We start from the raw sequence: 121,316 nt of genomic DNA on the forward strand, positions 1-121,316 counted from the left end.
TGTCTATCTTAGTTAAAGCTAAGTAATTCTTAATAAGCTATTCAATATAATAGCCGAATTAATTTTCTTAAACTCTCTATTCCATCAACCGCTAAATTCTATATTTCATGTAGAATAGTTGTCGCATTAAAGATGTTTCATATTATATAATAAAATGTTCAAAACTTATTGTTTATAAGTTTTGAACATTAGAATATATGTAATATGTAGTATAGGTAAGTATATAATATAATCGGTATTACAATATACAATGAAAACATTTCAATATAGTAATTAAGTTAATGCCGTGGTATTTTTAGCAAATATGATTGATTAGTATAAGTTTGGCATATATGCGAACATCGTCACCCAAGTTCTACCCATTAACAAGTTGAATCTCTAATCCCTCTTGTGTAACATGACCAAAGAAACCGAATATTAATTAAACTACGCCTGTAGTATTCGGATTTACGTTTCGAGACACATGCATACAGAACTTCTATGCTTTCTCAACAGTCACATTCTAATTTTAAACTAGTGACCTTTGGGTGATATAATTTATGACTACATTTATTTGAATTTCCTTTACTACTTTAATTTTTTCAATTTGTATCATATACAAATTCATTCTACATAGATTTTTATAGAGAGACAAATTGTTATTTCGTTTTGTATCATAATATATGTTCTAAAACTATATCATGAGTATAATTGTTTGTATCAGTCTGGGTGTTTTCAATACATACAGTATTTACAAAAAGAAATCTAAATATTTATGTCAGTGGTCTACTCATAACACACGTTTAGCTTGGGTCTAGATTACTCTTTGTGAATTGTAAAATCATAGTGAATGAAGATGGTGTATGAGGTATGTTGTTGTATTATAATTAGAAATGCTCAATACAAATCAGTTCCATTTTATTTATTTTTATTAATAATATAAATAAAATTAATAATACAAAAATTATGTTAAATTTATTTCAAATTATATAAGTAATAATTCTACTTAGAATATATGTATAAAATATATTAAAATTACTAAATTCCAATAATATGTGAATCGATAAAATTAATTTATATAATCAAACATCAAATAAAAGTTTAAGTTACCCGCAAATACCCGCAAATACCAGTTAATACTTCTTACACAAAATAGAACTGATCGACATCACGTAAAGCCATTTAAAGGTACGCAGTGAACAGAGGAAATAAAGGTTTACTTGATTGTAATACCTAACTGAAAGTTCCTTTTTAATTCGATTCTAAAACTATCTGTTCCGGCTCGTCCAATCCAGATAATAGAGTAAATCTTGAACTAATTGAATGGATTACGTTCCCTCCTGCTTGGAGGGAGATTGTTAGCATTTGCTTATTTACGTGCACTAACGAAGCTCTCATTAAACCATGGATATATCTTAGAGGTGTATATTCTAGTAAGGGAATATTCACAACTTAGCGGTATTACTATTTTAAATCCCTACATTAATGTTAAACCTGAAATTACAATGAAACTATAAATAATACCTATATACCTACTATATATATATTATCTATATTTTTTTTTCTATTCAAAACTAGTGAAATAATAGTTGCATATATTCTATAAACTTGTGGAATGTGAAAGAATTTTACATTTAAGAATGTCCATACCACGCAGGCCAAATTCTTATTTTCTATCTAATGACAACTTTTTTTAGCTATTAACATTCTTAAATGAATAATAATTCTTAACATTTTGCAAAAAATATAATTTCAATGTGGAATAAATCTAATCTACAAACTCCTATCTACTAAATAATGTATAGAGATCAGCTTGCAAACTATACTCAAAAACCAATCAGTAGACAAAATGTAGAATAAAAAAGAAATGAATTTATTTACATTCAATCGCAATTGAAGACAACATCAAAGTAAAGCAATCCTCGGTTGAGCTCAGTGAAAATACTGATAGCTAACGATACATGGCTCTAGTGATTTCATGGTCGGTACGTACCAGTCCGAATTCCCTTTCCACTGTGGGATTACAACGACTTATTTTGTTATGCCATTAAAATACTTTTGAGGGTTGAGAGTTTTGATTTTTACCTTATCCATGTTCGATTCTGAATTGCCTGCTAAGGCTCGTAAAAACAAAACACGTCATTATTTAGGTAAATACTAAATAAGAGTCGAAGTGTAATAATTTAATTTACTGAATTGAATGTCACAGATTTTCTATTAATGTCAGTTAATCTTCTAGACAAATGGTTGTAACACAGACCAATAGTAGCGAAAAAATGCAAATTAATTCTAATTCAATACCTCTTCTCATGTTAAAATGAGGTGAGGGTGTTTTTATCCTCTTTTCCTGATGACAAATTAAATTAGGAAAATTACAGCACCCACGCTTTCCTGCTTATTGAGTAGGTAGCTGTAGAATGTTTACATTAATTTCCGTTTACGAAAAAATTCTTTGAAGAAGAACTGGTAAGGTATGTCGGGCTTGTATTTTGTTTATTCAATTTTAGCAAACATTAATCATTAATCTAAAAGTACATGAACTACTTACAATAATTTAATTTTAAATTATCCTATTTTCTAATTATATATTTTTTTTAATAAAAATACCTTAGTATTTATATCAGTAGTCTAGTACCCATAACACAAGCTCTGCTTACCGTGGGTCTAGATGGTGCTGTACTGACTGTCCAGGGTTTTTTTTTAATTTAAAATAATTGTATTCAATTAGGAGAGTATTTTTAGACCATAGCGAACTCAAAAAGATTATGTTTTGACATACAATGTTAAATGACATTAATGGTTTATGTACAATAAAAAGTGCTTATGTCGTAATAATTATAATATCTAAATAACGAAAAACAGGCATGATTTTATTGGTAGACAAACCAAATTCTGTTCAGCAATAAAGATAAATTTTTACTCTAATAAATAATACGAAAATCCTTGAAATATTATGAAAATAGATACTGATTCAAAGGTCACTGAAACTAGAATTTATATTACGAATATCTTAAATTTATAAGCATAAAGGCGTAATTCCATTGTATTTAGGGTGGCAAGTTTAAATAATGTCAAAGAGCCAGTCGAAGCTGGGCTTAGTCGGGCACAATATATCGTGTCCAAGGGTCTTAGATACTGTGAAATTTATCGAAATACCCTGTGAAGGGCGCGGGATAGCGCCAGAGCTTCTTCATATTCATGAGGATCTACGCCGTACTTAATTGATGTTACAGAAGTGAGTAAAGTAGGTAACTACTACATAATTTTCAATTCTTATATAAGTAGGTTAAAACGACGGGCTTATTGATTTAGCGGTATACCACATCGCTTACTTTCGATGGTCGCGGGTTCGATTCCTTGCACAGCACGTTTTTACTCAAGAGTGTAAATGTTTGTATCGGTCTGGGTGTTTTCTATGTATTTATAAAATGAATGAATCGCAATACAATATTTTCCAGAGATTATTATCAAAACACAGTATTGCAGTTTTGTAAACAATAAATGTTAAAAAACTGTATTTTTTTCTGATACACTGATATCGATTCATGAAATAAATTTAAAGTATTAAAATGAAATTTATTCAGAAATTCTTATCAAGAATTTAGAAATAGACCTATCTATTTCTAAGTTCCTGATAAGAAATCTGATCTGAAAGCCTTAATTTTTTTTCACACTTGATTGATTGATTACTGATACGCAAATATCGCAAGTAAAGTCGCCTTCATCGTCATAGCCCAAGAACCCACGACGGCCAGACTTACGTCATATTAGTAAACGTTAGTAAATGCTACGAACAATATATGAAAATACGGAGTTTCTTAAAATAACGAATTTGATATGAATTTTTTTACACCTTTGTTACCTGTTACCTGCCAAAGGAACCACGATCCAGGTTTCATGTTTGGGGATCATTCTTACCTGTGTTGGGGACACACATACAAGAACTTTCACGTTTACTAATATGACGTATGTCTGGCCGTCGTGGGCTCTTGCTCTATCACTATCTATTCCCGCACAAGTCCCCATTTAAGATACACAACGCATCTAATCCACTCGTTTTGCGTATCTATATATATAAATTCTCGGCATGATCTGTAAAAACAACAAATACTAATAGGGTAAAATGATTCAAGAGATCATTTTAAACACGAAAGGAATCATTTCACCCCAAACATTAAATTCCAAGATATCGATCAAAATATCAACCTTCAAATACCGGGTGCAGTGACCGAACATGCTTAAACATTAGTTATTGCTATTAATACCCGCAAATGAAACTACATTTCTATAAACACGATAATATAAAAAGTATTGAAAGTTCAAAAACAGGCTTACTTTAGATCAAAGTCGCATTTTTTTATTATTTTATAATAAGATCACGCCAAACAATCTCACCGCTATGAGATTTGGATAGGTAATATGTTACCAACACCCCTGGTTGGTAACACATTTTATGCGAATTTTAATAGATGGCACTAATTGTTTCTGATATACAGCGGGGGATCATTTAACCTCCAGGGATCGTATTACCTCACCTTCCCCTATTTCTTTAGAATAACATCAAATCGAACTTCGTCCAAAACGACATTGAGGAACTCTTAAACTCATGAGCTGAATAAAAATATAGCCATTATTTATTCTACCTCTGTTGACTTGGCAGTTGCCCTTCGAAGCTTTCCCGCACTATCTTAGCAAATAAGAAATATTGACGTAAGCAGAAAGTTTTTTTTCTAACCTCTGTATTTAAAATATATTTTTCAAATAAAAAGGGTATGGTAATAATAAAAAAAAAATTTACTCAAGAACGCAGTACAAAATATGATAGATAATTAAAGTATAAGATCATAAATATGTTTGACCATTCTTGTTTAAAAATTATACACAACTAATACACTTAAAGAAAAAAAAGTTAAATTAGGATCCCTCAAGTCGATACTTATACGATTCCGGGCATATTATCAAGAAAATCCTTCAGATTGTAATTATTTTTCTTATAGCTTGGCACTTGGCACATAATACATGATGAATGTGCAAGGTGTAAATTTGTGCTGGAAAGTATTCTCGAAAATGTAAAGGCACAACTTCCTTAAAAAATCATTTACAAATAAAACATCCGCAAGAATATGAATTATTCTTTAAATAAGACTCGAATTGTGGACCGCCAGAATTTTGGCATTTGGCATCGGTAATGCGCCTTACCCTTCGCCTTAAAGAATTGTATCTATAAATTTAAAATTAATAAGGTAAATAGACCCGCCAAAAAGTAACAGACGCGGATACAGATACGGATATCCGGCACATCAATTCTTCAATTCCTAAACACATTTTTCGCAGTTTTTTCTATACTTAGTATGGAACTAATCATAATTACTTTTACCTAAATAAATATCAATAAACTTAATAGTATAGTATACCTATGTACCGCAAATGCCTAGCTATAAATGTACATATACCTACATGCATTTAGCAGGGGGAAGGGGATTGTTAGTAATGTGTACCATCATGACCCCATTGCTAGCAATGTACCATGTCAGGTTGACCTCCACGCGGTTCCTCCTGGAAACCATCGTCATACATTCCTGGTGAATTTATTACGATGGGCTAACTGACCTGACCTCATGTTCATCTTATCATCCTCCACTGGTGCCCGGCCAACGTAAACCGTTAGCGCAGGCGGGTGCTCCATTCCATTATCATAGATAAAAAAAATAACATGCATTTAGCATGCGTATTATTAATGATTTGAGATTAGGAGATACCGATAGATAAAAACCTAAAACCTGGTTGGAAACACAACAATTGAACAAATGTTACTGAATATTTATAAGAATGGAATTTTCGCATTAAGTACTGTGACGCGAAAAATAATAAACATTCCTCAGCAAATATTTCGCAACAGCTCTACACATTTATTAGAAAATTGCCTTCATGTTTGAACGGAATGAAGGTTGACATGAAAGGTGTCTCTGTAATTGCTATTTACGTCTAAACTCCATTACAATATAGCTCCGCCTCGATGTAACAAAAGCCTATTATGTTAGAGCACTTAGTGTTCCCAGATAACGTAGGCAAATCTAATGGATAACTTATCAACGCGATACTAAGTAAATGATTCACAATACATAAATAGTTATATTATATATAAATATTTGATTAAAAATTAATAATCCAAGAAGAGATTCAGCCAACGGGATTAGACTTTCAAGAGCGATTAAAAGTAACTGCCTATTCACTTAGTACTTTAAAATAAAACAATTGCTGAACAGATGTAATAGAGTGTGTTTGGGAAACTCTCTGGGAACACAAACTAACGGACTCTAATATAATAATCTGTGCTTACGATGGTACAGGGTAGATTTTGAACAGTGTGCAATCCAGCTTCCCAGCTCCCAGCTTCGAAGCTTATCCAGCTGACTATATCATCCTCATAAGGGAGATGAAAGTTTGTATGAAAGTGTCGTCGTTTTTGAAGCTAGGACAATGCAACTTTTTATTCTTTGGCCTTATTTGGTCAAGGTTACTATAAGACTCGGACGAAGTCGTGGGCACAAGTAATCTATTTTAAAAACTATGGTAAATCGTAATGGTATGGTAAATAGATTCAGATTACTTTCGCCAAATAACAAACCAGAGATGTGCTATAATTGTGTATTTTAAAAATTGTGATAACAATCCAAAAAGTAGGAAAAATATAACAATGTTACTCTCGTCGGTCATATTATAGAAATAAGTCTTTAATATTTTATACAAATCGAAAGCACTTAATTATGTAGGTAGGTACACATAAATATTATAATATACAATTTATTCAATGTTATATACTATTCAATTTAAAGGGTTATATATGTTATATATTTATTAGCATTTTTATTAGGATAAATGATGTGAAATTTTCACGAATGATATCAAACATCATATATCGATTAAACATTTTTTTAATACTCCTAACATATAAATATTTGAAACAACTCCTGGCGCTTATGTAATGACAAATTTTTGCTTTATCAATCATGTAACGATTTTGTTTTTTGGCGGCCAGATCACCTCTAATAAATACAGTGTATCTAAATGCTATGTCATTGCATTTTTGGGCATCAGTTGCACATTTGGCAACAGATATAACCCCTTATTATTACATACATGGTACCTAATAAATATATATATATCTATATATATATATACTAGACTAGTCATGCAAGGATAGAATTTGTTAAAATGTAAATAAGCAATAATATGTAAATGCTTTAGTACTGACACAATGACATTATTTAAAACAGCAATCAATTTTAAGCATGATCAATAAGTTGCTACTGTTATAGATAACAAAAGCATTTACAAATTATTCAGGAATGCAGAATCGGAAGCTACACAAATATAAATAACATATAGGTGACTATAATATAAATTATATGTTTATGTATAATTTTATGTTTTATAAAAATATGAAATCTTATACTACTAAACATCAAAAAGTATCTTTGGTGGGATTTGAATATCAACAAGTTTGAAAAAACCACACATTGAGCATTTTAATAATAAATAAATCATTTTACCAAATACAAAATTAATTTTAATTTTATTTCAATTACTTTTGTAATGAACTTTTATGATGGTTCCCTACTAATCGACATAGAAACAAGTAAAACACACAATTGGTAAATATATTGCGTCATCCCAAATAAAAAACACATACATAAACATCATCCATTGAAGTCCACCAATATAAATAATATGTACATATGTATACATCAGAGTGGACATTTTTTTCACACTGTGCTATCTACAAAATACATAGAAAACTTGTGAAATTATCGCATACCACTATAGCTACATCCGGAACCGGTCCGCGTGAAAAAATTGTGTTCGATACATATCATGTTTCATAATTCACAAAAAAATTGTAAAAACGCTCATGTTTTGTGGACACACGGTGTACAATTCTCAGCCAAGTGCTGTTAAACGTTTTTCCTACTCGTGCACAATTGATCATTGTTTAGGTTAAAATCAACTAATATACCATGAATAAATATTTAAAAAAATATATCTACAGAACAACTCACAATTAATTCTATTTGTTGAGGCCAATGTAATGTAAAGATAATAGGTAAACTCATATAATATAAAACTTGATGCATTTAAAAAAAAATCTTTACACAGAGAAGATATCATCAAAACCATGTCTTGAGAAAATATACGGTTATTATAAGCTATATTTTATATTTAAAATTCCGTGTCACTTTGTCCGCGATGGACTCCAGAACTACTGTACCGATTAAAAATTTAATTTGCACATTGTATGCAATTTGATCCAACTTGAAAGATACAATAGCTTACGTCTGTTAGTAATTCATATAATTAAGTTTACGACGTAGTGTTCATTTTTAACACTGCCGTTTTACTGAGTACCGTAATGTACATTATGAGGCAGAACAAGGTGAAGCAATTAGCTTTACAAACATAACTACTAGAAAGGTTGATTTATAAAATTAATAAATGTATGGGGCACAATAAGAGTGATACGACAATCAGATTCTTTTGAAAAAAATAAAAGTAGACACACAAACTAGTTAATGTCATCGCATAGATACATATTGGCACATATTAAATAGCAAAGTAACCTTCAATATAACGCCATATTGGAGGTTACTTTGCTATTTAATATGTGCCAAGTAGTTAACTATTCAAAACAAACAAATTCAAATCAACGGGTTTTCTGCTGTATCCTGTCAAGATTTTTACCACTGACGTTTTAATAACCTTATCCCTATCGAAACTACTATAGCCATTTACACTGTTAACCGATCAAATTTGATCTCAACAAAAAAAAAGACAAAATAAAGAGCGCTGGTGGACATATCACAGAACTCTATCTATTATAGTTCCAAACAAAAATATTTCCTATCAAAATTGTATTAGTATGAAACTCACAGCCGTATCACTAATCAGAGATTATCAAATATCAAAATTTTAATAACTATTATAAATATTATAAAAAGGCACAATCTTTAAGATTGACTTGCGGCAAATTATGTACGTCTACACACGACATTAAAACCTGTGGCTAAAATAGATTTCACAACACACAAGGCGATCCAGGACGCTCCGCACCACTGTTCCGATAATAACATTGATTTTAGTGCTGTATGTAATGTAGGCTGTTTTAGATAAAAACAAACACGCGAATACATTTCTTATTCGAAGTTAAAGAAAACTGTTACAACGCTAAAATAATATATGCACAATAAATAAACTTAATATATCCTTACAATTTCCTAAGTAGATTAATAGTCTTAAATTAGTGATGTAAATATAGAAATAATTAAAGCGTCCGTCATTGCATTTTGTCTTTGGGATACAACAAAGACAACATGCAAAGAAAGCAATAAGGTAATGAGGGCAAGGAGGCGTTGCTGATTCCCGATCGTAATACAGAGGCGCTCCCAATCAACTTTCTTACTATAGTGGCCAAAACCGACATTATATTTCATTAATAAAATAATATTTACAATAAAATCATGGAAATAACATACTAAACATAAGAATGGAAACGTAAGGTTGAAATGAAATGTCGGTATTGCCGGTACAACTACCTCTGTATATTTGCTAGCATTATTTGAAAAAAAAATACATTTACACCCGTCAATTTAGTTTCTGAAATGAATAACCAACCAATACGTATTATCTAAAGATCTAATCAAATTAAAAGTGACTTCACACTCACGACAACGTCACTCTAAATAACAGATGAGGCTAGATATTCCTTATAACGACCATAATTAATAACAATTTGTTCGTTTAACTCGACCTCGCCCGTAATGATACATCCTGAACCAGTTAGAGATTATGACTATACATTGTTCGAAACTCTTAATGCTAATTATTAGATTCTCTATATTAATTACTTAATACGACAATATACATAGAATTTACAAGGAAAACAGTGTGCAGTAAAATGAAAAAATTGTTACTCACGCTGTTTCCCATTACACTGCTTTAAGACTCTATTGCAATACCTTGTGGCACTTACGGCTATTTAGAATTTTCCTTATATTTTTCTCAATACTTTAATAATAATAATAATAAATATAAAATTCAGTTATGCAGAAATCATATCTCACGATAAATATTACAGTTTTATTTTCGTAGAAATATCTGAAACCTGAGATATAGAGTATAACTTACATATTATATATTGATATTTTATTGTTTTAATGTACATATATGTATGTATAATAGATCTGCGTGTGTACTTTGTGTGTCAATACTTGGCTATAACGTACTCTAACTACATTTCAATTCTGAATTCATCAACAGCACTACGAATGGATTCGATCAGTCAGTACTAAAAGGGACTTTCTATCTATAAATAGATTCTGCAATATAAATGCAAGTAAGAGGCAACTAGTTTAGTAGGGACACGTTTAATTTTCATGTAACTGAGGTACTAGTGTCGATTATCTCTTTCTAACTCTGGTTAAAGCTATCAATTGAGGCAAAGATTAATCTCGTATTGCTTATCATATTAATATGCAAATGTATAAAACATTATCAAATAAATATAGTATCAATGATAAATTAATTATCATTCATAGATAAAGACATTTGAAATAATCACAATGAACAGCAATATAAAATATAGAAATTATCACATCCATAACACGTAATTATAATAGATGTGCTGTTATAGTTAGATATTATGGAAACAAATACATTACATATTATTAAGTGGCTCACAATAATTAGTCATTTAAAAAACATCCAATCTTAAAATATTTACGTGTTATACACGTAAATATTTTAAGCATAATAAACAATTTAGCTATTAATCAGATTGAGACTGTCATAGTTACCAGTACAAAGGTGTACAATTTTCGGATTAATGCTCTACCCGTTAATAATATCACAGACATAAATTTCATCAAATTAAATGCCACACCTACAATAACATACTAAAATGCCTAATTTAATTCTGACTAGAACATTAATTTCAATATCAATATAAGTAGATATAGGATATTCATAAATAATAAAACAACATATGGTACCTATATAATCAAGTCATGAATAAAATATAAACATATAAACTCATTTGACTATTAGTATTTCACCACATACCATTACAAAAACAGTTTAAATGAAAAGGACAAAACAGCCAGTATAGCTAAAATAGTTAGACGCAATGATTAAAAGGAATACCATTCTTGATTTGTATACACACAGTATATACAGCACATTGTCAAATTTATGTCTGTGGTACCTACATAAATTTTGGGTTGATTTTGTTAACTTCTTGTTGTGTGCCCACTCTGTAGAAATCTCCAGCCTTGAATTCCTGAAAAATAATATTAAAACATTTTATAATATTTTAAAAATGAGTATTATAAAACAGTTATACATGTGCTGACTAATGCCACAACTTTAGATGAATCATTAATAATTATCAGAAACAACAGGATAATTAATTGTGGTTATTTTGATACTTAGTAATAATTATATTGTAGTAATATGGGCAACAGTGTACAATGGTTTAAATATGAAAAACATAAATTTAAATCATCAGTTAAATATTATTGTTAAATAAACAAGCTATTAAATGTACTGAATTATCTCTATATATATATATATCTCTTCAATTGGACACTTATTCTATCAATCTACTTGATTGACAGAATAATTATCCAATTGAGTGAAATCATGTTCAATGATCATGCATTTCATCATTGAACCCAATGTTTCTATAATATTGTTATATCATTTGTTATTATACAAATTACAAATTTTATGGTACAGTAAGTAAAATGACTACAATAATAATAAATATTAAAAATATGAATTAGGAAATATATTTTATTAAATAAGGTAAACCATAAATATTTTACTTACTCATATTACAATTTGTTTGACAATCATGCTACTCGGACCTTAATGATCCTTTCTATGCTGTCTCTACACAGTGGACAACTTTCGACTTTCTTCTCACCCTCGATACATGATTGACAACAGCACATGTGCCCACAAGGAATGAATATTACTTCACATTTAGCATCCATACAGATGACACATTCAGATTCTAATACTGAATCCTCAGTTTCACTGCTAGTAACAACACCAGTGCAGTTTTGTTCCATATCTTCCTCTGTAGGTGCACTTGGTGCTTTATCAGTAGAATCATCAAAGGTATGAACCTGTGACTTAGCAATTACATAGTAATTTATTGCTCTCAATATTGCCTTTCTGTCAGAAGACAGTGAAACCCCATTTTCTTTTAAATCATCTAATGAAATCTTCAGTAAAGGTTTATCCGAAAATAAAAACTTTACTAGAAATGGTAAGCAGTGCATTACACCCTCCTGCAGTAGATAATTAGCAAGAACAGGATCCAATTGCTTACCAATTTCTAACAAATTCTTTGGAGCAGAGTCTATTAGTTTTTGATAATTTTTCAACCAAAAATCTGTTGTTGTTGCATGTTGATTCTCCATTTCTTTCAATGTGTCAATAAGTTGTTTTCTTCTCTTATTGCGCTGTTCCATCAGATCATCTAATAAAAATACTAATTGCATTCTTTGTTGGAGTAGCTCATTATAATTACAAGAAATTTGTAACTTTTTCTTTTCTTGTTCAATAACACTCAGTCTGGCAAGATGTAAGGAGATTAACCCAATTTCTTGATTTAGGCTCCAACTTCTTGCATCAACTCTCTCAATGAGAGAAGCAACTAATGCTTTCTGAATATCTTCATCCTCTAACAACTGTTGCACTAATACAGTACGCGACTGATCTTTAGCATTGAGTAACTCCTCCATTTTAACAGCACCTTCCATTTCTTGCACAAGTATACTTTGCTTCATATCATTCACACTATCTTCATAATGTTTCTTGGAATGTTTAATTGAATAGTCTTCTTCAATAAGAGCCTCCATGGCCTTTAAAACATCAGCTTTTCTTATATTATCATAATTCTGACGAGCAATTTCAAGTAATCGGTCATGTTCTGCTTGCTCATGTATTAATTGTTGCTGCAAAATCTCTGGTTTCAAAAGATCTGATTGTATAAAGTTGGTTACCAAACATTCAACTTCTCTTTCATCATCCTGAATTGCTTTCAAAAGCTTTTGCCTTTCTTGGTCCTTGGCCTCATGAATTCTAGCAATTTCAGAGTCTAGTTCCTGTTGGTCTTGTAATATTTTTATTAGAAATTTTTCTCTTTGTTGTTTGGCAGCCTCATGGAATTTATTTTCTTGTTCTATTTTAGCAGCTTCTTCCTCCTCCCAAGTAGTGGTATTGTATTTTAAGAAAGGATCATATACATAACTTGGGGATTGAACAGATATTATTTCAGATTGCAATGACAAAGGAGGTATATAATCAACATTCATGTGTTTACAGAGATAAGCCATTATTTCAGATGTCTCTAGTACAGCAACTTCAGTCGGAGGGAAAATAAACTGTTCGCTGTCCAGTTTTATAGATATTATATTTGTAGCAAAGCACAACTCTGAACACAATTCTTTCAATTCATTATTTTTAGTTATATCTAAGTTTCTGAGTGCTTTTAACTTACCTAATGAAGGAGTCAATGTTTTCAATCTATTTTTAGAAACATTCAAAATTTGTAAACTTTGAAGAAACTCTATACTATCAGGAAGAGTCTTTAAATTGTTTTCTTGTATATACAGCTCAGTCAAGTTGACCAAATATTTTATATCACTAGATAATTGTGTAAAATTATTAGAACTTATATTTAATACTTTGAGCCCATATAAATCTGATAATTGACCGCCATCTTCTAGAGAATGTAAACTATTACAATGTAAATATAAATGGTCCTTCCTGTACACTTTGCATATTGAATATATACCGGACGGAACATGCCGAAGTTCACAATCTGATAAATCAAAATCGGGCTCCGGAGATTCCTTCGCAAGATACAGTTTCCTTTCTAATTTAGCTCGAGACTCGGTAGTGTTATTAGAATGTTTACCGAACAACAACATTTTCGTTCGTGTCACACAAGACACAGCACAGCCCATTAAAGTAATATAAAAACAATGGCACTAAACAAATTTTTACTGTCACCGACTATATAAAATCATGGCAAATAGTAACCTTATTTTGGTGAAAAAAAACAACGAAAGAAACAATAACATAAAATACTACGAACAATAACAATTATTTCATTTATATACTAATTATGTAACACGATATGAAATTGTTTCTGTTGAAGTTGTGATGCAATATGAAATCAATAAATCATTTCTATCGATAAAACACTACTATGAAGTTGCAGCGGAATATTGTTAATCCGACCAATTTAAAAAGTCAGTACATTAGATAGCTTATACCTTTAGAGGGATACATTTTAATTTATTGGGTTGTTACACTAGTTGGTTGATTTGAAACAATTTTTATTGCATTCAAAAATTACAAAATATACTGCAGCGTTACTATTCTATTCTAATGAAAAAATACGGTTAATAATTTTGAATATAAAAGCATATTTTATACAAACTATTTATAATCATTAATAATATTAATCTAACAAATTATTTCATAGATTATATACGTATCCATATAAATTTAAAATGATGCAATTACATTTGTGATGATTTCGTATTCATTGAAATAGTTTTTTAATTATATTAATATCATAATCAACAAATTTACTGTAAAAACAGTCGAAATGACATTTGACTGACTCTGACTGATTGTCAAGTACTAATAGTGTCAATTAATGTCAATCTTTTCATTGATGTACAGCCATAGAACTGTCATTGTACAGCACAGCCATAGTTTAAAAAACTATTTAATGATATATTATTTATCACCAGATGATGATGGAATAATGCACCCACGTATACGTGGTACAGCACCTGTGCAGGGTAATAGGATGAGTATAATGTTAGCTCAGTTAACCATGGTGGTCCATGGGGGACCGGGTGGAATTCGACCTTACGAGGTGGTAAATTGCTAGAAATGGTGTCACTATTCCCCGTTACCAAATACTAGAGATTGCAATTTATTATCCACAAAATGTAACTACAGCGGTTAAGTTACCTATTCAAACATTCAAATGTTTTTTTTTATATTTTTTTGTAATGGTCCATCCGCCTGCTCTAACGGTTTACGCTCGTTGGGAACCGGTGGAAGACGATAAAATCAAGAAGAAAACAATTAGCCTTTCGTGCCAAATTCAGCTTGCATCTGAAATATCTATCTCAACCCAACATTGTTAAAATTTGTACATTGCTAGCAATGGGGTTATTAGTCCACATTATCAACAATCTCCTTCCGTCCCTCCACGACCTGTAGATAATTATTTTAATACAGTGATGTGATATAAGTACCTATATGTGTGTTATTGGGACAAGGTGTGTTAATTACTTTATTTCTGAAGATACAATTACAATTGCGTAAATCAAACTTCAATTATAAAATTATTATTTATTTACAAACTCTAGGACAAGTCTATCTATGAACTTAAAAAATATATAAATATTTACAATTTTGTACCACGTATACAATTACTATGCAAGACTATCTATTGTCTTCATCTGTTTTCTTCAAATCTATAGTTTTACTTATATAATCTGAATTGTGTAGTGGAATGCCAGCATCAGGCGTATCATACCAGCTTTGAGTTAAAGGAATAGGTATACCGAATAATAAATAAGCCCTTGGAGAATATAGATTCTTAGCATTTGGAGCATATATTTTTTGCGCCTTATCTGCTGAAACCTGGTTAAATTTTTTTTCTTGCAAATCACTACCATAATGGTTTAAATTATAATTAGCTGGGTTGTGCTTATATTCATCTTTAATATACCATTCATCATACACTGGTACAAGTTTCCCTAGTATCTTATATGGTATCATTGTATCATTATCAGCTACTTCATCGTGAGGTGAATAGAAGCTACTATAATTATTTTTTTGTAGAATATTAGACAATGATGCATAATCTGAAGTCTTTTGAATTTTTGGGGTATAGTGTTCATACTTTATTGGAAACGATGTGCGATATGATGAATCCATTTCCTTTGATGTCAACTCCGAGGAATCCAAAACCTCTGGTGCCTTCGAGTACTCATGTCGATTGTCTTGTTTATTATCAGAGTCTTTGTCATCGTCTTGTTCCTTGTAATTATGAACTATTGGTAGAGTCTCCACATTCTTCAACGCTAGATTCGTTGATCCCTCATGTTCTCGATTTGTATATCCTTTTTCCTCTATTATTTTTTTTAGCGGTACAGATATATAATCTGACTCATCCAAATACTTTATTTTATGTGCCATTTTTCCAGATATTTGCTCAGGACTATAAAATTCTTTATAATCTGTATTAATTTTATATATATTTAAGTCAGGTATCTGAGATGGATAGACATGAGTTTTTATTATTTTTCCGAGTCTTTCAAATGCATCGTTCAGATCGTCGTCCAATTTATCCGAAGATATATTTTGATTGTTTTCAACTTCTGGCGACATTTCTACAGAAATGTTTTCATTATCTACTTCAGAGCTTGATTCTTGTGAATTAGTTTGATTTTTATCTGTGAAAAATGGACTCAAAGAAGAATTGTCTTCTGTATTTTTTTCAGCACTCTTTCCAGTTCTCCTTTGTTCATCGTTATTATCATATACACCTTCTAGAGAATTTTCTGTTGTATATTGCAATTTAGTCTCACCTTTATTGTTGTAATACTCTTGATTAAATGATGCTGTTGGATTATTAACGTTATATTCTAATTGTTTTCCCGGGTCTCCAATTTTCGACGTTGACACGGCTTGCGGTGCTTTACTAAAATAATCAAATAAATGAAATTCTGGAATATCAGGCAACTGATACGTTTCGGCCGAAGGTAATAATTTTATGACGACTGTTTTACCTTGATGATATCCAATTCCGTGACCATCGAACGGTTTATTTTTAGGAGTCTTCTTTTTAGTTGGTTTCTTGGTAATCACTTCTTCTGCATCAAAATTACTTGAACCTGCATCACAATACATTTTGTTCAGCTTTTGAGTATCTTTATCAGAAAGACCGACTCGTTGTCCAATATCCGCTCCACTCTAAAAAATATTATTGAATATTAAATAAAGTATTCTCACGATTGTAAGATGAGGTAAACAGAGGCATTTTATATAGAATCTAACGTGGAAGGCGACGTCTATCGCCATCTCGAAATGTTAGGTAGGAAGGATAAAATATTGTCTTTCTAAATTACTGATCATAACCTGATAATTAATTGGGTGTTGGATACTTACGCTTTTAGGTACAATCGTATCCTGTCCATTAGCGGAAAATGCCCGCCGACTATAATGAAGTACGCTATCGTAATCATAACCAACACCGAAATCGGAGACGGCAAAGGTATTATACTTGCGAAAATTGTGTCTTGCAGCTGAAAATCATAGTTGTTTTATATAAATTACATTAAACTATAATATGACGGAAGGTATCTGCTTAATAAACTTTTAAAATCCTGTGATGTATCTGTAAATTTTGCTAAAAATAATTAATTAGTGCAATAGTCCTATGTTATGCAGGACCGATTTAGAAAATTCCTGAAAATGGTTCTTTCTATAAAATATACTATTATGTACTCAATAAACTTTATAACATTTCATTTATATTGTGTTGTGAAAATAATTTCTTATTGAGCTACGTATCAATTTACACAATTTATATTCTTAATGAGTACATGTGGTAACAGACAGGTATTCTTTGATCACGACACTGGATTCAATGGCTCTATATTTGTACCTAACTATACGTAGGTCTGTACATACGAAGTCATAGGTGTGATTTCCCACGTTCCTTTCCTATATCATTATACCTACCTAGTGAAAGTCAAAACTTTTACCTCATCAATACTTGTTTCGCCAATGTCAGCGACCTGACATATGTGTCTATATAATTCGGTAACCATGTAGTAACTTATGAAAATTCTGAACTGAAAATGTAAAATTGGTTGGAAATACTTATATATAAACTATATCGAACTCCCATTATTATGTCAAAAATTAAAAGACAACTAAATGCGTAACGATTATATATATTAAAGCATATATCTACACATGTACTTACGTTGTATAATATTTTCCCAAACAACATCAACGTAGTCATCTCTATCAGGACTACTTTGCATGTGATAAAAGCCAAGTGTATGTAGCATTTCATGCACCACGGTCCCATGTCGAAAGCAACCGCGCCCTACAGGATGCCGACCTGACAAATTTAACACCTGGTATCCTCCTTGATATCCCACTTGTGAAAAACAACCACGCCTGCTGCCCTAAAATCAATACGTTATGAATTTTGAATGTTTCTATTTTAACGGAAGTTTTAATTAGTGTGGGTTTTAACAAGCGTATCATTAGCGATAGAAAAGTGCCCATCACAAGAATTAGTTTTATTTAGAGTATAATGTAAATAAAGTATATAGAGACAGGCAAGAGTATAACAATCTGCTATAGTACCTATACAATGCATTTTTTACAGATGTATGAGTAGGCCGAGGAGATAATGAGCAATATTTTTAAAGCTACAAATGATAGTACCTATATATATATTTAGTTTATAGCCATACGAAATTTCATAACCGTTAAAAAAAATTGTCCTAGAGACTAAAGACCGAGGAGTTTTCAGTGTCACAAATATTACTTTTCTTTGTAATGACATATATTTATTTTTCGTTATAGACATTATAAAGTATCTCTTTCATATATAAGTAGGTACGGTCAAATTGTAAAATTGCTTTAAAAATATACTAGAAAAACACTTGGACAAATAGTTGGTACATGACAATGATAATAAAATATATATCTAATTTTATCATACTGAGTTCGACCTAACAGATATTAAAAGATCATAATTAAATCACACATTTATACCTGTATGACAACAGCATCTCGATCACCTTTTTTGTAAGGACGGAACTTAATGCAAGACGCTTGAGCAATGTCATCTATCCCATTTTGAATGGCATCCATTTGATCAGAAGCTGAAATAACAAAATGAAATCTATATCATAATATAAATAGATATATCTAAGACAGTTACCATTGTAAACGTAGCATACTAACAGAAATGCTCCTTCTGGACATAATATATAACTTCGTTATTGGGCCATCTTTTCGTGCTGTCTCGAAGGCCGTTTCTGGATAGTCCTTCAGCAATGTCTTCAACTATCAACCGTCTCTGCCGCTCGTTAAGAATAAGATCTCCTTCAAATTTTCCACTCTCTTCCCATGCGTGATCTGTGGCCGGTTCGTCTTCGTCGTAATCATCGTCAGGGTCCGCACCTTCTATAAGTGGAAGGATTATACGCATTACGAACCACACAGAATTTTGTACATTTTATACAGTTATAATTTTAAGTTATAAATATAACAATAAGATGTTTGTTATATTTATAACTTATATAACTTAAAAAAAAAAGAAATCGTCTCGTATTTATTCTAAGTAAATTTATTTATTTTTGATTCAGATATCACTGGGATCAGATAAGTAATAAAATTTATATTATTATTAGTATTATGAAAAATAAACCACTTATAGTTTTAAATATAAATGGTTTATTTTTAGAATCAATTAAATATTTAAGTTTATATGAACCTACTCACTTTTTAGAGTTTGATCTAGCCGCGAAGTTTTTTGGAGATAGTTGGTGAAATCTTCTATTTCATCCTGAGACATATTCGAGCACTCCAATACACAAACCACTAGTACAATCACAAATATATTAATCAACTCCATGATTCCCTAATCTAAAGCTATTCCTACTAAATTTTATTTAACGCATCAATATATTTCTTTTAGCTCACACGCCTTATTAAACAGGATGTCATAATAACGGTATCTTTAAACACATCACTGGTGTCAGGCAGGCATGATCCATCGGTAGATTTTATTCCTGTGCCGTGCGATTTTTTCCGTCGAACAAAACCCATCGGGGTGACGTAGGATTTAATATAGATTCCGGTACGACCATTTCACAAGGTATGGACCTGTAACTGCGCAGACGCCGCTTGCGACAGCGCCTGTTCTGGTGACAGCACGTACCACCACCACCGACATAACTCATGCAAGACCAAATTGCTAAATTTATCGCCCGACTTATTTTAAAATTACTTTAAATTTTATTTTAATAGATACAACAATAAAGTCAACATCATATTTCTGTAATTGCATGGTGTGAAACACAAAAGGAAAGGCTGCTGTCGCTGGTTGCGGTGAAATCGGAAATAAATCGAAACGACTCATTGTATGCTAAATGATAAAAGTTGATATTCAGCTCTAGCTAGCATTTTGTTTTAAACAGCAGCGTGACACGTAAGGTCATACGAATAAAGTATGTAACTTAAAAATAAACCTTCCTTATGTAAAAGATTTCAGTAAAAATATTTAATATTAAGTATAAATTCTTTTTTTATAGCAGATGTATTAATGTGTTATTTAATTAAAGATATTCACATTACAAAGAGCGTCGTATCTGAGTGGTTTTCTGACCAAAACTTTGCATGTCAATTCATATTTTCGACTGACTCTCAGGTGATAGAAGACACCAGACGGTAGGCGGCGGTAGAAAGGAATTATACCTACGCAGCGACAATTATGCAGTACAGTAGCAGTACCTATGTTAAGAGTTACCGTTGTCAAATGAAATTCTGATTAGACCTAGATGTCGTATCTAGGGTAGCAGTTGTAGGTTAAGTAAATTATTAGTTAAGTTCACAGTCATCATTTATCACGCATACATTTGAAGATCCAACACCATCTAGGTAATAATATTTTCCGATCTTAAAATATTTGTTTTAATAGAGTATCTAGGGTACATATTTCCATATGCTCGAAGGATTACCGCCAATTAATTTTCTTTACTTAACAAAATTTAAATTTATTAAATAACATTCAAATCAATCCTCAAAAAGGTAGAGATTTCTTGCACTTTTTAACTTTCTTTTCAGTGTTTAACTTTCACTTTATAAGGACACGAATCATTAACTACCAATAACTTACTACAACGATTTTGCATGTGGCAGTAATGGTTTGCACGTAGGCTATTACGAATAAATTAAGTGCAAGAATAATATTCATGTATTTAAGCCAGGTTAACCTATGGTTCATTCTATGGTAATTGCGTAAGATTTTCTAATAAACTGCCAGAATCTGCACTAAATCTGACAGAGAGGCAATTCAAATCTTATATTAAACAATTTTTTGTAAGCCTATTTTACAGGATAGACGAATTCATAGATGACAAAATATCAAGTAAATAATTAGTTTATTAGCATACAACGTTATAATTTATTTTTCTCATTGCTTTCTTGATTATTTTAGAAATATGAAAGCGTAGCGGTTTTTGTATTGATTGCCACATGCATTCTTATGTAAAATTTGAATACTATAACTATCAGATGGCAATTGTAAATAGCTTTGACGTGGTCTAATGTTTTGAGTAGTCTTGCTCACTAAAATGTCCAGACTTGTGGCGACGTGATGGGCCGGGTCATTGGGGTCACTAAAATATGGTCGAGCGCAGTGATGGCTGGCTCATCCGTCATACTCGTGAACGGCTGCTGCTTGTAGGGACTGGTCTGCTCTAATCACTATGACTGATTTCCTCTTATTAATTGTTTAACCAGTTGGTTATATATTCAATATTTTTTCTATTTGAGTATTTAATTAGATTAGTGCTAATTGGTGGTTTGTATTCACACACTTAAACTTAAAAATGTAAAGTAATAATAAAATTATTTAAAAGAGCAACACGCAAGTTTCTTTCTCGTTCATCTTGTGATGAGACAGCTTTCCAAATGAGCGGTAGATTAAAAAAATGTAATGACTATTCAAAAGTGCTTCAATGTAAGTTTATTTGAATAAATGATTTTCTATTCTATTCTAACCCGTCAACAAATTTATATTGCACGTATACTTTAGTGTAATTTTTTCTCTGCATCCATGAATAAGTATACTTTCTGTAGATCTTGAAGTATATCAATAAGAAATATAAATACAGATGCGTTACAATTGCATAATCGTTTTAAATTCACAATGCATATTGCATTATGGATATACATGATATATATCTATGCACTAAATAGTTCAAGCTACTTATCGTTACCATATTTTTTTTGTATTCGAAATGGCAAACAATCAGTCCGCTTTCAGATCGTAAGTGGCAACTGTCGCCAATGTCAATAAATTAACCCGAGGATAAAGATGTCATACCTCTTTGCCTGTAATTACCTGCCTTATTTACCTTGCCTGCAAGTTGCTTGGCGGTTGAAATAAGAGAGATCCGGGTAGGCAAAGATAGTAACTCACGCGACTTTGTCGTATGAATAATATATTAATTACCCAGAATTTCAACCAATAGTTTAACAAGTACCTCCTACATCAGTCCAAAACGTGCAACAGAAACTTAGTCAACAAACTATTTATTGGCGTTACAGTTCGCGCGGAACATACTCCAAATGTTTTCAATTTTACACATGATTAAGCAAATAGTTTAAGAGATTATACAACATGATCAAACTTAATCTGTGCTGCAATGAATCAATGCCATTGTCAGGTGACAAAACCGTAAAAATTAGGTGTAATTCGAGTCGCAAATAAAATCCAATTTGATTAACTTTTTAAGTTGGTAAGTTACCCTTGAATTGATCAGTAACGATTTCTATATTAAAACAACCAGGCAAAAGCCTGCGAGTTCTTAGGATTCCAGAAATATTTTTTATTTACGATATGAATTGTTGTGTTTCATATTTAATTGTAAGTCAGTTATTGTTTTTAATAATAAATAAATAAATATCTACGTCAAGACAATGTTTAGCTGTATATCATTGTTAAGGATACTTACATTATCGCGAAAGAGAACTGTAAAATTGCCATCCTATTAAATGCTTGATTATAAATTAGACTTAAGATATGGAAAGGTTATTGTTTCTATATCTCTTAAAATTATGTCGTAATTATTTTTATAACATATAATGAGAAGTACACACAAACTGTTAGTTTAAAGTTTACAATTAACCCATAAAATACATTCATCCTCACTTGCCTTTTAAACATAAACTTCAAACTTCATTACAAGAAAAAACTTAGAAATCTAGAAGTTTGTGTGATGCAATTTAGCCTTCATATTTTCTAAACCAAAGGAACGAACTAGCTGAATGAAATTGGAGTAAATAAAACCAAGACCAATTGGCTAGCTTGCTTACTCAATACTTATTTAAATATGCTTGCACAGGAAACAAAAAAGAAGTAACTAGTAATTAAGTAGATACCTAAGTACTATTTGGGTAGGTACTTAGAATTGATATCGTTTTGTTTAAATTAACTGATTCTAATATTAAAAACTTATCTCTATTTCGGTAACATTTCAGATTTCCGTCGCGCGAAGTTGGTAATAAATAAGTACCTACCAGCAAAATTAATTAATATCCAATTCCTACAGAACAAAAATATCAGCTCTTCAGAAGGTAGCAATAAATGTCTACCTAAATCTATGGTAAAGTATTCTATAATATAATAAAATAAAATAGGTACCTATATAAAAATTAAATTCGCTATAAAATTTTATTATAACAAAAAACAAAACGTATTACCAAAAAAATGCACCAATACCTATATGTCAGATTATCTTACTTCGTCACGCTTTCTTACGAATTAAGCAAAAACTGGTTTAATTATGAAAATGATAATAATTGATATAATATTACGCCTTAACTCACCTTGAAATCACAGTAATTATAAAACGCCCTGCAGAACATTGCTAATGGGTTGGCGATGGCTGATGCTCATGCAACATAGTGTCTTACATTAAGTAAGTATTATTTGATATATGAGAGTATGTCAACCTTAACCTTAAAATGAAATATTTTATCTTATTACCGCAGATATAGATAAGTGACTTACCTATCTCTACTATTTACCTATATATAGGTATCTAATAGGATATTATCAATAAAGACTATTACAATATATATATATAGATAGATAGGTAGGTAGGTAGGTACAAACAATAAAACGATTCAGAATTTTGAATACATTATTATAATACATTTAGATATACGTAAAGAAACAAAATGAATTAATAGGCGCTTAACTGTTACGGTGTGTGATATCCAGCTTCTCTTCTTCGGAATCTTCACAATACATTTTATTTAGCTTCTGTACATCGCTTACCGACATTTCATTTCGTTGGCCAATGTGTACATTTTCCTAGAACATTATTTTTATTTAACCAATCTAAATATTAACTTAACTGAAACTAAGATGCATGCCACTATATCTCCTAACCCTGTGATTTGTTATGTCGGTTATTATGGTAATAATATTTTTAGTGTATATTCAAATCTGACTGAGAAAAAAACATGTCGGGAACATAATAAATATAGCTGATTATGGCGAAGTTGACAATAGAACAATAATTGCAATTACCTGCAATGTGATTATAGTTTTATTTCCATTTTTGGAAAACGCCTTTTCTGGATAATGCATTACGCTTCCGTAGTCGTATGGTACTCCAAAGTCTGTCACCGTATCATTGTTATACTTTGCAAAGTTATGTTCGGTACCTACAATGAAATTATTTTATTATTACTTAAGCCCTTGTGAAACTAACATGCAAACTCACTTATCAGACACAGTCTGCTTAAATCTAAAATATTGTAATATGACAGTCAAAATTATATAAACTCTCAGAATAATCATATTGTTTTAACAGTTTGAAATATACATTAATAATGATTTTTTAAAAATTAATATTTACTATTTTACCTACCTAGATATAAAATAAACACGCACGTATAGTTAAAGTTGTTTTTTCTATACTTTTTTATAATTTTGTATGTAAGAAAATATTATGTATTATATACTTAGGTATATAATTAAATGTGTAATGAATCATTATACATGTTTATAGTATAGGTATTGGAGGGAACTGACTTTCGTGGCAGGTTTGCCTATTTCGAAAATCAGGCTAAATATATAACACTGTACTGATATATTAGGGAATAGATTCTTATATCTTTCAACGACTGTATTTTGTTAGCTACTTTGTATAGTGCTGTTGCTAACATTCTTATTGGAAATATTTTTAAATTAAATAAGAGAATTTTTCTGTATTGTAATCGGTAATAATAGAAGTAGATAAAGAAGTATCCACCTACTGTGATAATATAAAATGTTTTAATAGAGATACCTGATTAAAAAATTTGCCATCGACACTAATAATTTTTAGTGTCGATGGCAAATTATATATTATATATTATATAGTATATTATATAGTAATTTTTAGTTGTAGGACCTATTGATTGTCAGAACATCTCTTTATGAAGAGATGTTCTTAATTTATATTCTTAATGAATTAGTAGGTAGATTATTACCTTCTTTAATATTTTCCCAAACAATTTTAATGTAGTCATCTCTATCGTATGTGCTCTGCATATGATAAAAGCCCAAAGTATGTAGCATTTCATGAACAACTGTTCCATGTCGCATACATCCCTTGCCCAAGTTCAAAACTTGTTCTGTTTCTTCATCATCGTCATTACTGAAGCCTACGTTTGAAAAGCACCCATTCGCTGAACTCTGAATAAGTGTAAAGTAAGTATAAGAATGAAAATCTTAACTACGTAATCCCAGGCACGTATATTGTATATTGCCCTTGGTAAAACAAAAGCAAGGCAAAACTGTTTAATACTATTTTTTTTATTTGTTAGACAAAGGTTTTAAGTCAGATTAATAAATAGATATCTAATATATAATGATGCTACATGACGGCCCTTTTTTTTATTTGTAATCGATAAATTTAAGAAATATCTAATTTATTATTATAATATTTTCACCTATCATATTCATTATCAGCCAATAAAATAATCTTGTAATTTATTAAAATTATGTATATATTTCTCCAATATTCCCTACATCATTATACTCGTACAAAGAGGGCTTGGGATAAGCTAACAAATAAAATTTGATATTACACCGTACCTTGAAAATAACTGCATGTTCGTTGGCATTTCTTCGACGAAATTTGATGCAAGATTTGTTCTCGATTTCCATCATTCCCTCTTTAATGACCTTTATTTCGTCTTTATCTATTGAAGTTCCAAGAACAATAATAACTTTATAAAAACTACACAGTATTTTTTTAAATACCTATAGAAATAATAGTTTTGTGTGTTTTTTAGAAAGAAAGAAAGAAGTTTATTATAGAAGAATAAATATAAAATAGTCATATGAAGCCTTCGTAACCGTGGTCTCTGTGTAATACTACTAATATAGATGAGAGCAGATTACTACCAATATCTTCACTGAGTTCTCTATTTTTTTAATTCTCATTCTCATTATAGTATATAGCCCTTATAGCGTATATCCACTATTTTAATACCATCCATATAAATTGTATGAACTGTTTTCATACATAATAATTGAAGAACGACGGTCTCGTGAGTATTGCGAATTAGCAGTTAGTTCCTATGGTTGCGGGTTCGATTCCCTGCGCGGTACAAATATTTGTATTCATGAGTATGATTGTTTGTATCGGTCTGGCTGGTTTCTATATAGGTAACTACAACAAAATACGTACAAATTTCATGTTGTGTACTTATATCAGTTGTTTAATAGGTACCCATATCTCAAACTCTGCTTAGTTTGGGATTAAATGTCGTTATGTGAATTGTCCAGGGAAAAAATAATCTAATTATATTTAACTACAAGCGAACGATTACGAACCAAAATCATCCTCTTCAATGTGATATACGACTGTACGATTTGGCCAACGTTTAGCTCCATTGCGTAAACCGTTACGGCCCTCTGATGCTTCAAAAATATCGCGTTCCTGAGTGGATGTCAGTAGCATGTCGCCCTCGAAATATTCTCCAAATTCACCACCTACATTTATATTGTATTAAGTATTAAATAAAATGTTAGTAGTAAAAATAGTAAACGTTAGTAGCAATAATCGAGACGAGTCTCAATTATTGCTGCTTTGCCTAATACAAGATGCTTGCGTCGAAACATTGTCCCTTTTCGAAGGTCGTGGCATGAGTAAATGGGTACGGAAATTTAACACTTTAGCCCTTATCGCACCAGAGCACCTTTCCATCATAAACAGTATAAAAATTATGAAAGAAACAAAAACTCTACTGAACCATCTTAAAAATATAAAATATGTATAATTTTTTGTAGTACCTACCAAATACTACAAAACAATTTTACTTACCCAGACCATCGTAAAATCGCAGAGAATCATCAAAATTTCCATCGTAGTAAATAGGACTTGCGTTTATTGACAAAATATAGACCAAAATACAAAAATGTGTGAATAACATTTCGCTATTTTTTAATAGTGCCGTCTGGAAGTGAGGCTCGTTTATACTAGACTGTGAATCGTACATATGTATTCGACTTTTTAAAGTACAATTAAGTACTTAATTCCATAATTATGTAGAGTCAAATCGTTCACCTAATTAGATAGTAGTCTGATAACGTGTAGACTTTTGAAATTAAGTGGCGTTTTATGTCGCAATTTGAATTATCTTGAAGGAGCACGCTGAGCTCCCATCAGGATGCCTCACTGTACATCGTAACTACTATTTCAGTTGCTGATAATTTTTAGTTTAAATGTATTCCTAATTCTTATATGGGAGGCAACCTTCAAAACTCGTAAATGCAATTCTTTACAATTACGTATTCTGAATTGTCATTACGGATACTGTAGTTTACAGTCAATTTAGTAGGTAAATAGGTAACAATTTGAGCAAAGGATGCAACTGGTATGAGATTATTCACTTGCATATTAAACCATATGTGGGCGCGGATGTGTATGGAATTATAATAGGTTGGTACCTTATATAGGTAGGTACATCAGACTCTACTTACATGTCATCTGATATTTTTATGTAGATATAAAATAAAAATATAATTGTTTAAATATACACAAACAAACAAAAATGCTTTTGGAGATCAGTTTTATCGTGAGCTTAATCATATGAACGAAACATTTGAATTGTAATCACATAATAGACACCCACAAATCAGGTCATATAAGCAACGTCTAGTATTAACTGCTGTGGACTATAAAGACTGATAATTGTCTGATACTCGATATTAATTATAATTAATATTGGGTTGTCCAATATGATAATTATCATGGCAATAGTTTCATCGAAAGAACTATATACTATACAAGTATAAAATATTACATGTTATTATATTATATAAGCGAATTGCTGATGCTCGAAACATAGGTTCAAAATACTACTACAACAAATTCTACCTAATATTTAAGCGCATCTATAATTTATTACCTATATTAGTCCTTGACAATTCACACATAACAAACATCTAGTCATAAGTTAAAGGGGACCTTGTGTTATGGCTACTAAACAACTTTTGTAAATACATATATTATTTGTTTGTAGATAGGTACATACTTAATATATATTGGACACACCCAGACCGACACAAACATTCATCCTCATGAATACAATAAATGGTTGTACCATGCAAGTAATCGAACCCGAGACTGTCGACACTAAAGCGATGTGCTACTAGACCACCGAAGCCGTCAATATTTTTTATATATAACGATTTAATTACAATAATACAATTATTTTAACCAGTGTATGCTATATATATATATAAAATTTTGAGAGAACTATTCGAAACAAGAACACAATTCTTGTTTCGAAATAGTTCTCTCAAAATTTTATATTTCTGCTTACTTGAATTTATACTGAAGATAAATTTAATATTTAAGCCATAATTTTCGAAATATTATTGTTACAAAAATGAATAGGTATGAAATAAAAGAGACAATTAATGTTGTAAATAACGTGCTATATTTATTTTACAAAATAATTATAAAAGAAAACTTGACACACGTAAGACTGTACAAGCATGCAATTTTGATATAGTGTATATTTAGGTATAACTTAGTAAAAGTAATTTACATTCATACGTAATAAAATAATATAACATAAAATCTTTACATAATGTAATATTTAACATTGTAATATAAAATGTAAAATAGTTTGTTTCCCAGAATAACCAATAAAATAATATTCTCCATTTCATACAGTATGGCATTCATATTTAACATAATACTGAACTCGCTAATACAACAAAAATATATGTACGCTGTTCACTTCACTAATGTGAATAAGTCCTAGTTTATGTAATAAATATCGAGAATGTGATATTATTAATTAATATAAAATCTGCAACAGGAGATTTTACTATAATAGTCTAATAAACGATGCGTTGAGGAATAATGGGACAATTAAACAAATTTATTTCGCTAGTTTACACGTCAATTACACTGAATAATTAATTTAGGCAGTCTTTAATATCAATTAATAATTATTATATCAAACCATTATATAAGTTTATAATAGGTACGCTAAATAAATAATATTTAATACCTGACAACAAAATGGTAACCCTACCAACTTAATTAGCAATCAAAATATTTATACATACACAAATATCAGCACATAATTTCAGTAAAGCACTGTAGTAAAACATTCTAAATATTGGTCTAATTATTTATTGCATGGAACTTTACTGTTCCTTTTCAACGACACATAACTACCAGATCAATGCTGAATATGGTATTCATATGATTTCAGACCGGTATTACACTGTCGGTATTACTATAATAACAAATCACTTGATCACATTATTACTACATAATATTTAAAGACGGCATAATTATTTTATTTTGGTACGATGAAATTATATTACGCGGCAAATACATTTACCCTACGTGTAATACGGGTCTTAACAAATATTTATAATAATGGGGTTTAATTACGCTTACTGCTAACATTCGCCTAATATAATTTGCCTACGCGTACGCATAGAGGACGTCAATAAGACTGAGTAGGAAAGTCCTAACCACATATAGGCTTCTTATTAGTGCAATCGAAACTACACATATTTCTGCCTCTATTGTTTTTTTATTTTCGAATAAAAAAACAATAGAAAATGGGACCGAGCGCATAGACCACTTTAAACCCGCAAAGGACTTACGGAAGGACTGAAGGGCAACTTTTGCCTAGTCCATTGTTTACTAACTTGTTCCGATTAGTAACAGCCTACGTGGTTAGGACTTAAAAGCGCCACGCTACATGAACAGTATCACAAATTGTGCAGCGATTCTACCAACAATTAAAAATTTATTGCTATTTCAATAACGACTCGATAGTCTTAAGGCAAATTAAACGCTGATTACACTATTTGTTTAAACTTTCCCTATTATTTATACTTTTGAATATTTCCGACATGAAATTAGAAACTACAGAATCAACTGAACTTCAGCATGATTCAGCTTTTATACAATAACTAGCTACGGCTTCAGAGCCCACTGTTCTTAAAGCTTAGAGTAAAGTGACACGAACCGTGACAGTTAATATAAACAAGTATGTATAGATATCAAAATTATGTTAATCATAAAACGTTTGCTTCCTTGAAGGTAGCAACCTATAGGAAAAATAGAATTTCTGAATATCAAAAATAATAATATGCATTGAATTTCAACACTTTTCAAGATCATGCACAAAAATATCGCATCAACTGTAATTATACTGCAATTTAATAGGCAGTCACTATCCAGGACGCCGATGTATCGCACCTTTGTAGTATTAAAAATAGAATATCGGCTTCGATATACTTTCCCACTGTCAATGATTTCAAATGAGACATCTATACGTTACTTGTGATTTTGCATTTCCACTTCATGTGTACTAAAATACAATCGCTAAAAATCGTAGCAATGTCCCGTTCTTAACAGTATATTAGTAACGCAATATGTTTATTGCATCATATCCATGCATTGAACATCAAAGACCGAATAGTTATATGGAAATGGGACATTATAGATAAGTTCGACATTTGGCACACACATTTAATGATATGTATCTGTTGTATTGTACGCAATAATCGTGTAAAGCATTGAATTGTATAAAAATATTTCACTTGAATTTAGCTTATGTCACATTTGGGGGTAAGTCATATTAACTTGTCATTTATTTAAAACTATGGAAGCCCCATATAAATATCCGTATTAACATGTCTCCGACATAAGTCTATTTGTAAGCAACAACTGTCCCATTTCATATACACATATTCACTGAGACGTTGATTTAATATTCCACTTAATATTCGCCAAAGTAATACCATGTAACTGACATTATAATTGGGAACATCAAAAATTCTCAAGACGGACTAAGTTACTATAAACAAACAGTAGTATGACTACCATAACTACGAATCCAAAATTCCTCTAATTCGATGTAATGATAAGCGTTCACTTTCGAAGCTGACTTAGTTGTGTCATGTATATACTGACAACAATGGCAAATACTTACGACGACGAGAAGAATTATCAAGGACAATACTTAAACACCAAAGCGTCACTCGTTTCTTTAGTACACTATGCAAGTCACATACTGATATGTAAAAGATAACAGTAACTCGATTCAAATACTGATAAAGAATTTGGCTTTCGTATTCTGTGTTAACATTATAGTTGTTTAATATGAGAAGCGATGAGACAGTAAGGGAACATACGCGCCACTTGCCGCCGGTGCTGGCCATCGTACTCTCCGACTGATCACAGATGAAAAATCGCAAATTTACGAATAAATACATTAAAATTAATTAGGCCTTTTTAGGACAGAAATCACATTTCTTTTAACTTACACAATTCCTGATCCATATTTTTCTTTCTATCTATTCATTCCTCATTCTCTTTGGGTTGGAATATCTACCTGAAATGAAAAGTAACAACAATGAAACATCAATTGTTCTAAATTGCAAAATTTACAAAAAAAAATAATATTTAATAATTTATTGTACCACAAGCCCTTTAATCTTGCAATTAGCTGTTATTTTAATAAATATTTTGTTGTTAATAACCCGTCGTATAAAATTACACACAAAAATATAATAAAACGACATATTTTAATATACATTATCGAATACATTATTGTATGTTTATTTTACAAAAATAAATATTTAGATTTATGTAAATTATAAATTTAAATAAATTCGTTTTAAATTCAATGCCATTTCTCTTTTTAGTTTTTTTAATTAAAATCATATGGAATTTTCAACCTTAATATATGAAGTACTTGCATGGTTTGCAGATGTAGTACGCAAGCATTAAGCGGCAGTCTGTGCCGGCGGAGGCGGGGGCGCGGGCGCGGCGGGGGCGGGGGCGGCGGCGGGGGCGGGCGCGGGCGCGGGCGCGGGCGCGGGGGCGGGCGGCGGCAACACGGTGCGAGTGCGTCCGCCTCGCGGCTTTAGAATCTCTGAGATTTGCCACATCGCCTCCTCGCTCAGCACATCGTCGAACTCATTGAACATGGCGTGGATGCGTTCGTTCTTCTTAAACTTGTACTGTCTGCTGTCGAAAATACCTCTTTGTTTATTGGAATAGTCGTTGACTTACCATTAATTTAACAGTTATAATTAACGTTGTAAAGTAGTATAGTGTTATTATTAAGAATGGCATCGCACGAGAGAGCGAGCCACGGGTGTTAGCTTTCAGTAGGATTTTTGTTTATAGATGGCAATTACTATTGTCAAATAAATATATAAAAGGGGTCTTAAAGAAATAGAATATAAAATTAATGAATACACACTCTTTGTGGAACCTCTTCATATTTTCCATTATATGATACTGTTGCCAACGCTTGGTAAAATTAATGCTGCCATCTGGAAGTAGGTCGGGATTTCCGATGTGAACAAATGTTAGATCTTGAAGGACTAGACCACTGCAACAATAAAAAAAAAATATATATATACATATATATACCTACATTAATAAATAATAATAATCTGAGGACAATTCACACTGCGCCATCTAGACCCAAGTTAAACTTGTGTTATAAATACTATATAACTGATACAAATACATAGATATTTTTTTTCGTAAATACATATAGAAAAGACCCCGACCGATACAAACAATCATACTCATGAATATAAATGTTTGTGCCGTGCGAGGAATCGAACCCGCGAACATCGGACGTAAAGCGGTGTGCCGACCGGTATGCAGACCGCTAGACCACCGAGGTAGTCAAATGTAATACATTAAGTTTAAGCCATCAATTGCGTCAATATTTTTTTAGATTTAGATATATAAATTGTTATGGTACAGGTACATGTTTAAAAAAATCTGTTGTTTAATATCCATAACACAGCTCTGCTCAGTTTTTTTTAATTGTTAATAATGGAAAATGAGTTCTCCCGTCTGCGGTTTACGTTGTCAGGGCACCAGCGGAAGAAGATAAGATGAACATGAGATCAGTTCAATTTGCCCATCATGATAAATTCATCAGGAATTTACTCTGCAAATTAGTGACTATAAAGTATCGTGTTTAGAAAACACTTAGGTCAATACAAATAATATAAATAAAAATATTTCTGGTGTGAACAGACAAGAAACGGATAATATAGCAGTGCGTTAAGCCTACACTAATAAGGTCTTTTTTTATAATTCTTCGGTGTCTACCTACCCACTTAGAAACGCACAATACTTACATATATGGTATGCACGGCGGCTGTGTCTCCGCGAGCGCCTGTCTGTAGGCGCGGAAGGAGGAGGAGGAATCGATGATGGCGCAGTGGTCGTGCAACGTATCGGCGATGGCGCGGGGCCAGCCCAGCCGCCGCACGGGCGGGGAGTCCAGCGCTGACACCAGCGCCAGGTACGAGTTAAAGTTGTTCATCTTGCGAAGCGCCTTCATCACTTTCAGGAATTTTCCCGCGTACTTCTCCCGTTCAATGGATTTATTCTGTAAAATCGTCTTGTATTGTATACCTAGGTGCGATGACGGAGTAAGAATGTAATATACGACACGATAATATACACAGAACAGTGAGTACGAGTGGTGAGCGTAAAAAATGCTACAAGTATGCTATATCATCCATACTTCTGTCGTCTTTATTCTATCTTTTATTATATTTGCCAGTATTAGTCACATTACGTAATAGTTACTTGCTAAACTTGAGAAAAGTTCAATTAATTTAGATTACAAATATATAAATACCCAACGGTGCGTTTTTGGAGTTCAAACATAATAGTTTCGACTGTGTCAATAGGTGGGATATCTTATAATCGGCAAGGACTATTTCCTATTGTTATTATTAAAGTAAAAAAAAAATACAAGTAATAATTTTATTTAAGTTTTTTTTTAACGCCAAACTGTTATTCTCCATATTTCAAAATCAAAATGAATGATCGATTTAACGTAATTTTTATTGAAATTATTATGCCTTAACAAAACAATTAAATACACATGTATATATTGTAAAATATTTTCACAACACGATGTGTATGTAGGCGATAGTGGTTTTCTAAGTAATTTCTTATCATACTCATTCCAACTATTCTTTGTTTTATGATCATACATGATTACAACACACGTCAACGATTAAATAAGGTAATAATTTGTTTATTAATTTCTCAACGGTATAATAGTTGAAAATGTTAAAAACAAAATCTATTAAAGAAAAATACTTATTATATTAAAATATTTCATTTTCCTTCGACTCAGGTAATAAATGAAAAAATCTATCATTCGTATATAAATTAATGATTTTTGAGGGCCTAAATATATCGAACACTTGTTCTTGAAAGGGTAAAACAAGACTGACCTGTTCCAAAATCCTGGAGCGGGCCCAATAACTCATTTTGTTAAAATGTTCCGTGAACCTCGTGAGGTTGGGCGAGCTCTCCTCAGACTGGTCTCGGGGCCACGAGAGCACTTCAGCGGTAGTGATGCGACCAAACAACGCAGCGTCTAACAAAGTCATCTGTTCCGCGAGCTCATTCGACTTGAATTCCAGCAGTGTATCACGCCGAAGAGACACGCTGCCATAGCACGGATTATCGTATTCGTATCTGTTGTTGGTCTGCCAAATAAACAAATTATATCATTTACATCAAAAGTGTCACAATCAGTTTTGCAGAGGGCCATATATTAAATTTAGAAAGTGTAGGCGAGCCAGATCAAAACAAAATGTACTGAATTTTTATTTAATTTTATAGTAGGTATACTAACAGACCCGCAAACATTGTGTTGCCATAGAAATTAAAATTGCTATTAAAAAATAGGGGTTGATGGTAGAAGGGTGAAAATATAGGGTTGCATGTATTTTTAAAGTTAAAAAAATCATTCAAGCCGTTTCGGAGGAGTATGGTAAGTAACATTGTGATACGAGAATTTTGTAAGATACGGTTGTTAAAAATCACATCTGTGACACATTGCTATCGCGGACCTTATTGATACTGCCCGGGAGTCGGATGCGCGGGCCGTATCTTTGTCATGACTGATCTGCTGTTGAAAGAACGAAAAATCAAAATGTAAACAGCTGTATCTCTTTATATAATACCAGGAATTGTGTTATGTAATAATGCAGTTGTAAATAATTAATTAAAAAAAAATTAACACGTTATCATTTTTATTATACGAAATAAATCTTCAATATTAGTACTACAAATCGATTCATACCGCAATTATTCTTATAATATTTTAATATTAGAGTTACGTGTTAAATAAGAATTACATCCACACTCACCTGTTGGAAATGTAACTGTTTCTGTTTGTCGACTAGTATTTGTCTTAAAGCTTTTGCAATGGGAAGCTCTTCAACATCGACAAGCCAATATATAAACTCCATTATCTCCTGCATCAGTGGACGATCTAGATCGCTCATTCTGTAATATCATTATTATATCAATTATTAAGTTACACACAAAAAAAGTGCTATAAAAAAATCAACAATGCCGAGAAACAATGTAAAGAACGATATAGTTTAAAACAAATATTGCTTTTTTCTACCTTGCTTCTTTGGACAAAAGTTGTCGAGTATCGTTATTAGGCTTATTCCAAGTATTAACTTTAGGAATGGTTTAAACCACGACCATTTAGACCACGTTTCGTCCGAGTTTTAACAGATTTTTTGTAATAAGACCGTATGTGACACAACTAAGTTCAGTATATATTGATAATACTAGGTCAGTGTGATTTGTAACTGTAAATTATGATACCAAATAATTTCGAGAACATAAAATGAATATATAGATAACAATACTAATGATAATATCCCTAAACAATTCCCACGGCGCTGTCTAGTCCCAAGGTAAGCAGAGATTGTGGTTTGGGTACTACATAACTAATATAATACTTAAATACATTTAAGTAAATTTTTTTATAAATACATAGAAAACATCCAGACCAACACAAACAATCATTCTCATAAAAACTAATGTTTGTACAGTACGAGGAATCGAACCCTGAAAGATTGGAAGTAAAGCAGTGTGCTAAATCGCTTGACCACCGAGGCCGTCAATATATCATTATATAAAATCAAATCAAAAGTCATTTATTCATATACGACGTTTTAGCCGCTTATAAACGTCACGTTTTTTGTATTAATATTTTTTCCCTACCGTCCATTTCAGTATACAGATTGCATGATATAAAAATGTAATCACAATAATGCCATTTTTATGGTTTAAAAATATCATTATTGTAATTAAATCTTAAACTATTTAGAAACGCACATACACTGGAGTGTATGCGCGTTTCGAAATAGTCTAGTAAATAAAATAATATAGGAAGAATACACATGTGTATGGAGGTTACGTACGTGAGGTCGGCAACGACCCTGGTGAGCAGCGAGAGAGTGGAGCGCAGCTCGTGCTGCCGCGGCCGCACGTGGCGCGCGCGCCGCACCAGCCGCGCCACCAGCCCGCTGGGCGACACCCACGTGCGGTACGTCGCCAGGAACGCCTCCTGGTACGCGAAGTCTGCGCACACACGCCGCCGTTACACATCCACAATACTCCACACCGCACGCTTACAACGAACTTCATTAACACTACTTTTAGAAAATCGATCCTAATGTTATAACATTAAAGTCGATTTTTTCAGTTTATTGCGTTAATGCAATTTAATTGTTAAGCGTGCGATTTATACAGAATGTAAGCTTGAGTACTAGTTCAGTCTGAAAATTTGTATTAAAACAAGACTCGACATTTAAGTATTAATCTCATTTAAAGGTATTTCCTTTTTCCTTTACATCCGAATTTCTTGTCAGTTCTTAGCTCAAACTACATTACGAACTGACGATAACTTAACATACATTATCAAAAATATTTTCAAAATAGTTGTCCTGTATGTAAAATATGTGAGGACACGTTTAAAAAGATAAAATAAGCGGCGACATCGACAGTATTTAATTTTTAATGCAATAATTACAATTTTCCAGAATGACTAACAGGTGAAAAGCTTTCAGTCTGTAGCTATACAGTTGGCAATCAAGATCACCCAACGATAACATCTGCCACTATCACGTGTACTACCTATGTAATGAAGTACTAAATAGAGTGATTTCTTTAAATTCTAGATTTTAAACGCATTGATATTCATATAATTATGAAGAAATGATGCATGAAGCTAAATCACGTGGGTATTTCAAAAATTTTCGAAAGAATATTATTTTACGCAGATATTATTTCTATAATTGAGCTTATAGAATTGTTGTGCCCAAGTGTTACAATTTGAAAATCTTAAATAAACTAAGATCTGCGTAAAATCATTATAAAATGTGTTTGTTTGAAATAATGGCAGCTATTGTCGATAGGGAAGTAAATCGGCTAACGTTAAAAAGATTGTAACACAGGTTCACGACTTTCTTTGAATTAAATACAGTTTACTAAAACCGAATCAATAATAAACTCTTCTAAGAACTGTGTTACAACATTTGCTAAGCGATATGGTATAAAATATAGCAAGAAATATAAACCAGTTGTAGCTAGCTATTAACAAAATAATAGATATCTTACTAAATATAATATAATATTATTAATTAAAATTGAACAAAATATCATTAGTCAAGTAATTAAAACCAAAGCTCCAAGTGCTGTGATTAGAAGCAAGCCTTTTCCAATATTCAAATGAGTACAAACGTGTTATTTTAAATACGTGAAACAACGAAGCAACATTAAAAAAAGCATCTATAGATTAGTATAAAAACCAGTTCGTTTCAGTCCCATATCATTAAATGATTGAACACTTACACTCGTCCGTTTCTGTAAAGTGAAAGCATTAAGTTCATAGGTTAGAAGCAATGGAATAAAGAATTGTTTTGGCTGAATACGTTCATTGATATATGAAATAAGACGTACAATATGAGATTCATATACAATGGTACAAATTTCTGGCTAGTTAGACATTTCCTATTTATTCATAAAAACTCCAAATATCTTCTAAACCTCAGGTAAGTTTCTAACTTTCACTAGATGAAATGGCGCACAAAATTAACAGGCTATATCATACCGAAGTCTCTCAACATTTTCAATCTTCGTCAATTTTGAATAATTGTGATTTATCGTTTAAAAAACTTAACGCTTTTTTAACACCCAATATAATTTCTTAATAAACCCATCATTGAATATTTGTTTATTCAGGTTGTTGTTACTGTATTGTAAAACAAAAAATAAGTGGTTTTAGTGGTATGTTTACAAATTATTTTGTGAGCATTCGGTTTAATTTACAATAGTACCATATATAAATAATTTTGAAAATTGTTTAATTACCATTAAAATACAAATGTTGTGAAACTTCTGCATGAAAACTCTAAACTTCTACCCAGAAATATAGACCATTTTAATGCACTGACGTATCGATGACGTATACAATAAGTATGACGAATCGATGCAATCCATGCCTATTCACCTCGAGTTACAAATGGTTGTATTATAATGAGATTTCATGACACCAAGTCAGAAAATTATAATAGTAAACAATCATATTTCCCATGCAGATGATTATTAGACCTTTACATCCCTCGATTAAGTGATAACAATGCAATTCAATGAATGGTACCTTTGGTAGCTTTAGTTGCAAGTACTATGAGTGCGTCTGGATGGCCGCCACGGACCTCCGGACCATCTTTAGCGGGTGCTTTGAGAAGCAACCAAGAACTAATATCAGTCTGTAAAATAATATCTTCAGAGTCTGTGGGCGCTGGGCTGCTATTTTGTTCAGGCGGAGCCGCTGGAGGCTCTAAACTGCTTTCGCTTTTCTATAAACAATAATAACATATATTAACTATTAGTTGCTAAGTATGAAACATCTGTATATGTATATAATGTTGTTAAGCATTTTTAACTCATTTGATGCAATAAGTATAAATTAAACTCATACATCAGGAATATTCCTTATAACGGTTTATGATGGAGTTCAATGGTGGAATGAAAGGCTAAAGTTAGAATATTTCCCTAATTATGCACTCTATCTATGATGAAATGAAAATATATTGTTAAATATACTGATATTTAACAATATATTTTTATGAAATAGTGTCACATTAATTACCTGCGAAGGTACAGGGGAGGGAGCCGGCGGTTGTATATGTTCCGGTTCATGTTCCACGGGAAATTTGACCGGCGTAGGCAAACTCACAAACGATTCATCGGAATTCTGAAATAAGGCATTTGAATTGTCCTAATTATCTGATTATGGTTGTTAATCTATTCTAATATTTTTCTAAACTTTCATATTTAATACACATTATTTTAGTTTTAATTAACCGTGTCTTAACACGAATAATTTTCGCTCTCTTGACGTTTAAACTAGGTTGCAATAGGTGTGGTCAACAGTTGACTGGAGTACAACCATGTCAATGTCGGTAGTCGCCGGCAGTTTCGTGTAGTACAAAGCGTTCAATGTGGAAGAACTATCCCACCTTCAAGCGTATATAGTCAAACAAAACTTCCGATAGCTGAAAGGGTCAAAAAAGCACATCGCAACTGTCAAAAATCAAAAACCATACAAATCTGCATTAACTATATTACCGAGAAATAATAACTATTTATAAAATTAAATCCAAATTTAAATGAGTAATGAATATTTAATACGATAAATAACCATCATACCAAAGTATTTAAGATCGACTCATCAGCAGAACTGTTATGTGACGACGGCCGTGACGACGGTCTTGGCGACGGTGGAGGCAAAAGTTCGTTACTCGAGCTTACTTGTATCTATAACAATAAAAAATATTGTTTTTTAAAAAATTGTGAAAATCAAAATAAAACCTATAAAAATATTCCATAAATTCCAATTTACCTGTTTATTTTTATTAATTTTAGGCGGTAATGCAGGTGGTTCTAGCGGTATGGAGGCAGTACTCGTCCATGTTAACATACTGTCATCTGATCCGCTAAAAAGCAAAAAAATGTGATTAGGATAATAAGACTTAACTTGTGATTTTATACTGCATATAAAAACCTGTATAATTTATCATATATATACAATTTGCTATCAAAATAGAATAAGTTTCCTTGAGTAATTTTAATGACAACTTGCGATTCAAGAAATAGTAAGTAATAGTACAACTGTTTTATGTTATGAATATAATATGTTTGTATGTTCTTTATGTTACTGATTTTGACATATAAATATATTCAGATTTCTTTATTTACAAATATAGACGGTCTTGAAAAAGTATAATAATATATTTGATAGTTAATAATCTTTTAAGTGGAGACTTAATAGTTTTAATGACTATGAGGCTGAAAAAGTTCTATGTAGGAAGAACACAATTATAGCCAGCTATAATCAGATTCGTACCTGATTGGTGGAGTGCTGAAATGCTGTACTGTGAATGACTGCGCGAGCGATCGCTGCACTTGCTGCTGACGTTGTACGGTAATGGTGCCCGCGTTTATTTGTTGACCGCTGCTTTACATTATATCGAGTTAGTATCTATCGAGAAAGGCTTCATTCACCTATTTCAGGCGCCAAGCTAATCTGGTTGACGGTTTTGTAAGCTGTGTTTACTTTGTAGGGTGATGAAGCAGTGAATTTACAAGAGGCATGACATCTTAGCCCTCCGGAATGGCATCACATGATTCTTATGGTCCACATAAGCTATGGTTACCACTTATTATCAGGTGGCCCGTCACCTAGTTTGCCATTCCAATTACACATTCCACTAAGAATATATAAATAGTTGCTTGTGAGGGACCTTCAGGTCTACTCTGGAGTCTAATCTAAATATCAATATCAACACAATCCGTTTTTTTGTACTATCATTTTAAAACGTAATTAAGCCAAAACTAAATAAATCGATAACAATGTCAGGTACTTACATTAACCTGGTAACCGGTGAATTCACTTATTAATTACGCAGCATCTAATGGGCGCGAACTCTTTTACGTAACGTAATTGCTTATAAAGATTGATAGATGAGAATATGAAAAGATTGAGTCATATATGTATATTTTTTCTTTTTTTTTATATAAATAGCACAAAGGAAAATACAAAAACATTGATACACTAAAATATACGTCTCCCGTCACCCGTTCCAAGGCGCAACATATATTTCAAGATCGTATTCATATCTACTACCCGTGCTTTTGTTTACATTTGAAGTATTTAAACGACCAGTTCGGTTAACAAATTAAGCATTAAATATTAAATTAATATAGGTAGTGTATATTAAAGAGTATATAAAGAAACGGCGCAATTATATATCGGATCGGAATTAGTTTCCAGAGTAATCCGGCTGTTCAGGTCAAGGCTACAGATTGAATATATTAATATTATAGTAACATTAATTTAATAGTCTATTTGTATTATCATAAGCATGTAAATCTCATTTAAAAAGAATGAAACCAGAATTATTGCAATAAAAACCACAATCCAAATAATATTTGTTCCTTACCAGCCTATTGTATATGTGTGAATTGAATGCCGGACCATCTCGGAAGGCGCCGCCGCATTATTCGGTGGATGACTACAATTCCCGAACATCTCCATATACGCCATTACTGTACAATCACATATTCCATGTTACAACTAAGTGCAATTATTGATTTTCTTCTACAGCAAAATTTTAGGTATATTTTATTTATTTAAGTGCAACATATATCAACTACATTGATAGTTCTAAAATATTATAATTTAAATGTCATATGACTTTTATCTTTCTATATAATTTTGCTGTAGAAGGCAAGAAACAGAGCAGCAAGTATTCAGTTAGTCAATCACTATGAGCTTAGGCAGAACGCGTGCGTAGATCGACACTATTAACGTCAAATTAACATGATACAGCATGAGCAAAATATGATTGTAATGAAGCGCTAAGTACATTCATCACAGGTGATAATAACTACAGCGCGAACAAAATTCCGTTGTTGTTAACTGATATCCAAGCGGCGTAAGCCTATTATTTACAACACACCTATGATCTTTACGCACGTAAAAAAGCAAGGTGAACGTGATAATTTAAGTACAGATTTTTTCACATACTATCAACCACAAGAAAGAGACAGTCATCAATCATCAAGAAGAAGACAAGTCATCCGTGAATCGAAATCATACAATGAGTATAATGTCAAATGTAATCTGTAATAAAAGCTATATATTTTTTACTAAAAGCGCATCGAATGATTCTCCAATTTGTCGGTATGTGGAGTGGATCCGTGAACTGTAAACTATGTGAGTATACAACTGCTGAATTAAATACACGACTCCGCTCCTAAGTTTTGAATTGGGAGACCGCATCTCATGCATCCACTCACCGCTGTATGCGACGCTTTGGAACACTGCCGCGCCGCACCGGCACAACAGACAAACATGCCGTTAAAACCCCATAGCACATTCAACTGTCTCTTTAAAACCCAGCCTTTCCAATGTACATAGAGCAGTATAGACATACAAATATACAACATTTAATACATGAATTTATCGGTACATCATTCACATAGAATTGTCCAAATGTATATAGTGATTCATTTTTGTGAAACAATTCATACACTCGGATCTATTATTCCAAATTGAAACCGGTTTAAAACATTGTAATAAGTCAAATATTCCAGGATATGCCCAATTACATATTGAACAATCAGACATAATGAATACTCATGCAAATATTGGTTAAGCTAAGAATCTGTGCAAGATAAAAATAATGAAAACTCCATTTTAGAAAAAAAATACGCATATGTTATGGACGTTGGTTTGATGCTGACATCACATGCCAATACATAATATATAAATTTGACTTGTATATATATATATATATATATATATTTATATATGACTTAATAGAATATCCATTTATTTAGTGCATTATCTAGTGCTATTTTTAAGAGCAATATTGGATCTGTGTATTACTCACTGTGTTTTTTCTTGAGAGGTAGCGGCGGCGGACGAGGCGTGTTGTGATCGGCGACAGTATGAGGTCGAGCATCACCATGCACTGTGCAAACTGGACTTTGCCTGAAAATTGTAAATATAAAGTTATTTCTAAATTCTAATTTAAACTAAATATATTATATGTAATGAATGGTGATGGGTAATATCTTCTCATAATAAAAGAGTGAATCTTGAACCAAATATGTATACATATATACAACATTTATTTCAAATCAAAAGAAGAATCAAATTTTAAGTATCATGCAAGAGATGCAGTTTAGAATAGAGACCTTTGATACTCGTTTCTTTTTGTCTACTCTGTAAAAAACAACATGAATTAAGTTTTTGGTAATGATTGACAAAAAATTTACTTTCAATTAGAATGTACAAAAAGCGTAATTAACCTTAAAGGTTTCTTTGTATTTTTTATACATAAAACAAATAATAAAAAAAAAAACAAAGTCGCTGGATGACGCCTGTCTATGCTTGTTTCTTTTAATAAAACACGCAATGTATTTTGAAATGGGTGTCACTCACAACCTAAATAGAATTTAAACAAAAAATGGTGTTACTGATTTTGATCAGAGTAAAGAAGAATTAGAGTGGTGTTGTGGCGTTATATAAATTGTAAAAATAAACGTACTAAGTCCCTAACTAACCTTGATTTACACTCCACATATATAATCATATTCTACTATTGAATTGAACTCGGTCGTATTTAAAAGATCCACTAGTTTATATGTTTTTAAAACAACTAGTAGCGCAATAGATTGCTAAATACCACAAAATAAAAGAAACAAATTGTTATTCATTGTTGCGTTATAAAAAATAACAAGGTTAAAATAAATAACCTGATTTCGACATTGGGGAAGTGTTGCTGAATGTCGGCGCGATTGATGCGCCGTGTCTTCTTGGCCGGCAGTTCGGGCGGCGTTTCGTTCTCGTCTGACGTTATGCTTGCCAATCTGCTGTAGCCAGTATTACGAAATGTGTTAATGAATTATATATACACTACGTCCTTGGGCTAGGTGAAAGTTTCTACAGAAAGCTAATTTATAATTAACAATTCACTCCAAAACCCAACGGCGTGTTAACAATACGTTTCTGTTTTCAACTAAACATAAGATGTAGTAGGAAATAGGAAACGTGTATTATTTTATTTTACATTATTATTGTTATACACAAAATTGAAATTGGTTCAGTCATTTGATTAAGACGCAAAATTTGCCTATACAGTGTAAAAAATACACTATTCAATATTTTTAAAAAGTATATTAAATATTCAAATTGTTCGGAAGGTCGCCCTCCACGCGGTCCTGCCTACAAAGCATCGTGGTTAATTCATATTGAATTCTATACCAGGGACTAAATAACCAGACTTAACACTCATTCTCGTTAGGCGGGGCACGATTTTATTACATTAATTTAAAAACATCAATACATCTTATATATAACTCACAATAAATAAACAACAAAAAACAGAATAAAAACCACCAACTTAATTAAGATCCAAGACCGAAAATAACTGATGCATAGAATAGTGCAGTTGAGAGAAATATTTTTATCTAGTGTGATAAAGCGTGATTTTAAGATGGAAGGGACACTCACTTAGAAGAGTAGTGCGTAGTTACACTGTTCATATTCATAATATTCGTGCGGCTCTCAAAGCTTTGTCGTGTGCACTTCATTTCGCTCACACAGTCTGTACTGTCAAAATGACTGCAAAAACAATAACAAGCTAGAACATCACAAAGATTCTCAATATTTCCTTTTGGATTGATAATGCTATTCACAATCGCACTAGATAAATATGTTTCATCTATTCTAAACAAAATCAGTTGTTTGTACGTAAAATAGATGAATTATTTTTATCCAGTAGTCTATAACATTTTTTTTTAATTTATAGTAAAGATTATTTATTATTTGTTGCTATTATTTGTTATTCATTATTTGACATTTCTTGTACTGTTACCAAAGGCTATATTCAAAACGATGTCTAAATTAAAATCTGTGATCATTCATTTCTCATACAATATTGATAATCTTTGTTAGAAAAGTGAATAAATAAAGATACAATGATTATGACGTTAATTGAATAGTAGCCATAACTTATAATAACAATATCCAAATATTATAAGTTTTAATCTCCCTTGGAATTAACTCTTAATCTCTCTTGGATGCAGTCGTAACAATACCACACAATAAAATTTATTCAAATTTAGTCTATTTACATCTATTGAACCCAAAACGAATGTAATCGTAAATAATGATAACATAATTTTAAAATTGCTTAACCATTATCATATTGGGTAATAATTTATTACAACAATATTCTTTTTTTTCATATAGAAGTTTATTCATTATGGCGATTATTCAATGTAACATTTGTACAGGAAAACTTTAAACACAACTAAAATAAATACTTAGTAACAAACCACTAAAGGGAATCGACACAAGACAGAAAAGGAATAATATGTGTATATACCTATCGGAATGAGTTGAGTAATGATGCGTAGAAAATGAAGATGTGAAATTCTGTTCTGTAGCGCTTTCCGCGTGACCCACGGAGACAAATCCGGACTCATTTGAGAAACTTTAAAATAAACAACACATAATGAGAATAAATTAAATTAATGTAATCATACATAATTAATATATGTTTGTGAATTGGTTGTATATTATAAAGTCTATTTTAATTTAAATGACTAATTTCAATATAAATATTATGTAACTATAGTTTACACAATAAATGTAACTAATCTCAAATATTTTCATATTTTTAAATATTCTACTTGAAAAACTATGTTATAAGTAAATATAAATATTCAACGCACATATTGGTCCGATACAAACCTAGTAAAATAGTACAAGGATTGACTTAAAATGTCTATTATACTGTGTATATCTATATGTAATAAAAGAATGAGAATGGAAAATTCAAAGCATTTCACAAGACTGAGATAAAAACAATCATTCACAATCATTCATATCAGACAGAGCATCAGCGAATAGTAGACGGGTTTAGCTAGCTTGATAAATAAAAAATAAGAGAGCATTTCAACAACATTCCGTAAAACCGGCAACGTCAGCATTTATGAAACTGCTAAAGAATAATATCTAAGTAGACGTATATCTACTCAAAACTTATAATTAATATTATAATGTATTATTCAAAATCTTTACAAATAATTGATTATGTAAAAACAATTTAATAAGTTGCTAGTGCTCCGATAAGCGTCGTTTTAATTTTATAAGAAAAAATAAATAACAAAATAATAAAGTTGTACATACATACTGGTGAACATACCGATTGTGGTTGTTGTGCGTATGAAGGTGCGCCGCGCTGAGGTGCGACTCTGAAGACTCGAGAGACGTCCGCACCTCGCCTGAACTGTTACAACTGCACAGTCCTGTGAGACCGTTTGAGTTATAATTGATACATTGATTACAAATTTCCATCATACAACATCATAGTAACGGCGATTAACTATTGAAATACAATACCTATAGCTGGATACTCGTACGAATAAAACATAAGTTCTAAAGGATGACTCACTTCACTTCACTCAGTTCACTTTTATAACTTGTCGACTTGATATCGAATCATAGAAATCGGTAAAGTAGTTTTCGAAGATTATTTAGTAAGTTTTCTTTTATTGGGTGTATAAATTCAAATACTTGGGACATCTATTGAACTCTGACCTTAGAGATGACGACGATATTGAACGAGAAAGGAGAGCGCTGGCGGTGAGGGCGTATATGATAGCGCACAGATTTGCGCGGTGTTCTAGGGATGTCAAAATCACTCTGTTTAGATCATTTTGTACATCCTTTTACACCTGCAATCTGTGGGCTACATACACCCGAAAGTCCTACAGCGGGCTTCGCGTTCAGTATAACAACGCATTCAGGGTGTTGATGGGGCTGTCGCGATTCTGCAGTGCATCAGGGATGTTCGCGGAGTACCGTGTGGATTGTTTTTATGCTACAATGCGGAAAAGATGCGCATCCCTGATGCGGAGAGTACGTGCCAGTACCAACAGCATCCTGAGCATGATTGCGGGCAGGCTGAACTGTGCGTATGTTAATCACTGCTGTACTATTTCTTAATGGAATCTACAGCGGTGATTTTTATATTGATTTTTTATATTTATATGTGAATGTATTTTAATTTATATTTTAACTTAATTTAATATTAATTTTTGATATTATTTGTATTATTATTATTTTAGTGTGTGTATTTTGTGTCTGTAGTCTGTACGTACTAACATTAATTATAAGAAATCTGTAATACTAACAAAGGGCAATTAAGCCTGATAATAAATACATTATTATTATTATTATTGTTTTTGGAAGGTGACCCAAAAAAGACTATATGGAACCTAGTTCTGTAGTGTAATAAAAAAGCACTAACCAACAATATCATTGCTCGTTGTGAACACATGGTCATGATTGTTGGAATCGTGTACATTGCGCTCTTCGTCGTTGGACACATTAAGCATAGAGTCCAGAGACCCGCTGCTGTGCGACTGGAGAGACAACCTGAAAGACCAAAAAAATAATTTAACAAAATAAATTGTAAAAAAATACAAACAAACCAAGGAAGGAATAGGCTAACAAGAGAATTATTCTCTCAATTGTAATCATAAAAATCAATACATAATCAGCCAAGATAAGTGTACGTAATATACATACAAAATGTAATTATATCACAAAAGAAATGGTGATTTAATTTGAATAATATAAATATAATAAGGCTTTAATGTACATAATAGAATAAGAGGTTGACAGAGGCATTGTTTACAGTCGATGTTAAGAAAGCGGAACGTAAGAAAGCCACGTTAAGAGGCGGGATGAATGCATCGTGGGTTACTAAGTTTACTATGAAAGTTATGTAAGTTATATATATACGCCATTAAGTATTTAATTTATGTTTCAAAATTCCACAACTGACCATGAAATTACTCAAGTATAGTACAAATACCCGTATATCTAATAGTCTTATTACTTTAAAACTAACGCAACATTTAGTTACAGTACCACAATAGAATTTCTGATTATTATATTAATGTAATCATCACAACCTTGGCCTCATTCTCTTTATTTGGAGTACTCGCAGATCACAGTATACTCTTCTTTCTTATCAACCGTCGTTCCGGTGTTAATATATTATATGTAATATATATACATAGAAATGATACTGACCTATCAACGGACAACGCTAGAAGAGAATTGTCGTTTGCAGATTTCCGCTTGGGCGGTAGAGGTGGGGCCAACTCGATTTTCCTGCAACATACCAATTAAACTCTCACTTTTAACATCAAGCCTTCCAACTAACCACTTAGAAAGTTGCCAATAAATACAGTGAAAATGTACTGACAATTCAACGACAATAATATCTGTAAATATATATACACCAATTTACCAAAAAAAAATTAACCTAAGAAATAATTTCTTTCTTAATGCTTAATAATGTTTCTGATTACATAAAAAGAAATTAACAACATCATTTAATAAAAACATAGCCGCCACGGTACAGAATTTAGAAAGAACATGAAAAATATTATATTTTGTAAAATATTTTTTATCAGTTCTTGACGCTGATTGATATAAATATAAACAAAATATAATGCTAAAATATCAAATTTCTGTGTCTCCATATACAAATACAACACTTGGATTAACAATCTAATTCATAAAATTACATTTATTGCCAAATGCCGTCAAATTCTATAACAGTATAAACAAACCCTAAACATTACATAAAGAGAGACCTTAACTACTATCTACTAACTACACTAGTAAAACCACTTTCATATATTCGTACGGTAGTAGGAAATGCTTACCGGATGGGCCGAGCGGGCTTTGGCGGCGGCGAGTCGGGTGCGTCTAGGACTGATTCCGACGAGTGAGAAGCGCGCACACCGGTTGGCTCTGGGGCACCTTCGCCCGTTAACAATGAACGCTCTTTTGGCGTCAGTGGAATATCTGCAAAATCATTATTTTAATGTTATTTCAAAGATTTCACTTCACAAAAACCTGTGTGTATTATCATCACCAAGACAAAAGTAATGCAACATCATATCAGATAAAAATTTTGACGTAAATGTAAAAATGAACGTTACTACAAAAATACAAGCGAAGTAGGAACCTCTTTTTGGCAGTTTTTCAGTCATCCGCTTGTTTGGCATTTCAATTAGATAAATAAAAAAAAATACATATTATTATAATACTTTATAGTTAAAACCTATTTTTACTACTACCTGTACACGCTCGTTCTACATACATGAGTTCATACAATGGAAGGAACTGTATGTCATAATTCGCTCTACCGATTCTGGCATATGCCAGTTATACAAATCTGGCATATACAAATAAGTATGCAATTACAGAAATTCATTTGCTTATGAGATGTGAGACAGATTCATAAAAAAACGCCATATGCAGACTTTACGATAATGCGTATAAGTTGACATAGATAGCGAACGTACTTGAACTTGTAACTTTGTAAGATAATCTCAATATTATGCATATTCGATAAGGAGAAAGTAGTGTCTAGAGGGTAAGAACATTTTATCAATAACCTTGACTTAATTAAATATATCAATTAATCGACATTGATAAAAACGCGTTTTATTGAGATGATAATGTAATGATTGTTATGTAACTATTACGTAAATTAAAACTTGATTTAAAAACAAAAATAACTGTTACATGAAACGTTATTACGGAATAAAATAAAAATAAGTATCTATGCTCATGACTGTAATTTAAAAAATGTCAGGGGCATTAGACTTAGCCGTTGCGGCCAAGAGTGATTGCAGCACTCGATATGCTCATTATTTTGGTGAGTACAGTTGAATTTAATGAGCATAGGTCTCTCATAATCATGCCACTGACCACGTAGACGTTCTCATACTAGTTCTATAATAAATTTCATTACCTGGTAATGAGTTTCTTTGTGTTGACGACCGAGGTGAGACGAGTGCTGGCCGCGGTGAGAGTGCGGGCCGTGTCATATATTGCTGAGCGAGCTTCGCTACTTCTTCTACCGCGCCGGTGACAGCTTTTACAACAGAACTAACGTGGTCGGGTGAGAGTGCTGTTGCGGAACTGTCCAATTCATCTTTTCCATCGTCAGCGCGAAAACTGAATGCTGCGATTTCATCGCACAACCGTAGCAACATAGCTAATGCAGTACACAATTTATTGACAGCGCTTGTTAGAGGTGGACACTGGCCGCTATATGGTTTTATTGCTGGAATGAATACAAAATGATAACACTTGTGTAACCCAACATAGCATACCAGGCAACGAACAAATACTACAAAATTCTAAACAAAAACAAAATTAGTTTACTAACAGTATTATTACTACTCTAAATTAACAATATTCTGTGTTTTCAAAATTAATTATTAAAACACAATAATATAATTTTACATTTAAACTTGTAAATTAATGATTCTTCAATATAGACACTAAGTGTCGCCTAAACATACAGAAACGGCATTGTTCAACGCAACAAGGTACGTAAAGGTAAATCACTGTTGTATTTGTTGCATAATAGCCGCATTTACCTTTGTGTATATTTGCAATTGATTCGAAAACAATAGTGCCATTGTCGGGAAGCATTTCCAGTTTCCTCTTCGTAATAACATCCGAAAAGTGAATCAAACCGACTTCAACCTGCAATAGTGAAAAACTTCATGTCAGTACCGACAATGGATGCAATTTATTGGATGATAGAGCAAATACAAATAAAAAATATAAAGCTTTAGCGAACCTCTTTGACTAGCCGTTCCAGTTCTTTGGCAGGCGTGACTTCCCCCACATCAGCCGTAACTGATTTCGCGCCCATGTTCCGAAGTTTCGGACTAAGCGGGGACTGTGATCTGTAAACAAAAAACTGCAGCGTTACCAACCATAACTAGGACAGTCAGATACACACGAACATCGATATTTTAAAATTAGAATTACGTACACGATTTTTGTAATATAATTTTAGTATTCGTATTCGATACTAAAATTGAAACGGTGTATAATTATTATATTTATATAAATTATATAAATAGTAGTAAGTTTATTACAATAAACAAACAAACTTATGAAACTATACCACTTAGAAAATTATGGACATAGAAAAAAACATTGGTGTATTGGTACATAATTTCACAGTAATATGTATTTAATTTTAAGACGTATTTTATACAAATTTTTCTAATAAATACGATCACATATTTACCGTACAACCATTTTTGTGCAAACCAGGCAAAAGTTGTAAATTATATACAGTACCACTGATAATTTCGACTTCACCTATTTTTAGGTAAATAATAGGCTTTATTCATTCTAGTGATACAAACTACATGTTTACGTCAAATTTCAAAAAGAGCTGTTCTGGTATGGTCTTCGTAACAAACAAATAGCCAAAGAGCTACACTTTCGCATTTATAATAGCTATGGTATGGTTATTTCAAAATTAATTTTTATTAATTAATAATTAAAGGTTAATTTGCAGCGCGGTGGTTATCACCTCACCACTGTAGCGTTATATATGATGTGATGAGGTGTCGCTAGATAATATACTGTTAATTTTAGTATGTATGTAGTTAATATACTGGTGTAATAATTGTACTATTTATTGTACATTACTAAGTTTATTTGGTAGTGTGATACATGTCTTATTAGTAACGCGTATATTCTATGCGGAGTCCGGACGTAAACTAACTATACACTGAAGTGAGAATGTTATCTGGAGAGGTAGGTATACTTATGAAAGGGTATCGAGTGTTCACAGAATTAGGCATAAGTGTAGGCATACTATTGTTTATTTTTAATATTGGTATGATTATATAGAATTTATACTTAGGTACCTATACAATAATAAGTTATTAGAAAGTGTGCACTTTTGGATTTTTTACTGTTTTAGTACCTATCTGACGATACAGATTGTTGTAAATTGTATCTTCAAGAGAGACTTCGTAAATGTAATAAACAAATCGTAAGAATCTCGCATATTGTATTATATAATCAAATAATGTAATATAATAAGATACTGTCACAAATAAATAAGACAGTCACAGATATGCATAGATATTTTCTGATTAATTTATGTAAATTTTCCTTGCCCGCAAATGACTACACAGATTTGTACTCGTCTGTACACAATCTATACCTACATATACTGTTACTACTAACAGGTACATAATGCAAAGAAAATTTCGTCATTAACTATTGTTATAAATGAAAAGGTTAGAATAAAACTATATCAAACAAGAAAAATCGTATTCACTCTTCGAATTCGCAATTTCAGTTGAATGTTTTGTATAAAAATATACATAAAAACCGAACCAAAAATTATTTGCCTGCACATTATTAGAGTCCCATAGCTGTTTTCTATTTCTAGTACTATAGACTCTTAGGTCATTAAAAAAAATAGAATAGTCTTTTATTTAATAAAGAATTAGAGACATCGTAGGTAGAATATAGTATATTATATAATTGCAGATAAGAAGTATTTTGTATATATACCTTAGTATTTGAAATAATCCATCGCGTTACATAAGACATTAAACTTATAGGTACAAATTAGCATGCGAACGACACCGATTGCCAAAAGTATTTTTGCAAAATTGGAACTGATATAGCGTAACATGCCATAAAAAAGACAATCGAACTCAGAACCTCGTCCCCTCCTCCGTTTTATTGCTTGATATTTTTAATATCATTTCACACTTTTTATAAAATACAATATAGTAGTAATTACTTTGAAGCTTTGAATATTTCCAACAAAATTATAGTAGTGCATATTGCGTAGTTGCAAAAGAAAAGATTTCTTGATGCATACAAGTTAATTCTAACTTTAATAGTTTTAATGCGAAATGAGAAAATGGATAGTTCTCTGTCTACCACATAAAAAGATCTAGCATGTAGAATGTAGATAGATAGTTCTAACTAGCGAATATAGTATCACTGAATTTTTACGCCCCTTTGTTACATTCACATATTACATTCTACAGCAGTGTACGTGACATTTTAAAACAATTTCCTGGTCCTCAGTCGAGTTGCGCGATGACTGATTATTATTTCCTGCAATTTTAAATATGTCACAAAGTATATACAAATCAGATTATGACATATACATGTATGACACTTGTGACAAGTGATATAGGATATTTTAAATTAATATATTTTAATACTATTAAAATAACACATCTTATATTTCACATCACTTATTAACGAACCACGTCCTATGCTAAATGGCTCTATAATATTTCCTACGCAAATCTACTTAAAGCATTACGAGACGAAAAATATAATTGCATGGAATGTATTGTAAAACAGGCCACTTAGTATGCAAACGCACACAATGCCACAAATAACAAAGCTAAACTATATTTGATATTCAAATAAGCAACACCAGTTCACCTTACTATATGCGTGTGCAAATAAAAACACGACAGTTAAAATATAATAAACATACCATCAACTCGTGTTGACAGCCAGTTATTGTCTATGACGCGATATTAAGAAATTATCATTAAGGTGAAAATGCAACATTAGAAATCGACTTCCGCAACCTCTTTATATTAATGTTAGCTTTAAATTACCCAAACACCTACTTATAAAAAACATGTTATGTTATAAAAATCAGCGGATACCATTCATTGCAGATACAAGCAAACATACAATACGTGTAAGTTAACTATTTTAATATTAATATTAGTTAGTTATTAATACCTAGAACAATTCACACATCGCCATCTATTCACAAACTATGCAGAGATTGTGTTATGGATACTACATAACTGAAATAAATACTGATATGTATACATTTTTATGTAAATACATACATAATAGACATAGAAAACACGCAGAACGATCCAACAATCACATTCACAAATCTATGTATTGTGCAAGGAATCGAACCCGCGACCATCATAAGTAAACCGGTATGCTAAATCGCTGGACCAATAAGGCCGATATTGATTAATATATAACAAAAAAAATAATATGAATTTATTATTTACTATATAATGGATTTATTGTAAAAGATATTAAAGTCAAGATACACCAACTTAGGAATATGAAATAAAATTGTGAACAAAATTAACGAAAGCGTATGTACCTTTTTCCATTGTTAGAAAATTTCAGATGAAATCTGTTGGAATGTTTGTTAAACCAATCACCGACGGGAGATCGCGGCACGTTCGACATTTAAAATCACTTGAACACAGCGATTGAACCATAAACAACACTCGATCACTTGTTACTGCAACGTTTCACTCAGAGGCTACTTTCGAACAACTTAAAGTATAATAAAAACTCAAATCCACGCATAATAAATAAAAACAATTCAGTCGCGCGGGCACAGGCGCGGGTATTAAAATGTAATCACTTAACATTGCACGCACTAAACTAATGAGATTTCAGTGACAGACCCTAATGAGTGTGACAGTCGCGGTACGAACGATGACTCACAATAAACATACACATTTAATTTCGGTGCACAGTTCACTTTATTACAGTCCAGTAAAAATTGAAAGACACTGCTGCTCACAATACCGCACAAAGGTTAGATATACATTAACACACTCTTTTGTAGTGCACTAAAAATAAATATATATATGTATGAGCATTGCTATATCACTGGTGTCCCAGATAAGACTGTTAAAAACAGCGACTTTCTTATGTCAAGTCGTTGTCAGTAGATATGACCAAGTTATGTATGTAAATTTATCAATTTAGATAAGAAACAATACAGATTGTGGATTTTATACACAAATTCATAGATAACATTGATATATTTTTGAGATATGATATTTGTTAATAATAAAGTGTGATATACTATTATATGTCAAATGCTATTTGTCACTGGTTTTATTTATTTATACAGTAATTAAGTAATATATATGTCAGTGTTATATACATATCATAACAGTTGTGAAAGAAAGGATAATTAAAATTTAATAAACTTTCAAATTTCATGGCAAATTGTAAAATGTGGTTGGTGGTTACAGACAAGAATAAAAATGCAGATGCAGATATAATTGTGCACATGATTCGGTAATCGTTATTATATAATTATCGTTTATTAGTTAATTATATTTGGCATTGAGTCTACTAAACGCTGTAGTTAGTATCTTTACAGATTTAGACTAGCTACTAGCTAGCGACTAGCTGTTTTTTAGCTCTTTGTTAATTAGCTGGAGTTTAGTAGGATTGCAGTATATTATTATTTATGTAGTTTGTAAAACTAAGATTCTTTTTTTGCTTGTAATTAGTATGTATATATTAGTAATTAGTGTGTATATGTATGCAATCTTCCTAAGTGGGTAAACTCTGTAAAGCTATCTTAGTATGACGTAAATATATAATTAAATAAATAATTATATCAGCAACCGTATATACAAAATAATAATACTACCATCCTGCGATGTATTTTTCTTTTAATAAGTGAACATGAAATGATGCACCGTATATACCGTTAACGTAGGCGCGTTAACGGTATATACTGGCAGGGTATTAGCGGAAGATAATAAATGATTAAACGTGGTGAATACCCCAGAAATTATGATTTTTTCAGATGGACTCCACAGTACCTTTATAACCTTAATCCAAATATACTAAGTGACTAATTCAAATATGCTACGCGAGCACTCGGATACTATATAAAATAAAATATATCTTTTTTCATTATTTCCACTAAACATCCCTTAATCACTCCTAAAAATAACTTAATTGTGATAATTATTTAACTACGTTAATAATACATAGACATCATGTAAAAGTTGTTAAATATTGATATAAATTTATCTATATAATAATGGACAGCAACATTTCCAATAAACAAATGTATACATACTATACAATACAGCGGAGGATGCTGTCAATGCGGCTACCTACGCAATATTCAATTAGTCTGTCAATGACCTAATCGACGGATATGAACGATAATATTGGTAGTGACCTGATAGCGGACGAGAGATGCGGCGAATGGTGCTGCTGCGCTGGGGACCGCATGTTGGAGATGCGTTCGAGCAGGTCGTCTTTAAACGAGCGCGCGCGCCGCGCCAGTTTGTTGGCGCCCCGCAAAGAACCTCGGTGCCCCGAACCCGGCTCTCCACAGACGTCGCTCTCTGCAACAATATTATGAATGAAATACTGAATACAAAAGAAGAACATAGGTCATATAAACTCCGTGAGTTTATAAAGCCAAAAACCAGCATACTTTATAAATAAGATATAAAAAAGTAATATAAAAATGAGCATACATCGTAACAACATAACAAAAAAAAATAACAACAAACAAATGTCATCATATATTTGACGCAATATTGATTGATTCCAAATAAATTATTTTTACGTATGTTTAACAAATTCCCTCAAACACTAAATATTATGTTATTACGTATATTAATACTATTAATTACATTTTATAATGTACATTACTTACGTAAATCTTTTCTTATTAAATAGTACTACGTCAAAAGGACTCTCTCATTATATTTATAGCGTTTGTAACACTGTAATAAAATAGTATTTTTAACAAACTAACCAGTAATAAGTGCCTAATTAATATGCCCCTATTACACCTTCTGCTAATAACAACGCATACCAATGACGTACGTGTCTGTCATTGCTCACTGGTTCTATTTAAGGTAAAGTGACCATCAAGTCGGCGAGTACGCGAAGTGTAAAATATAAGTAGCAACCTAATAAATAATATGTATTCTAACTACCATGACCTTTACCAAGGTAAATATTTCATACCAAGCATATTTATAATAAAAGCAGATGGAGAAATAAACACAAGTACCTACAGGTATTAAAATATTTAAAAAAACACGGTTTTATACTTTAGGTATTTTCTGCGACCTTCTGTCGCCTATCATCATCTATAGTCTCTACGCATTAAATAGATATAAATATGCTACCTTCAAAACTGTCATCTCACATTAAATAGTCTGAGGCACTGTCAACTATCAGCGTTGTGGTGAACACATCCCTTGACATGACAACGTGGAAGGGGGCCTGCCCACTCATGTCTTTCGGAGTCATTTTATTTGTTAACGATGTTTCCATCGCCGGAACCATCAGATGCATTAACAAGTAAAAATGCTACTATTGAAGACATGAAAACTACACAAGTTCTTCATCGCCCTTCAGCTCCACCAGTACATGGTAACACAATACAACACTATTGAATTGTTAATTTACCATCAAAAGAGGCTAAATCCGACATTGTTATCAAAACAATTATGCAAAAATAGTAACTACTCGTTACGAAGTAGAGGAAAACTGAATTATAATAATACGATAAGCTAATATAGTATATCACCGTCATTTCATAAGCATATAAGTATACTGGGAAAATAACAATTACGAGTAGGTAAACATTACTTAAATTAATAAATTGCTTCATATGTATCGCACATCGCTATTTAAAACATACAAATGCACTTAAAGATTATAAAGAGATAAATATTAAAAGATTAACAAAACATTAGTGTTGTACAAGTTCATATCAATCATTATAAAATTCAGTTCAAGGTTCGTTTCTTTTATAGCATCACCAAAGCACAATAAATTGTAAAGGAAATATATGACAATTATTGTCTAGAGATGAAATTTCACTCATCACTTCAAACAACAAACAGATAATATGACTGCATCGAGGCAAATAATAAAAATAAGCAGGGATCATAAAATTTGGATTGAGAAGCACTTGACCGTGCGTTCATTAGAAGTTGGGTATAGTATAACATATTATAGTACAGCTAGCAAGTGTACGTACAAAGGCTGATGGAATCTAATAAAATATTAGTGTCAACATACTCGTACAATATTATATATAAATAGGTATAAAATCTAATCTAAGTACAAAATTACCGGGAAACAGTTATTTAATCGGCAAATCAGCAAAATTCCATGTTTCCTATTTGCTATATGTAGTTTGATTTCTTGTAAAGCAATAATAGTAAGTAAACACAAGTTTATCACAGCAATGACGCTAAGTTTATAAATAAACGCGAAGGCGACAGGAGGACGCGCCCAAAGCCGCGGTGTACGACTGAACGCACCGCGTCACACGGTCGCCTGATCATGATGGTTCACAACACCAATACAACTCCTAATGCGTCATATATAATACACATCATACAAACACACATAAACATAATTCGTAGGTATTTAGCCACGACAAGTCTCATTTGTTCCTTCATCTTCAATACTCTACAAAAAGCACTGCAATTGCTATTTTCAAGCCTATAACAGTTTTATAAAAGAAAATTTATTTTCGATCCCTAAACTCTATATTATAAAACATAAGCACCAAAATGGTAATTAAAAATATACATATAAAACAACACTTACAGAGTTCAATATATGCTGTTTTTTACAAATTGGTAATATCAGTCATGATGTGGTCATTGCTGACAATATAACGAACGAAGGATGCGCGTTTAATTACATAACACAGTTCTCTACCAAATCACATTTGAAAAAATTTAAGTCGACAATTTTGCAAGTCTGAACTATTTAAGAGTTGAAATTGCGACTTGTTTTCGTAGAATTTTTAATTGTCATTTTAGAATTCAATATTATCTTTAATGAACCCTACATAGCAAATAAATACAATGAAATAATTTATGATGTCAAAAACAGAACAAGGTACTAACTATGCCATATACCAAACATACAAGGAAAGAGAGTAAATTGAATGCCCACGTCATGCACTCATTCTCAACAAATATTCTAAACAGTAGTTATATTTATAAAAAACCTTATTTACGCAGTCACGAATAATATATTTAAATAGAAAAAATGATTTTTTATTTCATGAAATAAATAGATAATTTTTATAACACTATTCTAACCAATGTTTTTAATCAAGAATGTAGCCATACTACATCATAATAACTAAAGAGCAAAGGAGAGGTTTGTTTTTTCACTCTAATTTTATTTTGAGCTAGATCAAAATAAAATTAGGTTTTATTTTGAAGTTTTAGTAAGTTAAATTAGGCCCGCGATTTCGTCCGCGTGGATTTTAATTTTATTTTTCTAAAGTAAAAGTAGCCTTAGTTACTCCCTATTACATCAGCTACCTTTTAAAAAAAGTCCCGTCAAAATCGATCCAGCCATTTCAGAGATTAGCCGGAACAAACACAGACAGACAGACAAAAATTGTAATTGTTATTTGGGTGTATGTATGTACCCTATTTATATTTATATATATGCATGTAGTAGAAAACGGTTATTACAAACAAACACTCCAATTTTATTTATATATATAAAATTACCTAAATGATGATGATGATGATTATTAATTTTTCACCCTTCTACCACCAACCCCTATTTTTTTATAGCAATATTAATTTATATGGCAAAACAACGTTTACCGGGTCAGCAAACATATGCAATTTTCGCTCGTTTTTATCTTAGCTTAATTTTATATTGCCTTGTCGTTTACTTCATAGTTCTAAACCGTACTTAACTAAGCGTAGATGTGGAAATTTTGACTTCTACCCCATAAATCACGCACATTATATTCATTTATATTTTGTTTTGTAAATGTGAATCAGAGCTCAGAGTATAACTTTTTATTATGTACTCTGTGTTCAGAAGATATATCAGTACAATAATAATAATGTAGATAAACAACACAATGCGAAGAAGTAGGCAATTTGAATAGACAAGCTAAATTATTGTGTAAATTTGATTGAAACATGTTTTTGGACAGTATCCACACCAACCCAGTTTTATTTTAAATTACAAAATAAAATGAAAGTGGTTTTATCACTTTCGACTTTAAATTTCAATAATAATAGCTTATGGTTATAGGAAAGAATAAGTTATTTGAAACAAAGGTATTAAATGGGCGTTAGTAATACAACAAATATAAAGGAACTCGGCTAATAATGTAGCGTATATATGTGAATAGAGTTAATGAATAGTACATAATGTAATCTATATAAGAAACGGAAGCGTTTAAATATTGACCATTTATGCTAAATTATAATTTAGCAGTCAGACAGGATAACAACAAATCAAGAATATGCAGCCAGCTATAATTATTCTACACACACCACATAATAAAGATTTTGATTATGGGTATTTTAATTTAATTATAACAATAAAATTGGCATATTACAAACTTTAGTTATTTATATAAAGTTTATATAGTCTTTAACCGCTAAGTATTTTAGATATCAGGCTTCAGAAAATACAATAACAAAAAAGTTTTTTTTTGTAGGTACCAATGAACTACTTTTATATATACTATTGAAGATTTTTAGACGTTACCTTGTCATATTTTCAAGTCTTTCTAGCAATGAAAGTAAAAATATAAAAAAAAAAACAGTTTCAATTTCCCATTTTTAGTTCGATCATCCTAAAAACGAACATATCTATAACATATGATTAGATTATACAGTTCAATCAAAATTATCAAATTCAAGTGGAGCACATGATAACGTGAAAGGAGCATGTAACGAGAGTGTAAAATTAATCTGCAGTCATTATTCAATAGTTTTTGTATACGGCCTTAACATTATCGTAACAATAGATACAATAGTGCGGTTCCCGCGTATATTACATCTTGTTATACAAGATCATGTATTATAATACACCAGCTAATAGCAAAGCACAATGACATAGATGAGGAAGAAAAACTGAAAGCTCTCCTGCGTTCCCTTCCGTCTCGCTTTGTGGAAATAGATCACTGATATCTAGTTACGTACTTTCAATTTTGCAACATGGCAATGAAGCGTGTTATCAAGTTACAAATAATATGCCGCGTCCTACATATTGTACAAGATAGCTTTAGTAATAGACAAAATACATTTATTTCAAAACAACATTCATACACAATGACGAAAGTAAATTGAAATAAAGATTATTATAATTGAATTTAATTCGTTGAAGGCCGTAAAAAGCAACACTATTAAATATTTCAAAAGAGTTTTATACGTAGGAGATCTATGCACGTCATGACCTTCAAGCTTTTTGATGGAACCTTGATCAACATCTGTCAATTAAAGCCTCGGTGGTTACTCCCGAAGGTCGCGGCTTTGATTCCATGCACGGTACAAACATTTATACACATGAGAATGATTGTTTGTATTGGTCTGTGTGTTCCATTATTTCAGTGTTTAAGGAACTTCTGTCCAATAATGGCCGGATAACAAATGGGTAAAATGTTTGACATTGGTTTTATAATGCGGCCAAAAAGTTTGCAAATTCTCTATCTTTGCGGTCTACCAGGTTCTTTAGAGGATGAACTTAGTGAATTGAGAGCAAGAACAAATAATATAACTGCCCTAAAATAAATAATGAAATAAATTATTCTTTTAAAAACAAATATTTTTTACAAAATAATGGCGTCAACAAGTACTACACTCGTTTAAAATTATTTATTTAAATGAGATGAAAAAATAAATTATCGTCTAAGAAACATAAATATTTCGAAATAGTTACATTCTATATCACGTGGACTTCATAAATTTAACGCAAACAAGCCGAGAGATCACATCATATGTAATAAATCGAATGTTATTCGGTAATACTGTACGTACCTTTTCTTGGTATTCCTTCACCGTTGATTTGTCTATATACACCAAACCCTGGGGCTGCAGCAGGTCTTGACACACGACGTTGCATTGGTCTACGACAGGCTTCAGTGACAGAGTAAAAATTCTTCGAATCATCTTTCCGTGGTGCTAACAAATGTTCTTCGGAAGGTGAGGCGTAATATTTAAGCTGTCCGTCACCGAGTAAATTTTGAAGACTTGTACCGTTCTTTAACTTTTCCACAATCAAATCCTTCGTACCCAGTTGTTTAAATGTCAAATTGTCAAAGCTCTTACAGGACATTAGAGGAACTACATTATTATTGCGTATGTCATAACACCTGTTAGGATTAAACACCGTAATCCGAGGACAATGATCCACAATAATATCTGGGGTCTTATATGCAATTGTATTGGGTGGCTGTTTGGTGGAAACAGAAGAATCATAATATTTATTACGATGTTTGATATTTTTTAAATTGCGTTTGATCACCGAAGTACCTCTATCTTCAAGAACTTGTAAAACGTCACTGGATTCAAACGTACTTTTAGCGTTTCCATTTTTATAAACACGATAGCTTCGTTTATTTCTCCGCTGATTTTGATTATCATCATGTATGAAACTTTCGTCGTAATAAGGCATTTTATAATCTCTTGGTAACTAACTATAATTAGTAAATGCAGTACCTATACTATAGTAATATACTATCTTTGTATGTAGCTCGCATCTAGCGAGGGTCACACTGTCGGAACATTACCATAGTAACCGGAGATTTCTACAAACCAGATACTAGATGGTCGAGAGAAAAGGCGGCCCTGTAGAAATCGTCGAAAGTAGGCACGGCTCTTTAGTTTACTGTATTTTAATATAGTGAAATTGTTTAATTATGTTTATCACTTTTGCATGTTTTAGCAACAGAAGAAGTCAGACTCAAAAATAGAGTATATGCTACATACGTCAATTAGGTCATTGTTTATTTACAGTAAACGTAACGTCGCTCGTTATGTGGGCATTACACGCCTCTGCTCCGACTTGTATCCATCCAGTTCGCCCCGGTAACCTTGACAATATAAATTCGACCCTAATAAAAGAACAGCGATCAAAATGTATGCACGCGTCAATAAACCAGTACATATATAGCGTCCAACACTTGTTCGTATAGATAGAACTACTGTGGATTGTACACATAGGTTAGGATATTGGTGCCTACAGCAGCGTTTTATTATGCAGACCACAGATACGCAATTAAGTAAGTTGTTATAAGTCACGAGTGTATTCAAACGAAAGTTACGAAATCAAGTGCCGATAAATACACAAGGGTGAAACTTAACCATCGCAATTCACAACTTTCTCTATTTTTACTGACACTGGCTTATTATTGTCACCTAAAATATGTATGCCTTAGTGTTTATTTAATATCCATATCACAGGTGTTATTCAATTATTGAACCACTAAACCATAACACAACACTAAACATGAGTACATAAAATTGGTAAAATGTCACGATGTTATCACAGTCAAACTTCCATGTAACAGCGCCGAACTGAAGATACATAAAATCTAAAAATAGCTGAGTTTTTCACTACACGGTCTGAATATTCAGCAGAGTAAGAATGAGACGAGCTCATGTGCAACGGAGCATAGTATTGACACGGGGTTTCGATCGGCCGCGGGGGTTTCTACAATTTACGCAAACAATCGGTGCGGCCGACGACGATGGCGCGGCGGCACTGCGGCGGGCTGCCGCCACCGTTGCTGTCACACCGGCGAGAGTGAAAGTGTTCAACTGCGCATCTCCAGCCCACAGCGTCTGCGCTGGCGCACACCTGTCCTGATAAATGACCGACTGACTATGCTAATGTGATTATTACCTAACCAACGTAATCTCTTCCTACAAGTAACAATGCAACACAGTAACGTAAGCTTAGGTATTGAAAAAGTAGTGCAAGTCTAATGATAAAATTGCTTAGTCATTACTTATTTAGAAAAACAGTAGTAACTATCCTCGTAACAATAAAAGTTTAAAGTGAAGTAATAAGTATTCACTCAGTCCCATTATGGAGTAATTCTGAAAATAACTAGCAAGCTATCCGCTTGGTTAGTAGCCAGTAACTTAACACTATAACTATAACTCTAGACTCAAAACCAACCCTGAATGCGCTTTTCATATACAAACTTAATTTCAATTATACAGTCGCATAATGAAAAAGACATTTCACAACTACTCATTCATAGAAGAGTATAAGTACAGGGCGAAAAATCAGTCAACAAAACACGTTTGATATTATTTTAAATAATTAAGATCTTGAAGGTCATCAACATACCTGTACAATAATAATATTTGAATTTAAAATGTGAACATGTGGATTGAAGGACAGACAAACAAAATTTTAACCATTCGACTAGCTGGAAACAAAACTCTAATAACCATTTAATATCTATTAATAGATATATAGAGAATATTAATCAACAACGCACATGATAAAAAATGGAAACCATTGCTTACAGATGTGAACACAGCAGAAACGAACCATTATATTATACACAGGCAGAAAAATTGCTCCCGGGCGAAAATGTATGAATGTACATATTTTAAGAAATAAAGATTAATTCCCGACATTAAAAAAATCCGCCTGAGCCATTATAACATAAAACCGGTCAAGTGCGAATGAATGGTCTCGCACCAATAATGTAAACAAGCTTTTACTTTTTTATATGATAATTTATGAAAGTTGGTATGACCATAGTCATAATAATAATAATATATAGTTTAGAATACTATTTAGTACGAAATACATGTATTCATATTTCAATTTCGCTATGATATCGTCGGTTGTTCTTAAATACGACTCTATTGATCATTTGTGTGGTTATAATATAACAGTAACATTTTATTTAAAGTTGGCATAACCCATACCAGAACCTCTACTAACTAATGACAGATATGTAAAAAAAAAGTTTGATTGAGAGCACGACGCACTTAGGCCACCCTCTTGCAGACTATACTTATCCAATTGAATCATGCAAGCAAGTGTGTGCGACTGTCGGTATATGTGTTTGTTTTGTATTCGGGAAATGTCTAGAGCTATGTTATAGAATTAATATAATAATAGAATAGAAGTATGCTAAAAATCTGTGTCACTTGACCATGTCATTCATGTCGGGGTTGCATGCAATAAGCATTTGATTAAGTTTCTTTGAATTGGCTTACAACTGCTCCTCAGCACGCAATCATAAAACGTCATGATTTACTACGTATCTATGCATTATCAGCGCCCTCGACCACACACAAAGAAAAATTACTACAGGAAGTTTTATTTTTCGACTGGATTTCTTTATGTATGTTATACAACGTTTACGCAAATTTTAATGTGATTCAGATGACTATTTGAATTACCTACTCAAATAGTCATCTGAATCAGTTTAAAATTTAAATTAATCAACACGATTATTTAGTAAAATTATTTATTATTTGGTAATTTTTTTTTTATCATAATGTTTTATATTGTATAGTCACATTGTTCGTATAAAAAATACTTCAAATAAATGAAAACATACAAATCGTATCCTTATGCGATGACGTACAATTTGTTTCTTTTGTAAGTATAAAGAAGCTATAATAAGAGGCTAAAATTTAAAACTATTTAAAGCTATAAATATGGTATATAAAGTACTTATATAATTATTTAATGAGAAGATTATTTGAAAATGTAACCGTAATGTGATGACACGAGAATTGTGAAATCCAACGAATAAGTATTAAGAATAATTGGTGTCACAGTTACAAACTCAACAGCTACCTACTAAATAAACTGAACGTTCATCTCCAATACAATGACTTAACACAGATATTATTATACAATATAATAGAGACATACGAACGGTAATTTTGTCTACAACGCGGACAAGACAAATTCAGAATTGCATATCATGGTACAAATTCAAAAATCATACGCAGGTTATGTGTGCTAACTGATCTCAAATAACAAAAAAAAGGCCAAAAGGATGGAGATGCATATAATTACTATATTTTATATCTATACATATAAATAAAAATAGCGTCTATTTGTAATATTGAAATAACAGTTTTTTACTAGGTACATGCATATAAATACGGTACAAGCACCAAAATATCATTTTTTTACCATTTTTGCCTATATATAAATATCTGTCGGTCTGTTTGCTTGTTCTGGCTAATCTCTGAAATGGCTGGATCAATTTTGACGGCACTTTTTTTGGCAGGTAGCTGATGTAATAAGGAGTAACTTAGACTACATTTCTTTTAGAAAAATTAAGTTAATTTCTACGCGGACGAAGTCGCGGGTAGTATACACAGTTAGTTCTTATTAATTATGTTAGATAAGAACATTAGGATAGTATTTTTTTTGCCTATTATTGCATATATAAGATGCTACATTAACGAATACCAGTTATTGAGGATTTCTATAACTTTCTATCATATTGAACTATTTCCCAAAAGGATATTGTGAAAATTTGTATGGATTTTGGATATTAAATGTTAAAATTGAATATATATAATTGAAATGTTTATTTTGTAGGGTATTACTTATTTTGTGGATTTTGTTCGTTGGGAGTAAATAATGTAGAGCTCGCAGCGGCTCGACCACCGGCCACGTGCGCCTCGCTTTCCAATAAACTAGCAACGATCGTGATACCTACCTAGTCTAACGGGATACGATTCTAGGTAGCTAACCCGATCATTACACCCAAGAACGGTATTAACGACTTATTGGAAATTTACTAAATACCATTTTACTGTTGATTCCAAGTGCAAAGACTAGTTAGTAATTTGAGTGCTATAATTGCTGAATTTAGTTATGATCAACATTTTATTTGACCTAAAATTACAAAACCTGCAATTCAAGCAATCTCTTACAGCCAAGTTTACTCAATATTGCGGTGAGGGTAATAGCATCTCATCATGACTATGCAGTAAGAAATTGGTATGTTGAAATAAATTATTGTTGCAGTTCAAAACTGCGTTGCAGCACGGCTTTGACAATGACAATAAAAATTACATCATAATCGTTTTTTTAATATGAACTAAACTAATTCACCGATTAAAAATTCGATATTGCGGAACTTTAGGTAAATTTGTAGCTATTGATACTCGTCGTCTCACGTTCAAAAAACAATGTAACTATTTCGTCGATAGAACAGGAAGGCCAAACTCGTGTGAAGGTCCATTGAAATCAATCTCAAGAAACTATTAAAGTATTATAGCAATCAATTAATACTGGCATTATAGAGAACCTTTTATGTAATAATAATTTGGACATTTATAAAATCATGGAATTTGGTACAACAAAATCAAATTAAAAACCCGTTGAATATATTTCTAAGTTAAAACATGTTCCAAGTAATAATGGAAATTATGTTAGAAAACTTTTAGAAATCACGATTAATTCATTTCCCTTCCCAAGAGTGGTTAAGGCCGGAATACACTTGGTGTTGATTGCGCAACCGCACAGCATTGCTTACAGAACAGAGGATATATAGTTATAGCTATTAGCCCTATGGCTATAAATAAAGAGTTCGATAGAAGGCTAAATCGCTGGATCAAAACATTAAATAATTATTGTATTTCAATAATTACTAAGTAACCTCAACCATTAGGCTAAGGTCATCTTAATATCAAACTTTTTCAACACCGTCGACCTTCAGCATACATTACTAACATATCAGTTGAAATAAACGTGTAAGCGATCAAAAATAGCTTCTAGTGATTGAGTTATTTTTAGGAACTTTTTCTTTCATGAAATCAATTAAAATAACTGTTATAGCAGTATAAGCCCAGTACATGCAGAAAATATGAACTCAGTACTAATTCAGTTTTGCTAAATGATAAAAGTTACGAATGAACTTGTTAAATAATACACATATAACAAATGAACTTGTTAGACAATAGACATTTCAGTTGATCATTACCAAGAAACTCATTAAATTGCTAATTACGTGTTACAAAAACTAATCGTGATAGTAGAATGTATCAAGTAGAGTAAAAATTTACATAAATAACATTCGTAAGATCGAATATTGCACATTTTTTTTACCTAATTGATGGTAAATGGTAACTATCGCCTGTGTAATATGAACAACACTACGGACATCAATCATGCGTTCCGTACCTAAGGATTCATTCCGGAGAACTAAGATGTCATGCCTCTTATCCTGTAATTTTCTATACATAAGCTATATTTGCAACATTTTTTCAATACACTAGCTTATATATATATATACACTGTATGTCTATTTTTTCACATTTTATACAATATGACTAAGCCCAATACTTTTTCCTTACAAACAAAACAGATCAAGGTAAATATACCTACTGTCATAACAAAAGTCATCAAAGCAAATCAAGATATACTGAAGAGAATTGAATTGGCGCACTCAAACGGACATTTGCATTGAAGACGTTATGTAAATAGCTTAGAGTAATCGAGGCTACATGAAGCAAGTGCAAATGGGTTCCTAACGGGGCTCTATAGCCGAGGCGAAGTATGAAATATGAGTAGTCTTACGGAATAACAATATTTGCAGAACTTTAATTAATTATAGAACAAATGTACGTGTCTTTTTATGTTAGTGTTTTTTATTTACAAGTTTTTAAACTATGATCTCTATTTAAAATATAGCACTAACAGAAATATCCGAAAAATAAAGTATTGACTTATCATCATTATTTCATTTCAGAGTAATCGGAAACGCAATTTAAGATGTTGGATAAGTTCAGTCATTAAAATCATTTCGATGTTATGAAATTTATTCTCATAACTAATAACCTGGGTCGCCTGTGTACACTTAATTTTATGAATTTCGTATAGATTTACATAATATATAAGTTCTGATACTTTGGAATAATATACCTTTGAAACAGTAAAAGAATTTCTGAACGCGGTGGAGTCATTCCGGAGTTTACTTTCCTCATAACAAAATCAGCTCTTTCTATGTACCTAATATATAGATTTACACAGTAATCCAATAGTACGCGATACATCCAAAAATGCAAAGATGTGTTTTTAAATACTTTGATAATGTCAACTATACTGAAAATTAATTTAGTCCAATGAATATTTTACTAAACAGAAGCATACGTACATTGAATGGTTAAAAATTATGATAATATAATTAATTATATTCGACAATGACTAAGTTAACAATATTTAGAAGTGATACAAATATAGCGATCCTTTTTATGGAATAGCAGAACTTTCACTACGTACAAAAAGAACTTAATATAAATAAAACACACGGTAATGTGACTAATTTAATATGGACGTTTCAACAATGCGTTTCTATTTTGCACGCAGACTTATGTAAGTAGTTCCATATATACAATTATATATACAGGTTAAATGTTTTCACTGTGTTATAAGTAATATATTGTAGATATTTAGCACACTAGTTACAGTTATACAAGGAATTACCAACTGCTGTCTTAAAAGGATATGGGTCTAAATTCACATTCACAGCCACAAAAATTATAGTCCGTGCATTATATGGAGTGTCATATACATTTTTCAACTACATTAATTATTATTAAGATTTATATATTACGCGGCATGTCGAATGCGGATTACAGCCACGGAACTAAAGCGAGCATAGTACCGTTACAGAGAGATTGGTACTACAGATTTACCGGCTGCTATAAGTAACTAACTACCATTATAAATCGATAGCCATAACCACATAGACTTCCAGCTGGACTCAGGGTGATACAGATCTTAAACAGTTTTAAAATCATCAACCTACTAAAAAATAACCTCATCATGTATTGAAATATATACGAAGTAGAAGGAAAACTTATATCATATGTTTGCTTCTATTTATATTTTATTAGTCTTACATGGTTTTGAAAAATAATTTAATAACCATTACAAAAAGAACTTCTAAGGGTAGATAGCAATGTCTGTCTGAGAATAAAATTGCCGAAGGTAATTAATGAATGTTGGGCTAGCCACTAATTAGATTTAACTGGTGCGTTTTAAGAGAATCGATGAAATCATTAGTTTATTTGAAGCAAAATATAAACATTTTGAACTAGGAACCACAACAAATGTTTCGTATACAATGAATGAATTAAGATAAATATAAGATTTTCCGAAAATATGCACGGAAAATAGTTTTGCCTACGCAGGAACAATAGCGTGATACAACTTGGTTGTTCGAACATAAAATAGTTCCACGTTTTGGTGATAAACTTTATACCACTTATAACATAAAATTTCTATTGAAATCCTATATACATATACACAAAAGAAAAAATTATTTGCACTGGTTAAAATTCTAGGTACCTATATACAATCACTGAGTGATCATGAAATCTCGAAAACTACTTACGGCGATGAAATTTGACAGGTAAACATAATTAATAAATTAAACATGGATGGTGGGAAAAAAGAGCGGACACCAGATGAAAAACACATTAAATATTGAAAAAGAACAAATGATATTAGAATGGATGTCTCGGTAAACTTTCACATTATCATTTATTATATTAGTTACGGTAAGAATTATTACCACGGACGAATTACGATTCAAATCAAATATTATTATTATTTCGTGTAACATGTTGTTATAGATTTCATGTACACTTATCCAGTATTATCTAAGTACGAGTATTTTGGATAACTATACTGAGAATTATTATGAGTAATTTTAACTGAAGCAAGTTTGCAAACATGTGCGATAACTATTATGTACGAAATACGATAAAGAGTAAGGTAAAAATCTTTATTTTTCTTAATAATATTAATAATCAATATTTTGATCTTTATTCATAACCATGGCCTAGGTCATCTAGTGGCACAAAGATTTGCATTCCTAATATGATTGGTTATATTCGTGGGCATTACCTATGTACTTATATTATGTATTTACAAAAAAAAATGTGCCTACGTATTAGTTATCTCGTAACCCTAACACAATCTCTGCTTAGCTTGTAACTAGATGACGCTGTGTGAAATTGTCCTGAAATTATTTATACAGAATATATTAATCGACTGATTGACGGAATCGAACCTATTGATGTAGCAAGGCGCTATTATACTTTACCGTACATTCGATATTCTTACACAATATTACCGTGGATGACCACGACTCCGCTAACATCTACAGCTGAATGGGTATTGGTAATGGAAAATGGATGAAGGACTTTGTACAATAGCAAGTGGTTTGATTTCCTACAACTCTAAAATCACGTATATCGGTATTATAAATAACCAAGACTCGTAATTATAAAATGGTAAAATATCACAAGCAGGAATTGTTTATTGTCCCCCAATAATATTTTTTCTCATATATCTTCCATATAAGAGGAATGAATAACTGACATTTTTATTATATGTATAGATTACTAACTATGTGCTTATGCACCAAAGGTTCAAGCAAATAAAGTCATAGTAAACAGCTAGATACAAAAATATTATTAAATCTAATGCTAGATAACCTATCTTATTACATAAATACGTTTTTATTCTTTTTGATGCATTTATCATGACTCCACCTAAATATTTTCAATATACCGAGAGGGTATTTTATTCTTTTTCTCATGCGTAAAGTGAAAGTAAAATTATGGCTTCTAATGTAGAAATTGTATTACATGTATTTCTGTATGTCATTATAGGTTTGACATGAGACTGTCCGTAAATTTACAGTATCATTGTAATTACATCACAGACATACATAACTAGGGTAAACAATACACTGTTAGACAGGAACTGAGAATATTTAACAAACTTCAACTATATCCTGCTATTTAACTGTAATTAAGTAGATATTAAACAAGCAAACATCTTTACAACCTACCATGTCTACAATACTATGTATTTATTTGGACTTAACCAATACAGACTAATTAATTAATTAATAATTATTAGGTAATTGTCATAGAAATTGCCATTATAAAAGGATGAAAAAAACAAGAGTGTACATGTGATATAAGGTAAGATATTTCCATTCCAATATTTTTGATCAATCCCCCAATCTGAGCAAAACTTTGCTTGGATTTTTAGTCACTAAACATCCACTTGAAACTTGAATAACTAGTTAAAAAAATATCTTTAACATTTGTGTAAATTTTTAACTTAATAACAATAAATCATATTCAGATATGTGGTTTAAAAGAAATAATTTTGATAATTCATAGTGGGAATGATTTTCATATATCTATTCATTTCATATCAGTTACGGACCTTAAAAATGTTCAGTTCACTAAATTGGCTCCTTTTCTATGACATTAGTTGTGTATGACAACAATGAATTAGTAAATACTTATCTCTTTGTAATATAAGTACTGAAGTATAGATCATTAGGATAACAGGGAACTTGAGATAGTAATGTCAAAACAAATAATATAATCTATTTTACAGAAAATAAAGCTACAAGGAAAATTATTACAAATTAATCTAAATTTTTATTAATCCTTTGGACCTTCTTGTAGCATCAGAGAGCTGTTAGAATTCCCAGCTAAACATCATCACAAAAATCTGTTTAAAGACACTGTTCTATTTCATCTTTTTGTAACAAAAACAAATATGTCAAATTTTTCAGAGTTCTATATTTTAGAAAACTTGTAACAGCATTTTTAAAATAGGAATATTTAACTATGTGATTGTATAGTCATAAAAATATATTATTATATTATTCATTATATATATAAATTAAAACTTATATATTCTAAATAAATTAAAACAAATCGATGAATGAAACACTAATTAATAAAAATTATTTGTTGATACCAATATTTTTTTTAAATACCTACAATAAAATTGGTAATCTTAAATCAAACATTCGTCTAGTCTAGTGACTAATTTACAAAATACAGTACATGAATACAAAACATGCTTAGTAGAAGCAACATCATCAAATTACCAAAATAATTTCATTCGAATAGGTAAACAGTTTCATCACAATGTTGTAGAGAAAGTTGATACTTTAAATATATAGCATAAACACTGCGTTTATTTATGATCGTAAAAGCTACGTATTAATCATACTTTATATGGAAGGGTGGTCCATAATGCTTGAGTATAATAACCAACAGAACTATAAATCATAATAATAAAATAAATTTAATCCAAATAAATTAATTTTATCATTATAATAGAAATATACACAAACTATCATCTGAAAATAGTTACAAAGAAAAGTAAAATGTTATGCATAAGTTACCTTGTCCGCATTTATCAGTCTTTGGAGTAGAAATCATTGTGTAACCAAACTTCGTCGCTATGTCATATTATCACATTACCAGTTTACTCTATTTCATTTATTATTTCACTATTAATAGAATACAACCACAAATTATCAATAAAAGAAGAAACCGGCAGCCATGTTTAGAAACAATTTAGAAAATTGACAAATTCATGACTTTATGTAAATAACGCCATCTGTTGAGTAAGAGTAATAAGGAAGATTAAACCACAGAATACAAATGAAGCACGAAGTAAAATATTTCTAAAGGAAGAAGTGGCTCGCTCGCATTGTCTCTCTTTTCCTTCCAAATCTGTTATCTATGTAGCATTTCACTTTGAAATTAACAGACAGCACAAATTAAGTTTCTTTGTGCTTTACGTCTCTACATAGTTTGTGGTTTCTACTATTGCACTGTCAGTTTTAGGACTGATTGAAGTATGACAGAATGTAAAATATGTCAAAAAGCTAACTATATATTCTATTTTTTCACATTTGTAATTCTTTTAAATTATTTGCTAATTGAAATAAATGTGCATCTGTTTAACTATAGTTAACCGCAAAAATGATTGTTTTGCAGTGTAATGCTCTTGTATTTTGAAGTTGTACTAAAATTCATCAACCAAACGTGGTGAAAACTTCTGAAACGACAACATTGCTTCGACGTAATCATGGCGGACCCCCTGAGTTTACTACGCCAGTATAATGTAAACAAAAAAGAAATAATAGAGCGCGATAACAAAATAATATTTGGCGAATTTTCTTGGCCTAAAAATGTCAAGACTAACTATCTTATGTGGGGGTAAGTGATTTCAGTGACGACAAAAAAATGTCGTCGTGTCGTTGGCGTATTATGAAATTTATAAAAATATTTTTTCACTTATAGGTCTGGTAAAGACGCATCTCACAATAAGGAATATTATACATTGGAGTGTCTTCTATTTATACTCAAAAACATACATTTGACACATCCGGTGTATGTAAGACAAGCAGCTGTAAGTAAATAGGTATTATTTGAGTGAAATGAATACTGAAGGCATATTGTAATGAACATTATATTTCTATAGGCTGCTAATATACCACCTGTACGACGACCGGATCGTAAGGAACTGTTGGCATACTTGAATGGAGAAACAGCCACCTGTGCTTCTATAGATAAGAGTGCACCTCTGGAAATTCCTACACAGGTAACCATGTATATTTTATATAGTTGCTTTCTATTTCCTTTAAGTAATTATTATAAAAGAATGAAAATCCACAGTTTTTGTGTTTATAATGAATAGAAAGGAATTTGAATGGACACTAAAAAAACTTTGTCCTGTTAACAGCGGGGTATGTTTAAATATGTGAAACATACAGAATATCATGTACATGTAGGATATGCTCCACCTTGGGATGGGTGTTACTGTATAACAAATTTGTACTTAAATGGTTTTTATTGCTCATTTGATAGAAGTTTTAATGCTCAGGTCAAAAGAACACATGATCATGATGGAGGTGAATCTGCGGCAAAGAAGCCTCGTATTGAGGAAACTCATGTCCAAAAAGTACGAGAGCAACTTGCGGCCCGACTTGATGCTCCAAAAGAAGCATCTGTCACTGTTGACAATATCAAGTAAGTATTGTGCTTGTCTGTATACAATTAAAATATTATTTTTTAAAAGCACTTCAAAAGTCTACCGGAATTATTATAATTTTGCCATTACTGACATATTAACAGAATTCAAGTAAATCTTTAAAAAGGATACATTAAAGTTTCTTTGCTAAATATAATAAGCTGATAATCCTAGCACTAGGAACTCTGAATAATAAAAATTAATGAAACTTGAAATCTTACTAGATCTAAATAATGTTTGCTTGTATTGTTTCTACATCAATTTCAGTTTTATATTGATTTTAAAGAAAAAATTAATAAAAGAAAAAACTTAATTTTTTTATATAGGTATATAATTACATTTATTTTCTGCAGGTCTTTATCAGAGGCCATGTCAGTTGAAAAAATAGCTGCAATTAAAGCAAAACGCTTCGCTAAGAAAAGGACAACTATTAAGAGTACTGATTACTCTGACACACTTGGAGTTGTGGGATCAGATTTACGAGCTATTCTGGACTATGATGTGGATATTACCAAAGACATTATCAGTCGTGAAAGGCAGTGGAGAACAAGGACTACAGTATTACAGAGTAATGGGAAAGTGAGTAAACATATTTTATATGAATCTTGTTAAATTTAATATTATTCTGAAAAGGTTATTAATTCCTATTGTTATTATATAAGAAAATTATTTTGATTCTGTATTATAGCCCAAGAGCCCACGACTGCCAGACATACGTCATTTTAATAAACGTGAAAGTTCTTGTATGTGTGTCCCCAACACAGGTAAGAACGATCCCCAAATATGAAACCTGGATCGTGGTTCCTTTGGCAGGTACCAGGTAACAAAGGTGTAAAAAAAATCATACCAAATTCGTTATTTTAAGAAACTCCATATTTTCATATATTGTTCGTAGCACTATTATAACTTGCGCTGCTCATTGCCAGACACGTAGTGTGGTTCCATTCCCCCCCGCCGGACCCCCTAAACTATACTATTTTAGAAATAAACTTACGTCATTTTAATAAAGCTGAAATTTATATATATTATTGAGAGTTCTCTCAAACTGAGTTTCCTAAATTGCCAGACAGTTTTCTTGGTTCCTTATCCTACCAGACTCATTGAAACCGTATATTGGGTAACAACGGTGTATACAATTTCATATCAAATTCGTTATTTTAAGATGCTCCATTTTTTCACATATTGCTCGTAACAGTATTATAACTTGCTCTGCTCATTGCCAGACCCTTAGTGTGGTTCCAACCCCCCGCCGGACCCCCCTAAACTATACTATTTTATAAATAAACTTACGTCATTTTAATAAAGCTGAAATTTATATATATTATTGAGAGTTCTCTCAAACTGAGTTTCCTAAATTGCCGGACAGTTTTCTTGGTTCCTTATAATACCAGACTCATTGAAACCGTATATTGGGTAACAACGGTGTATACAATTTCATATCAAATTCGTTATTTTAAGATGCTCCATTTTTTCACATATTGCTCGTAACAGTATTATAACTTACCCTGCTCATTGCCAGACCCTTAGTGTGGTTCCAACCCCCGCCGGACCCCCTAAACTATACTATTTTGTAAATAAACTTACGTCATTTTAATAAAGCTGAAATTTATATATATTATTGAGAGTTCTCTCAAACTGAGTTTCCTAAATTGCCAGACAGTTTTCTTGGTTCCTTATAATACCAGACTCATTGAAACCGTATATTGGATAACAACGGTGTATACAATTTCATGTCAAATTCATTATTTTAAGATGCTCCATTTTTTTACATATTGTTCGTAGCATTATTATAACTTGCGCTGCTCATTGCCAGACACGTAGTGTGGTTCCAACCCCCCGCCGGACCCCCCTAAACTATACTATTTTAGAAATAAACTTACGTCATTTTAATAAAGCTGAAATTTATATATATTATTGAGAGTTCTCTCAAACTGAGTATCCTAAATTGCCAGACAGTTTTCTTGGTTCCTTATCATACCAGACTCATTGAAACCGTATATTGGGTAACAACGGTGTATACAATTTCATGTCAAATTCATTATTTTAAGATGCTCCATTTTTTCACATATTGTTCGTAGCATTATTATAACTTGCGCTGCTCATTGCCAGACACGTAGTGTGGTTCCAACCCCCCGCCGGACCCCCCTAAACTATACTATTTTAGAAATAAACTTACGTCATTTTAATAAAGCTGAAATTTATAGATATTATTGAGAGTTCTCTCAAACTGAGTATCCTAAATTGCCAGACAGTTTTCTTGGTTCCTTATCATACCAGACTCATTGAAACCGTATATTGGGTAACAACGGTGTATACAATTTCATATCAAATTCGTTATTTTAAGATGCTCCATTTTTTCACATATTGCTCGTAACAGTATTATAACTTGCTCTGCTCATTGCCAGACCCTTAGTGTGGTTCCAACCCTCCGCCGGACCCCCCTAAACTATACTATTTTATAAATAAACTTACGTCATTTTAATAAAGCTGAAATTTATATATATTATTGAGAGTTCTCTCAAACTGAGTTTCCTAAATTGCCAGACAGTTTTCTTGGTTCCTTATAATACCAGACTCATTGAAACCGTATATTGGATAACAACGGTGTATACAATTTCATGTCAAATTCATTATTTTAAGATGCTCCATTTTTTCACATATTGTTCGTAGCATTATTATAACTTGCGCTGCTCATTGCCAGACACGTAGTGTGGTTCCAGCCCCCCGCCGGACCCCCCTAAACTATACTATTTTATAAATAAACTTACGTCATTTTAATAAAGCTGAAATTTATATATATTATTGAGAGTTCTCTCAAACTGAGTATCCTAAATTGCCAGACAGTTTTCTTGGTTCCTTATCATACCAGACTCATTGAAACCGTATATTGGGTAACAACGGTGTATACAATTTCATGTCAAATTCGTCATTTTAAGATGCTCCATTTTTTTACATATTGTTCGTAGCATTATTATAACTTGCGCTGCTCATTGCCAGACACGTAGTGTGGTTCCAACCCCCCGCCGGACCCCCCTAAACTATACTATTTTAGAAATAAACTTACGTCATTTTAATAAAGCTGTAATTTATGTATATTATTGAGAGTTCTCTCAAACTGAGTATCCTAAATTGCCAGACAGTTTTCTTGGTTCCTTATCATACCAGACTCATTGAAACCGTATATTGGGTAACAACGGTGTATACAATTTCATATCAAATTCGTTATTTTAAGATGCTCCATTTTTTCACATATTGCTCGTAACAGTATTATAACTTGCTCTGCTCATTGCCAGACCCTTAGTGTGGTTCCAACCCCCCGCCGGACCCCCCTAAACTATACTATTTTATAAATAAACTTACGTCATTTTAATAAAGCTGAACCTTATATATATTATTGAGAGAACTATTAAACTGAGTTTCCTAAATTGCCAGACAGTTTTCTTGGTTCCTTATCCTACCAAACTCATTGAAACCGTATATTGGGTAACAACGGTGTATACAATTTCATATCAAATTCGTTATTTTAAGATGCTCCATTTTTTCACATATTGCTCGTAACAGTATTATAACTTGCTCTGCTCATTGCCAGACCCTTAGTGTGGTTCCAACCCCCCGCCGGACCCCCCGAAACTATACTATTTTATAAATAAACTTACGTCATTTTAATAAAGCTGAAATTTATATATATTATTGAGAGTTCTCTCAAACTGAGTTTCCTAAATTGCCAGACAGTTTTCTTGGTTCCTTATTCCACCAGAATCATTGAAATCGTATATTGGATAACAACGGTGTATACAATTTCATGTCAAATTCATTATTTTAAGATGCTCCATTTTTTCACATATTGTTCGTAGCATTATTATTACTTGCGCTGCTCATTGCCAGACACGTAGTGTGGTTCCAACCCCCCGCCGGACCCCCCTAAACTATACTATTTTAGAAATAAACTTACGTCATTTTAATAAAGCTGAAATTTATATATATTATTGAGAGTTCTCTCAAACTGAGTTTCCTAAATTGCCAGACAGTTTTCTTGGTTACTTATCCTACCAGACTCATTGAAACCGTATATTGGGTAACAACGGTGTATACAATTTCATATCAAATTCGTTATTTTAAGATGCTCCATTTTTTCATATATTGCTCGTAACAGTATTATAACTTGCTCTGCTCATTGCCAGACCCTTAGTGTGGTTCCAACCCCCCGCCGGACCCCCCTAAACTATACTATTTTATAAATAAACTTACGTCATTTTAATAAAGCTGAACTTTATATAGATTATTGAGAGAACTATTAAACTGAGTTTCCTAAATTGCCAGACAGTTTTCTTGGTTCCTTATCCTACCAAACTCATTGAAACCGTATATTGGGTAACAACGGTGTATACAATTTCATATCAAATTCGTTATTTTAAGATGCTCCATTTTTTCACATATTGCTCGTAACAGTATTATAACTTGCTCTGCTCGTGGCCAGACCCTTAATGTGGTTCCAACCCCCCGCCGGACCCCCCTAAACTATACTATTTTGTAAATAAACTTACGTCATTTTAATAAAGCTGAAATTTATATATATTATTGAGAGTTCTCTCAAACTGAGTTTCCTAAATTGCCAGACAGTTTTCTTGGTTCCTTATCCTACCAGACTCATTGAAACCGTATATTGGGTAACAACGGTGTAAACAATTTCATACCGAATTCGTTATTTTAAGATGCTCCATTTTTTCACATATTGCTCGTAACAGTATTATAACTTGCTCTGATCGTTGTCGAACCAAGAAAACTGTCTGGCAATTTAGGAAACTCAGTTTAATAGTTCTCTCAATAACATATATAAAGTTCAGCTTTATTAAAATAACGTAAATTTATTTATAAAATAGTATAGTTTGGGGGGTCCGGCGGGGGTTGGAAACACACTAAGGGTCTGGCAACGAGCAGAGCAAGTTATAATACTGTTACGAGCAATATGTGAAAAAATGGAGCATCTTAAAATAACGAATTTGATATGAAATTGTATACACCGTTGTTACCCAATATACGGTTTCAATGAGTTTGGTAGGATAAGGAACCAAGAAAACTGTCTGGCAATTTAGGAAACTCAGTTTAATAGTTCTCTCAATAATATATATAAGGTTCAGCTTTATTAAAATGACGTAAGTTTATTTATAAAATAGTATAGTTTAGGGGGTCCGGCGGGGGTTGGAACCACACTAAGGGTCTGGCAATGAGCAGAGCAAGTTATAATACTGTTACGAGCAATATGTGAAAAAATGGAGCATCTTAAAATAACGAATTTGATATGAAATTGTATACACCGTTGTTACCCAATATACGGTTTCAATGAGTTTGGTAGGATAAGGAACCAAGAAAACTGTCTGGCAATTTAGGAAACTCAGTTTAATAGTTCTCTCAATAATATATATAAAGTTCAGCTTTATTAAAATAACATAAGTTTATTTATAAAATAGTATAGTTTAGGGGAGTCCGGCGGGGGGTTGGAACCACACTAAGGGTCTGGCAATGAGCAGAGCAAGTTATAATACTGTTACGAGCAATATGTGAAAAAATGGAGCATCTTAAAATAACGAATTTGATATGAAATTGTATACACCGTTGTTACCCAATATACGGTTTCAATGAGTCTGGTATGATAAGGAACCAAGAAAACTGTCTGGCAATTTAGGAAACTCAGTTTGAGAGAACTCTCAATAATATATATAAATTTCAGCTTTATTAAAATGACGTAAGTTTATTTCTAAAATAGTATAGTTTAGGGGGGTCCGGCGGGGGGTTGGAACCACACTACGTGTCTGGCAATGAGCAGCGCAAGTTATAATAATGCTACGAACAATATGTGAAAAAATGGAGCATCTTAAAATAATGAATTTGACATGAAATTGTATACACCGTTGTTATCCAATATACGGTTTCACTGATTCTGGTGGAATAAGGAACCAAGAAAACTGTCTGGCAATTTAGGAAACTCAGTTTGAGAGAACTCTCAATAATATATATAAATTTCAGCTTTATTAAAATGACGTAAGTTTATTTACAAAATAGTATAGTTTAGGGGGTCCGGCGGGGGTTGGAACCACATTAAGGGTCTGGCCACGAGCAGAGCAAGTTCTAATACTGTTACGAGCAATATGTGAAAAAATGGAGCATCTTAAAATAACGAATCTGATATGAAATTGTATACACCGTTGTTACCCAATATACGGTTTCAATGAGTTTGGTAGGATAAGGAACCAAGAAAACTGTCTGGCAATTTAGGAAACTCAGTTTAATAGTTCTCTCAATAATATATATAAGGTTCAGCTTTATTAAAATGACGTAAGTTTATTTATAAAATAGTATAGTTTAGGGGGGTCCGGCGGGGGGTTGGAACCACACTAAGGGTCTGGCAATGAGCAGAGCAAGTTATAATACTGTTACGAGCAATATATGAAAAAATGGAGCATCTTAAAATAACGATTTTGATATGAAATTGTATACACCGTTGTTACCCAATATACGGTTTCAATGAGTCTGGTAGGATAAGTAACCAAGAAAACTGTCTGGCAATTTAGGAAACTCAGTTTGAGAGAACTCTCAATAATATATATAAATTTCAGCTTTATTAAAATGACGTAAGTTTATTTCTAAAATAGTATAGTTTAGGGGGTCCGGCGGGGGGTTGGAACCACACTACGTGTCTGGCAATGAGCAGCGCAAGTTATAATAATGCTACGAACAATATGTGAAAAAATGGAGCATCTTAAAATAATGAATTTGACATGAAATTGTATACACCGTTGTTATCCAATATACGGTTTAAATGATTCTGGTGGAATAAGGAACCAAGAAAACTGTCTGGCAATTTAGGAAACTCAGTTTGAGAGAACTCTCAATAATATATATAAATTTCAGCTTTATTAAAATGACGTAAGTTTATTTACAAAATAGTATAGTTTAGGGGGGTCCGGCGGGGGGTTGGAACCACATTAAGGGTCTGGCCACGAGCAGAGCAAGTTATAATACTGTTACGAGCAATATGTGAAAAAATGGAGCATCTTAAAATAACGAATTTGATATGAAATTGTATACACCGTTGTTACCCAATATACGGTTTCAATGAGTTTGGTAGGATAAGGAACCAAGAAAACTGTCTGGCAATTTAGGAAACTCAGTTTAATAGTTCTCTCAATAATATATATAAGGTTCAGCTTTATTAAAATGACGTAAGTTTATTTATAAAATAGTATAGTTTAGGGGGGTCCGGCGGGGGTTTGGAACCACACTAAGGGTCTGGCAATGAGCAGAGCAAGTTATAATACTGTTACGAGCAATATGTGAAAAAATGGAGCATCTTAAAATAACGATTTTGATATGAAATTGTATACACCGTTGTTACCCAATATACGGTTTCAATGAGTCTGGTAGGATAAGTAACCAAGAAAACTGTCTGGCAATTTAGGAAACTCAGTTTGAGAGAACTCTCAATAATATATATAAATTACAGCTTTATTAAAATAACGTAAGTTTATTTGTAAAATAATATAATTTAGGGGTGTCCGGCGGGGGGTTGGAATCATACTATGTGTCTAGCAATGAGCAGAGCAAGTTATAATACTGTTACGAGCAATATGTGAAAAAATGGAGCATCTTAAAATAACGAATTTGATATGAAATTGTATACACCGTTGTTACCCAATATACGGTTTCAATGAGTCTGGTATGATAAGGAACCAAGAAAACTGTCTGGCAATTTAGGAAACTCAGTTTGAGAGAACTCTCAATAATATATATAAATTTCAGCTTTATTAAAATGACGTAAGTTTATTTCTAAAATAGTATAGTTTAGGGGGGTCCGGCGGGGGGTTGGAACCACACTACGTGTCTGGCAATGAGCAGCGCAAGTTATAATAGTGCTACGAACAATATATGAAAATATGGAGTTTCTTAAAATAACGAATTTGGTATGTTTTTTTTTACACCTTTGTTACCTGGTACCTGCCAAAGGAACCACGATCCAGGTTTCATATTTGGGGATCGTTCTTACCTGTGTTGGGGACACACATACAAGAACTTTCACGTTTATTAAAATGACGTATGTCTGGCACTCGTGGGCTCTTGCTCTATTACTACCTGGTGTGGAAATTTTACCTTTTTACCAAATGTATAACTATGAAATACTATCAGCTTGTATTTAAGTCCTTGTTTGGCAAGTTATAGTATCAATATACATTTATGATCTCAAATAATAAAATTGCAGATGTTTGCAAAGAGCATATTAGCTCTTTTGGGCAGTATTAAAGCCCGAGAAGAGGGGAGGCCAGGAGTACCTAGACCCCAACCAGTTGTTCTACAGCCACCTACAATATTGCCCACCCAACAAACACAATACAACAGATATGATCAGGAAAGATTTATCAGACAAAAGGAAGGTAAGATATGCAATCCATTACATAAGCAAGAATTGACAAAAGTTAAATCTGTTTTTTTTTAATTGAGAAATTGGAATTTTTTAGGTATACTAATAGACCTTCCATATGTTATAGTGCTACAGGTATTAGCACCTGTAGCACTACAACCTATGGAAGGTCTATTGTGCTCACATTTTTTCAGAGTTTACTACATAGACCCGTCAGGGACAAGAATTAAAGGAAATTCTTAGAAGTGATGGTTTTTATCTCCTCAGGAATGAGTGTAAACTTTTCAAAGAACTTTTCTAATCTATATTATATATTAATTCAGTAACTTCATTATTTAAATTTGTGTGCAGAAACCGAGGGATTCAAAATCGATACCATGGGCACATATCATGGCATGACACTGAAGTCAGTGACTGAGGGACCAAGTGTGCCAGTCGCAGCTCGTGCTCCACAAACTCCTAGTCACCCACGCCAAATGCCACGTAAGTTAAACGAGATATCTTCAGACCTATATTATTAAGTTTACATATATATACATTATTATATGATGTATATAAATGTAAACTTGAGGATATGTTTTCAATGATTCATATGTTCATTCATGTATTGTTTTACTAACTGTGACTAATTAATTACTATATAATAAAAATAAAGCATAATAAAACATTAATATAAATAGTAATAATACTATAATAACTTTATTCATTCTATATTTTACATAACTTTTTAAGGATCAGCTTGTAAGTGTGATAAGTGTCCTATGTTAGTGTTTTTTATTAATAATATAATTTCAAACTCTCATACAGGGTGTATGCGTGTTTGAAATTATATTTTAATTGTAGATGTTACTAATAATAATTTTCATCAAAGAAATTGCACCTTGGTATAATAAGTATACTTGTTCATTTTAGAAAATGGACCATTACCTAATAGTACCCCTGGTAGAAGAGAATTGTTACCTGTGGCGGCAGCAAGGCCACCACCAGGTGGTAAGAGGCCTTCGCGCACACCCATCATTATAATACCGGCTGCTACTACCTCTCTCATATCTATGTACAATGTGAAGGAAATGCTCCAAGACTTTAAGTAAGTATTATTGTCAATAATAATATTTCGTTGTAATGCATGTTACATTTTATTTTCGGATTATTCCAAAGTTGTATTCAAATTTGAATAATTTTTAATTCTTTGAAAAGACCAAGTGAGCATAATTATCTACAATCATACTACATTTTCCTCAAAAAAAAAAAGATAAATTCGTCTTTGTTCCATTACTCTTCCAATTATTATTTAGTGGAACATGCTAAGAAATAGACAATATATTTGTTTAATCACTTTGCATTCATTTCTTTTGTAAAATGTACGTTTACACTAATATTCTTATTTTAGATTTGTACCAGTTGAACAAAAGAAGTCAGAAGGTGCAGTACGCGAAAATGAAGTTCTACTGCAAAGGAGGAAAGGTCCATCTGGAGAACAGTTGCCTAATAATGCAACGACTATTACGGTTTGTACCTATTTTCGTCATAAATTTATAAGTCAATAACACACAACCATAAATATTGCCACTAGAAACGACATTTTCAGCAGAGGTGCTTCATATATAAGTGTGCACTAAAATTTTTTAAATTACGACTGGAATTAAAAAATAAACCGTCGATTGCGAAACTGTGAGAAATTATATTTTCTTTGTACAAGTGAACAAAGGAATCTATTAAAAAAATGATTGCACTACTAAATTATAACTACATATACATATATGTAGTTATAAAAAGAAATAAGCTGGATATTGTTATCATATACATATATGATAACAATATCCAGCTTATTTCTTTTCTTTCTTATCTGTCTCTATGTGTAATCTTTTTCTTTGTTTATAGGTGCCATACCGTGTTGTTGACAATCCAGCTAGACTTTCAGCAGCTGAATGGGATAGAGTTGTAGCTGTATTTGTTCAAGGACCTGCTTGGCAGTTCAAAGGCTGGCCATGGGATGGTAATCCCGTTCAAATTTTCGCAAATAGTGAGTATCATTACCTCATACTTGATATCATTGCAACAATTGCAAACTCTAAAAAGTAAAAATGTAGTTTTAATGTGACAGATATGCTTATATAGCATTAGAATAAATAACTGTTTGAATATGTGCTTGTTTAATAATTTGATTATTAAAAAAATTATCTACGTAAAATTTCAGTTTGTGCGTTTCACCTGAAATTCGATGAGATGAAATTGGACGCGAACGTGTCTCGCTGGGCAGTCACCGTACTCAATTTGAGTCGTACAAAGCGGCATCTTGATCGCGCCGTTTTACTTGGATTTTGGGAGACACTTGACAAGTAAGTATTGTAATGAAAACTTTTTAATTTTTATTTGCCATTCTACAAATTATGTCATTAGTATATAGATAATCATTATTTTAACTAAAACAACTATATTTCAAAGCACCATGTGTAAGCAGTTTTTTAAATGTACTGGTGGTAATTTAAGTTAATTCTCTACATTGTTGTATGTACAATGTTTACTAGTTTGATACTATTAAAACTTAGAATAAAAAATCTGTTAAAATAACATATATTATAATATAATGAATAGATTTTTTAAATTATTATTTAGTACTTATATTAATAATATAAATTTATACAAATTAAAATTACGTTTTTTTGTTGCAGGCATATGAGGAAGAATAAACCACATCTTAGATTTTAAATATGTTGTAGTTATTTAAATTTCTATCACATTATAAAAGATTATTATTTGTGAACAACGCCTTTAAAGTAAAACGGACCTGAGTCAATTCATGCCATTTATGAAGTATTTTGGTCGAAAAATATAAAATCTCATTCAATCACATAATTTGTATGTATGTCTAATGGTATAAAATGTTGGACATTACAAAAATATGTACTCCTAATACATTTTGTACTCTCTAATCTTTAGTCCCTATTACAATTAAGATCATTACTTACTATAAAATCTCTTGTACACATTGTTTTACGAACATTACCTTAACTGTATATCACATAACTCGAATAATAATTATATAACATATATTTTATTTATAGATGTTAAAATACAATTATACTTAAATAATGACGTTTATAAATTATTATAATGCAATATTAAAATTTTAAATATTAAAAAACTTATTTTTTTATAATTATCTAAACAGACCGCTGTAAAATGATGCCACCAATTTGACAATTTGATTGCACTAGGCAAATTACAAGTGCCGTCCGTAATTCAGACACTATTGTAATGCCTGCTAACGTTTTGCAAATTTTGCAGCTTACATACATTTTATAAGCTGTTAGTCGGTATACTACTTATTTTAATACATATGGCATCCCAAAATACTTTAAATGGTATTGAAACTTTCAAAGATCTGTGATCTTTGTATATTAACAACAATAAATTGTTGAACATATTGTCTTTTTTATTTGTATTTAGAAGTGCATGCTACTATAGTGTAACTATTTAAATACTGTAAATCCTAATAAAATTATAAATGCGAAAGTTTGTAAATATGGATGTTTGTTACTCTTTCATGCAAAAACTTCTGAACAGATTTTGATGAAACTTTACAGTAATATAGCTTATGTATCAGAATAACATAGGCTATATTTTTTATTAAAAGTAAGGTATAAACCTATCAATGTCGACTATATTTAGCATATCCCGCCTTTTCACTGTATTACTACCGTTCTTTTACCAGTTGCAGCTGATAGAGGCTGAACAAGTCTATGTATACCCGCTCATCAGGGAGAATGGTCTTGTTAGTAACAGGAACAATTTACCATGATAGGCACACAAGCACAGCACGTGGGCTAACTGAGCTGACTTCATACTCATCCTATCTTCTTTCACTGGTGCTCTGCCGGCGTATACCATTAAAGTGCGCTTTTTATAGCTTCTTAAAAAAACCCCGCTAATCAGACTTCCCTTCAACTCTTACTGGTGAATTATCTGCCAGCATAGATATACCGTTAGCGCCGGCAAGAGCACTATTCTAATACCCATTGAGAAAAATTATTTAAGCGCGGTTTCTTATAGTCCATAGGTTATCGGCAGCCTGTTGGAGATATTTTATTAACTTGCTTACAAACTACAATAGTCAAATATGACTAACAGAAGCACGCTACTAAGAGTACTCCAATAATAATGTTGTATATAAATCTTTCAAGTTGAATCTTCAACCAAATATTACAGACTTCAACAAAGTATAACAAATCAAAAGTAATAAATATGGATCGAATAAATAACAAGTGCTTATTTTTTATTATAGTTTAAGGAAAACACTTGTGCTGAGATAGACTTCTAAGGAAAACAAAGAACCCGCTATCCAGGAACATTTTTCATTGGTCAATACGAACAGTATTCGCGTTATTGTTGAATGTAGGATATCGAAATGGGAAAAACAAAGTAAACGTTTATGTTGTAATTTTGTCTTTATTAAAATTTCACTTAGCTCAATGGTAGTGTATAACAATAAATAATTCTGCTCTCTTTCAGAGATAAGTATGTGTACATATCTACATAGATATATTTTATGTAAGTATGTATTTATGATATTATTTATTTTTCAAAATAAAACCATTAGATAAATTACCCATAACAATATCACATCGTTAGGTATGTACTTATTGTGTGCCCTCATGTGTCTACATAGTAGGTACAATTTGCATACACCTATATTATAGACGTCCAAACTACCTACACGTAATAATGTATTACAATCATTTGGCAAAATATTGATATTTCAAGCATTTTCTTTGCAATAACGGTTTTCTAATCCATCTAAAATTTTAATTCCATAAAAATCTCTGAGTTACCATTATTTATTATTAATAAATACAAAAATATATTCAATAAAACGTAATTTAAATAATACGACATCGTTATGCCCCGGTAAGGAATGATAGGACCAAATTTTACCGGTCGCAAAACTCCGCTAATAAGATTTGTTAGAAACACACACTTTAGTCTTTAATTTGGGGCCGCGTTGTTAGTCTAGTTTCTTTAACCCTAGATTTCTTTGTTTATTATAATCATTTTAATAATAATAAAGATCTTTTGGTAACGACAATTTATAAACAGTGAAGTCAGCACAGTTGCGTACATTTTTGTGTGTAGTGGTACAGATTCTAACTGTAATTTGTAACTGGGGTACAAATGAAAATTTGTAATTCTGATTCATTAATTAAATTATCTCTACGTAAACTATATATTATAGATAAAATTGTCAAACTATACCATTTCATTTTGCTACCATTAGAATTCTAAATTCATTTTTGTTTTTACTACATATTTGCTTGATCGTTGATTTTTTGCAACAAATTATCTAAAATTTATGAAGTACCTACATAGGTCACATAGGTTTAAACAAAATTGTTGTTTATAATATTTGACGCGTAAATATATAGACAGTTTACTTTACACCAAAAATGTTTTAAAGTTACACACTTTATTTAATATCATAAGAAATCTAAGGTTAATAAATATAAATTATGTGATATAGAATGTGTGTAAGCCCCCAAAATATGAGTAAAAAAAGAAAACTTTTATTCTGTAATTAATATACATTACAGCTAAACTTTCACTAAGGTTGACTATTGATGGGCGATGAACTACGAACTATGAGTTTAGCACAATCACTCATAGTGATGCGAACAGGGTTCAAGCTTATTTGAGACATTCTAAAAGTTACAATGCAACATCTCGCCATGTTTTGTTTTCAGCAATTAACCACAATTTGTGAATTGGTAACATTATTTTTATAATTGTTAGAACACATGGTGAAACTTGAAAGTTGAAATCTATCTCTCTGCATGATCCCCTTAGGAATGATTCGTGCAAACTAATGAAATGAAGTATGACGTCACTATCTAATTTTCACAAAAATATTGCCACACGGCTTTAAAATATAGTTACAAATATTGTAAATACCACAATCGAGACATTTTACTTAAAACCAGATCATTTCTTTTCGTCTACTTATTAAACATTTCGTAAGGTGCATTAGGTTCAACATGGGAATTGCCATATTTAAATATTAAATTATAAATGTCTTATACATATATGCCAGGCCACATCTGCAATGCTTAAGTAAATATATATGAAGTCAAATTCCTAGAACTCACTTTCAGTTTACAGATTTACACCAACATTATGTACGATAACTCGGAAATAGATTGTTTATCTGATAATTTTTTGTTATTAGTGCAGTTATGTAACAGATTATACTTAAACTGACTGTAAGTAGGAGCTACAACGTAATGCTGAATAGTACCTACTTGAAGAACAGTGGTCTACATTAAAATATAGGAAAATATTTAGGGCGTATTTTCATTGGTTGATAATTCCACCAAGGTATACATAGCAAGATAAAACAACGACTTATTATGATTACGCATCTTGATCTTCATCTGCATATGAATAGTCAACAATGCCATATGACACCACTATTTTCATAATTCTTTTATATTTCCTTTAGTTAACATAGAGTGTCCCGTATCCAATTACTTTCTATAACGGCCAATGACAATATGCCCTTATGCATCAAAGATAATTTCATCAGTTGTGAATGCGACAAATTAAAGACTCTTGTAATCTTAGATAAGCATATCCTAATTACCCAAATGCACCTTACTTAATTTTGTAGGTCTGTGATATATATCTTAATATCAGATTTTAGTTACGATAATGCCATCTATTAATAAATCATTTACATATTCGAATAACAAATTGTCTCCAATAGCGCTTACGCAAAACAATGTATTTGAATTGTAGAACAAGGAACAAAATTCAGTCAAAAATAATAACATTATATGTATTTGTATTTTTCAACGCCACTTACATGTTCTATTCATGTAAATAAAAAAAAAAATGTGGTGGCGAAAGTTATAAAAAATGTAACAACAATAACAGTGAAAAGTCTAACAAAGGATACCGGAAATTTTAAATATTATTTTGTCACAAATGCTATTTTATAGTCCAGCGCAGACTCATCACATCAGTATTCGAACGTTGTTGAAGTAGGTACCACTTCCAGCACCATTTGAAGAAAGACTGTAATTTTATCTGTAATGAAAACAGAAAACGTTAACAACATACAGAATTAAAATATACCTATGTGGTCGAATTGAACCACTGGTACTTAATATATTATTAAGTCCTGCAGTCACAATTTTTTCCTTCTCTGTCCATGATACAATGTATTTTAAGTTACCTATATAGTAGGTCAGTAGTTCTATTTATTTTTCGCAATCGACAATAGGTAGGTAGGTACTGAGCGGAATTAAGATCATAACAATTCTTTAACAAAAAAAAATGCCCAGATGGAAATACAAAAATAGAATAGAATACAATGGTTAAATGTTCTAAATATTTTTGTTTTGTTTTAAGAATCTTTATTTTTCCAATTATACAAAGTTTACATTTTCTGTCCTGCAAAACTCCTGTCGGGGTTTTTCTGCAGGCACGTAGATTGCTCTCTTATTTAGTCAGTATTATTATTGTCATGTACAAACAATTCTTTTATTTCTTACCCATAAACGGCAATGTAAATCCCCATTTTACAAAAGGCAAGTAGACCAATAATCCAGCTAATATAAACGCGGCGGCATACAGATATTCCCACTGAGGTTTGTCCACTATAGGAGCTACCACCAAATACGCCGATACCAGTAAAACGACATATGGGATAATTATTGGCACCTGTGAACATAAATAAAAAGCAATATTGTAATATAAAATACTAAACATATAATATTGCACAAGATAATGCGGTAAAAACCAACCAAATTTTTTTATCACTGACCCAGTTTGGCCTTTATTTCAGCTCAGAAAAACATTATTTCAGTCATTCATTCACACATTAAAAAAAATAAAGTTTTCTTTTATAATGTGTAAACGATATTGGGAACCTAATTTCTTTTCATATACGTAATTAAGTTCTATTAGAACAGTATTTATTTTTTAAATATAACAAACGTATACCTTATACGGTCTAGGTGCATGTGGTTTAGTATATCTCATAACAATCAGAGCCAGCATCGCACCACCATAGAATATCCAAGCGGTGAATGAAAAGAAGTCGATTAAGGAATCTATTGTTCCATAAAGTACCATCGCCACTGCTATCAGGGACTGAAATTATATAATAATAACAATTGTAGTTAAACAATTGTTTATATATTTATATTAATATTACCACCACTACTACCAAAGAAGTGGTATTTTATGCAAATGAAATAGCACACAAGCTACGGCCCACCTGGTGCGAAGTCGTAACCGTCATTTATACATGAAGAACACAATATAATGTTATCATGCAACACCGGTGTTACCATGTGTTACTATGGGTTACCATGTGTTGTTATTCCAGAGGACTCAATGTCATACCCCTTATTCTATAATTTCTAATCTCTCACTAAACTGAAACACAGCTTACTAAGCAAGCTGATATAGAATCTATAATTATGCAACCAAGTCTATAAAAGCCAATGGCTCATAAATTATTTTCATTTAGGTAGTTAGTTAGTATACATAAAATTGAACTGACTTTTTCGTATTTCAATAGGAGATAGTAAAATCTTCTCACTTCTGTGGTTATGATAGTTAAATAACAAATTCCTAATCAGCTTCGTTAAAACATAGCTAATAAGTATACTAATGGATTACTTACATGGAATATCAGTCCAGGAGCAGGTGTAAAACGACGCACATGAACATACGACAGAATATCTAACAAATGGCCTTCTCGTGAAGCTGCAAAGCACAACCTGAGAAAATTTGTATCACAATATTATTGTAAAAATGTGCCGACCGCACACGAAGACCCATATGTTAGATCAGTGGTCCCCAACCACTAGCATAGGGACCATTAATGGTCCGCAAAATGTTTAAAATTTCAAGCTATTATTTTATTCCATATAGTTCAATAAATCCAATCTACAAGGAAGTCAAGTGATCGATATTACGATATAATACGAGGGTCATCACTATGTAGTATAAATTACAATAGACCCTTTAAAAAAACCTTGAGAACCACTGAGTTACATCCATCTGTGTGTTTTGGGTTATGCCAACAGAAAATATTAACATAAGGATTTCTAGTTTGAGAACTAAGTATATATTGTTAATTATACACGTATGTAAATTACTTAGGTACACACAGACATAGCTATGTTCTGCTATAGAATTGAAGAGGATACTAATTACGCCAAGTTACATCATCAGTCAACAGTGTACATTCAACATCTAAAACAAGCTAATATAATATTCGCTTAAGTTGCACTCGTGACCCATCATCACACTTGTTGCTTTTAATCAAGTACTAAAATAACAGTTATGATTGATTGAACTAGGCATACGTCTATATCGCCATCTAACATAAACAGTAAACTGTGAAGCGGTATTTCAGTTATGGTTCAGTATTCGATTAAGTTCTTGCTGTATATCGGTTTGTAGGGTTTGGCTCTTCAAAGCCAATAAATAAATGATTTGACATGAAGGAATATACACAACACACATTTATATATTCTGATTTCCATTCAATGGTATATTATACATATGTATTGTATATTTATTTTCTCATGTGATAGTATTGTTTAATCACTACTATATTTAAAAACAGTGCAGTAAATGATTTTTTTTATACGTAGATACTAAAGCCGTGGTCTCACCAATGATCTGTTCTGTAGATTAGTACTATATTTACAACGTAATATAAAAATTATTCCACACATTATCGTGAACACGAAAACAATGTTTCTTTGCGAATTGGTAATATCTTAAAGAATTTCCGTCATCCAAAGTAATAAGCGGGTTCTTGTATTGAAAAATTAATTTACCTTCCTGCGACAAACAGGGTGCCGTTAGCGGAACCAAACGTGGATATTGTAACAGCCAGTGGCATAAGCCATGCCATAGGACCCAACAAGCGATTTCCAAAAGTAACAGCTACGGCCTCGCTGTCTGCCATCTCGCTGACTGACATCACAGCCAAGTATGACACGTTCACCAGAGCATAACAAAGTGTCACCAGCGGAATGCCGATTACTATACTCAATGGAAGATTCCTAGAACGAATCATATACATTAGGTAGGTACAATATAGCAAGATAATTTCTGATAAAAGTTACATATTCGTAGAAGTCTTGTCTGAAGAGATGATCACAATTTTTGTATATGATTGATATGCTGTAATTGACAAGGTACGACAGACGTTATATGTGTCGTACCTACAAATTACAGTTAGGGTTAACATATGTTACTTTATATCAGATATTGTACCAGGTCACTTTGTTTATCATTAGGAAAAAAATTAGTCATAACGGGTACATGAAGGCGACTCGATAGATATTAAAATGTTCTTTGAATATAATGTTTAATTTTGTTACTGTAATTATTTGGTGAAAGATTATTTCATTGTCTAAATAGTTCTTAGAAATAAATTTAATAGCACAACGTAGAGGGTGGAATTTTTTACTGAATTTTGAGAGAAAATGCACTAATTTTATGCTAAATATATAGAAAACTTTCGGGTATATTTTAGGTAGGTAGCACCTAATATATAAAATATACTACTACTACATACGTAGTAGAGCCTTGTGGCCAATTTTATATAAAGGACCTAATTAGGGTACGTATTAATATTGTATGTATACAAAAAAAAAATTGTTAAATGTAACTACGTGAAAATAAAAGCAATAGTATTGTGAGTGTGTTTGATTATGCTAGTGTAACGCAAAATGCTTTACTACATGTACCTACATTTTTAATATATCCCCATGACCGACTATTTCTTGAATTGATTACTGTTCACTCCCAATTGCATTTTTTTCCTACGCCTAATAGTTATTTACCTATAATCTATAAATATAAAAAGAAATATAATCTTCCGTTCTATATTATTACATATTATGTTAGTAACCGGTTATGCTACAGGATTAATGTAATAAAACACAGATAAGATACTTAGATATGGACTACTATGGGTGATCTGTACAATATGGTATCGATATACAAGGTAATTGGGATATTATAGATTGTATCGTATATAAATTTACTTTCCAAATTACAAATTGATATAAAACAGTAATACATATAATATGCAAACTTATCCTGTAATATATTAATAACTACGAGTATTATTCAACTTTTTAGCTATGTTATTTATATATATATATATATATGTATATATATATATATATATATGTGTTAGTATTGCTGTTAATTTCCTTGTTTCTTGGTATTAGCTGGAAGTCATTACTTACTTGGATGGATTTTTTATTTCCTCAGTCACATAGTTGAGATTGTTCCAACCGTCGTAGGCCCATAGGCCAGTGTAGAATGCGGTGGCTATGTTGCCCAGAGTCGCCGTGCTACTGGCGAAGTTGGGCTCCTGTAAATGTCGCGTATTACCTGCACCATACGGACACACCACCCGTCAGTCTTTCAAAAATATATACATCCCATTATGATTGTGATTACAGATTAGATAGTGGACGATTTAGGACACTAATATGGCGGTGGGAGTTTATCATGCTAATGATATATGACGTGTTAATTTAGTGTAAGAATTATTGGACATTAAGTAAAATAAATCCGATCCTGTTTCTATTATTACCTAATATCAGTTTGTAAGCTCCGCCGCAAACGATGATTGCAATCGCAACTAATTTGGCTGCCGTAAAAATGTTCTGAACGTTGGTTGCCAAGTTCACGCTGTAGCAGTTAACTGCTAAAATCATTACTGAAAAAAAAAACAAGTACAGATTTTACATAAATAAAGAAGAAGAAACATAAAGAATTCCGTTTTAGAATACAACTCTCTTAATTTTCAGAACTTACAAATTCGGGTCTAGAATTTGTAAATTCTGAAAATTAAGAGATTAATGGCTATGGTTTTCATTGCCAGCTAGCTATCAGAAAGCGATTGAAGGGCAGCGATAGGAAAAAGTATTTTTTTTGTATATTTATGAATGAAAGAATGAATCTTAACAATTTAAAATTTCAACAAATTACTTAGAATATTTTTTACAGAAATCTCATTAGATACATGTGCCTCATTTTTCTATATCGTCTACTTGCTTAATAAAGTATCTATCTACCCTTTTAGTACAATTATTACATATATTGTCTATGGTAGAATTAATTCTTTATAAATTGCTATGTATAGTTAATAATTTCAATAGATATTCCATTAAACTTTCTATAAACTTACCAATTGCAATTAATGCTACGAGCTTCACTAAGCTGTGTGGTGGTTCGCACTCCGAAACAAATGGTTCCACTGCATACTTAGCGAAGCTTAGACAAATTATAGCCATTTGGGATGGTTTCAGCACCAATGTCGATACCTAAAATAATTAAAATATGTATGAATACCATAATCAGAGGTATTTCAGCCATGGCTGTCGTCATCGCTAAACGCACTTGATATTCGCACATTTCGCAGACTATATTAAGTCTAACGTAGATGCAAACCTACCTCAGCCCTTCTTTTTTAAGTTATTAGTTTATTGACGATATTTACCACCGGAGAATCAGTAAGAAATATAAATTGACGCAAAGTTTTTTTATCTAATTGTATACAAAAATGTAGTTGTAATGTACATGTGTATATTAAATAAACAAATAACCAGTAGAATTTCTATATTAACTATATTAAAATGTAATCTTAGTGCATGGGTATGTATTCTATGTAACTAATAATAAATATTGCATCAAGAAAGTCAACAAACCAATCAATACTCGTAGAGTGAGCATTGATAATAGAGATTAACCTCACTCTCAAGTGGACTTTGTTCAATCAGATTAAGGATCTTGGTTTATCAATTGTTTCTAGGTATAAACTACTTAAGCGGATTTATTCTTTTTTCTTCATAAATCACTTCCGAATCGAATCATGTAAGTATGTTCAAAAATGTCTCTATTACTTAAAGATATAATACTACTGTTCTATTCTGAACAGATCAGAACAACAACTCATTTCGATTATTACGAAGTCGTCTGGTTTTTTACCTATTACGCCCACCAAGAAGCTTGCTTTGTGAGCTGTGTTTCAGTTAAGGCAATTAAATTATAGAATACAGGGCAGGACATTTTAGTCCTTTAAAATGGCAACACATGAGTAGTATTGCGGGTGTCATAGTCCTGTTCAAATAAATAGAAGACTGTCACCACTTACAATCGTGTGCCTGTCAGTTTGTTTGTTATTATAACTACATAAAAAAAATTGCAAGCAGTGGTATACCCATGAAAACAGAAATGCGGGAGGTCCTCCGAATGCATCCATAAAGTAGGCGTACTCGGCGCCCGAGGACGTGTTCATTGTCCCCAACTCCGCATACGCCAGCGCTCCTATAAAATAAAACAATAAAATAAAAAAAAAATATTAACCATGGAAAATTTACACAGAGCCGATCAACCAGGACCGAACGCAAAATAACATATATTATGAGTACTGACAAGTACTCATAATATATGTTAATAGGAACACGTAAATACAAGTTTCGTAAATACATATTTCTATTAACTATTATGCGCGGCCACGGAAGTAAAGCAGTGTATTAAATCACCAAACTACTAGGGTCGTTAATTTTAATCTAAAATATTAAGCTAGATAAAATTCCCGAAAAGGAAAACACAATAGCAGTTATGACAAAAGTAATATAAGACCTAACGAAACTACAGACATAACTTTATCATGTGACGCCCTTGATACCCTTCATGCTTCCGAACCTCACAATTTCAGTATTCTATCAGCTCACACTTCAGTCGATACACAGCCTACAAATCAAGCTTTTTGGTGACTGAATGATGAGACAGAGAGGTACCCACGAAGGCGACTTTGTAAACACATATAATATATAGTGACATATAAAGTATAATTTTAAAAATTATTCACAAATTTCATGTATATTAACAAAAAAATATCCTATACGATCGAAACACAGACTGAAGAAGGAAGTAGAGTAACTAATAGAGTAGTTTACGGTAAGATGCAGTTATTACCAAGCAGTGAGAGCAGACCGCACGCCATCCATATGATGAAGCTTATTCCCACTGAACCTGTACGCTCCAAAAGCCCAGAGGGCGAGACGAAAATTCCCGAGCCTGAAAATATAATAAATGCAATAAGTGTGTTAAAAATTAAAATAAATGACAGATTAAAACCTGTTGGTTCAAATTAGGTATTTATTATTCTAATCGTTGTAAAAAAAATATATTAGTGTAGAAAATTCGGAAAACATATTCGGAATTTTATACAATTAGGTACAAACCAACATACAAACGTGAAAAAATATATACATACTGTTTTTACAACGTCTGAATATACATTTTTTTTTATACAGAAGCAATTTTTATCCAATAGTCGACCTATTTGAAGTGTGTTAAAAATTATCTGAATTAAAATATTCAAGGTGTAATCTTATAGTTATTCATCTAAAAGACTTCCTTATGGATGCCCCGTCAACGCCAAGCTTTACATAAATAAAATGAACATCGAAACATAAGTTTGGGATATTTGGTGGTCGCTGAAGACGTAATTTTGCATGAAATTTATTAGAAGCTACTTCTGAAAGTTACTCATTCTTTATATTATAGACGTTATTATTAAAAAAAAATATTTAGGCGCATACCAATTTACCATTGCCCGTATTTTATATGTGCATGGTAAATTTTAGATCAAATTAAACCTAGCACAAAATACCTAATAGTTTGTACTCTACATTTCTTAGGTTTTATATTTACATATAAATTAGATATTGCTGCTATTTTATCGTCCACTAAATGGTAAAATTTACGGTAATTCATCCTTATTGTACATATATATTTACATCTCAAAAAGGAGAATTATTTCCAAATTGTGTGTATCAACAATTTTACTCTATATTTAGCTGGTCCATCAGACCGCATTATCATTTTTAACTATATAATAATGGAACAGCATATTTTTAAGTTTAACCTCCAAACAGTGTTCGTACATTAGTACAATGCAGTACTTGTCATCCTATTAATATGAAAAAGGGAATTTTCTTTTAAATATATGGGTGTTTCAATCTTAGAATACTTAATCATGCTTATGCATGGCTTGGGCCATGGACTGATAAACTGCAAATTACGTATACATGTACAAACGTACCATATTTATTACGTATATTCAAAAAGTACATTCTCATTACATTGGATCAGTATGTTTAGATTGTGTCGTAGAACTTATGACGCAAATAGAATATTTGTGGTTCCATATATAAGACGTAATAACATAATTTAAGCAATTATATTCAGACAGTATTCTGTACCTCTCTACATAGTATCAACACTATACCTGATTCATCACGAGATAAGTTACAATCATTGCAATCTAATCCAACTTATTTTATAAGGAAAAGTTGTTGTCTAATTATTTGATAGTCGAGAAAGTATTAATTAAGTATAGGTGATGCGCGATACAGTTATTATCTTCATCGCTTATTTAGCAATTTGTATATATTTTTTAAATCTTACCAATCATAGTGCCAACAATTAGAGCCACCCCACTGAAGAGTCCCACCCGTCTCTTGAGGTGAATAGGGTCGTCCTGAGCTGCGTCCGACCCCTCCAGCTATAACCAATAATTAAGGTAAACTGAAATAAAATAATAAACTATTGTACATTAGTACGTATAATCTAAAAATTTATTTTTGTGGTCTGGAGACGACCACAAAAGTTTAAAGGTGGCCTCTAAATACTTATACATATTACTATAGAAAGCTAAACTTATTTGTGATGAATGTACATACACGTATAATTTACACATGTATAACAAACACAAATACAAACAGTATGTAACTAGATGTTATTACTGGGTAAGGTTGGTTAACGTAATGCGTCTTATGATAGACTATTTTCTACGTATTTATTTATTGCAAAAATTATATTGAAATCGACATTGATTACAAAAATAATCTAATATATCATATAATGCGTAAAATGTATCATAGTATCTATAGTTTCTTTTTGATGGCACTTGACTGCATTATACAGACAGTTATAAAATCATGAAAATATAGTTTCAATGCTTACACAATCACTCGTAAACAGCATGAACAATGACTTTGATGATTGTAGAATATGGATTAAATTAAATAATTGATTGTTACATCTTCGTTGCTGGTTCCCAAGTACCTACCTACATTCATTAAAGTACTGCCAAGACTCCTATTACACGCTTTACATTGTATCGTTGTATCTATGCCATAATTATAATAATTTGCCATCATATTCCATACGAACTTCTCGCTACACGAACACATGACATGACATACATATAAACAAATATCAGCGGTTTATGCACGTTCGCATTTATCGCATGCACATATTTATTTAGATTATATATCCAAAAAACTACCATGATTTACAAAACATATGAAAATCTAAATATATACATTCATATAGGTCTATTAAAGATAGTCGAATCTACCGTCAGTTTGGAAAGTACAGTCAGATACAGTCGACCTAAGAAGAACTAACATGAAACACACACATTAGTATGCATTAATAAGATTCTTTGTATCTATGGAACATGTACTTTCGTAAATATATCATGGCAGTAATAATACTAAACAACTAATAATTTAATAGCGCATTCCAAAAAAACATTCTCAATCCGTGCGATGTATTAAAATATTCAAACATTGTGATTTATAATAGATTGATACATATATTTCTCCTCTATTATTTGTGATGAATGCCATCACTAATATTATAGAACTAGAATATGTATATTATGTTACTATCATATTACACTTCCCTACAACGTTAGAAGGTTTTACAATAATTAATCTTTAGAAAATTAATGAAAAACTCTTTTTAATAATTCACACATACATTTATTATTACTTAATAATGAAATATACATTACACTGCAATTCCGTATTCCATTACTTCTCGCGGGTCCTCGCAGTATTCCTAAGAATATACTAATGTAAAATGTTTCCGTGACAAGTAATCTCACAGTTCTCTTTCAGTTTTCAGAATCACACTTTCATTCTTACGGTTCTAATAGGCTTGCCTAGTCTCTAATATGTATATTCAAATTTATTAGACATAGGACATAACACGAAATTATATGGAATTTGTTTTATCCATTTGGAAATTGAAGCACATAAACCGCCATAATATTAATCCAATATCTACTAGTAAAAAGTCCAGTGAGATGACGTCAGTAAATATAAGTTGATAGGGTAATAATATTATTATGAGGCTCATTGAATTTACTGGAGTAAGTACTTATTACTTACTTTATTACCCTTATTACTTAATAATAATTATAATAGACAATATAAGTAGTCCATACATAAGCTTTTTATGAGCAGTAAAACAACCTACGCATGCACCTAATTGATATAAAGTAGAGAGAGGGCTTATTACCAATTACTTACATGCGTTGCAAGTTAATTAATTTATTCAAATATTTATGTGTTTACATCTATAATACCTAGTCTACTTATTAGTTTATATGATATTGCGAACATTGAAACTTCTGCAATAATAGGATATATCGTATTCATGTGCTTAACTTGACTGCCTATATGCAAAAAGTGACCCTTTTCGTATATATGCAGTCAAATTAAACCAAAAGGTAAGGTATTTCCCAAAAGATGCAACACTTGTAATAGCAACTTGCTGTATATACGTTAAGCACAAGATCATAGATATAGATGTTAATGTACAATATCTATAAAATACTTGACAGGAGACAGCTACGTTGCAGTTTTTCAGAATTTTCTGATGCGGTCTGCAAATAAGATTTTTCCTCACAATGGCATATTTCAAGAGCACTTAACGATATTCAAGTTACTTACAAATATAAGTCGAATTAAATGAAATAATATCTTACAAAAACTTGTTCACCGTTGAATTAGGAAAGACTGCTTTTGTCTACCGAAATAGAACACAGAAACCAGTAGATCATACATGTAGTGTATAGTTAAAAAAAATTAATGATCATTTACCTTGTCTCCAGGGTTGAGGTTCCCGTCGGTGAGCGCTCCCGCCGCGCCGTCCTCGGCGTCGTCGCAGCCTGCGGAGCACCCGCGCCACACCAATCCGCCTTCGCGTGCGCTCCCTGCACCAATAAACAAATATTTAGACTTTATTATATGTATAGAGGTAATATAAAAAATAAAACAAATATACTGTGCACATCAAGCTGACGTCAATGTTCCTTTAAAAAATATCTATAACCTTCAACCCGCCGGGACAGCATGGTGTATAATAGATAGAAACTTTTCAATAATAAGACTCTAAAATGTGTAACCCCATACAACCAGCAACGCAGCAACATCTGGCTCAACTATAATATTCCTTCTATTAACTCCTGCTATTAAATTAAACAATCTTTGCCTAAATTTCAATTATTCATAAAACAAAAGTTATACTGTTTCAATTAGATATGATTAAGACATAAACTTTGATTGAAATAAATATCCCCTAAGTCAAATTTTCTTAATCTTGACTTATGTAAGCATCGAGAAAAATGGAAAGGAATCAAAATGAAAATTTCTCATTATAATATATTACTTGAAGACGGGCGTAATCAAAAACAAGAGTTTATCGGAAATTAAAATTGACACAGAAAGCTTTTCAGCCATATTGTAACACTGGTATTATTAAATGGTAGAGAATTAAATATTACAGAAGTAAAGCATTATGTAAATTAAAAATAGATACGTTTTTGTTAAACGGCAATTATTTTGCTACACTTTTTATACGATATTTATTGCATTCTTGTCGACGCTTTTACAGTTCGTTGTCCTAATACATTTTAGTCTTAGTAAATTGACTTGACCTCTATAGAATATATCTATCTGCTATTGACGTCACAACTAATTTCTTACAACTGGTCGCTATAAATATCACCCCATAATTACAACAGACAAATAGAGCCTTCTGTCTATTTCTAGGTTTTATAGTTTCTGCTGCATGGATATAACTATATACGGCTTATATGTTAGTGGAATTAGATTATTGTAGACTGATCATGATTGGCACAGAATAAAGTTTTATATTGTACTAGCTGTACGTCCCGGCTTCGCTCGTATATACATGTATTATGCATACAAAACTTCCTCTTGAATCAATCAATCTGTTGCGGAAAACTGTATTAAAAGGAGTTGAGTAGTTTGAAGTAACTAGGCGTAGATACAGCGTGACTTTAATTTATACTACGTAAAGGTGTTACAGATACCTAAATGTTAAAAAGTAGTCAGTGTATTTAGTTTCTTCTCAGTTCTTCTTAACAGTTGAGATGAACTGAGCTAACTATCATATTGTCTAGTTATAGATGTTTGAATCCGGTAGAACTTGTTTTCACAACATAATACATACATACCAATGTAGTGCTAAAAAAACCTAAAATACTGTGACAGTTTCAATGATGCTAATACACCTACTAGCATCTCTAGAAACAAGCTCAATCGCGTGGAACACTTGCCAAAATTTTGCGGATAGCAACTTTGTACGTTATGTGATGAAATCAGACTGATAAATTTGAATATAGCTGTAACTACGCCATATTAATATTCCAATTCGCATGAACTATGATACTAATAGTTCTGACATTGTTTTTTATGTAAATAATGTGACAAATAAACTGACCGCATGGTAAGAGGCATCCGTTCGTCGCCTGTATTCATGAACCAAAGACGCATTCCATGACCTTGGTATTCCTAATGCGCGGCCATTCCGGGAACTTTGTACTATGTCGAGGTAGACTTACTAGGTACGAGATAGGTATTACTATAACTACGTAACCTTTCTAAAGTTACGTTTAAAATAACCGCATATATACAAATTAATTATGATAGAGTCACATAGAGACAAGAATTAATTTTTAATTAAAATCAAGTAATATTACAAATTTGAAACGAACGAATAAAGTAAAATAATGATGATTGTTATACTCATGGATGCAAGTTTAATATTCAAAATACGTAATCTAATATAATGTTATGAAAAACGCAAACTTTTTTTTGGGTAACCTACACAAAAAGTTTCCTTAAGAAAAATAAAGTGGCGTTCGCACATCGTCTACCATCATCGCAGAAATACCAGCATTATATCGCGACTTCGTGATGTTAAACTTTTTGATTCATACACTTGTTTTATTTTTGTACATTTGTCAAGCGTCGATGAAAAACTTCTTTATATATTAATCATACATAATAGAAAAAATAAATAGAGACTTTACTTAAAGTATCATAGAGAAAACTTTAATAATAATTAAAAATAAAGTTAAAAATAGAAACTCTCTCTAGAGTAGCTACTACGTTTGCTACTAAGTTGTCTATGTATATATAGGTATAAACCTACCTATATATTTATGCTAAATTTCTTAACAATTTATTGAACAATATACATATATACAATATGAATTAGTAATGAAGCACGTCATATAAAATGAGACAATTATGAAGTGCTCGTTTATTGCAATTCTATATTTAAACTGTGAAAAATCGATTGAAGGACGTGCAACCAACAGTTGTATGTCTATGGGCGTACCGAATGTGTGACAAGCCAAGGGGGGAGAGGGGGGGGGGGGAGATCCATAGCCATCCCGCCCCTGAAAATAGTAAGTATATTTCAATTTCACTAGAAACGTCTGAAAAAATCGCATACCGGCCTAAAAAAACCTAAATATTCTAAAATCTAACCCAGAAGTCGAGAGGATAGGCACGCCTATGTGTCTGCCCTTCAGTACTCACTTATACCTGGGGAAAGGGGATTGTTAGTAATGTGGGTTGATAACCCCATTGCTAGCAATGTACCATGTCAGGTTGACTGGATTGCGTTAAATTTCTGGTGAAATTGCCACGATGGGCTAACTGACCTGACCTCATGGTCATCTTATCATCCTCCACTGGTGCCCCGCCAGCGTAAACCGTTAGCGCAGGCGGGTGCACCATTCCATTATCATAAAAAAAAACTCACCTAGCGAGTTTTTAGAAATTCATCCATACTAATATTATAAATACGTAAGTGTGTTTACCCGTCTGTAAAATATAATATTTTCACGACTATACTGTTGGATGAATATGAATGAAATTTGATGTGAAGATAGATTGTATCCCAAGGACGGGCACAAGCAATACTTTAGGCAGCAATATCTTACATTAAAAAAAGCAAACAAAGTAGCGGGCTGTAGTTACTATTCACATTCGTATAAATTCATTATAATATACTGACTAATTTTATTTTGGTTTCGGTAATGCCACTACTTATTTCCATCGCTATAGATAGTCACATTTTATGAATTTCAAATTCCAACCATGTGCCAACAACCACCAGCGTCAATAGGTATACAGACGTTGAGGAATTGTTCGTCAACACAGAAATAATTGACTTTGCCTATGTCTTGACGAGTTAAAAATAATAAAATTTAGTTTCTACTCGAGTGACAGACAGTAAAATATCTTACTAATCCCTTCGCTATTGTGTACTACGTATTTACCGCCAGAAAACATTCTAATATACTAATGCCAATTTGCCAAATCCAATTAGTCGTATCATCACATTATATGTCTATGCCAACGTCTGAAGAGTTGATATTCCTGAATCCTTCGATGTAACCAAATAAAAATAGGGGTTTGTCAGAATCTAAATAGCTAGCTGTAACCCAAAGATCGTGCTAAATTTCGTACAGGGCCGGAAACGATACCAGCGACCCGTTCGACTACTAACGAATTCGTTACAAATCTTATAATATCGGCTTGTTCGATACTGTGCACTTGTATTATATTTATATGTATATATTACAAGCTTTTTTATCTTATGTAAAAATATACCTATATGTGCATTAAAAAAAGAAATAGCAGTGCCTAAAATACAAAAACATATTGTCATTGAGAATTTTCCTGTTACATTTGCGCGGCATCCCTGAATCAGAATCAAACACTATAGACAGGTACGTTAAGAAGTACCTATCAATAGATACCTGTCCATACTAGTATTACAAATACGAAAGTATGTCTGTCTGTTTTTTACATTTTTATGGCTAAACAGTCGATTTGCTATGTACACGTGGACGGAAAATAACATGTTGTATCTACATGAAGTCGCTAGAAATAACTAGTAATAAAATAAATCTGTTGTTTATACACTGAAATTTAAGCTGACATATAAGTGCCCATAATCAGTTAACGACAGTAAGCACTATTGTTCTTCCTTGTGCATTTTATCTTTGATATTGATATTTCCGTAACATTATATACGTACAAATACTATAGCAAGTGCAATCTGTGCACGTCGACATAGTCAAGCGAAAATGCCTATCTTTTGTTCACCTTTTTACGATTTAGCAACATTGTAAGGACGAGGAAGGACATAGCCTAAATTTCATTTAAATAATTCTATAAGAATTGTAATAAACTAGCTATTTTACTTTTTTCAGAATTAAACAAGAACAAATAATGCTGAAGACAGAAAAGTCTCAATAATAAGTAGGTAATTAGGTACCATTTTTACAAAGTATCATTTAATAAGAGAAAATAATTTGTATTCACAATTTCATCATATTGCAAAGCTGTCGTTTATAAATGTAATAATGAGTAAGCGTTTTATATATCGCAATATGTACTGTATGTATTTTTTGATGACTCGTATATATCACATGTCACAGACGATTTCTTATAAATGAAACATAAGAAGCATCTGCTTATTGCCACGTTCTGTTTTGAGAATAGACATATTCCTAAATAGGACTTCAAATGACCTGTGTGTATACCTAACACTAAATATATATTTGATATTAATATAATATATAATATTACCTAGTACCTAATATTTAATATTTTTAATTTTCAGAACATTCAGGACTATTGACCGTACCTAAACTGAGTACTTTATATATTTTTTTATGCTACAATGGTGGCAAACAAGCATACGTCCCATCTGATGGTAAATGGAGATCGTAGCCTGAAACATATAAAAGAAAAAAATGAATTTAAATTATTTGAATGTGCTTCCCTATTTGACTGTACCTTATTCTCAAGTTCTGTTTGTTATAAGATATTCTTTCCAATAAATAATTCATTTTAATAAAAATATTTTACGACTTTCAGTTTAATCTTTTGTAGCCGGATATTCTTTTCAGAGTTACACACCAATAGATAATTTAATTATTATAAAAAATCTTTACCCCTAATAACGGTTATCTCCGTTTGTCTGTTATGATTTTATATACTGTTCATCTGGAATAGGAATGCATTTTTTTCCTAATAGTTACAATTCAATCACTACATTCGTTAGTAACAAAATTAATTAATTTCACCACATTTATTGTGCATAAGGATAATATAATCATTATAAATGACTGCCTTACGTGTTTATGTAGGCACCTTCATGCGCGCTGAGCAGTGTCACGTAGGCCGTATTTAAAAAGGTAAAAGAGAAAGGTTTTTAAGGTACCAATTTATTATGGACACTAGCTCGTAGCATGGTAATAAAAATTACCATCATCAAGGACTAGACGGCATGGTCTATTACTGATATAAGACGTGATTGACAAAGCACCACAAGCTGTTATAAATAAGTAACTTGTACTATAAATGCAATATAGCATTTAAAATCGTTTATACAGAAATAAAGATTACCCAAAATCTTTGTAGTTAAGAAAAAAAAAATAATTTAGAGACACTTGATTATGTGCAATTCCATATAATATAATATTATTAATACTAATATTTGTTCTATATAATATAAATCATCGATACTACGTGAATTTGTTGTGTAAACAAATTTTTTAGCTCGTTATGATTTGCGAAGTATAATCTTGTTTAAGTTATAAATTACACTGGAGTTACATCATTGTGTATGTATGTAAGTCAACATACGTACATGCTTTACAAAATGAATAAACAAACACCCATGAGAACTCAATTTAGTTAACCAAATCTATATAATAATTTATCTACTTATAGATAAAATTACATTAATCCTGTAGACTACGGAGATTTTTAATTTTCTTTATAACTGTGCTCGGGCACTATATTGGAAAATGATAGGATTTGCGAATTTACCACCAATTAACCATGATAGTTCCCTAGGGAAACCGACGGAAGCCGATATTTTGCCTAAAACTTCTAATTGGTAGATTAGCAATAACGGCTCGCCTTAAATTAACTTGAAATTACATAATGCTATGTGTTTTTAATTGGTACCAAATCTATCTGCAAATGTTGCAGTAACTTATTTTTTAATTATGTAAATGTTTTTTTTAATGAATAAAGTGCACCACAAAATGAAGACACTCCTACGGATTTCATAATATTTTCGTAAGTCATCTGTACGCAGTGCTTTACACTTACTTTTCAAGTTCTATACTGCTAGTTATGTGGCATAAGCTAATAGAAGAGTGGTTATTTGAAAATTATGAAGTAGACATTTAGAAACTTAAGTAGACTGAAGTAACAAAGTAAATAGGAATCAGTATTTTCTTACTTTACTACTTATAATAAGGCACATATATTAGATATATTCACTAAAAATAATAAAATAATACAGTTTTCTCTGAATATGGCCATATCTATACAATTATTCAGGTACATGATCTTATAACATCTTAACAATTAAATTTAATTGACAGAGGTTTAATTTACTTTTACTAAGATGTTTATATATAAAATACATTTTTTCAATTAATTGTTGAAGAAATTAAGTATTTTGCTTACCTAAGTGTATTAAACTTATATACTTTTTGAGTGAGCATTACAATTTCTCTGTTTTACTAATATTCTAAAATGAATAAATCAAATAATTAATTTACAAATTAGAATTTAAAAATCTCCCAAAGAAAGGATTTTTAAATTGTTTTAGATTGTTTGTTGTAGATGCATACTCCAAGGATAGCAATGAAGTATACGGTCTGCCTGATGTCAAGTGGATATATTGAAGCACAGCAACGACAATGTGAAACATCTTAGGTCCCATCATCCACTAAAAAGTACCACTCCATCTAACTCTTTAAACCACTTGATATCAAAGATAATTCGTTAAATTATTATATTTATCGTATTATTTTTAGTCTATTTTCAGGATTTAGGATTAATGAAATGGTGTTTAAAAATTTTAATTGACATAAATGTTTAAAAACCTTGATCAGTGTACAAAATTCCATTGTGCAGTTTATCGGCGTTGTCTGTAGGAGCACGCACTGTCCCACGCAGCAGTTCACTGAGTTTTTCACGCATCGCATCGCACATGCGCTGAACGCTTCACACCTTAACACTCGGCGCCGGCGCCTATGACTGCTTATATGCGCCCGCGCACAAAATCCAACTGAGCCAAGACTTTTTATTGATAATAACGCAACACACGTCTACAACGGGCTGATAGTACTGAGCCAATGTCACGACAGCAATCACATTAGTTTCAAACTCACTAGCGTACGTGACTGACCACATAAGCGATTTCACTCACAACCTACTAATCACAGGCATGTAAATTGCACATAAATTGAAAAATAGGTACAAAAAATCACTAATAAATAATTTTCATTCAATACGTGCTAATTGTCAAAATTTTAATTATAAATGGAGCATTGTAATTCGGACGATACAAGCGTGGTGCGATGGCGCGGAACACACTGTCTATTCTGAGCTTCAGCGAACACGTGGGTGTTCCGCCCGTCGCTGCCGCCGCCGCCGCCGCCCGCCCGCCCACCGATCAATGGCCACGAGATTCGACACCTACCCCGGCTACATCCTTATCAAACTTGAATAAACAAAATAGTCTCTAAATATAACATTTTTTCGTAGTGGGCATTAACGTAGTGATGTGACGACACCGCAATTGCATGAGCATTTACACGATTGGAATAGATTTGAACTTTGAATATCTACATTTACTAATATGATTGTATGGACAAAAATAAATAGTAACTAGGTATTCCAAAAAAACAAACCGAATTTCAGTGTTGTTGAGTTTGAAACCGAAACTAACAGCATTTTATTCTCGCATTTACACGATTGGAATAGATTTGAACTTTGAATATCTACATTTAAAATATTTGTATCGACGAAAATAAATAATAACACTGAAATTTGGTTCGTTTCTTTGGAATAGGTATTCCAAAAATACAAACCGAATTTCAGTGTTAGTTAGTGAAATCGGAACTAACATCGTTTTATTCTCTTTTCAATTCTATCTGCTACATAAGCAATATCAAAAATATCAATCACATTCAATATCAATTAGGATGCGCTGAAGGTAAAATATAGAATGAGGTGTACTCAAATGGACTGATGAGTAGCTAATGTTTTACTGTAAGCTAAGTATAAATATATGGGTTTGATTAATCACGACTGAAGCCAAGGTACCTTAAGGTTTAACTAAACTACTTAAGGGAGATGAACTTGGAACTAGGTAAGAGAATAGAAAAGACATGTAGGTACAATGTTCATAATTAAATTAAACGGTTGAACAATTCAAGACTTGCACATACAAGAATGGTAAAGAACAAAAAGTTTGAAAAGCCTTGATTAAAACATATCTCAATTAACATACGTACATATGCCACTTTTAGAGCATTAAAAATAGCCTGTATATTAGTAATAATGTATTTTATTTAATATATTTATATATTATTTAATATATAATATATTATTTAATATATAATAACATGGCATTGTGTAACCATTTCTGAAATATATTTCCTTTACATAATATTAAAAGAAGTCGCTTCCGATGTCTATTCTCTATATTTTAAACTACGCCATTATTTTTATGTAGTTTATAGAGTGATTCAAGACGAACTTTTATATATAATACTTGTACACCCGTACGAAGCCGAGGCAGCTAGCCTCGGCTTCAAAAATAAATTAAATAACGTAAAAAGTCGACAATACAACATGTATTCTCAAATAAATATCTATCCTATCATCACCGCGATAGTCACGAACAGTGCGGTTTCTGTAACCGCAACGTTCGTGAGAATGTCCTCCCATGGACACTCTGATTGTTGAATGAACTAATTGCTGACTACAGCAAATAGTTTTTCAGGGAAGGTACATTAATTTTTTTTTTAAGATCAGCATTACGCACGACACTCCTACTTCAGACATCCAACGCCACGTTCACCGTTTACTATAAGAAAGGCCGCATGCTTTATTGCCACCACTGTGGTGCGGTAACGCAGGCGAACGACTAAACATATACAAATATCATATATATATCTATACTACAGAGTAATAATGTAGCTAAAGATCGTAACTAACATACGTAAAGCCAATCATTAATCATGTCAAAATTACATGAAAAGTTTATTCTCATGAACATTTTTAGTTCTGTTTATTTTAACAGACCATAGAAGTATCTTTTAAAACAAATATACTTAGTCTGTAGAAACTAAAACATACCCACGCGTCATTGGATGTAGTTGCAGCAATTCTTTGGCGCTAATTGAAGAATTACTTATACGCAGATATACCGTACACTGGCTGAAAGTGGTCGGAATACTCTCATATAACATTTTTTTGTACTTGGCTGTAATATTTTACATTTATATTTGTATTATATTTTGTGTTATGATATACTCCCAAATATGACAATAACCAATATTAATTAAAATCTATCAAACCGTCTGTATGTCTGTACTCATGTATAAAATATTCGGAGTGCAACGATTACAAATGTGTTCTATACCTATTTCTAAATAATAAATAACTTATATTATAATATTAACAGGGATACCATTAATTCTTTCTATTTGTTTCTTTTATATTCTATTACTACGTTTACATTGTAATATTAAATAATCCCCAATAAGCATTATCCTCATTCCAGTAATAGTCGAATAAAAACAATATTATGCACAGAATATTAAGAATTGAAATAATATTATATTTATATTCACATATTTTTCAATGAACCGTATAGGTATGAACACATCCACTTGAAACGTAAAAAGATTTATTTTGTAAATTTCCTCAATGCCTGGTTACTAAAATAGATTACCTAAGGAGTATTTAAAGTATAAGTACTTAGTACTTAATAGACGGAGTATAATAAAAGCTTACAAATATGATTAATGTAATTCATGGCAACATTGCATTAATTCATAATAATAACCCCAGTTCGTACCATGTAATAAACAGATATCTATACATTTTTTTTGTAAATTATATATATGCATAGAAAACACATAAACTAATAAAACAATCGTAGTCATGATTACAAATTATTATATCGTGCTATATTCGAACCCGTGACCAATGTCGCAAATAAGTTGGTTCGATTGTCGTTGGTTAGGTCGTTTCGCACCAAATTGGTTAAAGTATTCGACTATATTCATATGTGTATTTTGTTAGCACTACTTTTTCTATATTAAATGATTTTGATGATTATTTTTTACTTAAAAAGTGATGCTTCTCATGTGGTCACAAATATTTGATCAGACTACTTAGTAGTTTTTCAATTGTCCTGATTCATGTTGATTTATTCATAGCCAGAACATGGTATTTTTCCTTAATTCATTGAAGGTTTAAAACAATAAGCACTTATTTCTAAATTAGTAATTTTCAGAATTCATTAAATATCTGAAATTAATTAGGTGGATTATCAAATACTGTTAAAAATGTCGTATATGTATAGGACAACATTTATTTTTCTTTCGTTCGGGTGAAAGACCTTGTCAAACCAATATAAGGAGACTCTACGTCGCCATAGAACATTTCTACGACCTTCAAGCGACCTCTACATCGGCCTTTTAACTAGCACATACCACTTAATATGATTTTCCAAATTCATTATTAAAAAATATGCAAATCGCAGGTAACAACTAGTGAGATATATGTATAATAAATACAATTATATTATATTATCTCACATGTCGTCGATAATCATGTATGGTGATCACAATTACACTTATCTACATTTCACCGAACAATCAAAAATAATGAGATGTGTGTTACAAATTATAACATACAGCTGAATTGAAACTACAGATAAAATAATATTATAATACATAATTGAAACTGAACAATAATTGAAACTTATTTTAATGAAGGTAATAGGGTATATTCGGACCCTCTTCACCATTGGACACGTGCCCGGGCCCTGGGCACGCGATGGATTTGGGCCTCTAGTCTAGTCCAGTGCCTACTCCATTACCAAACAATAATCGATAGCTACTCTTCTCTCGCCTGAAAATCAGTCTTAAGAAATACTTACCGACTATGGTCAATTTGTTCGTCATTTTTGTTATTTTTTTTATAAATGTCTAGCAAGAACTTTAACCTCTCATCACATAACGACTTTTTAAAATTATTTGTGTCTGGTTTGTTTTGAAGGGGCCTACCTTCAAAACAAACCAGACACGTTCAAAAGTCATGATCAAAAATTACTTTGTCTGTTATAACAAAAGAATGGTTTATTACTATGGTCATAGGGGCCCCATTACCCTCTAATGTCCCCAGGGCCTCTAATAGGTGAAAGACGGCCCTGGGTATATTAGGGTATCTACATAGGGGAGGATGACATTGTATAATAAAGAGTTGGAGAATTCACAATGTTCGTGTAAAAATCATGACATCTAAAACTCTTAACTGATTATTAAACACAAAATTTTAACTTTTGTAAAATGTATCTGTGGTCATAAATTCCTGAAATTGGTGTAATGTAATATATATCTTGTCTTTTTATATCCATACTTTAAATACTTTTTACCGTCATCCCTCTACCTCGCAAAATACCTATTTACGAAACCAAAAAAATCTACGTACCTACATAGTTCAAGTAACCGTAATAAATATCGTATACGTTTATTTATAGTGATATTTAATATATATATCTAATAATAAAGTTTATTCATCTAATAATATAATAAATATAACTTGTTACGACAAGAAATTGTTATAAGATATTTATATTTCTTAAAATGCCCCTTACTAACAAATCAATGCAAGGACAGGATTGTACCACTGAACTACATAATATCGTCTAAGTAAGTATAATTGAGTAGGTAGATATCTAACATTGTGGTCAGAACGTGACCACTACATTGCATACTAAACATTGTGTATCAAATATCGATGATTCTGCTGAATTGCCAATACTTAGGTATAGGAGGTGTTGTTGTTATAGGTGTTTAATAAGAAAATACATAGACAATCAATTATATTATTTTCATGTGTGACATTTCTGTAAGCAGTGGGTTATAATGAGATATACATTCTAATGTACTTATATGCAACAATTGTGGTGCTAAAAGCATTACCTACGTAATATAATTTTAGACTGGACCGTCAGTTATTCTGAGATTGCGAACGATGTCATGTGACCGGCCTACTACTGACTTAACGCCGATCCGTGAAAATATACATCGGCCTGTAAATTCTGTACAAATATTCTTAGATACAATTTTTCCTGCCCAGTTGAATGAATATTCCTGCTAGATACAATAGAAGCCTTGTTTCACAGTAGGTTTCCCAATTAACGTTGAAATACTGATGTATGTTACTATGCGTCACTAAATACGTGTTCTATTAAATGAGACTAAGTACGTAGATTCCTATATACTGTATAATTAACAGCCAAGGTTTCTTCTCAAAGTCAACATCCCAAACTACGAAGTTGATTGCCCTTGGATGACCTCTAAAATTCATTCATAAAACATCTTCATGGTTATCAGAAAATCTTGCAAAGAGCGCCGTGAGAGTGAAATCAGCGTTGTGCCAATCAATAAATTTCACGCATGCGTCACAATTACCTAAACTCTCTTTGCCAACTCAAGAGCGGAAGGAGTCCACGTTTTTTTCTGCAATACATATTTTCAGAGATATATATATATATATATATTGTACAGATGTTTTGCTAAATATAGTAAAAAACATAACAAACAAACAACGAGATATTTTTGCCAATTACGTACTTCTGTAGAGCAGGATACATTTACCGAACTTTAACGAAATTGTAATATATTGTAGTAATGATATATATCATTACTACAATATATATACGGCCGAAGCTTAGTCGGCCAAAAAATAAACATAATGAGGAGATTGGTTGGCTACAACGGGCCTGCATTGTTTGTTATTGGTGTATAGTACACCAATAAGTTATGCTATGGTTTCATTACTTAGTATGGCCAGTGGGAATTATAGACTATAACTACTAATCCTTTTGCGTAGTAACCAGGAAACGTAATGTAAGAAGGGCATCACAAGCATCAGATATTTTATGTACCATTGTCAAAAATAGATCATCTCCGTCATTTTATTATAATCCGCTCAGCTATTTAGTCATAAAAAGGAAACAAAAGACAGGAACACTTTCGCATTTCTAATATGATGTATGAAAATTAGTGGTGCTCTTCATATCTCTATTCTCTGTAAAATGTACCATCAGAATACTTATAATTCTAGTCACATAAAAAGAATTACATAAACAAATAAATGACATAAAATGATTACGGAACAACCCAATTCGGTTGTAATATTTTTTATAATATTATTGATATTTATTGCTCTATATTAATTAATTTTAGCAACCTTGACTGTTAACGTGATTGAATAAAGACTACCGTTAATTTCATATCAGCACTATAAAATGATGACTTCAAGACGCGGGATAAATTATCAGTACCATGATTATTAATTATAATAAAGCAAAATGCTTACAATATCGAATGTATTTATTAATTACAATTTATATATATTACTATATATATATTTATTATATATATGAAATAATAATAAATTTTAAGGAACATTTTTTTTAAATATGGACTTACTTATAATAATAAGTGGTTGATGGGTTAGTTCATACAGCGTCATGTAGTCTCAACAGAACTTCTGTTATGAGTACTAGATAACTGATAGAAATACATAAATACTTTTTTGTAAATACACATATGATATACACCCAGGCTGGTACAAACAAAAATACTCTTAAATACAATTATTTGCATGGTGCGAGAAATCATAGTGTGGTAAAGGATCGTCAAGTTATGCATATAGCAAAGTATGAAATTAATTTAACGTCGTCATCCCCGGAAAAACAGGTCTGTCAGACATGTCTACCAAACACAGACCCGGTAGGTCTGTGTTTCAAACCAACTAAGATTACAAGATATTCTGTCATATGTCGGTGGCTAAAGTCACCCGGAAGTTGTTGCCCATAGAGTCGATGTGGGAGCAAAGGGTTTGCCCCAAGGCCCCAAACTGCACTCTCCTAAAAGGTTGCGGATGACCCTGTGTCTGTCCAGGAACCTATTGCAACATACTCACAAAATTTTAGTCCAGTAGTTTAGGAGTCATTAGGTAAAGACGAATTATATATCAAGATTAGTATATGAAATTTATAAGCCTATGTGTTTTTCGGATGTATAAGATATATTACTGTAAAGTTTCATGAAAATCCGTTCAGTATATACTCACAATAATATGAAATCGTTTGCAAATATAACAATAAAACTTCTATACTAATACACCTAATTTCAATCAATTGTTTCCGTAATTTATTTGTCTTTCCGGCTTATTGAAATTAATAGTGGCTCACCCCTACTCCGGGCAGAACTCCATAATTTTTATGGAGTTTTATATTTAGAAGCCTCGTATGTCACTCAGGAAAGGTCGCTATAATTACTATTTATATAAATTATTTAAAAAAGAATGATCCAGATTACTTTCCCCGTAACAAATTTCTCTTTCTGAATATTAATAGATAGTGATGATTAAAATAAGGTACTGCAGTATTTTTTCCACCTTTATAAAATAGTTTTGTAGTATCTAATACAGAAAAAAAAAGAGTTTTGTACAGAGTTTTGTTACGTTAAAAATAGAGGCAGTCACGCATCAGATGGCAACATGGCTATAGTATGAATGAACTGACGTAATATACAGTCAGAATTACAGAATATTCAAATGGTTCATTCATATATTTACTGTGAATTTCAATTGTTATTAACTGCGTTACGTGTGCAAGAAATCAAAGTAAGGTATGAACCTAATGTAAATAATTTTACATACATATGTACATAGGGACAGATACTATACCTATGGAATGAATTATTTAAAAAAAAACATACTTTTGTTTGTGCGATTTTGCACACTAAACTCAGAAACGGCTTAAGCGATTTGAATGCCTTTTTTCATTTATGTAAGAAACTTTTTCGTAACAAGTTGTATTCAATTAATTTATATCTTATTGTTACTCCGAAGCCTACATGTAAGAAGTCGCGATAGAGTTAGTTTCTATTAGTTAATATTATACTTACTTATTTAAACCTATATATAAGGATATATATATATATATATATATATATTTATTTATTTAAGAGAACTATAACAATTAGGTACCTGTAAAGCAGTATTATTTTTTTCTAATAACAGATTATCTAAAGAAAGAGTGACTATCTTTTTAACGAAATAAAGAACGCATAAAACATTGATAAACTGCGGTGTACTGTAGATAAAGTGTCTGCGTGGGTACCCCTCTTTCACTTATTTCAGCCGCCAAGTATCTCTTTTTATAAAATGTGTTCGGTAGTATGGTACTATTAAGCAGTGATATCAATATAAGAGGCTTGAGGTATTTAGTCCCCTGGAATGGAAACGTATAAGTACCACCGTATGTCACATGACAACGTGACGTCCGTAATTTTTAATTTACAGGCGGTTACCGCTTACCGCGTAGGCACTTGGTTATTATTCCAATTGCATAAAAAAAAAATATAAAACATCACACCATGAAAACCGACTGAGGTCCCATGTGCACAGTTCTATCTTCTCAATAGAAGGATATTAGCCATATTATTATACTAAAAAAAAGAATAGGTACATATGATATATTTATTTAATTCTTTAGACACTTATAGTGGTCATATGACACGCCCCTATCACTGAAACAATTCTAATAAATAATCTTAATTTAAATAGACGGTGGCCATTTGGCGCGAGTTTCATTTACCGCGTCGCAAAATGTGAACAGACCTAATTGTCATTACTTTACAGTCTATATTTACCATAAGGTTACGTCTGTACTGTGTACAGTGTAATTTAGATATATAGGTACATAATAAGGTATTTAACTTTATAACTGTTGGCTCAGATCATCAACGCTTCACACATTTGAACACCTGTAGGTCTGCTGTGGATTTTAAATAGCATCGATTACTCAATATCGATTTTATCACGTTCCATTTTCTTAATGTTCTTTTAAAACTTATATATTATATACTATACTTTCTTTAGGAAATTAATACGGCTTTATTACTATTATTCTAGTTCTGTTTAGATAGGTACATGATTATTCTGCCTTATTATAATTCTACCTTAACTCCTTCCAGAGTAAGATGAAAAAGGCGTCTGAAAATTTATGTTAGGGGAGCAAGGTGCATCTCGATAGGGGTCATCACTCACGTCGTCATGTCACATACACAAACAAAAGACATTTTAATTTTATAAAAGAAGGCTGAACTCGAAACTACAAAAACAAGTCAATCCTAGGTATTGCACCTGACTGGACTAATTGATAGAAATACATCAAAAGCATTAGGTATATAATCCTGACCAGATATATTCTTATATACAAAAAATACCAAAACATGTAAGAGTACTCGTAGAGCTCACTGTACCATGGGAAACAAAGATAACTAAAGACAAATAAATATTTTGAAGTAATAAACGAATTAACTAGTTATGAGATTAATTTATATATTACAGTTGAAATGTGAGCGAGTAATATACCAACCAGCGAAATCACTCTACAATCTTTTAAAAAATCAGGTCCTAAGAACTGCAGTAACTTCTATACTAGAACTTGTGACTAAAGCCTCACTACCAGGCCAGAAAAAGAAGCACGAGCGATAAATGTCAGTTTTGACGTACATCGAAAAGGGGCCGCTTACACGTTGGTGTAACTCGGGACTTGTAACCCGGGTGTTGACTCGGGTTACAAGTCTCGGGAACTGCTTTTGAACAGCAAAATATGCAAAAAAATTAAATGCTAAGAACTTCATCTCTATAATGGTGCAATAAGGAGCTATCCAATATCATTATATTAGAATTACTTTCCAGAATAGACATCGACACTGATCAGTCAGCGAGGATCTAATGCCGGATCCTGACATATTGACAGGTCTTGTCTGGCCTTATATTTGTGTGTATGATTAGAAAATACGATTACGACTTGACGGTCTTATTGATCTAGCGATTTAGTACATTACTTCAGATAGTGAGGATTCTATTCTTCGCACGATACAAACCCATGTATCCATGAGTATAATTGTTTGCATTGTTCTTGGTGTTGTCAATATATATTATGTATGTATATATCTAGTAGATACCTATAATGAAAGCTCGCTTAGCTTCGAACTAGATGGCGCTGATTAAATTGTCCAAGGCTATTATTATTATAATTTATTTAATTCATGGCAACATTGAATTATGTAACTAATAGAGGGAGACTCCACCGCCGTCTCTCATTAATTTTTGGATTATTGTCGGCGTTTTCCTTACCGGAGAACTCGGCATAATTAAATACTTTACATGTAAAATGTGGATGATGAAATTACACAGTATGTTACACGTTGCATCATTCTATTATTGTGCATAATTTTTTTTTTGGGCAAGTCGACTTGGATTTTAAATATTACGTAATAACAACATAATTAAATGTTATAATACTTAGTCTATTATCACTTAGTATATGTCTAGCCATCAACAATCCACATATACAAAAAATATGAGTCATTATTTTTTTACCAGCAAACTTAAACCACGTGGACTTCGTTTTTGCTCTATGGCCTTCGATAACTAACGTCGGTTCAATGTTTTTACAGTCAAGTTTCGTCTCACAACGACGTCACAATGCGAACAAACAAACATGCAAATCTTTTAGGCGCAATTCTGAGCAAAGATTTAAACGAAAATTTTCCGGCGAATCCATGAAATGTACGCAAGCATTTTTTTTATGAAACAAATGGTATAATATCTAGCTACCCATCCGATGGTAAATAGCAAGCTGCTTGGCGGCTAAAAGACGTAAGGCAGAGGTACGCACGTAGACAACCTTATGCAAAGTATACCTATAAAGTGACCGTACTGCTTACTTGGTAAATGTGGTAAGGTTTGGGATCTATTAACTTTTCCTTTTGTATAAATTTACACTTCGTCAAAAAATAATAACTAATATAAATTAAGTTAACTTGGGAATTTGTGGTACAAAGTCATAAGTTACCTTTAAAAAAGATGTGGCCGTCTGATCAATGAAATGGTGAAAGATTTTTTGAAATACTTAGATACTGATTTAGATATTGATTAATTTTGGAGATTAACCTCCAGGACAATTTTATTCACGGTTACACCCTCTCGCTCTCTCTGTCTATGTGCATAATGCAGAATCTAGATCAATTCATGGGCGATATCTTTAACGGCTGTGATTCTTTTGAATGTTGGTTGATTAATCAGCCATTTGTCAATCAATTACGTATAGTTCTCTGCGTTCTACGCGTTCAAATACCCAATTAAGAGGTCAAACTGTCTCATGATTCAGTTGATCGACCATAAATAACTAGCTGATCGGCGCAATTTCGTCTGCGTTACAGTTATCATTATATATCGCCCAATTCATATAATATTTTTTCAAATTATTCCGAAATTGGTATACATCAGTTTAGGCTTTGATATTATATTATAATACATAATTTCGATGAAACTATAGTAAGTTTCATCGAAATTCATTCACCAGTTTTTGTGTGTAAGAGTAATGAACATCCATCCATACTCACAAATTTTCGGATCTATAATATTTTGATGATTAATAATAATATCTACCACTTTGGAATTTGAATTAAAATACCATTAGGTATACAATATTTATATGTAGAGAAGTGGACCAGGCAAATAAACCAAATTTTTGCATCGTGCAAGGATAAAATCTAAATCCGTTGTGAGATGTGCATTTGTACAACCAAGACCAATTACATATATCGACTTGTTAAGGGTGATATAAACTGTGGTCACTGGCTAATAACCTAACGATTTCAGAGCTCCGACTAATTAGTTATAATAAGAGTCCTAATTGCCAGAATTTTTAATCGAGACATTACATACTTAATTTAGATCGCTGCGGTACCTAGTTTGAGGAGGGTAGTAAACTAGTAAAACATCACGCACGCCCTCAAGTAACACATGCTATACGTGACTGACGAAACCGTTATTGTTATGTCTAACTCCTAATATGATTTATTTAATACATTTTAATATAATATAATATAGCACCAGATGCTTTTTTCTTACTAATACCTTTCATACCTAAATAAAACGATCATAAGTTTAACACACATATTACCTATCATTTATCGTCGGAGAATCGTGGAACCGAAAAGTGTCTGTAAATTCTCCATCATATATAACAAAAAAACTGTATTTAAATTATTGTAAATAAAACAAAAAAATAATTGTTACTAGAAATGCGCTCTAGAAAAAAAATATGATTTACTGCGGTTTGTCTCGAAGATCCATTTTATAAAATGCAATAGGGACTCACCATTACATGCATTCCCTGGCGGCTGTTCATGGTGATGCATTGCTCGAAGCACCGTGATGCGTGTGAAGGATCGCGCCCTTTCATGTCACAAGCGAGACTGAATTGTGCGATTGCGACCAACCAGTAGCTGAAACGCTGACCAATACCTCCCCCCTCTTCCCATTTCCCCCCCGCATGCGCAAACCGAGCTGCAATATCCATATGTACTTATGTAGCTAGTACATATACAAACAATACCAATGAATGACTCCAGTGAAAAATTGCGTCACGTGGGTCATTTGTAAAAGCTAATAACTAAGCGAATTGTCTCTAAATTGAGGCGCTCGCTTCAAACTTCAATAGACTTTATGAAATAATTGCTGGAATGTTATATAAACTTTAGACCAGACGCTATTTCATAACAGCGGTCCAATCGATAACATTACATATATAGAGCTATGGTCCTTCGAGCTAATTAATAAAATAATTCAAAACAACATTTTTGAAGATTTTTATTTATTATTAATATAAAATTAAAAGCAACCATTATTACAGCATACATCATATTTTATTACCTATTATTATTACCAGGTCCTAAACTCAAGCTTTTAATAGGTAATACAATAAAATATTATAATAAAAAGCATGCAATATATTGTTTATGAAAGAAACATAATGTTGTTAAATTAAACTAAAAGGCAAGGTCAATAAATATGTACATTATACTTTGCGTGTTATAGTATGGTGCTATTTTTGATGAGTT

The 121,316-nt window shown here is 31.8% G+C and overlaps 6 protein-coding genes and 1 long non-coding RNA gene across 8 annotated transcripts; 1 reads left to right on the top strand and 6 right to left on the bottom strand.

Moving 5' to 3' along the window:
• Positions 1–11,101: 11,101 nt before the first annotated feature.
• LOC131844424 (E3 ubiquitin-protein ligase LRSAM1-like) lies at positions 11,102–14,152 on the bottom strand. Its single transcript, XM_059193305.1, has 2 exons — positions 11,863–14,152; positions 11,102–11,311 (listed from the first exon to the last, which is right to left on the bottom strand). Exon 1 carries the CDS (start codon positions 14,010–14,012, stop codon positions 11,886–11,888), a length of 2,127 nt encoding a protein of 708 aa, XP_059049288.1. The 5' UTR covers positions 14,013–14,152; the 3' UTR covers positions 11,102–11,311; positions 11,863–11,885.
• A 1,364-nt stretch (positions 14,153–15,516) lies between these two features.
• On the bottom strand, positions 15,517–19,963 carry LOC131844433 (uncharacterized). Its single transcript, XM_059193323.1, has 6 exons — positions 19,609–19,963; positions 19,069–19,290; positions 18,877–18,986; positions 18,071–18,278; positions 17,248–17,384; positions 15,517–17,052 (listed from the first exon to the last, which is right to left on the bottom strand). The coding sequence occupies exons 1-6, from the start codon at positions 19,739–19,741 to the stop codon at positions 15,517–15,519; spliced, it is 2,346 nt and encodes a 781-aa protein (XP_059049306.1). The 5' UTR covers positions 19,742–19,963.
• Positions 19,964–24,067: 4,104 nt separating this feature from the next.
• On the bottom strand, positions 24,068–27,363 carry LOC131844450 (seminal metalloprotease 1-like). Its single transcript, XM_059193345.1, has 6 exons — positions 27,219–27,363; positions 26,729–26,887; positions 25,985–26,091; positions 25,378–25,582; positions 24,431–24,567; positions 24,068–24,211 (listed from the first exon to the last, which is right to left on the bottom strand). Exons 1-6 carry the CDS (start codon positions 27,325–27,327, stop codon positions 24,092–24,094), a joined length of 837 nt encoding a protein of 278 aa, XP_059049328.1. The 5' UTR covers positions 27,328–27,363; the 3' UTR covers positions 24,068–24,091.
• Positions 27,364–30,922: 3,559 nt separating this feature from the next.
• Positions 30,923–32,205, bottom strand: LOC131844173 (uncharacterized). The gene is made up of 2 exons (XR_009357572.1): positions 32,117–32,205; positions 30,923–31,770 (listed from the first exon to the last, which is right to left on the bottom strand). It is a non-coding gene; the product is annotated as an uncharacterized LOC131844173 (long non-coding RNA).
• A 22-nt stretch (positions 32,206–32,227) lies between these two features.
• LOC131844174 (guanine nucleotide-releasing factor 2) lies at positions 32,228–63,500 on the bottom strand (the record flags this gene model as incomplete). Its single annotated transcript, XM_059192979.1, has 27 exons — positions 61,794–63,500; positions 56,189–56,357; positions 51,002–51,110; positions 50,796–50,904; positions 50,162–50,476; positions 49,065–49,206; positions 48,424–48,504; positions 47,633–47,760; positions 46,526–46,628; positions 45,704–45,811; positions 44,827–44,937; positions 44,070–44,183; positions 43,202–43,302; positions 42,606–42,629; positions 41,747–41,852; positions 40,651–40,758; positions 40,147–40,240; positions 39,954–40,061; positions 39,394–39,498; positions 38,902–39,100; positions 38,094–38,105; positions 36,662–36,821; positions 35,588–35,726; positions 34,664–34,921; positions 33,548–33,801; positions 32,647–32,778; positions 32,228–32,405 (listed from the first exon to the last, which is right to left on the bottom strand). Coding segments are annotated over exons 1-27 (4,104 nt in total), but the record flags the coding sequence as incomplete, so codon positions are not given.
• A 9,950-nt stretch (positions 63,501–73,450) lies between these two features.
• Positions 73,451–86,473, top strand: LOC131844626 (parafibromin). The gene is made up of 12 exons (XM_059193569.1): positions 73,451–73,808; positions 73,893–74,001; positions 74,074–74,193; positions 74,476–74,621; positions 74,976–75,201; positions 82,877–83,048; positions 83,387–83,518; positions 83,948–84,122; positions 84,426–84,543; positions 84,917–85,058; positions 85,233–85,374; positions 85,708–86,473. Exons 1-12 carry the CDS (start codon positions 73,678–73,680, stop codon positions 85,742–85,744), a joined length of 1,650 nt encoding a protein of 549 aa, XP_059049552.1. The 5' UTR covers positions 73,451–73,677; the 3' UTR covers positions 85,745–86,473.
• A 2,320-nt stretch (positions 86,474–88,793) lies between these two features.
• Positions 88,794–120,666, bottom strand: LOC131844627 (b(0,+)-type amino acid transporter 1-like). 2 transcript variants are annotated; one of them, XM_059193571.1, is made up of 13 exons: positions 120,575–120,666; positions 101,044–101,156; positions 98,555–98,651; positions 97,058–97,159; positions 96,297–96,403; positions 95,265–95,400; positions 94,668–94,793; positions 94,315–94,462; positions 92,890–93,117; positions 91,722–91,818; positions 91,034–91,183; positions 90,583–90,751; positions 88,794–90,115 (listed from the first exon to the last, which is right to left on the bottom strand). In XM_059193571.1, the coding sequence occupies exons 1-13, from the start codon at positions 120,612–120,614 to the stop codon at positions 90,048–90,050; spliced, it is 1,581 nt and encodes a 526-aa protein (XP_059049554.1). In that variant the 5' UTR covers positions 120,615–120,666; the 3' UTR covers positions 88,794–90,047. The 2 variants fall into 2 exon arrangements, with proteins under 2 accessions (XP_059049554.1, XP_059049553.1); XM_059193570.1 differs by lacking the exon at positions 120,575–120,666 and adding an exon at positions 108,180–108,650.
• Between the last annotated feature and the right edge of the window lie 650 nt (positions 120,667–121,316).

The sequence above is a fragment of the Achroia grisella genome, unplaced genomic scaffold (assembly GCF_030625045.1).
Source record: "Achroia grisella isolate CSIRO2021 unplaced genomic scaffold, CSIRO_AGI_Agris_v1 utg402, whole genome shotgun sequence".
Classification (NCBI taxonomy): domain Eukaryota; kingdom Metazoa; phylum Arthropoda; class Insecta; order Lepidoptera; family Pyralidae; genus Achroia; species Achroia grisella.

What these genes read in the sequence shown, in the direction of transcription:
- LOC131844424 (XM_059193305.1), bottom strand. Translation starts at nt 14,012, where the DNA reads ATGGGCTGTGCTGTGTCTTGTGTGACACGAACGAAAATGTTGTTGTTC.
- LOC131844433 (XM_059193323.1), bottom strand. Translation starts at nt 19,741, where the DNA reads ATGGAGTTGATTAATATATTTGTGATTGTACTAGTGGTTTGTGTATTG. An exon ending in GAGATGCTGTTGTCATACAG is followed by an intron (nt 18,279 to 18,876) that starts GTATAAATGTGT and finishes TATTGATTTTAG; the next exon opens with GGCAGCAGGCGTGGTTGTTT. An exon ending in ATACGATTGTACCTAAAAGC is followed by an intron (nt 17,053 to 17,247) that starts GTAAGTATCCAA and finishes AATATTTTTTAG; the next exon opens with AGTGGAGCGGATATTGGACA.
- LOC131844450 (XM_059193345.1), bottom strand. Translation starts at nt 27,327, where the DNA reads ATGTTATTCACACATTTTTGTATTTTGGTCTATATTTTGTCAATAAAC. An exon ending in TTGGGAAAATATTAAAGAAG is followed by an intron (nt 24,568 to 25,377) that starts GTAATAATCTAC and finishes ATTTCATTGTAG; the next exon opens with GTACCGAACATAACTTTGCA. An exon ending in AAACTATAATCACATTGCAG is followed by an intron (nt 24,212 to 24,430) that starts GTAATTGCAATT and finishes ATAATGTTCTAG; the next exon opens with GAAAATGTACACATTGGCCA.
- LOC131844626 (XM_059193569.1), top strand. Translation starts at nt 73,678, where the DNA reads ATGGCGGACCCCCTGAGTTTACTACGCCAGTATAATGTAAACAAAAAA. An exon ending in GTCACTGTTGACAATATCAA is followed by an intron (nt 74,622 to 74,975) that starts GTAAGTATTGTG and finishes TATTTTCTGCAG; the next exon opens with GTCTTTATCAGAGGCCATGT. An exon ending in TTTTGGGAGACACTTGACAA is followed by an intron (nt 85,375 to 85,707) that starts GTAAGTATTGTA and finishes TTTTTGTTGCAG; the next exon opens with GCATATGAGGAAGAATAAAC.
- LOC131844627 (XM_059193570.1), bottom strand. Translation starts at nt 108,288, where the DNA reads ATGTGCGATGCGATGCGTGAAAAACTCAGTGAACTGCTGCGTGGGACA. An exon ending in AATTGTTGGCACTATGATTG is followed by an intron (nt 97,160 to 98,554) that starts GTAAGATTTAAA and finishes TTATATTTTCAG; the next exon opens with GCTCGGGAATTTTCGTCTCG. An exon ending in CTCCTGGACTGATATTCCAT is followed by an intron (nt 91,184 to 91,721) that starts GTAAGTAATCCA and finishes ATATAATTTCAG; the next exon opens with TCCCTGATAGCAGTGGCGAT.